At 41.8% G+C, this 144,179-nt stretch overlaps 2 protein-coding genes across 4 annotated transcripts; both read left to right on the top strand.

The window, feature by feature from the left end:
• The first annotated feature begins 10,886 nt into the window (after window positions 1-10,886).
• On the top strand, window positions 10,887-25,406 carry ANKRD34C (ankyrin repeat domain 34C). Its single transcript, XM_032175308.2, has 2 exons — window positions 10,887-11,388; window positions 20,399-25,406. Exon 2 carries the CDS (start codon window positions 20,443-20,445, stop codon window positions 22,048-22,050), a length of 1,608 nt encoding a protein of 535 aa, XP_032031199.1. The 5' UTR covers window positions 10,887-11,388; window positions 20,399-20,442; the 3' UTR covers window positions 22,051-25,406.
• A 13,405-nt stretch (window positions 25,407-38,811) lies between these two features.
• On the top strand, window positions 38,812-116,338 carry TMED3 (transmembrane p24 trafficking protein 3). Of its 3 annotated transcripts, none has more exons than XM_032174823.2 (3): window positions 38,812-39,125; window positions 41,467-41,715; window positions 114,566-116,338. In XM_032174823.2, the coding sequence occupies exons 1-3, from the start codon at window positions 38,958-38,960 to the stop codon at window positions 114,614-114,616; spliced, it is 468 nt and encodes a 155-aa protein (XP_032030714.1). In that variant the 5' UTR covers window positions 38,812-38,957; the 3' UTR covers window positions 114,617-116,338. The 3 variants fall into 3 exon arrangements, with proteins under 3 accessions (XP_032030714.1, XP_032030713.1, XP_032030715.1); XM_032174822.2 differs by lacking the exon at window positions 114,566-116,338 and adding an exon at window positions 50,008-50,873; XM_032174824.2 differs by lacking the exon at window positions 114,566-116,338 and adding an exon at window positions 42,251-42,987.
• The last annotated feature ends 27,841 nt before the right edge of the window (window positions 116,339-144,179 follow it).

Genomic DNA, 144,179 nt, shown 5'->3' with positions numbered 1-144,179 from the left:
TTAGTGGATTGGGATGCAACTCCATTTGTCAAATCATGGTTGAATTGCTTCATAGGTTGACCAGAGATACAAGAGTTTGTCAATATTCAATGAAACCATTCCGTGACAATCAATTGATTATAGAGAATTTCCAAAAAAGACCATTGTATATTTTCTTATTATTTATAAATAATGTACCATAATCCTTTATATTAGTAAAGTTTAAACTTAAATATATGTGTGTCTACATATATAGACACACAAACATATATATATATAGATACACATACACATATAGGTATACACATATACATCCATTTTTCCCACCAGAGAACCAGTTGCATTTACTAGCATACCACTAGATGTGAACATTCCAATTTTCTAAAGTATCTTTTCAAATTGCTTCCCAGGTGACGATATGTTTGAACAGACAATTCAAGATACATTTTCAGAGGCAAAAATCCCTGCACATGGTAGTCTGTTCCCAAATTCACACTGTGGTGACTAGGGTTGATGCCAGAGCCTTTACGTTGAGCCAGGTGATAGGTGACAGCACCAGGTTCCAGAGACTTGGGGGCCCAAATAAAAAATGTCTTTCCAGAGGAAACTGCTGCTGAGTCTGGGAGTGAGAAACATTGCCCAATCATTTGTAGAAATCAAAGGCAGGAAGACAGAGTTGATTTTAAATACCCTTCTGGAAAGAAATTCTACATATCTTCCCTTCCAGTGTTCTTGAAAATGGGCTGCACATCAGGCCTGAAGGTCTCTGATGTTATATCCTTCATCTCTCATCTAAGCTGTGGCGTCTGCAGCATTTGCACATCCATTCAACACACTCTCACTGAGTATCTTCATAGTGCCAAGGCTTTGGGGAGTTCTATTCATAATGAGTAACTTGCTCACAAGTAGCTGGTTAGGGAGATGCACAGATGAAAAGGAATTTTGGGTTCTGGCCATTCTGACCTGTTCTGTCTAAACCTAAAAAAAAACATAATTTCCTTGTTGGCAAATTCTTACTCTCTGCTCACAATATTTATTATTGTTTGACATATGCTTCTATGAGTACTATCTTAAATCAATGTCATTACATAGGCTGATGCCCAAGGTATTGAGTGGTTTCAGGAAGGTCTCACTGCTTAGAAAGCCATGTTCCATGATGCTACTCATGTTGGTTGCTTCAAAATGTAATGTTCATTGGGTGACTTACTTCCATTACTGGCTGAGTGAACCAGCGTAGGTAATCCAACCACTCTTGCTAAATGTTTCTATCTTATAACATAGACTCAAAGAGAAAAAAGGAGGCTAGGAGTTATTGTCAGAAAATATTTCTTGTACTCCCGGGGACTTCATCCAAATAAATAGACTAAGGCATCACGGGGAGAGAGTCGTCTATGAATTGACTCAGATGATTGAGCTCAGAAGCCTTATTGTCAAGTGTTTGTAGATTGATCCTTGGAGACTTATGGTCAGTGAGACACAGGCTTTTCTGTGGACATCTACAGTCTGTAGTCACCAATCACCTTGAGAAAGACTGAGGTTTTATGCCAGCCTGGAGCTGATAATTCTTTAAAACAATGTAAGATTCTTCACTGGAAATACAGACCTCAAATTGATCCTTGACAGTAAGAAGATTACTGAACAGTATCATGATGATTAGAAAGGAAAACGCTATTAGATCAAAACTGTAATCTTTTACTTTAGGATACTGACAGATGGTGTGTGTTATCAGATTTTTACTCCTGATATGACTCTTATATCTGTTTTGAGAACATCTGGCTTCATGCATAAAGTTATCACATCACATATGAATCTTGCAGAACACCCTTAAAGGATCATGAACATCACCAGTAAATTCTAGGGGTGTCTTCCAGTCCAAGATGGCAATGTTAGAACATCTACGTAACCAATTTTCTCAGTAAAGTCAGAAATGGAGAATAGACTTGGACTATCATCTCCTTTATTTAATATAATTTCTGAAGTGCTAAGCAATGCTATTAGATAAGAAATGATGTATGAAAATATACTCATTGTAAAGACAGGAAAAATAATTATTTGCATATTACAAGATTGTTTACCTAGAAAACAAAGTGGGTCAATTGAAACATTTAGGGAGCCCAGTAAATTGGCAAATTTCAAAATGAGTATATAAAAATCAATAACTGTCTTATGTTTCAATTGTATTAAGTTAGAAAATAGAATAGAAGAAAAGTCATTTACATTTGAGAGAAAATTTAAAATATCACAGCAGAATCCGTTTAGCAAGAAATATAAAGTTCTAATGTGAAAAAAGATAACGTTATTAAGCAAGATGGCTTTATTAAGGGTGAACTGATGTTTCATCAAACAAAAAATTCAACATAATCCCAATAAAATCCCAAGGTTGTCTTTTTATGACTTTACTTGATGATTCTAAAGTTAATCTGAAAGAGTAAATCTGTGATAAAATTCAGATCATTTAGAGAGGGAGTTTAAGGAGAAACTCTCCCACTACATATGAAGTGTATCATAAACTTACACTAATCAGAATGAGGCGACACAAATAGAGGGAAAAATAGATCAATGGAATAGGAAGGAATGTTCACAAATAAATTCTAGTTTTTCTGGCAATTTAGTGTGTGATAAGGGTAACATTCAAAAACAGTAGGAAAATATTTTCCTAAAAAATTATATCGGGAAAAAATTGTATTGGGGAAATTACTTGTCTGTTGGAACACAACCAATCTCAGTGCATATCTAGTTAATTGCACAAAATAAATACCAGATGGAGCAAAATTCTATCTGTAAAATATCAAATTATAAGAAAGTCTAAAGAAGGTTGGAATTTTCTCCTAATCTTTAGGTTAAAAAATTTCTAAAACTTATTTATGGCAAAAGACAAGATAATAAAACTAAAATACAAATAAAAACTGGGAAAATATTTTAAATATGTATGACAGATTAAGGATAAAATATAAAATATGGAGAAAGCTTTAAAAGTTAATAAGAGAAATAAAAATAGGAAAGGATATGGACAACCAATCCACACATATACATACACACAAAATACAAACAACCTGTAAATAGATACAGATTTCATCAATATATTCATTTTTGAAGAAATGAAAGTAAAAATAAGATCTTTTTTCCCCCTTATCAGATTGTTAGGGATTAAAAAGCTTGATAATGTCCAGAATTGCTGAGGGTATATGAATATGTTTAGTACCATCTTTTGTTGGTGGAGTGTAAATTTTTATAACCATTCAGGAGGATGGAGTAAAAATATTTATTAAAATGTTAAATATTGTGGCCAGACACAGTGGCTCATGCCTGTAATCCCAGCACTTTGGGAAGCCAAGGCTGGTGGATCATTTGAGATCAGGAGTTTGAGACCAGCCTGGCCAACATGGTGAAATCTCGTCTCTATTAAAATACAAAAATTAGCCAGGCGTGGTGGCGTGCACCTGTAGTCCCAGCTACTTGGGAGGCTGAGGCAGGAGAATCGCTTGAATCTGGGAGGCAGAGGTTGCCGTGAGCTGAGATCGTGCCACTGCACTTCAGCCTGGGTGACAGAGAGAGACTTCGTCTCAAAAAAAAAAAAAAAGTTAAATATTGTTTCTATATTTACTTAGCCATTTCTTTTGTAGGTATTTACTCTAAGAGCATAGTTGGACAAATACAAGATATAATTATTGTTTAAAATGGTGAAAAATTGGAAACAGCCAAAATGTACGTCTCTTGTGGATTGGTTAAATAAACTATAATACATTTCTACAATAGACTATAACTTAGCCATTAAAAACTATTATGTATACTGTGTTCACTGGCAGGAAAAGGTTTTCAGTACACAGTATATTGTTAAAAGTATAGTATGACACCATTTTCACATAATTTTTAGGTACATTTATAAAACAGAAATTTCTGGAAAGATGATCCCCAAAATGACAATAGCAGTCAGCTCTGAATTATAGACTGTCAGCTGATTTTCCTTTATCTTTATATTTCTTTGACTTGTTTGAAATTTTTCTTATGATAGAGTACTATTTTGTTTTTTTTTTTTTCAAAAAGTTATTTTTTGTTGGGGAAAAAAAGGGGGGAGGGATGGATTTGGCAAAGCTATACCTTGAGGATGATTTGAATCCTTAAAAGAATTCCGCTGTATACAAGGAAGAGTAAAACTGAATTAAGTGTGTATTCAACTCAGAAAGCTAGGAAACAGCCAAGGAAGGAAAATGGGAATATGAAATTAATAGAGATAAAAGTAATACAAAATGAGTTATAAATACAAAAATATTATAATTATCAAGCATGAAAGATCTGTCTTGGAAAGAAAACAACAAAATAGATAAGCCCTGACCAAGTCTTATTAAGAGAAAAGAGACCCCAAATAGCCAACATTAGGAATAGCAAAATGAGGACATAATCACAGACAAGAAGACTTTCCAATTTGCCTCTCAAATTAGCAAATATTTTAAAACATAGTATTACCATAGTGCCCATGAGAGTGTATCATGGTACATTTCAGAGAGCAATTTGACCATTCTTAAACCAAAGCCTAAACATTTTGTTACCTGTTTTGGAAATCTAGCCAAAGGAAATAATTATAAGATAGATAGATTAGATAGATAGATAGATGATAGATAGATAGATAGATAGATAGATAGATAGATAGATAGATAGATAGATAGGCAGACAGACAGACAGATAGATAGATAGATAGATAGATAGATAGATAGATAGATAGATAGATAGATAGGCAGATAGATAGATAGATAGATAGATAGATAGATAGATAGATAGATAGAGATAGATAGATAGATAGATAGATAGATAGATAGATAGATAGATAGATGATAGATAGAGATAGGGGAGCAGGGGAGGAGAGAAAAAGAAAGAGAGATAGTAGGTGAGAGGGAGGGAATTTGTATGAATTATAGATGAGTAGTAGTGATTTTCATCTCTCTGGAGAGGGAAATTATGAACAATATTATTTACTTTACATTTTATAATAAACTATTAATCACAAACACAAGCAGAAAAATAAGTAGAAGATAAGAATAGGCAATTTACAGAAAGAGAGCCAGTAAACATTTTAAAATTCAATCTGACTAGTAATAAATAAAACAATGACCTGACACTTTTATTTTTAACTATCAAATTGTCAACTTTCTTTAATGATTAGATCAAGTGTGGTTGAGGATGCATTTCCAAATATGATAAAGAATTAATGAAAATTGGTACAATCTTTCTGGAGAGTAATTTTTCAATCTATATCAAAAGTATTAAAACTTTGTGTCTAAAACTTCAAATGTTTTGCTCTAAGGAAATAACTCAGAATTTTGAAAAAGATTAACTGAGATTTATTCATTGCTGTGTTATTTAAAATAGAAACTATGCGAAACCCTAACATTAAACAGATAATTGGTTAAAGAAATTATGATTCATGCATACACTAAAATATAATGTAGCCATTAACAATAAAGTAGAAGCAATTGGGCTCAGTGGCCCACGCCTGTAATCCTAGCACTTTGGGAGGCCGAGGGGGGGGTGGATCACCTGAGGTCAGGAGTTCAAGACCAGCCATGCCAAAATGGTGAAACCCCATCTCTACTAAAAATACAAAAATTTGCTGTGTGTGGTGGCATGTGCCTGTAATCCCAGCTGCTCAGGAGGCTGAGGCAGGAGAATCACTTGAACTTGGGAGAGAGAGATTGCAGTGAGCTGAGATCGCACCATTGCACTCCAGCCTGGGTGACAGAGCGAGACTCCATCTCAAATAAACAAACAAAGAAACAAAAAACAATAAAGTAGAAGAATAGCACGTAATGACTGGAAAGATAGTAGAGTAAAAAAGTATAATCTAAATCGATAGCTTTATAGCTTATTTTTAAGGAAGAAAAGGGAGATACAAAAGAATAAAATGAATATAATGTGCTGCATTATTTAATTCTATTTGTGTAAATTAATGTTTATTGTATATTATATATGTGTATATATATAGTCTCTTTTTCTTGCTCATCAGAGTTTTCCAAATTTTTCATAAAAAGCACTGTGATAGTCACATTATCCATTTCCCATTTGTTGTCTTGCTAACAGAACTCTCTGTTTTATCTGAGATGGCATTAGACCAGACCAAGGATAGGAATCTTTTCTTGGTCTCAGTCAATCATAACAAGCTTGCTTTCCATTTTCCCAACATCTCTTGCATATGACCCCTTTCTTTCTTTCTTTCTTTCTTTCTTTCTTTCTTTCTTTCTTTCTTTCTTCCTTTCTTTCTTTCTTTCTTTCTTCCTTCCTTCCTTCCTTCCTTCCTTCCTTCTTTTCTTCTTTCTTTCTTTTCTTTTCTTTTTTTAACTTAAACTATTAAGGGTTAATGACCCATTTCTAATCAAAAGATTCAAGAAGAAGTCGACTGGGAGATGTACTGCTGGGAAAGTTTAGCTCTTCTGATAAAAAGGACTAATGTGACTGTGCCCGCCCCTTCCATTCTTCCTATCTGGAAAGTGGATGCTATACTTGGAGCTATCAGCAGCCTTCTAGCAATCTCAAGGGGAAAGGCCATGAGCATCACTGCTGGCCTTAAAGTTCTAAGCCTCTGAACCATCATCTCCAACTGCCTACCTTCAGACTTCTAGTTATGTAGAGAAAACAAGCCCTCTAGAGATCTGTTACATAACATTGTGTCTGTAGTTAGCAATACTGTATTGTACACTTAATTTGTTAAGAGGGTAGATCTCAGGGTCAGTGTTCTTACTAGAATTAAAAAAAGAAAAGAAAAGAAACACCTCTTTGTTTAAGATGTGGTTTTATGTTACTTGCATCAATTGCGAGCCAATTTAAATGTGCAACACAAATATTTGGAACTAGTTTTTAAAATTAAAAAGTGGAATAGAAGGATGGCAAAAAGAAGTCTATATTTTATGTGTGTTTTCTAGAACATACCTGTAACACATTGTGATAAATCCTAGTAAAAGTTATGTTAAAATTTACAATATTCTGGCACACATCTAATCACGCAATGCTGGTCTCAAGAGACCAGGCAGGCCTGGTATTGAATTTGTCATGTGATTCTAGGGAAGCACCTCCTCCTCCTAGAACTTAGCCTCTCAATCTCTGTGAATTCAGTGAATCAGATGACTCTTGCTGACAGCTCTAAGGAGCTCAGTGCTCACCTCTAAATCTGACTTTCTCTTCCCTATAGACAATTACTGACTGACAATGTACTCTGGAGAGGGAAACTGCTCAAGAAGTCAACAAAGACTTTACTTTCACTGACTTAAAACAGAGTGCAGAGGGAACCGTGGCACCTGGGATCACATCATCATTTTCTTGTAGGTGGTAAAATAACATTTGATGTGATTCTCTTCTGATCCAACTGCTTGTGTAAGAGTGGGTAAACCCTCCCCCAAATCTCTCAACCACAGCCCAAATTCCATCACACATTCTTTCTAGCACCCTCTTAAGTGAGACACACCACGATTACCCATGGTATGTGTCCTCCTTCACTGCAACAAGTGATACAGAGAATTTGTTCAACTATAGGTGGGTTTCTGGTGGTCTTAAGCTGGAGGGCATTGATAGTAGTCGATATTCAAAGCTTTTATTGCTATTATTAGCAATTTTTTAAAAAAAGTACTATTGTTGTTGTTGTTATTAATCAAGTAGGCCTAGCATATAAGGTGCATCTCTGAGGAAGTAGCTGAGATATCCAAAAGAAAGCAGACTTGGAATAGGTTGAAAAAGTCCTTATGCTTCATGGAACAGTGTGAGTTGATTCACTTACACACATGCATACACACACATCTCCAAAGAGATGCTGACAAGTCTTTAGAATGCTCCTTTGCAAAGGCAGAGAACGTGCCTGTCTTATTCACAGCTAAATCTACAGCACTCCAAAAGCAGGCAGATCAGGTCACATAGCGCAGACTCAATAGTAGATTTTGGCTGAAAACCAAAATGAATTCAAGCCTCCTGGGAGACCTTAACAGTTTAATTTAAATACGGATAGATCAGGCAGATAAACGTAGTTAATGCATATAGCATGCTTACTCCCTATCAGATACTGCGCTAAACATTTTACGTATTTTACCTTAGCTGCCTCTCATCCCAGTTCTAGAAAGTAGATACTAATATTAACCCAATTTTATGGACACAAAGGCATTTGGTGTCTCTTTGGAGACACAAAGGCATTTGGTGTCTCATCAGAGACTACGCAGCTGTTGAGTGCTGGAGTTGGGATTTAAATACAGGCAGTCTGACCCCCGAGTTTGTGCTCTTAATCAATACACTATACTGCCTGTAGTCCAAAGTAAAGATGTAAAGGTTGCTGATATGGTTTAGCTGTGGTCCCACCCAAATCTCATGAATTATAGCTCCCATAACCCCCACATGACAAGGGCAGAGCCAGGTGGAGATAAATGAATCATGAAGGCAGTTTCTCCCATACTGTTCTCATGGTAGTGAATAAGTCTCATGAGATCTGACAGTTTTGTAAATGGGAGTTCCCCTGCACAAGCTGTCTTGCCTGCCACCATGTAAGATGTGACTTTCCTTCTCCTTTGACTTCCATCATAATTGTGAGGCCTCCCTAGCCATGTGGAACTGTGAATTCATTAAACCTCTTTCCTTTATGAATTACCCAGTCTCAAGTATGTCTTTATTAGCAGTGTGAGAGAGGACTAATACAGGTACTAATGTACAATTAACTTTGCAGGTGTATTTGTATTGTTTGTGCCCCAAAACACAGAATGTACATTTTTTTCTACATTAAGTATGAGGGAAAATGCTCATGGAATATTTTTTATTGGTCATATAAATAGACCACAACATGGAAATGATGTAGATTATATAATTCAACCACAGCAAAATAACATTAACCAAAAATAGTGGGGGAGAACACAACATCACGAATAAAAAGGGGATGTAGGAATAGATTTAAAGGAGATGAAAAATTATAAAGGAGCATAATTTGTAACATTATGCCAATACATTAAAAATGTAGATGAAATGAACTTTTTTCCAGGTAAATATAAATTACCCCAAATTGACTCAAGAGGGGTCAGATGATGAATATGCCAACAAGCATCCATGAATTTGCGAAGATAATCAAAGATTTATCCTTCTAAAATCCATCAAGTCCAGACGGTTTCATGGGTATGTTCTATTAAACCCTCAATGAACGGATAGTTAACTTGATAATTTAAATATTCCAGAGTGTAGGAAAAAACAGAATGCTTCCAAAATCATTCTATAAGGTTACCATAACCTTGCACCAAAGCTGAATGAGAACCCTCATCCCCTAAAAAGGAAAAAGAACACAATTTTTATTTATTAATACAGATGGAATAAACCTTATATTAACATAAGTAAATTATTGCAATCTAGCAGTGTATTTGTATAAAATAACATACATTAACCAAGTAGAATTTGTTTTGAGAAATATGAAGTGTTATAAAGGTGACATTCAAATCAGTGAGAGAAGAATGGACTTTTTGAATTGGTGTTGGGACAACTGGGTTCTCATCTTTGTCAGATCCTTACTTTACCCTGTGCACAAATACAGTTTCCAGATGAAATGGTAATCTAAACAACAGAGCTATACATTACTAGAACATTTAGAGAACTGTATTGTGATTCTGGGGTACAAAGCCTCCCTAGGCAAGATGGGAAATCGAGAAACCATGAAAGATAAGACATGTGTTTGACTACATAAACCTTGAAACTGCTTTAGAGAGAAAAAGTCCACAAACAATAGGCAGTCATTATAAATATTGGGTACTAGGAGGGTACGTTTCTCTAAGGGATACTATAGACACACTAAGGGATAAAGGCAACTTATGGAATAATATTTTTGCCCTTAGAAGATAAAACTGATAATCCTCCAGCAAGCTTGATTTAAAAAATTGGGAATAGAGCAGTAGAAAACACAAATAAATAATATCAGCAGTAAGAAGGAGGCCCAGAACAGTATCAGAGATGAAAGTAAATATAAGGTGACACTATTTGTAACTTTGTGCCAGAAAATTTGAAAATGTAAATGAGATGGACAATATCCTAGGAAAATATAAATTACTAAAAATGACTCAAGAAGTAGGGATTTAAAAAACATAGGGCAAATAGAACCCCTGTGTGCATATAAACGTATCTAGACGAAAATGCTGGTTACCTCTGGGGAACTGATTAGTGGGGGAAGGACACTGCAGGGTGGGGGAGGAGGGTTTTATTTATTTATTTTTTTGTAAGTCTCACTATGTTGCCTAGGCTGGTTTTGAACTGCTGGCCTCAAGCGGTCCTCCTGCCTTGGCCTCCCAAAGCGCTGGGATTACAAGCATGAGCCACTTACTTTCTAAATACAATGCCCTATGCTTTCAATCATATGCAGCAACTATTAACTACTTTGTAAAAAGGAAACGAAGATTGTCCGCGAACGACTCCACAGGAGACCCTGGGAATAGGTAGCAGGTGGGCTACAACATGGATTTGGAATGAAATCCAACGGCCGTGGAACCAGCCCTGATCATCAGATTGTTCCCAGTTTTGAGGATCGCACTGCACCCTCCTCTCTCCCTCTCTTTCCTACACCTTGGACAGACAGCCTGAGATTCCAGGGCGTGTGTGAAGGAAAGCTGAGGAGGGCAGGGCCGCAGAAAGAACAAAGAGGACACGAGTTCAAATTCCTGCCAGGGTCTGAGACCTGCAACGTCAGACTTTGGGAGCGTCCCCTTACTTCCCGGACCCCAGGAGTGGCCGCGCCTGCTCCGCGCTCACCCTTGGGGAGTCTAGGAGCCCCCTGCTAAGTTGCTGAGCGAGTCGGAGCCCCAAGAGCTAGGGTCGAGGGGATGGGGCGGCAGGCGCCTCTGCCGAGGCTGCAGGTAGGCACTTCCCCACCCCCGCGGCCCCCTCCTTCCTCCTTCCTCGCAGCTCGCACACCCACACAACCCTCGCCCGTCGCGGCTGGAGAGCTGCTCTCGGCGCCAGCGGGCAGCAGCGCGTCGTCAGCCAGCACAGCCGGCCGAAGACCCAGCCGGAGGGCTGGGGCTGCGCAGAGACCTGCACACCCGCAGCGCGGAACCGGGGGCGATTCCTATCTTGCTTTCATGCTTCTTTCTTTTTCTTAAAACCAAACCAAACCAAACCCAAAACTCCCCTGTTCCCACCGCAACTTGGAGGAGCGGTGGACCGACTTGAAGGAACTGACGCAGAGGTTTTATTCACGAACCTTGAAGAAGTTCTGGGCAAGTGACTCAACAGGACCCGCGGGGCCCGGGGTAGCCCCAGCTCCCGGCGCTGATTCAGTCTGGCAGTGCCCTCTGGCAGCCAACCCGCAGCTGCAGGTAGGGGTGCTGGACGCCCCCTGATTTTGCTTTGGGAATAATAATGACACTACCCATAGCCTGGACCCAGGTGGCCTCGCTCGGTGATTGTCCCTACCAGGTAAGCGCACCCCCAGGGGTCTGCATTGGTCACCCGGGTGGGGACCTCGAGCTCCCGAGAAGTCAGTGCATGCTGTTTAGCCACAGGCAGGAGTGGGGAACTGGTAGGAGAGAGCTTGCTTTTATCACAGGAAATTGTGGGAGACGGGAATGGAAGGCGGATTTAACATTTTTTATTTTTGCATTGACGCGTGGGGATGAGATGCGTAGGGGCCTGGATTCTTGTAGGAAATGGTTGCGGAGCGGGGCTGGGTGATAGGTGTCTGGATTTTTGCAGGGACTGAAGGGGTCGTCAATTTTTGCAGAAACCTGTGAGGAACTGGCGGTGAGAGGTTATGATCCTGAAAATGTGCACGAAATTGTAAAAAGTAGGCACCTAAGCATTTCTGAAAAATGATGGGAGAAGCACTTACCGCCCTGGTTTCACCTGACCCCCATGCTTGGCCTTCTGGAAGATGCCCACAGACACTGGCAATAATGGACGCTGGCACACTCTGCCGGCGCGGCCGGAGCCCCGGAGTTCAGCACCTCGGACAGAGCCCGCGCCCCGCCGCCCGAGGCGCACAGTGAGCTTGGAACAGCCTGGCTCCCTAGCCCCCGGCCACCGCTGCTCTCAGTTCAGGGCAGCTACGTAACGCCGCCCCTAGCTCCGCGCCAGAAAGGGCTCTCGAATCGCAAAAGCAAACGTGTTCGATTTCTGATCTGCTTCTAACTGCTTCCCGTGACTGCAGAAGGAAGAGGCGGAGTGTAAAGATACCTCCCAAGCTTCCGCGAAAACTACAGCTAAACGGTGTGGCCTCCCCGGGTTTCGGAAGGTGTACCCAAACTTCTTTAAAAATCTAGCATTTATTAAGCGCTTACCATGTGCCAAGGCCCCGTGCTAAGCCAGTGCACCACAAATTTGTGTCCTATGATTATCCCCATTTTACAGATGAGAAAACTGAAGCAAGAGAGGCCGAGTAACTTGTCCAGGTTTATGGAACTAGCAAATTGTATGGCTGCGCTCTTAAATGCTGCCAGATTGCAGTGGTGGGAAGACGTGCTTGAGTGGTATTCCCTGCGTGAAATAGCTCTGAACTTGGGATCAGAGGAACGGAGTTTAAAGCAAAGCTGTAGCACTTACAAACGTGTGCCCTTAGACAAAATTACTAAATGTGTCTGAACTTCAGATTTTAACTATCTGTAAATACTTGATAATGCTTTCCTTGCAGAAGTGTCAGGGGAGGGTGGCCAAGGAGATCATATGTGTGGAAAGACTGGCAAACTGGGAACTGTGGTTGGGTGTTAGGGGCTGAAAGGAGGGAGCAGGTAATTAGAAGAGAAGGAGAATTGGTGGTGAACACTTCCCTCAGCACACTCCAAAGGGGCTAGGCACAGAGCGGGGCTCAGTGGGAGGAATTCTGGATGAACTTAGTTCAGTGTGTAATAGCCTCTTAGATTTTTTTAACAGGACTTTATAGAGAGTGTGGACATATTGCCTATCATCTGATCCTTTTAACAATCTCGTTAAGTAGGCAGGACTGGGGTTATTCTACTCGTTTGGCAAAATGATGCTTCCTGAAATTACTCAGGTACTTAGTAGCAGAGCTGGGATTAGAATCCAGATCTCCCACCTCTCTAGTTTATAATCCTTCCACATGGACTGGCACATCCTCAGGAGCTTGGATTATGGGGCAGTTACAGCACTAAAGTGTATTTAGACAAGTATATAAATATGTGACATTAATGGTTTTTAAAACCATTTTGAAACAGTAGTTTCATATGGATCAATCTCATAAATGTTTATTGATTATATTCTATTTTGTTCCACGAAGAATTTAAAGCAATTCATAAGGCTCCACAAGATGTCAGATTTGCACATCTTCGAAGTAGTTGAGAAAATACAGGTGAAACAAGATTAAGGCTATAGTCACAGATAAAATGAATACAAAGTATATATATTATAAAGTCCTAGAAACTTGCTCTGGTCTCTAAGTACTAGAAAGTGTATATCCAAGCCTTTTCTTGGAGGTCTAGGAACTGTGAAGACGTTTGCAAAAGTCTGTAGACTCTTCTCTTTTGTATAATTCCATCCCTTGCCCTCTGTGAGATCTTCACTGTGCCAAACAAGGGATGTTTAACTGGAAATCCAATGTCAGTGTGACTCGAAGAAGGGGAAATAAAGTGCATGACATTGTATCTGCACTCAGGTAATTAAGGTTAGTTACATAATTTATAATGGTTCACATGAGCACACCATACTTTAAAGTTTATATAAAGGTTTACATCCATTAGCTTATTTAGGCCTTCTAACAACTCTGAATAGATAAGCAGCTAGGAAGTCACAGGAAGGACAAAATCCTAGCATCATGATTTTATATATTATGTATTTTACTTTCATACACAAACCCGCATCCCTACACAGGCCAGTTTACCTGAATGTATGAATCGGGCCAATTGTAAGACTACGGAGAATGACAGGGCCTTTTCAAACTGAACAGTGAATAATCCATCTTAAAACATTCAAAGAAAATTTAAAACACAGTGCCAGCCAAGCAAGACATGACTGTGGGCTACATTGGCTGTCAGACCTTTAATATGTAATCTTGGTCTAAACTACTCAGGCCAAGGATCTGAGAAGGCATGGGAGTGAAAGACCCTGGATTCAGAGAGAGAAAAGTTTCAATCCCTGTATTTAAGTTTCCTGTTTCTAAACAGGGAAGATTGAACAAGATGGCTCCTCTCAGCTTAAAAAATACAAGACATCTTTACTTTTGGGAACAATAAAATAATCAAAGGACTTCAGGACAAAGATAGCAAACACTTGCATCTACTTATTGCCTCCATGAAAGAAGGCATCATTTTAATTGTTTGACACTGGCGATATTTTAATCTTCAGTATTTCCTCTCCAGCCCCTGTGCCATTGGAAAATATAGCGGCCACCATTATAGTGGAAATGAGTCCAACAGAAAACAGACCAGAGAGGTGAAAGTGATGTGGGGGGGAAGTGGGGGTGGGGGGTTGGCGGGTAGAGACAGGGAGGACAGCAAGGGAGGAACCAGGCAAACTTTGCTCACTTCCCAGTTTACTCGTCTTACGAAACACATGAAAAAAACCCACTTTATGGTTGCTAATTTTTTAAGACAAAAATATTCTGGCCAGAGCAGCCAAAGTGGATGGGATTTCAACATTCTAGGAATGCATCAGCTTTTTTCAATCCAGATTGTTTCTTTTCTCTCCAACAAGCTTAGAGATCCTGTAAATCATCTAATATTTCCAGTATTAGGTGTTCTTAATATTTATTCACTGTGATGCACAATAGGAGATAAATTTTCAAATTAAGGTAAATTAGATTTTGGTTGACACTTTCATCGAATGGATGAAAGTTCTAACTTTCAAACATCTCTCCAGCTTGAGTCTTTCTCTATCTCCCTGCTGTGCTGTTTCTGATCCTCTTCATCTCTCAGGGTCTCCTAGGTGACCCCCAAGCCTCCCAATCCATCTCCCACACTGTGGCCAATGATCATGTCATTCTCTTCCTTAAAATTCGTTACTGGTCCCTATGTCCACATAGCAAACATCAAACTTCAGGACAAGGCTATAAGGAACTTTGAATCTGATCTCTGTAGACCTCCCCTTATTTGCTTGCTCTGTCAGTGCACTTCCCACCACCACCATGCACCAACCAGCAAGTTCTTGAAGTGTCCATGTTCTGCTACCTTTTGCGTTTGAACTTGCACTTACTCCTAAGTGTAATGACTTCCTCCTTTTGGTTCAACAAGTTTCCACTCATGTTTTTCAAGTACTGGCTCAATTTTATTCTCTTTGTGAGCCCTTTCCTAATCTGCACCCCGAGTCCCTCCTGGCACTCATGTCTCCTTGTTTTATATTTGTCTTCCATTCTGGGACTTACTAATTACTTTGCACTACAGTTATGTCATGTAGAGGCTAAGAATGTGGACTTTGGGGTTAGACTGCCTGGATCTGAATTCCAGCTCCACAGCATATTGCCTGGGTGATTTGAGGTAAGTGACTTTACCTTCCTGAGACTCAGTTTCATTTTTGATAAAATGGGGATAATAATAGTACCCACCTCATAGTATTACTATAAAGATTAAATGACACAATGCATACAAAGTGTTCAGCACATTGCTTGGCACATGGCAAGCATACCATAAATGTTTATTACTATCATTAAAATATACACCTACCTTCTTTCTAAATTGTAAATACTTAGCAGCCATTCCTGAATTTTATACATCTCTTTATCCTTAACACCTATCCTGGAGTAGATAATTAATATATGTTTGATCATAAATGAGTGAGCAAGTAGATAGTTAATATATGATCATGAATGAATGAGCAAGTAACGCCAGTGTTTAGTCAAGGTTTACTTGCTTATAAGTAACAGAAGTTAATTCAAGCCACCATAAACAAAAACATGCTGACTTATTGGAAGGCTTCTAAGTTGTTCATGGACTCCAAAGACAGTTGAAACTTCAGAGGAGAGAGGAAAAGTACTCTCTCCTGCCTCTCATCTCAGCTTCTCAGTGTGTTTACTTCATTCTTCTTCCTCTGCACGTCACCTTTTCTGCTTCTCTGCACTTGTGGCTAACCCATAAATGCAGCTCTTACATCCAGAGGTCTCTACAAACAGCCCAGCAAACTGGTGTTTCTCAGCCTCAATTTCAAAATCCACCCAAGGTTGAATCAGCCCTGCACGTGGGGCAGGTCAAATAATATAAACCATCAGCCTCACTCTGTGTGCGGGGGAAGGCAGGAACAATATCAGAAAGAAAGAGTCACTGTAGCTTGTGAGAGTCAGAGTCACTCATTGATCCCTAAATGACCATGGGAAAGCCACTTCTTCACTCTTGGCTTCAGTTTCCTCATCTGTGAAATGGTAGAAAAACCTTCCTGAAAGGGCATTTCATGGTTCATGGGAGGCAGTTATCATCAGTCTGGAGCAAAAACATACATATTAACAGTTTATTGGGCTATAAACCCTGGGGAGTAGGAATGAAGGAAAATGAAAAGTGACACAAGGGAGGAGGAAGAGCAAATATAAGGGGATAAGTTATTGAGCTAGCCACAGCTTCATGGCAAATGCGCTGATTATTCTGTCATACGGAAATTGTATAATCTATTGCATCTTGGAACAGGCAATTGGGTGAGGAGAGGGAGAAGCATTTATGTAACATCTCTTTCCCATCCTCTATTTTCTGTTGGTCAACATCTGTTCTACAAAGGGTTAACTCCCTCATACTTCTTGGTTGAGTAACATGGAGAAAGTCAGGCCAGGGTCAGTTTCTTCTGGTCAGCAGAAACCAGGTGTGGGGGTTCACCATTTGTAGCAGACAACAGCAGCAGGGACCTGACACTAAGAGTGTGGGAGAGGTTTGAACTTTGCTGAGACCACTCAGGCAAGAAAGCAAGGTGAGTGTGTAACACCCAGAGACGGGGAAAGTAGGCATGGCTATGCATATCTGGGATGATGCATGAATTTAGTCGGCCATAATTTATAAGGCTATTGTCAACTGCGGCCATGTAAACAGCAGTCTTTTAGGCCCAGTATTCTTCTTTTTTTTCTTTTTGAGATGGAGTTTCGCTCTTGTTGCCCAGGCTGGAGTGCAATGGCATGATCTCAGCTAGCCGCAACCTCTGCCTCCTGGGTTCAAGTGATTCTCCTGCCTCAGTCTTCCGAGTAGCTGGGATTACAAGCGTGTGCCACCACACCTGTCTAATCTTTGTATTTTTAGTAGAGATGGGTTTTCACCACGTTGACCAGCTGGTCTCGAACTCCTGACCTCAGATGATCCACTCGCCTCAGCCTCCCAATGTGCTGGGATTACAGGTGTGAGCCACTGCGCCTGGCCAAGCCCCGTATTCTTAAAACGAAAAGTGTATGATTATTGCAGCATGCTAATGGTTAACATTAGCCTGGAACATTTTATCTGGGCTACAAGAGTGAGGTAAGCACCTGATTCTGTCCTCAGACAAAGCTCTTGCATTTCATCATTTAAGGAATTTCAGATGGGAGGCCCACAGAGAAAAAATGGCTATAGACAGCTTGCAAAAGAACTGACCACACAGAATGTTATGCCTATTGGTGGGCTACATATAAATATTCCAGACAACAGAAAAGAACCTGGATGCCTTATCTGCAACCTGCTGCCTCCTTAGGTGCTGAAGGGGAAGAGTTAAAATAGGGACAAGACCTGAGCATAGGGGAGGAGGAGGCTGCTGATTCCAACTGAAGGGAGAGAAGGATTCTCCTACATACGCCATCTTTCCTCCATTTCTTTCTTCTTTGCCTCCTTTCCTGCCTCTCTTCCTCCGTCTCTTGACTTTGAGCTAGACTAGAGGTATGTGATTTGCACGGCACACAACATAAAAGGTAACCCGATTATCCATCCACCCTCCTTCCCACCTTCTTTTCCTTCTCCTTTTTCTCCTTTCCTCCATCTTTTCCTTTATCCTACTTTCTAATTATCACACAGCTGAGAAGGGAGCAAAGACAGTATTTCCAGCTTGAGGGGTGCAGGGCTCTGTGGAGGGGTCTGACCCAGGTGATAAAGGAGACTGATACTCAAAGAAAGTTGCAAAGTAGGCATGGAATTACTGTGTCAGAGTGTGGGCTTTGGTTCAGTCTAGTTCAATTTATTTATACTACCAACAGGTTCCTGTTGCTTCCTGTCTGCACGCCTCTTGGTATTGTCAGTCTGTCTAATTTTAGCCATTCTAAAATGGTATTTTGTTTTGCTTTAACTTGATTTTCCTTGAGTACTAATGAGGCCGGGTATCTTTTTATGTGCTTATTGGTCATTTGTGTATCCTCTTTTGGAGGAAGTGATTTGTAGGAGTTCTTTTTATAGTCTGATGATGAGTCACTGTAATTTCACTCAACCCTCCCTCTTTGATCTTGAGTGAATTTCCTCTTGAGTACAAAGGAAGTAACATTGAACTGAAGTTTGGGGGATGATGAATAATTAAAGAAGAGCAAGGAGGCCTTATAGTTAGAAACATGAACAGTGCCAAGAGGAAAAACACATGAAGAATGGTGCATTTGAGAAATGAGATTTGAAGATAGAACGTGAAGAAGACTGGAGTGGCAGGGAATGATTCTAGAGAGGTAGGCTGAGGCCAGGAGAAGAAGGACCCCTTCGATGAAATGGAAAGAAGCATGCTTTCTCCGGACATTCCACTCATTTATCTAGTCTTTGGAAATTCTGCCTCAAATCTCCAGAGTTCAGAGACGGAAAAGCTTATTGATGCATAAGGCTTTAACACAACAATGGTGTGTAGGACCACAGAGGAATAAAAATAATTAAAATTGACAGAGAAGAGAGAAAGACCATCACACACACACACACACAACACACACACACACACACACACACACACACAGAGAGAGAGAGAGAGAGAGATCAGTAGGAGAATGAAGGAGAAAAGAGGAAGGAGATGGAGAGACAGAAAAGGAGACTTGTCAATGTATTTAATAACCACACAGTGCCCTCGAATGGTGGTAGTTTTGCAGGAAATCTAGCAGAACACATAAACACAACGACATCAGACTCATGTAGTTATCAGAACAATGCATTTGAAGAAGCAGAAAGATACACACTAGACTCTTAACCATGGTTACTTCTGAAGAGGAGAGTGTTTTCAAGGAGGTGTGGGGGATGAATAAAGGAGACCTCTTCCTCTTTATATACTTACATGTAGTTTGGTTTTTGTTTTACATAGCAAGTATCTATTCATGTATTAATTTTTTCAAAAGGATATATATATCCATCTCTCAACTTCAACCAAGAAAAGCTTTTGTCTTCCAACTTAATAGAGTAATATAAATAAATAAATAAATAACTGCTCAGGTGAATAGCGTAAGAGAAAGAATGATGTGAATCAGATGAGGAGGAAACTCAGGCATTGTGGCAGGTAGGCCACATGAGCCATCTGCTCATTAGAAGCCTGGAGGCACAAAAAGCCTATGTGAAGGTACTGTGCTGGCAGAGACATGGCCTGTGTGGTACCCGTGGGCTGGCAGGGCATCAAGACTGGGACACCCATCTCTTCTTATTTGTGAAGGGCCCCTCAAGCAACACATACATTGAAGATTTTGAGTCCAGGAATTAGGGAACTGACAAAAGAATCAAAACAGAAAACTCAGGTTTGACAAACCTCAGCTGAGCAAGCTTTGGTCTGAGCTTTATTTTCCTAACATTTGTGAACAAAAATGCAATCCGCTTCTCCATTCTCTGCCTCCTATCCGTTCAACCAGAGGGAAGGGAATAGCATGGCATTATTCTGAATAAGGAGAATACGAATTCTGACATCTGCTGGAAAAGTGAGGACTACAACCTGGAAAGGGATAACTAGATTGATTTTGTTTTACGATTGTTTTCACTGTCCCTCCCTCATCAACCCCCATTACAATAATCATACCTATTTATTTTGGGAAAAGTGCAAAATGAAGAATATGAAACCACTCATAATCCCACTGCCCAGAATAAGGATTAACATTTTGGTGTGTTTCCTAATAGTCTTTTTGATGCACACCAATAACAGCACATTAAACAATTATTTATGAGGCAACCTATTCACTACATGTGAATCATTGCTAAATGCTGAGGATACAGCAGAGAAGAAAATAATTGCAAACCTTTTTCTAAGGAATGTAGAGTTCTACATTTGTGATAAATGCTGTGCAGTCAACACAATAACATCTTGCATTTAAACAAATATTTATGCTAGGCTTTATGTTAACTGCTTTTCATACGGATGTTTTATACACACTCTCTTATGCAGTCTTTACAATGACCTTATGAGGTAGGTTACTACTATCACCCCCCCGCCCCACGACACACTATTACAGATGCAGAAACGAACTCAGCAATGTTAGGTAAGTTGGCCAAGTCAATGTAAGTTGGGATCAGGTTGGGATATGACTGTACCCAGACCCTGTAATAACCATGCTGCACAGATCTGCTATAAAATATATAACATTTGTTCCCTCTTCTTCCTTTGCTAGGTTTGATTGCTACTGCGGCTCAGGTACTCTAAACTGTAGCCAATATGATGGATGATGACACTGAATTAAGGACTGACGGAAACTCTTTGTTAAAGGCTGTGTGGCTGGGGAGGCTCAGGTTGACCAGGCTGCTCTTGGAAGGGGGAGCTTATATCAATGAAAGCAATGACAAAGGCGAAACAGCTCTCATGGTGGCATGCATCACCAAGCATGTGGACCAGCAAAGCATCAGCAAGTCCAAGATGGTGAAGTACCTGCTGGACAACAGGGCAGACCCCAATATCCAAGATAAGTCTGGCAAGACTGCCCTCATCCATGCCTGTATCAGAAGAGCTGGGGGAGAAGTGGTCTCCTTATTACTGGAGAATGGAGCAGACCCCAGCCTTGAAGATCGCACTGGGGCTTCGGCTCTGGTTTATGCAATAAATGCAGATGACAAGGATGCATTGAAACATCTCCTTGATGCCTGCAAAGCCAAAGGGAAGGAGGTGATTATTATAACAACAGATAAATCGTCTTCAGGCACCAAAACCACCAAACAGTATCTTAATGTCCCTCCTTCACCCAAAGTAGAAGACAGGCATTCACCTCCACTGTGTGCATCTCCCTCTGACATAGAGCTGAAGGCTCCAGGCCTGGACTCTCCACTCACTGAGAAGGAAGATGACTTCTTCAGCCTCCAAGCAGGGCATCCAAGCAGTTGTAACACCTCCAAGGCTGTTAATGAGCCTGGGTCACCCACCAGGAAAGTCAGTAATCTCAAAAGGGCCCGTTTGCCCCAACTGAAGAGGCTCCAGTCTGAACCTTGGGGCCTGATCGCACCCTCGGTGCTGGCAGCCTCAATGCGTCAGGACGAGACCCGTGGTGCCAGCACAGACAGTGAGGTCATCAAGAGCATCAGTGATATATCCTTCCCTAAAAGGGGGCCACTCTCCAGAACCAACAGTATCGATAGCAAAGACCCCACCCTCTTTCACACAGTCACAGAGCAGGTTCTGAAGATTCCAGTCTCTTCAGCACCGGCATCCTGGAAAGCAGCCTATGAAAAAGGTCAGGCTCCCCACCCACGTCTGGCCAGGAGAGGAACTCTCCCTGTTGACCAAGAGAAATGTGGTATGGGTCCATCAGGACCCTCTGCTCTCAAAGAGCCAGCATCCCTCAAATGGCTGGAAAATGACCTCTATGACTTAGATATACAGCCAGGGCCTGACCCTCCCAACTCCATTTCCCTTGAATCTGGCAAAGGACCTTTAGATAGAAAGAAGCTCAACAGCTCTCACTTGTCTCTTTTCCATGGCTCTCCGGAGTCCCTGGACACTGTACCTAGCACATCCCCCAGCTCAGCACGCCGCAGGCCACCACATCTTCTAGAACGACGAGGTTCCGGAACTCTGCTCCTTGATCGCATTTCTCACACTAGGCCTGGCTTCCTGCCGCCTTTAAATGTGAATCTGAACCCGCCTATTCCGGATATTAGATCTAGCAGCAAACCTTCTTCCCCTCTTGCTAGTGGCTTAAAATCTATGGTTCCTGTTGCTCCAAGTTCACCAAAGAGAGTTGACTTAAGAAGTAAAAAGAAGCTCCTCAGAAGGCATTCTATGCAAATTGAACAAATGAAACAGCTGTCTGATTTTGAAGAAATCATGACCTAGAAGCTTTAGAAAGGCTTAAAATAGTCAAAATAGTTTATGGAAGGGACTATGGATGAGACTGCTTCCTGATCATTTCTTAATGTTGAACTGTGGCCACTTCAGAAGATACAAAAGCAGGATGCTGCTTCACTTCTGAGAATAATCCCTGGGTTTTTATAGGCCTACTTGAAAAGAGCTGAGGATAATTGGGTTTTGAAGATAAATTTTTAAAAATTCTGCAAAGGAAGAAAGTCTTTGGAATTCGAAGGTAACACAGCAAGTACAATGATGTAAGCTGAGGTCCTCAGTAGTTTTCTATCAGACAAACAGAAAACAAGAATTTAAATCAGGAGGTAGTATTTGGAGTATGTCATTTGTAATAAATCTATAAAGTGCCTACATAGAAAATGAGGCTTTAACATTTGTTAGAATGTACAAAAGCCCCAAACCAACCCCTCAGTGACTAAATCTGGTGTCTGGGCTCTATCTGATGGAGTAGGAGCAGAATTCCCCCATGGAAGAGGCTCTGGCCTGTGGGTCCTGGCTCTGACTCTGTCAGGGCACTGTAAATCATGGTGTGGTTGAACTCATTCAGTAATCCAGTAATATATTTTGTTCACATACTAATTTGTATGTGCTCTGAGTACCCAAATATCCCATCTATGTGGCCCCTGAATTATGATATGTCATAGTAGCTGATGCCTTAGAGATAAATCTTGCTCCAGAAATGAAACTTTCCCCATACCCCTCCCCTGACACTGGCTCTTGTGTTGAAATCTTGTGAAAACAGTCAAGGTTAACTAACCTGGAGTTGAATGTGATACAATTATAGATTAGAAATATCAGAAGCATTTCCAGATTATTCTTAAAAGTCGATGAGATCTACCCAAACCAGAATGACAACTGAGGACGGGATGTGCATAGATTAAATGGTAAAGTGGGTAGTTCTCAGGTGAGAAGCAGTGAGGACCATTCATTTTGCAGCCTAAAAATTTTAGGGGATGCAAACTGTCATTTCCCCTTCAGTTATCTAGATAATTGAAGAAAAATCTGGTTTCTTCTCTTCCTGAACTATCTAGGTGAGAAGAGATTTGTAGAAATAACCTGCACAACCCTTTTAGGCTGCTTTGAGCAAATCCAAGAAGGAAAGCAGAGACTTAGCACATTTGGTATAATGTAGCCACATCTTAGATGAATATATTTTTGGTTATTTCCATTTATATTTCCTCTCGTGCTGCTGAGATCTATTTGCTCTATGGTTGAAAAGTTCAATAGTTCCTGAGGATAGCATCATGTAGAGGAAAGAGGGCTTTGGGTCTGACATGTTTGGGTTTGCATACCAGTCTTATCATTTACCAGCTGCGTGACCTTGAGCAGGCAGCTTAACTTCTCTTAGTCTCTGTTCCCTCATCTGTAAAATAGGATTAGTAGTGCTGCACCTTCCAAGGTTGTGGTAAGAATTAAATGACACAATGTATGAAAGTGCCTGCCATTGTGCCTGGCACAGGTAGAAGTCACTGGATAAGAAGTAGCTAATTTTAATGTCTTTCTTGAGACTGCTGAAGCAATATCTCAAATAATACATATGCTACACAAAATGGAATAAAGTTTCTCTGGAAAAGTTCAAGTATCTCCATGAGATCCCCAGTTATTTTTATAAGTACCGATCTCTAAACTCATGTGTAAAGTAAAAAATTCTGCCACATACACTCTACATATTATACAATTTTTCTATAACTACCTTTGCTAGAAATTTATCTGAATATTCCAAACAAAAGTGTTAATGATGGTTAAACAAAAAGACTTGGAGTTGTTTGGAGGGCTGTCTGTCCCGTGTGTTGTAGGATGTTTAGTGGCATCTCTGGCCTCCACTCACTAGATGGCAGTAACACCCTCTCCCCAGTTGTGACAACCAAAAATGTCTCTAGACATGGCCAGATGTCTCCTGGGTGCATCACCTTGGTTGATCTCTACTGCTAGACCTGTTGTATATGTCAAGAACAACAAAGCTATATGGAAATATGAGTGCTGACTGGCCAGCTAGGCCCTCCTGTTAACTTAAGACAATTCAAATTGTGCTTTAGTAAGATGACTAATCAATACTAGTGTTGGGCCTTCAGGATTCTTGGCAAACACACTCCAACATGAGTGCTAATGGTCTCATACTTTGTAGGAAGGGATGAAAATAAGGAAAGAACATAAACTAGCAAAAATATATAGCTCATGAACTTGGTTTAGTGTGGACAACCCTGTTCTTTTCAGAACCATTTAATCATTTATAGTTCTTACCGAGTAGAAGCGATTCCAGGAAAAGAAACAACTTTCCAAAGCATTAAAGGGAGAATCATACAGACAACCATCATTCTCAGCAGCTCATTAAATGCAAATAAACACACGCACACACACAAAGAGAGAGAGAGAACACATTTTACATACTTTTCCAGCTGTTGTTAGTGTCAGTTAAAACTGATCTCTGCTGGTAGTATCCAGTTGTGAGTATAACAAGACACTGCATAGGAGCATTTTTTTTCTAAACCTTTAGCTAAGATTTGGAAACCCAATATTTCCTAAGTAGTGAATGTGGTCTATTTATAGTAATTAGCTTAGGTGACACACCAAACATGATGAGTTGCTCATTCAGGATAGCCAGTCCATTGCACAAACGTGTAATATCAGGTACTCTCATGACACTCATTGCCTGCATCAGTCAGTCATGACCTTTGCATCAGCCTTTCAATAGACAGTCATCAGGATAGTATCTTGTCTCATCACTACTTGACGATGAGTTCGCTGAATTAGACTGTTCTATACCGGTACAACAACCAAAATACTTTCTCATAGATTATGCATAAATACGCAATTTTGTCCATGTCAATGAACCTAACAAGAATGCTTTTTAAAAGTATATTTTAGATCCAAACATGCTTTCTAGATCAGAGGTTAGCTTGTCTTTTTGAAATGCTGGAGTCACTTATAAGTTAGCTGCAAACTATAGTTTCAGTAATTCAACTGCTTAAGCATTTCTGGATTGTTTATCAAAATATATTACAGAATGTGAGACTAAAGTTTAAAGTCTGGACCTTTGGTTTAATTTCTAGACATTCCAAAGCTTTTTTTTTTCTTTTTAAAAAGCCCATTGTCAACTCTTTTAGAACTTCATCAAGTAAATGGTACCTTGCAAATGTAGGTTGTGTCTGACCTTCCTCCTTTTTGTGTGTTGGTGCCTCAGATGTATCATGTGCTGCTTGAACTGATTCTCTACAGTGTTCCTTCCTAGTCTCAAGCTGATGTTATGCTCAAAGATGTATCAAAATCCATGTAATGACACCTTTTAGATGTTTCTAATATGTCAATAAATGATATATTGCAATCCTTCAATAGTATTTTCCACTTTTTCTCAGTGAAATCTCAATTATAAGTATTACCTTTTCCTTAAGATGAATTGACATGACTGCCTAGTAACATCAACCAAACGCCCAATATTTTAGGAACACATAATTTACAAAATTAGATTTTAATCACACAAGTATTATGGTATCTTTCCTGGTTAAAAAAAAGAGCACAGCCCAATGAATGAGAAGGTGCATTGCCACTCTGAGGGGTGAGTTTCTTTACTTGGCCACTGCTGCTCAACCCCCCAGGGCTGCACCTGCCATCTGCTAGTGGCAGGGACTTATCGTCAGTGGATATCCCTGCTTGGGCCCTATTTCTAATGTTCATAAGTGTTAATGTAAGCTGATTTCCATGAGCTCTTATTCAAGGGCAGGACAGCAAGTATAAAGTGAATTAGCTCAACGGTCTCTGTGGTCTCTTAAATTCTTGTACTCTGTACTTCAAATTTTATTCAGACTCACTGATTCTCTGGACTGTTCCAATTCGGAACAGGTACTCTGGAGATTACCCTTAGGCTATCTCCTAGACTACTGAAATAAACTAAGTAAAAACAGGGACTAGTTTTAGGATGTTTGTTCCCTCACTTCTAACTTTAGGCAATAGGCTCATATTGTTTCTAAATTCTTTGAGGAGAGATTATGAGGCAGTGAACAGTCTAATTCAGATTATGCCCAAGATTGAATGCACTCCCTCCTCCAAGGTCAGCCACTTTGACCTTGTCACTCATTGTTTCTCAAGTATCTCCTTGAGATCCCCAGTTATTTTTATAAATATTGCTCTCTAAACTCATTTGTAAAGTAAAAAGTTCTGTCACATAAGCTCTACATATTATGCCATTTATATAATTACAATTGCTATAAATTTATCTGAATATTCCAAACAAAAGTATTGATGATCAAACAAAACAAACTTGGAGTTGTCTGTCTAAAGGCTTAGAAGTTTGGGGTTCTTTGAGTGGAACTTGCTCCTTTTCAGGTGAAAACCTTAGAGAGGAGTGGCATATGATGCATCTTGGTAGGCAGGGCTGTGTTAAGCATGGCAGGAAGGCATCTGAGTCATCTGCCTTGAAGAAACCCTGCTGCTTGGATAATTAACACATCAGCATGGTTATTAATGAGCATAAAGATCAACAGTCTCCCTCAAATTGAATGCTATGAACGGTTGAAGACTTCTGCAGAACAGAGCGGGGAGAGGTCCATGATGACTGAGATGACTTTCTTGTCATCTTTGTTAGAAGGAGATGAACCTAGGATCAATTTTACTTTTACTAAGGAAAATTAAAAAAAGGGTATTTATACATCCAAAGGTAATATACAGAGAAATTCATAGCACTCCGTGTCTTCTAGTCTGAGTTACAAAATGGCATGCATATAGTGGGAAGGACAGGATCTGCATCACACAATTTGCCTGGCAATGAATGCTAAAAATAGGGAATGGGCCTCAGGAAATCAAAAGAGGCCAGTGTTTTATAGCTACAATAATATCTGATTACTGCAACACAGGGAAAAGAGTCTGACAATTCTCACCCAGACTCCTAAACTAAAAGCGATTCTGTGGTTCCATTCTAGCAGAGATTGTGGAAGGGTGCCTTTTGAAATCATAGTACGAAAATCTAGTGGTCTTCAATGAAGGAAAAGATAATCCTTATGCATGAGGATTGGAGGAAAGTGGAAGAGAAGGGAAAGAGGTAATTAAAAGATAGGAGAGGTCGAAGTCCTGACAATGTGAACCTATCCAAATATCAGCCTGATGAAATAAGACCACCTGGATCTCCCTTCTAGCGCCATCTGTCTCCTCTGGTGGCATCACAGACACTCCTGGTCTTAGACACAGAGGATGCCTGAAACTTAAGGGTCTAAGTTAATTTTTCTTACTCTATTACAATTTAATAGTGGTTAATCCTGTTTTTGCTGCAGTAGGCACTATTGGTTGCCTCCCCAGTTTGATTCCTCCTTCTCCTTCCTATCACATCACCACCCTCTATCTTTGCAGCTTTTTTGACTCAAGGGAAGCTGATCCCATCCTCGGCTCAAAGATAAGTCATGATTCTTCTAAATTAGTCGTGGCAATTCCATTCTCCTTACCTGTGATTGGTTGAGGGCTCCAGTATAAGCCAGTCAGCACATGGCTTTCCTCTTATCAATGCCTTAGATCCAGAAATGGGTACAGGATCTAAGTCAGGCCAACTGAGGGAACAAAAGGACATTCATCCCATGACGGACATCCTTTTACTGGACATGACCAAATAGACACGTTATTTGTTTATTTGCTTGTTTGTTCGGTAGTTTGGTTTGACAATCTTCCTGTAACAATGGGAGAATAGAGTCTAAGGATAAAGAAAAGGAAAGCAGAGCCAAGAGGAGAGCAGAGAAAGGGATCCTGATGATGTAATGCCTGGAGCCCACACCACCTCTGAGCTTCCTGTTATGTGAGATAATATATTCTTGTATCATTTAATATAGCTGTAGTTGGTTTTTAGTTTACTTAAAGCCAAAAGCATCCTTATATCACTCACTGATTTGAAATGCCATCTTTGTAATATGATATAATATGCTAAATTCTTTATTTTAAAATTATTGAACTCGCCCATCCCATTCTGTTTCATTCTGTGACATTCCGTTGATGTATTTGTCTTTCTGTACTAGCATCACAGCACATCATTTAAATTATTGTAGAGTTTCAATTTGCTTTCACAAATTGTGGGTCAAGTCCTCTCTCAATTCTCTTCACTGGACAAATTGTGTCTTAAAATCATTTTATTAAGTATTAAAATTGTACTGGGATTATGATCGTGATTCTATGATATCATTTAGTTATTTGGTACTAATTAACATTTTTAAAAGATCGAATCTTCCAATCCAGGAACAGAAATTGTTACTCTAAAAAGTTCATCTTCATTTTTTAATCCCTCATTAAGGTGTTTAGTTTTCTTCATAGAGATCGTATACATTTCTTTTTCATCCTATTACTAGGTAGCAAGCATTATTGTGAATATGATACTTTTTCCCACGCCATCAGATATTGCTGGGATAGCATAACTTGGTTTCCCCTAATGTAATTACAATGAAAATATCCACGAGATTTTTCATTAAAAATGACAAATGATTCTATAATTCACACAAAAGAGCAAAGAACTGAAAATAGCTAAGACAATTTTGAAGAATAGTAATGATAGTTGGAAGATGATGGTACCAGATGACAAGATTTAAAAAGTTATGGTAATTAAAACACTGTGATAAGATGCAGGAATAGATAAACTGACCCACAAAAACAGAAAAGATGGCCTAGAACACGACCTTGAGTAGGTGGAAAATTTAGATATGATAAGGTGGCACTGCAGGTCAATAAATGGTGATGGGATAATTTGTTTTCCATATGAAACAAAAATGAAATTGGGTCCTTATAGCATACACACAAAACCAAAATGAATAAAGCAAAACTAATCTTTTGATTATGATTTTTTGGATTTGTGCTTATAAATGAGATTAGCCTAGAGTTTTGCCATTTCATATTCATTGTCTGGCTTGATATCAGGTTTATACCAGCCTCATAAAATGAACTGGGGGGGGTGATCCCTCATTTTATATTCTCTGAAAAAGTTTAAGTTTGGAATGAAATGTTTCTTGATTGTGTACTCACAGGTTTTTCTTGTAAGTAGATCTTGCTGGTAAAACCATCTGGGCCAGGTAGGGGAGTGAGAGAGAGAGAGAGAGAGAGAGAGTGTGTGTGTGTGTGTGTGTGTGTGTGCATTCATCCATACACATTCATACATACATGTTCATAGTGTGTAGGTACGATTATTGTCTTCATTTACAAATGAGGAAACCAAGGCTTAGAGAGATTAGGTGACCTGCCCAAGGTCACACAGCTGGGAAGCAGTACTGTGGGATTGGAACTCCCCAGTCTGGCAATCTGTGTCCAGAGCCCTCTCTTTTATCAAGTACCTGAGCTTCAGATTTTAAATACTAATTGTATTTACTTGATGGTTATAGGGGTTCTTAAGTTGGGTTTAGTAAACCAACACCTGGGACAGTGATTTGGGCTCCTGTGTTGTATTGAGGGAGTGATCTTCAGGAAAAGCCTCTAAGGAAGGTAGGGAAGCAGGATTGAGAGGAGGGAAAGGCCCAGAAAGAGGTGATCTCAGGTAAGGTCTAGCTTTGGCTGGATTCCCAGAGGAGGAGTATAGAGAGAATTCATCTCGCTGCAGAATTGTCCCTCTTTAGTGCAAGGGGGCTCCCATTTTTATTCTTGCTTTAGTCAGTCATAGACTGTGGGCTGAGGAGAAAATGCTATTTTTTTCTGACCCAGATTTAGGGTAATTCTTGGGAGAGGCGGGAAGCTGTAAAAACTTAGCAGTTAACAGAGCATCTGGGGATGAGTGAGCTATCTGGTAAAGGGAATCTGTACAGGGCACCCAAACAGCATTTACCGCTCCTAGCTATTTGGGTGTTATATTTCTTCCTGAGTCAGATTTGGAAGGATACATTATTCTAAGAAATTATCCATTGTTTCCAAATTAATACATGTTTTGGAATAAAATTATTTACATATTATTTTGAGCAGCATTGTCGAGGTATAATTGGCATACAATAATGTGCATATAATGTACAATTTGATCCTTTTGACATATGTATACACTGTGAACTATCATCACAATTAAGATAATAAACATTTTCATATTTTTCTTTTTCTTTCGAATTTATTTTACTTTAAGTTTTGGGATACATGTGCAGAACATGCAGGTTTGTTACATAGGTATACATGTGCCAGGGTGGTTTGCTGCACCTATTGACCCGTGCTCTAAATTCACTCCCCTCATCCCCTACCCCCCAACAGGCCCTGGTGTGTGTTGTTCCCCTCTCTGCGTCCATGTGTTCTCACTGATAATGAACATTTTCATTGCCACCAAAAGTCTGCACATCCCCTTTGAATCTTATCCCCAGCACCTACTGATTTGCTTCTTGTCACTTCATATTAACTTGCATTTTCTAGAGTCTTATATAAGTGAAATTCTATAGCATGCCCTCTGTTTCATCTGTCCCTTTCACTTACCATAATCATTTAGAGATTCACCCATGTGGTTTCATGTATCCCTAGTTCATTCCTTTTTATTGCTGAGCAGTATTACATTGTAATACAATTTGTTTATCCACTCACTTTCTGATGATCAGTTGGGTTGTTTCCAGTTTGAGGATTTTACAAATAAAGCTGCTACAATTCATATACAAGTTTTTGAACAGATATATACTTCCTTTTTTTTAATTTTGTAAATACTTAGGAGCGGGATGGTTGAATCAAATGGTAGATATATATTTAATTTTTAACAAACTACAAAATTGTTTTCCAAAATGATTGTATCATTTTACATTCCTACCAGCAGTGTATGAGAGTTCCAGTTCCTTCATATCTTTACCAGCACTTGCTATAGTCATTTTAATTTGAACTATTCTTCTAGGTGTGTAGTAGTATCTCATTATGATTTTAATTTTGATTTCTTTAATGACTAATAATGTTGAGCATCTTTTCATGTGCTTCTTGATATCCATATATCTTTGAGGAAGTGTCTGTTCAAATCTTTTGCTCATTTAAAGAATTATACCATTTGTTTTCCTATTGTTGAGTTTTGGGAGTTCATTATATCTTTTGGATCATCCTTTAACAGTGTATGCTTTGCAAAGATTTTGTTCCAGTTTGTGGTTTGTCCTTTTATCCTCTTAACATAATCTTTTAAAAAGCAAAAATTTTGAATTTTTAAAAATCTAATTTATCACTTTGTTCTTTTACACAGATTGTGTTTTTGGTGTCTTATCTAAGAAATATTTGCCTAATTCACGGTCATAAAAATTTTGTCAATTTTTCTTCTAGAAGCTTTATAGCTTTTGGTTTTACATTTAGGTCTATGATCCATTTGGATTGACTTTTGTATGTGGTGTGAGATATGGCTCCAAGTTCATCTTTTTTGCATATGTATATCTAACTTTCCTGGCACTATTTGTTGAATGAGTTGTCTTTTGTGTCTTTATGAAAAACCAGTTGTACATATATATGTTTGTTTTATTTATGCAGGTATTTTTCTAGAAATTAAAAAATTCATTATAAAATTCACTTGGAAATGCAAAGGACCTACAATAGCCATTACAACTTTAAAAAAGAATGAAGTTTGAGGACTAGCTCTACATGATGTCAAGATTTATTATAAAGCTACAGTAATCAAGACAGTGTGGTATTGGCATAAAGATAGACAAATAGATCAATGAATAGATTAGAGAGACCAGAAGTAAACTCATACATATATGGACAATGGAATTTTACTCAGCAATAAAAGGAATGAATTTTGGCATCTGCTACAACATGGATGAATCTTAAAATAACTATGCAAAGATTAAAGAGTCATACTAAAAAAAGTGCTATTATATGATTCCACTTATGCAGAATTCTAGAACATGCTAACTATTGTATAGTGATAGAAAGCTGATCAATGGTTTCAGGAATGGAGGACAAGGATGCAGAGTGACAGAAGAAGGGATTACAAAAGAACGAGAAGGCTTTTGAGGGAAATAGATTTGTTTATTTCATGCTTGAGATGATGGCTGCACAGGTGTATGTGAAAATTTACCTAATTGTACACTTTAAATATATGCAAGGTATCATATGTCAAGCCTCAATTTTTACCAAAGTACCATAAGAAATTCCCCTGAAACAGTAGGAAGAATCAAAGAATGATTATATAAAGGTAGAGGGGAGGGCATCATAGGCTGTAGGAGAGAGAGGTTTTGTAGAGAGTGTGAGTGGGATGGGGTTCCCAAATGGAGCTGGCAGATCCTTCTGGACATATAAATAACACAAGCACAGCCACGGAGTTGGAGATGACCATGGTTGCCATAGCATGTGGGGCCCAAATGGAGACTGGACCTTGTAGAATAGAGATGATGGTTGGGATGAGTTGAAATGGCCAGGATGAGAGGGGATGTGCTGCTTCTGTGAAGGCAGGAGTTTGAATTTAATGCAGCAAGTGATGGTAACAGTTTCTGAGCAGGAAAGTGAAATGATGAGCCCTCAACATCCTCCTTAAGGCTCTGGTTTTTGTCCACTCTCTCTGTGAGACTGTAAAAAATGAAAATTCAAAAATGTTCAGGATTGGCCAACACCCTCATGGGAAAAGTAACTTTTGAGAATGCTTCTCTTTCTAGATTATCGTTTTCCCTTCGGTTTTGGCTGGGTAATTCTTTACTCTCTTGCCAGCTTTTTGATGCCTCCAAGAAAACATTTTTAAAGTTGTATTTTTAGTTGTTTTCAGGGGAAATTTATGTTCAAATAATCTAACTTGTCTTTACCAGAAACCGCAAGTCTTTGTTATGTCTTTATTATTACTAGTTTTACTGTGATGTGGGAAACAGAACCAGTATTCACCACCATTCAGCTTTCCTCTCCTTCTGGACACATGGAAGACAAATCTCATTCACCTTGGGATTTAGCAGGGCCATGAGATCAATTCAAGATGATAGGCTATGAGTGAAAGTAACATGTGTGTCTCTTCTAAGCTGATGCATTTAATTGCTGGTACGAGATCTTCTCAAATTCTCTTCCCCTGTTGCTGTGGCAGAGGAGAAGTGTGTTTCAGGTGAAGCAATTTCAAGATTATGGGGATCTCTGTCAGTCAGATTCCCTGAATGACTACATGGAAGAGATCTCTGCCTTTGAACCTGTGAAAAACATAGAATGGATAAGAAATAAACTTTTGCTGAGTCCTGATATTTTGGGGTTGATTTTTTTTTTTTTTTAGGAGTTTAGGAGTGGAGGTTTAATAGGGAAAAGAAAGATAAAGAAAGAGAAAGGAAAACAGCTCTCTCTTTAATCTGGGGGTTGATTTTTACTGCAGAATATCTTATCCTCACTAATACATAGACCGTATGAGGCTACTCTTCCTTTCCTTGCCTTCCCTTCCTCCCTTCCATTCTTTCTCCCTCCCTTCTCCCCTTCCTCCCTTAATTTTTCTTATTTTTTTTATGTTTTTCTTTTTTTTTTTTGTTTGAGACGGAGTCTCGCTCTGTCGTCCAGGCTGGAGTGCAGTGGCGCAGTCTCGGCTCACTGCAAGCTCCGCCTCCCGGGTTCACGCCATTCTCCTGCCTCAGCCTCTCTGAGTAGCTGGGACTACAGGCGCCCGCGACCACGCCCGGCTAATTTTTTGTATTTTTAGTAGAGACGGGGTTTCACTGTCATCTCGATCTCCTGACCTCGTGATCCGCCCGCCTCGGCCTCCCAAAGTGCTGGGATTACAAGCGTGAGCCACCGTGTTTTTCTTTTAAATTGAAGAAAAGAAGCCCAAGCTCACTGTTTGAAATTATTAAAAGTCTTAATAATTGGAAGAAGAAAACCTTTGGTATCAACTCACCCAATCCCCAACCTCAGCCTCTATTTTAAAGTTTCAGATGTGGACTCCCAGACAAGGACAGAATGTTAAAACATTAATGCCAGCGTTTTGGGTCTTGAATTTCATTCTCTTTCCATTCCACCATGTTATAGTTAAGATAATAAGTTATATGATGTTTCTTTTTTCTTTTTCTCTTTTTAAGAGCAGAAGAAATTATATTTATTTATATAGGAACAAAGACCCAATGGGGTAAGAAGAAGTTTGAATTTTTAGCATGAGAAAAATATAACTCATGCATGGTGAGTGGGCACATGGATTATTCTCTTCCTATATTTAAGATATTAATGTTTCTTTACCTCACACTCAAGGGAGAATATGAGTCATTTCCATGAATCCAACATAATGTGTGAATTGCAAAAAGCTTTTCAATTTTTAAAGATCATTCTGTAGTCATTTAGTCACAATATTTTCCTGTCCAAAGCTTAAAGATTGAAGCGTTCTTTTTCTTTTTCAAATTTAAATTTGTTTGTTTAATTCACATAAAAATTATGTATATTTGAAGTATACAACATAATGTTTTAAAATATACATACATTGTAGAAAGGCTACAATGAGGTAATTAACATATATATTACTGCATATATCATTTTTTTGTGGCAAGAACACTTAAAAGGTACCCTCAGTGATTTTCAAGTATAGACTACGTTATTAACCATAGACGCCATGTTGTACAATAGATCTCTTGAATTTATTCCTCTTATCTAACTGAAATTTTGTAATCATTGGCCACTTCCCCAAGCCCCCCACCCCCAGCCCCTGGTAACCACCATTGTACTCTCTGCTTCTACCTCTCTAGACACCCCCCACGATTCAGATACAAGGGCATCCAGTTGGCAGAGCCTGGGTCCCATGCCCACATACCTTGGGACCTGGGAGCAGAGGGAGAGGGACTATCTGCCCCTCTTTGGCTCTGTGATGAGACAGAGGCTGGTTTCTCACCTAGTTTGGGATTTCCCCATAGGAAGGATAGTTAAATGCTTGACAGCCACAAAAACAGTTGTTCTGGGGAAGTTTGTGAGTCTCAGGAAGGCAGTGTGTGTCACCTGTCTCTGATTGGTTTGTTCAGGGAAAAGATGGTATTGGTTATAGCTCCATGGCAACGTTAAGCAGTTTGCAAAGTTTGCATTTGCTTTAGTCAATCCACACAGTGATTGTATTGCTTTTTTCCTTCACCATCAATTACCTGCATGAGGCGTGGATAAACTTTGATTTTGTTTCAACATTCTAATAGCATGCTAGGGAGTGCTCCTGTTGCATGAAACAATGATAAAGTTCTGCTTTAGGGCACAGATGGGTCCACCTTATACTGCCTATCTCAACATAACACACATAGCTTACGATGTTTTCAATTCATGATAGATTTATTCAGACGTAACCCCATTGTAAGCCGAGGAGCATCTGTACATACTTAGAGTAGTAAAACATAAATGTTCAGTTAATGAAAGTCAGAATGTGAACATTCAGGAGTCTCTCTTGGGTGCCACTTCTGGACTTCCGCATTCTCCTTCCCCTTAGACATAAGCACTGTTCGGGTGTTTATATATCCAATTCTTGTCCTTTTATTTCTTTTTGTTGCCTAACCTTTCCTGCTAGAATTTCTGGGACAATGTTAAATAGCAGTTGTGATAGCAGGCATTTATGTGTTATTCCCAAATTTGAAGGAAAAGACTTTAATGTTTATCATTAATCATCATGTCTGCTCTAAATTTGTTACATTTTATGACATTAAGGAAGTTGTCTATTATTTCTGTTTTGCTAGGAGTTTTTATCACGAATGGATGTTGAATTTGTCACATGCTTTCTTTTTCTGCATCTGTTAAGATCCTCATTTTTATTTCTGTTTTAATATTTATTATTTACTATTTTTGTGTGTGTGTTTCTTTTATTTACTGTTTTAAAAGGCCTTCACAGAAGTCACCCCAGGACTAAAGTGGATAGAAAACATTTTTGGTTTTTCTTTCAAGTTATCCTACCTTTAGTACCATATATCACACGATATTTGCCATATATCATGCAATATCAAGGTTGGAAGGAACCTTAGAGGTCATACACCAGTATAATCTGTCACCCAGGCTCATGAATCATCTCTGTTGTTGCTAAGTGGTTGGTTGTTCACCTGCATCTGTTCGAATATTTTTGGGTATGAAAAATGTACTATCCTTGTCCATTCTATTTTTGGAAATCTCTAGTTTCAGAAAGTCATTTATTGTGTGAGCTGAAATGTGCCTCAGTGTCAGATTCATGCTTTGGTCCAAGGTTTGCCCTATGGAACATGTAGGACAAGTGTTCCCTGAGATATGGGTAGAGGCAGTGTGTTTAGTGGGAAGCTGGTAGTCTTCAGAATTAAGCAGATCTGGGTTCACTTCCTGGCTTAGCCATTGACAAGCTGAGTGAGTCTGGATACTATAGAAGATGGCTTAATAGCCGTAATTCCTTCCATCCCAGTATGCTTCTCCTTAGCAATGTGACTTTGCAACTCCTCGAATCCAGAGGTAGATTCCATTTTTCCACCTCCTTGAATCTGTGCTGGCCTTTGAACTTGCTTTTGTCAACAGAATGTGGAGAAAGTCATACTGGAAAAGGTCTGAAGCTTAGGTCGCAGTTCCTAGTTCCTCTTGGGATGCTGTCCTGAGCCTGCCATATAAGGAAGTAATCTAGCCTATTAGATGTAAGAGGATGCTTGGAGGAGAGCTGAGGTGTCCCAGCCAACAGCCTGCATGCTCTGACTTGAGCTACGTCAATGTCAGCTCCTCCCCTGAACTTATGCAGGTGTTTTCTTGGAACTTAAATGTAAGACTTAACATTCAATCCAGAGGAATTTATTTTGATTTTTAGAGATGGGGTCTCCCTCTGTCGTCCATGCTGGAGTGCAATAGTGCAATCACAGTTCACTGTAGCCTCAGACATCTGGTGTCAAGCAATCCTCCCACCTTAGCATCCCAAGTAGCTGGGACTACAGGCCCACACCACCATGCTTGGTTAATTTTTGTTTGTTTGTTTTTGTAGAAACGAGGTTTCACTATGTTGCCCAGGCTGGACTCGAACTCCTGGCTTCAAGCAATCCTCCCGCCTCAGCTTCCCCAAATGCTGGGATACAGGCGTGAGCTATGGTGCCCAGCCCAAAATTTCTTTTTGTTAGTCTTAGCAGAGCACTCCACCTGTGCCAAGGCAATCTTTTTTTTTGTTTGTTTGTTTGTTTGAGACAGAGTCTTGCTCTGTCACCAGGTTGCAACCTCCACCTCCCGGGTTCAAGCAATACCCCTACCTCAGCCTCCCGAGTAGCTGGGACTACAGGCGCACACCACCACGCCCAGCTAATTTTTGTATTTTTAGTAGAGAAGGGGTTTCACCATATTGGCCAGGATGATCTCGATTTCTTTTTTTTTTTTTTTTTTTTGGAGATGGAGTCTGGCTCTGTCGCCCAGGCTGGAGTGCAGTGGCTCGATGTCTGCTCACTGCAAGCTCCGCCTCCCGGGTTCACACCATTCTCCTGCCTCAGCCTCCTGAATAGCTGGGACTACAGGCGCCCGCCATCGCGCCCGGCTAATTTTTTTGTATTTTTAGTAGAGACAGGGTTTCACTGTGTTAGCCAGGATGGTCTCGATCTCCTGACCTCGTGATCCGCCCGCCTCGGCCTTCCAAAGTGCTGGGATTACAGGCGTGAGCCACCGCGCCCGGCCGATCTCGATTTCTTGACCTCGTGATCCGCCCGCCTCAGCCTCTCAAAGTGCTGGGATTACAGGTGTGAGCCACCACGCCCGGTCAATTGTGGTCTTATATCTGTCATTTGTTTCTCCACTTAGTTCATCTAGATCAGATGATTATTACTTCCATGTTTTTATCAGTTCCTTAAAAAAAAAAAAGTGAAATAGGACAGTGCCAGGGAAGGAAGCTTAAGGGACACTACTAAACACCTCTTCCATGCCTGTCACTGAGTCAGTCAATATTATTAACTATGTTATGCATGCATGTTATTTCCAAGCCTACAGATTACTTTCACACATTAGCATGTTCATCCATGGTGAATGTGCCCAGTGGAAATCTATATGGGCAGTAACATTCTTTCCTGAAATCAAGATATACCATGTCTAGTAATGCTCTCCTGAATAAGCTATTTATTATCAATATCACAATCTGTGTCTTTTCTTTTTGTTTATTGGATCACAGTGAATACAAAACTACACCTATAGTTACGATAATACAAAAGAATCTTAAGTCAGTGGTCATGGGTAAGACAGTAAACCAATTTATCTGCTTTCAGAGCTTTTAAGAAGTCAAAGTGCAAAAATGACAGTTTTGTGCAAAAAGAATTTTCAACAAGCCTGACAGCCAAAATATACCTGAAGTCGCTGCGAGACTTTACTTGGATTTTCATGAGATCGTTTGTGTGTGAGCACGCTCGTGTTTTTCCCAGAGCAGGTGTAATGGTGGGTCTTTACTTACTCTCCCCACCCCACACCCCCTTCGCACACTCTTTCACCTTGGGAAGGGTATGGGGATGAAGAAAGGAGTGTTAATCGGGTTCCCAGCTTTCCCTTATCTTTCACCTAGCTCCCGAACTACTGTGGATGTTAGATTTGGGCAAACCCATTTCAAGACAAGGAGACTGGTTCTCGAGGGAAGTGTGAGACTGAAGTTACAGAGCCAGTCAAAAGCAGAGCCTTCTAGAGGGAGTAAAACCCCACGTGCTTCGTGCTGCAGCAGCTGGAGGGTGGACCTGGGTCGACCTTGGGGGATGCTCAGCCCTGCGGGTCCGGGAGCGCGCAGAACAGCGGGGAGGGCTTCTCCCTCTTCTGGGTAGGGGCGCGCTAGGTGGAGGCCCACCTCCCTTCCGCGGAGACCCACCCTCAGAGCCGGGAGAGGCGTGGAGTGGGGCGTGTCCCCGGCCCAGCGCGGCCAGCGCGCACGCGCAGCGGGCGGAAGGGGCCTGGGCCCACTCTGAGCGCGCGGCTGCGCACTGTGCCGCCGGCCCTCCCGGAAGCGCAGAGCTCGGCTCGCGCCACGTCTATTCCCTTAGATCCTCCTAGGATCCGGTAGCCGTCGCCCCAGCTCGCGGGGGGCGCAGCGCGCGAGCCGCGGCCCTCGAGACGGGACCGAGAGCATCATGGGCAGCACTGTCCCGCGCTCCGCCTCTGTGCTGCTTCTGCTGCTGCTCCTGCTCCGGGCCGAGCAGCCCCGCGGGGCCGAGCTCACCTTCGAGCTGCCGGACAACGCCAAGCAGTGCTTCCACGAGGAGGTGGAGCAGGGCGTGAAGTTCTCCCTGGATTACCAGGTGAGGCCGGGCGCCCGGCAGCGCTCCCTTCTCCCTCCACTCCCAGGTCTCACCTGGACACTGGCTCGCCCCTGACTGGAGGCGCTCGAATTAGCCACAGAGGCTACAGGGAGGCTGCATGGGGTGGGAGTCCCCAGAGACCAGTTGACTTCCCCGTGAGGTGGAAGGTTTGGGTCATCAGGGCCCACCCGAGACGAGCCTGGCCAGCGAGGAGGTAGTCAGCGCCGCAGGTGCGAGCCCGGGATGGGGACGCCAGGGCGGATCCCGCAGCCTGGGGAGCTGGCCAGAGAGATATCTGCACGCCCCCGAGACACTAACGAACGCCAGTTCTCATCGGCTGGACACAGGCTCTCTAACCCCAGTCTCTTGGACCGCCTTGTGCCTTCGAGTACTGAAAAATGGCAGCGAGAGGAAGTGGATTCATAGTTTTAGTTTATTCCTCCCCTCTCTAGCGTTTAAAGTTGGAGTGAGGTGAGGGCAGCAGAAGTAAGAATGGCCACTTTGGAAAGGAGGGATCAGTGCAGCCATTGAGGCCTGGCGGTGTTTACAAGGACCGGTGTGGCTGCAAGACTTGGCTCTTGCCATATGGCTTAAAAAAGCTCAGTTCCTGTATTCCTGTCTCCTTTGAGAGATCCCGTGGCCCACAGGTGACAGCAGCAGGTCTTGAGTGAGTAGTCTGCCCCCGATATTTAGTGAGCAGGTCTCGGGTTGGGGGCCAAGTGGGCATCGTACTCAGACAGCTATCTGCTTGTGGACGCATGCTGACAGGCACTTCAGAAATGAGGTGCCACGGACAGCAGGAATGGGGGCAAGCTATTTGACCAGTTCCTCCGTGGTTAGAGGCACTGAAGGAAGCTTGCACTTGGAGACAACTTCTATGTGGTAGTCTCAGTCACTGATTTGTCCACTTTCAGGTCTTTGTAGACAACATGCAAATTGTGACTGGGTTAACATGGGCAACCTAGGTGCAATGACAAAAAGAATGATAATTCTGTGGTTGCGGGGACCTCAGATGTCATCTGGTCACTGCCAGGGCGGAAATCCCTTGTCAAAGTGTGTCCAGCCTGGGTTTAAACACACTTAGCAACAGGATGCTCACTGCTTTATGCAAAGCTTGCTGAGCAGGACTAGTAACTTTTGTCCCGACGAAGAGGCCATTTAAATCTGGAAGCAGATGGAGGCCATTGACCGTGTCCTTTGCTGGATCTTGGTTATAGCCATTGCCTACCTGTGAGATTTTGCCTTATGTGTGTCTTATTTTTCTTATGTTACAAGGAGAGTTTGAACTAAATGATTCCCAAGGACTCTTCCACCGCTGACACTCAGAAATTCCATGAATATTTCGATTAATATTTTTCTCCTCCTTGCATTCAATCAATAATAATATATTGTTAATAGCTACTTGACCCATTCAGCAAGCCAAGAATGACCCTTGCTGGTGGGGGGAGTGGGGCACCTGTCTGTTATCGGAAGGGAGAAGCAGGAGGTGCAGCATGCATGCTCTAGGGTGGCCCCCAAATCAGATCCCACATCTCCACTGCACCCCCAGGAGGTTAGTTTGCAGTCTGACGATTGTCCAGTAATTGGCTGGCACTTTTTGGGCACTTGCTAAATTTATGTTGGACACTGTGCTGAACACTTTAAGTGTGATAACTTATTGACTCCTCACTTCATGGATAAAGACATATCCTCAGAGAATAAAGTAACTTGTCTAGGGTCACATGGCTAATGAGTGGCAGTGCCCTAAAGCAGTGATTTGCTGAGTGTCTTGTGTTAAGTATTGAACAAAGATAAAGAATCGGTGGCGTCTAGTTGCACTGGAATAGTTTCTTGGGCATCCCTCCTCATTTTGCTCTTGATTTCTGGAAGCTTTATCAGCACCATCTCATGAAGAGCAGTTATCCTGGGGTATGTTCATTCGTGCTTCAGCATAGTGCAATAGGTAAATGTTTCGGCACTGGAACCAAAAGCTGTCAGGGCAGATCTCATCTCACCACTTACTCTTGTGTAACCTTAGGGAATTTACTTAACCTTGGAACCTCAGTTTCTTCTTCTGTAAAATGGAAAGGATTAGGCTCATTGAACCCCTGCAGAGCAAACTTTGGAGTCAGGCAGGCATAGATTCAAATCTTAGCCCTTTCACTTTCAAGCAGTGTGACCACAGCCAATTTATTTAACCTTGCTCAGCCTCAGTAAAATGAGAAGTGATGTAGCACCTGCCTTAGAAGGTTTTGAAGATGAAATGACAGAAATGTTTGTAGAGTCTGATCACAGTGTCTGGTTGGCATTTGGTAAGTGGTGGTTGCCCCTTTGATAACAGCGAATTTTTTATGGTTGTCAGGTCATCACTGGAGGCCACTACGATGTTGACTGCTATGTGGAGGACCCCCAGGGGAACACCATCTACAGAGAAACCAAGAAGCAGTACGACAGCTTCACGTACCGGGCTGAAGTCAAGGGCGTTTATCAGTTTTGCTTCAGTAATGAGTTTTCCACCTTCTCTCACAAGACCGTCTACTTTGACTTTCAAGTGGGTGATGAGCCTCCCATTCTCCCAGACATGGGGAACAGGGTCACAGCTCTCACCCAGGTGAGTGAACACTAGCAGTTCGGGGCTGCTGAACCCCCTAGCGCGTTCCTCCTCATTGGCCTCTGTCTAGGCTGGTGGTCGGAGTCATCATCCATCCAGCTCCCAGTCTGGAAGTCTCAGGGTTGGTTTTGTGTCTTTCTTCACACCTAGTCCTAAAGGATGCCATGCTCTTCTTTCGATCTTCCTTTCCGCTCTCTAAGCAGATCCTTGCAGTACTTTCCTCTGATATTCCTGTCTCTACTCTTTCATTCCCACTCAGTCTTTTTCACAGTACCACTTTCGAAGTGCCTGTGTCATGTGTCTCTGCTTATATGATGTGCCTATATCAAGAAGACCAAAGTCCTACTTTGTGTGGTGTATTAGTTAAGGTAACACAAGGTGCTGTAACCAAATAAACACCAAGTATCAATGGCTTAACAGACTAGAAGTTTATTCTCACGCATAATCTAGAAAAGGTTGGTGGGGAGCTTTCCTCCATGGTGTGACTCAGGAATCCAGGCTCATTCTTTCTTGTCATCTTTCTGTCTTCCCTTAGGGCTTCAGGGTCTTCTGCCTGTAGCTGCCAAAGGAGGAGGGAATGAGAAAAGCCCATCTTATTTCTTAAAAGCCCAGGCCCAGTGGGAATACGTATCACCTGCTCATGTCCCATGGGTGAGAACTTAGTCGTGTGGCAAACCTGGATGAAAGGAAGGCTGGCAAGTAGAGCCTTAGCAACAGCTCCACACTATGGAGGAGAAACTGACATTTTGGGGGGTTAGTCATGTCTGTCGCCCATGGCTGTCAAGGTTCATCATTCTCTGATCCCATCCTCCTTCATCTGTCTTCCCTTCTGCTATTTAAGCTCCTCCTTCCCTTTCATATGCAGGCTGGGGGCTTCCTGAGGGCTAGTACCCTGAATGATTTACTTTTGTATCCTCAGTGCTTCAGTGCATAAGGTGGGGCACAGGAAGGAGCTCACCAAACACTTGTCAAATGACTGTCAGGGCCCAGGGAAACCTGTAAGACAGGAATAACCATCGATAGCAGCACGTGTGCCAGAACCAAAGCTACAGCGTCTTGAACTTTCAAGGAGGCCGGATGATCTTCTGGGCCGCCCTCCAAGGTGGCTCCCTTCCTCTGTGGCTCTGGGCACACTCACGAATGCCTGTGGATTCATTTGCGCAGTCTTCCACCTTCCCTAAGCAGTTGGAGGCTAGAGCTGCACTGTTCAGTACAGTAGCCAGTGTCTAAATTTGGGTATTTAAATTAATTGAAATTAAATTAAAAATTCACTTCCTCCTCTGCACCATAGCAATACTCCAGGTACTCAATAGTCACAGGTGGCTAGTGGCCATGCATAGAAAGTTCCATTGTCCAAAACTGGGTTTGATCTTTGAGCTCGGCAACGTGACTGCTGTTAGAAGATCCAGCCAAGGGTGTGTATTGTGTGTAAGATCTTTCGTAACCAATACTCTTGAGAGTTCTGTTGGCAACTGTTGGGACAGCCTCTATTGGGAAGACTCTGTAAGTCTCCAAAAGCTGAGCTGAAGAACTTCCCCCTTAACCAGTAGAAAACAAATTGGTAGGAAAAGCCTTAAAGAATTAGGTCATTAGAGACGTTCTTTCCTGGAGCCTGAGCAGTAGTTTGATTTTGTTTCAGGAAAGGGTGATTTATGCTTCCCTTTTCTTATATCTTAGAACCTCTTCTTTGCTCCTGCTTAGCCTCAAAAGAGCCGTTTCCTTCCACTTCTCTGACCCCGCCACCTTGAACCATCTGTGTCTGCTTTTGAGAGTACTTGCTTTTATGCCAGCATTCACTCAGTCTACACACTGTGCCAGCAGTGGATGGCTCTGTGCCTGGTGCTGGGCACCCTGCAAGGAGCACAGCCCTGCAAGCCAGTTGGCCATGGGGCACAGTGGTCAGAGCTGTAATTGAAGCACCAGGGGTCTTGAGGAGGCGCTGATGTATTCTTCCAGGAGTCAGGAAGGCTTCACTTGAAAATGTAGAAGCTTGGCCTCCTAGGTGAAGAGAACAGGTGAGATTTATGGAGTGGAACTTTCATTCTTCTCGCCAGTGCTTTTTATCTTGCTTGGCATGGGTCCCCTTTTACCCAGCAGCTGCTGTCTCGCCTCTCCCCAGGCTTCTTGCAGCACAGTGGTGGGCCAGAGGCCATGGTTTCTGGCATGAAAGTAAGTATTAGGTGAAAGAACAGGTTCCATAGTGACCAGGGCCCAGGACAGGGATTCAGGCCCAAAGGACTTGTTTCAGGCCTGAGTTCAGGAAAACCAGGCTCCTGGGAGAGGACCTGGGCCAGGAGAATGCGACTTCAGGAAAGCCAAGCTCGACGGGCTTCCAGGCTTCCTGAGAATCTGAGCAGATCCTGGTCAGAGCTGAAGGTTTCTGACAGAGGTCAAAGGCCAAGAGCTACCTCCCTGGTGGTCTAGGAAGGATTAAATGTTTTCTTAAGTTCTCTGAGGCCAGCTTCTACTTCCCTGTCTTTGAGTTCTTGAAGAATTTAAAGAAGCAGATACTTGGGTCAGGGGAGGCCTGATGAGGTGAGGGCTGCAGGAATTTGTCAGTGGTTACAGACTGAAGACCTCGGCATCCGCAGGTGGCTGGGACAGGATGGGATGTCAGCGTGGAGATGGAGGAAAGGGATGGTGCCAGAGGTGGGATGGCTCAGGGTGTCCTAGAGACCAACTGTCACCATGAAGTGGCAACTATAATCCCTGTGAGGCTCCAGGACGCTGGAAGCCAGCCAGGACTGGTGGTCTTAGCAGGGCGGAAGGTCACACACGAGGAGACCTGGGGACTCGTGGCCTGGGAAAACAGGACCCTGAAAACAGAGGGGTTCCTTTGGTTTTCTGCTGGGTGGGAAGCTGGCTGAGGGATTGCCTAACTGAAATTTTGTGGTAACAGGCTGAAGAGGTTTGTTTTAGACGGGCGCTAACGGAAGATCTCAGTGGATGCGGAAGTAGCATGTTTTTGTGGTGAGGGTGAGCATCCAGGTAGCTGTGATTCTTGGGGATGATTCTCGGGGATGTATTGCTCTGGGGTCTCTTGCAGCATCTGCACAAGGTCCTGAAGGCATCTGCAGGTGTTAGTTGCCAAGAAAGCTGTAGAGTATCACCTGTTGCTCCATTACCCTCTTGGAACTGGTCCCTTTGCTATCACTGATCTGATCTGAGATTGTTCCTTTAAAGGCCACTGAGGCCCCTTCATGCAGTCTCAGTGCCGGTTTCTGGCCTGTGTCACTGGATCTAGGCCTTTGAAGTGATGCTTCACATGAATATCTGACTCATCCTCTGTCTTGGTGTCTACACTTGTGATTTCTGTGTCCTCCCTCTTCTTCTTCCCTTCCTCCTTCCTCTCCAGTGATTCTGGGTCCTGGTAGAAAGCTGGAGATGCTGACCAGTACTGCTGAATTCCCAGGCCAGGGCCTACGGTCCAAAGAGCCCCCAGTCAAGTGAGTCCAGTGTACACTTTGTTTCTGAATGAGTTTGTGACACATAAACTTGGAGAATGGAATTCTAGCCTGGAAAATAAAATGAGCCCTTCCGTAGTGTTCTCTGTGGATTTATACATACAAACATGTATGCATATGTGTACATATGAATACATATGTGTGCGTGCCACACACATACATATACACATATACTACCTATGACCATGATACATACATGTATACACTTATGTATGTGTCTTTTTTTTTTTTTTTTGAGATGGAGTCTCGCTCTATCGCCCAGGCTGGAGTGCAGTGGCGCGATCTCGGCTCACTGCAAGCTCTGCCTCCCGGGTTCACGCCATTCTCCTGCCTCAGCCTCCCGAGTAGCTGGGACTACAGGCACCCGCCACTGCGCCCGGCTAATTTTTTGTATTTTTAGTAGAGACGGGGTTTCACGTGTTAGCCAGGATCGTCTTGATCTCCTGACCTTGTGATCCGCCCGTCTCGGCCTCCCAAAGTGCTGGGATTACAGGCTTAAGCCACCGCGCCCGGCCCACGCTTATGTATGTGTCTTCATCCCTCCCACTGATTTTAAGAATGATCCACTTTGTTACGAAGTCCTGTGATTTCAGTGCCATCAATTTCCCCCCAATCCACTCTTCCCTGACATGGCAACCTTCTTAATTGAGGCCCGCATGTTCTCTTCCCAGTAGAATTGCAGCCACCTAAGTGGTTTCCCTGCCTCTAGACTGGTTCGCATACATCTCTTTCTGCATCATAGCTGCTAGAGGCAGATTCTCGTAAAGTGGGATTCCGATCTTGCCAGTCTTCTGCTCACAGAGCCACACGATAAAGTCTTGGGCCTCAAGGCCCTTTACTATGAGCTTCCACCTCCCCACAGCTGCTTCTCCACGCATCCCTATCACCATGTCAGTCCCTGATCCCAGACCAGGCCCTGTACAGTTCTTTGCCTGTGCTTCTGCTGCTTGGGATGTGTTCTCATCCTCAGCCTGGTGATGTCCTGCCCATCCATCAGGGCTCAGCTTGTCATGTCCCATGTCAAGTACTCCATCTTCTCTGGCAGGCTCAGCATCTTTCTCCGGGGTGTTCCCACGGCTCTGCATACCCTTCTGTTGTTGGCTGTTTATATTGCATTATAGTTGAGTAATTTTTTCTTTAAATTGTGAACTTTCTGAGACCCAGGACTGTGTCTGGCTCTCATTCTTAATTCCCTGGGCCTAGCACAGTGCCTGGAAGAAAAGTAAGCATTGAGTAAATGTTTGAATGAAGGAATTAGTGGAAGTGCGAGCTATTAAAACTGAGCCATGATTTGAAATCCTTATAACCTCATCCTGCAAGTGTCTATCCTGAGTCCCCCAGCCCCACCTTCAATCCTTTGTGATTTTCCAGGGATCACCAGGGTGATGTAAATACAGAATGGATTTGTATTACCAAGTCTGCCTGTATAGGTAGTGTCTGGCAGGGAGCACTAGGGAGGCTTCTAGAAATGCCGTATCTTGAGTTAGCTTTGACACGGGTTCGCATAGGTTAAGCCCGACTCCACATTGATCTCTTTCCTGCTTCCTTCCCAGTTTAGTGTCCTGTTCCATCTGTGACAGTTGACATGCTTTAGTGAGCTTTGGAAGCATTCCCCAGAGAGCTAGGAGGAGCAACCACAAATGCGACCATTGTCCCCAGTGCAGAGGCCTACATCCGAGCTTTCTCTTCTGATGGTTGGCCTTTGGAGCCAGTTAGCTTTGGAAGTTCCCTTTGGAGTCAACTTCCTGATGTCTGGAACCCTTCTTAGGATCATTTGTTCCTTTTTCAATATCAAATGTCTGCAGGTATAGCCCACCTACCAAATGCGGGGAAGTGAAGAAGTCCAATGCCGACTACACTCCAGTTGTGAAAGATGATATGTAGCCGAAAATAATAGGGCATAGAGGATGTCACTGAGAAAACAGGACAGAGGTACTCACTGGGGGACAAATAGACTTGTTCTTCACTTGCTATTGCTCCTTGAGCTGGTGTACGCAGTCTGACTCTGTCAGTTCCATCTGATACACAGTGATCGTGCCACCTTTCTACGTGTGACATTTCACCACTTCTTACACATGGACCTGGATGAGAGGGCCAGCCACCGTGTGCAAGAGAGTCCCATAGCCTTGGGAAGTAGACCTGTTGCCAGAAAGATGGAAGCTGCTGCCCTGTAATGCAGAGGCAGAAGGGAAGCTTTTGTTCTTCCTTACATAGTCTAGTTCAGCTCCTAGAATGGCCCGGAGTTAAGGATACCCAATGAGGCAAGTAAGGGTAACACCATTGTTTGGCAGTGGTTTCCTGTTTGTCTTCTGGAAGTGGTTTGATGTGAGAGAGAAACAAGGGTTTTGGGGAGGTGTAGGGTCCAGCCCCACAGGGTCAATGGGTTTTCTCCCTATGTGCGGAGATAAGAGATTGTAGAAATAAAGACACAAGACAGATAAAAAAGGACAGCTGGGCCCAGGGGACCACTACCACCAAGACGTGGAGACTGGTAGTGGCCCCGAATGCCAGGCTGCACTGATATTTATTGGATACAAGACAAAGGGGCAGGCCAAGGAGTGTGAGCCATCTCCAATGATAGGTAAGGTCATGTGGGTCACGTGTCCACTGGACAGGGGGCCCTTCCCTGCCTGGCAGCCGAGGCAGGGAGAGAGAGAAGAGAGACAGCTTACGCCATTATTTCTGCATATCAGAGACTTTTAGTACTTTCACTAATTTGCTACTGCTATCTAAAAGGCCAGGTATACAGGATGGAACATGAAAGCAGACTAGGAGTGTGACCACTGAAGCACAGCATCACGAGGAGACGGTTAGGCCTCCAGATAACTGCGGGTGGGCCTGACTGATGTCAGGCCCTCCACAAGAGGTGGAGGAGTAGAGTCTTCTCTAAATTCCACCGGGAAAAGGGAGACCTCCCCACCTTTCCCAGTCTGCTAAGTAGCAGGTGTTTTTCCTTGACACTGACGCTACCGCTAGACCACGGTCCACTTGGCAACGGGCGTCTTCCCAGACACTGGCCTTACCGCTAGACCAAGGAGCCCTCTGGTGGCCCTGTCGAGGCATAACAGAAGGCTTGCACTCTTGTCTTCTGGTCACTTCTTACTATGTCCCCTCAGCTCCTATCTCTGTATGGCCTGGTTTTTCCTAGGTTATGATTGTAGAGTGAGGATTATTATAATATTGGAATAAAGAGTAATTGCTACAAACTAATGATTAACGATATTCATATATAATCCTATCTATGATCTATATCTAGTATCACTATTCTTATTTTATATATTTTATTACACTGGAACAGCTTGTGCCCTCGGTCTCTTGCCTCGGCACCTGGGTGGCTTGCTGCCCACAGGGAGGGAGGTCACAGAGTGACTTAGTCTTTTCTAGTTTATCGTACTGTACTTTACAAATAGCCTGCCTTTGGAGTTTGGGAACTGAAATGAGTGTCTGGTGCATGCTTTGTGAATTCCTCTAGCCTGAGAACTCACTGATAGGATAGAATTTTCTAGGTCTTGGATACATGGTGGTTTCAGGCTGCCTCTGAAAAAGAACTCAACGTTTTCCCACAGGCATAATGTGTTGTGTGTTGCTGAGTAACTAATTACTACAAACGTAGTGTCTTCATGCAATACTCACTTATTACTGCACAGCTCTGTATGCTGTGAGCCTGGGCAGGTTGGCCAGATTCTTTGGGGTCTCCCAAGCCTGATGTTGAGGTGGTGGCAGGTTGGGCACCTACCTGGAAGCTCTGGGGAAGGATCTGCTTTCATGCTCATTCAGGTTGTCGGTGGAGTTCAGTTCTTTGTGGTTGTAGGACTGAAGTCGCCATTTCCTTGCCGACTGTTGTACCCTCAGCCCCTGGAGACCTTTTTCTGGTCCTGGCAGGTGGTCACCTCCACCTTCAAAGCCAGCGTGGCACATTGAATTTTTCTCATGCTTCGAAACTGTCTTGACTACTTCTTCATCTAGCTGGAGAAAGCTCCTGACGTCTAAGGGCTCCTGTGATTAGATCAGGCCTGGATAACCTCCCCATCTTCAGGTCAGCTGTGTCATATTAACATGATGCAGCCACAGAGGTGACAGCTCATCATATTCACAGCTTTCTGGAATTAGGGCAGGGGACCTTGGAGGTGGTGGGAAGGACATTTTCAGACTTCTGCCTACCACACTGAATATTTTTGCAGGTAAAGAAAGTTATGATGTAGTATGTGTTACACATGAGCGTATGTGTCCATGTAGTGCCTGTTTATATATATGTGTCTTTGCATATGCGTGCATGTGCTTACATACATGAGGCATGTGTCTTCATGTGTTTGTGTTTATACATAAAACTATAGGCAGCGATTACATAATAGAATGAGCATGAGCAGTGGATTCAGAGTCCAAACACAACTGTGGTCTAGTTCACACTTTGCTGTTTATTAGTTGTATGATTTTGGGCAATTCATGTAGCCTCTTGGAGCCTCAGTTTCCTCATCTGTGTGTGGGATAAGCCCTCGTTAACAGTGAGGGTAATGATCCGTGTCTCTCAGGGGTATTGTAAGGATTGGATAAGAGAGTATAGGGCAGTGCTTGAAAGCATAGGCTCAGGACTCAGACTCTAACTCAGCCACATACTAACTGTGTGACTCTGGGCAAGTTACTTAACCTGTCTGAGCCTCAATTAGGCTTGTTGTGAGGATTAAATAAAACCACATAAAACCCTTAGCACAGACACATAGTTAGCATTCAGTGGATGTCACCTAGGATGTTGACAACAGCATTTGCTGTTTGCTGGATCCCACATTTGTCTATGGGTTAGCAGTGTGACTGCTTTTCTCTTCCTGCCCAGATGGAGTCCGCCTGCGTGACCATCCATGAGGCTCTGAAAACGGTGATTGACTCCCAGACGCATTACCGGCTGCGGGAGGCCCAGGACCGGGCCCGAGCGGAAGACCTTAATAGCCGAGTCTCTTACTGGTCTATCGGCGAGACGATTGCCCTGTTCGTGGTCAGCTTCAGTCAGGTGCTACTGTTGAAAAGCTTCTTCACAGAAAAACGACCCATCAGCAGGGCAGTCCACTCCTAGCCCCAGCATCCTGCTCTAGGGCCCCTCATGCCCCAGGCTGGAGCAGCTCCCCTAGGTCACAGCCTGCTGGGCTGGGGCGCATAGCCCAGGGTGGAGGCAGAACGATGCTGCTGTGGTAGCCCCTTGCCTTTCATGCCCATGCTTGATTCTTGCACCTCAGCAGCTGAAGGTCTCAGAGACCAGTGATCAGAAGGCATCTGACTGCAATATGTGTGCAGCGCTGAAAAGACATTTACAACTAGGCCAGGGATTAGCCACTGTGGGAGGGTGGGCAGGCAACGGTTCAGTGGCCTGGCTGGTAGCAGGAACTCCAAGTGCCCAGGCCTCTTGGGCAGCTTAGGGCCCTGCCTCTGTTTCATGATGCACGAGTCATTTGTCTTGGGTGTCCTATCCCATATGGAGAAGAAAGGGGCTCTAAGTTCTGGCACTTCCTTCCCTGGGGTTCTCTGTACCTGAGGAAACCAGGCCCTGGGCGACTTTGCAGATCTGCTCCCCCTCGGTGAGCAACAGTGTCAGCCATGCAAGCAGGACAGAATGGTGACTGGGTGCCCTTGGTGAGCTGTGTATTTCCTAGGAGGTAGAAAACTGTGGGAAACTGTGGCTAATAAAAACTAAGTGTGAGCATCCTGGAGACTTGTGCCTTTGTTTCTTTGCCCTAAAGGACTCCAGAGCTTACTGCAGAGCATGGGTGTGTGCATAAATAATTAGAATGTGAGATAGAGTACCTAGAGAGGTGCATGGGGTGCTATGCAGAGATGTTTAGAGTGGGCAAGAAATGACTCCCCCAGGTGAATGAAAACAAAATAGGAAGTCTCCTCGCATGGCCACACCATGTTGTACAACGGAACTTTGCAAATGCTGTTTCCTCTGGTAATACCTTCTCCCTGATATCTGCATGCCCTGCTCCATCATTTCCTTCTGACCAAAAGGCACATTATCAGTGAAGTCCCTCCCAACCACTCTTCAAGATGGTACTGTCTCACTTGCCCTTAGTCCTCCTTGCCCATTAGTAAGAAATGAATGCATACCAATCAGGTGTCTGTGCCGTAGGTCTGGAGGGAAGATACGATGTCTCTGCTGAAGGAAACCTGTCAAATTGGAAATCCTGCACCGGCTGACAGGCGTTAATGCATTGTAGGCATTGATGCATTGTAGGAAAGGAAGCGAAATCATCTCTTTAAAAGATACCCCATAAGCGTCACTTATTTAGCTTGATTGAAGGATAAATATTGCTTATCTTTCATATGTTTTTGATATTTCTTTTCTCTTATTTTAGAATTAAGTACTGGGTATATATAAAAGGTTGCTTATGAAATATGTCTAAGGTGAAATACGTCTAAAGTGAAAAACAATACAAAAATCCTATGCTCCCGCTACCTAGATTAAGCACTGCAACATTACCCATTGCTTCTGGAATTCTCTCTACCTGCCCTTCTCCTTCACCCTCCGAGGGAACCAACAGCCTGAATGTAATGTTTATCAAGCACTGAGAAAGGAGTTTAAAGAATTGAAGGACAGAGCTTTACTAAAACTCATGTTATCTTCCACTTTTTTATGGAAACTAGGTTCTTTCAACCTTAAAAAAAAAATAGGATTGCTGGTGATACCTGTTTTATTTATATAACCTTGTAATCATTTATCCATAAATATGTAAATTTATTCAGGGGACAAAAACCCTGCCCCACTGGCTGATTTAGGAAATAATGTTGGCAATAAAATGTACTGCTTATGCAGTGTTTATGTTTTGATCAATTAGCTACTAATAACAGTTGAAATAACTACCCAATCCAGAAGAAATTTTTTTTTTTTTTTGAGACAGAGTCTCACTCTGTCACCCAGGCTGGAGTGCAGTGTTGCGGTCTCGGCTCACAGCAACCTCCCCTTCCCAGGTTCATGCCATTCTCCTGCCTCAGCCTCCCGAGTAGCTGGGACTACAGGCGCCCGCCACCACGCCTGGCTAATTTTTTGTATTTTTAGTAGAGACGGGGTTTCACCATGTTAGCCAGGATGGTCTCGATCTCCTGACCTCGTGATCCGCCTGCCTCGGCCTCCCAAAGTGCTGGGATAACAGGCGTGAGCCACTGCGCCTGTCCCCAGAAGAAATATTTTTAACACTTACAGCTTTACAGTTAAACATCATATGAAACATTTTGAAATTGAAGATTTTTTGTTATAGAGAAATACAATAGGGTACTCTATATAATTTCAAACAGAGTAATGCAGTTCCATAAGAAAGATGAAATGGAAGTATGACTCTAAGAAGGAAGGGGAAAGACAGAAAATTTCTGAGCATTTATTTACGGGTGATGATGGGTATTAAATCATCTTAGTAATTAGAATCCACTGGATATACTTAAAATAATGATGTAATTTTTTTAAAAAGTAATGTTTAATATATGGTAGAAATTACCCCCTTTGTAACTATTTAAATTCATGATGAAATATTTTAGATGTCAGCTTTAAAAATGTATGAGGCTTTAGAGTTTCTCAAGTTCTTTTAGAGGATATTTAAGCAAAAGAAATAGGAGATGCTATTTGCATCTGGATTTTCCGGAGAGACTCTTTCCTTGACATCTGGGCAGCTTGGTGGAAAAGGGTGTCAGCATTGGCATTTTAGTAGAAAGAGGACTGGGTTGGGGCTGACCTTTCTGGGTTTGAATCCAGGTCTGCTGTGTGCTACTTGTGCCATCTTGGGTAAGGTACTGAACCTCTCTGAACCTTCATTTCCTCATCTGTAAAATGGGCAGAAGGGAGTATTTTTAGTGGCCAGGGACTTGGGGCTTATGCATTGGTAAACAGAATTAGGATTTACCCTGTTTTCAGTAAAATCCCTTTAAATTTGAGGCCTGGATGGAACTGACAGGTGGAATTTGGAGGCACATCTACTACCTCACACAGGAAACAGAATCTCCCAGGGAAAAGACACAGGACCTCTGACTCTAACTGAGGTTCTGGATTATTATGAGAGATTTTCAAAAATTGTCTAATGGTGTTGGTTTGCTCCATACCATCGATTTTAAGCGACAGTAGAGCTTCTGGGATGAGATCCCCCGTAAAATAATTATGGATCTGCACTGGCAAGCTGGTCTTGGCTCCAAAGACCAAGAGTTGGTTTGTGGTGCTGATTCTGAATGCTTGCGATGCAACCGTCTGGTAGTAAAATGGCTTTGTATGGTAAGAAAGCTTTAATCCTCGAGGCCCAGACAACTTTACTGCAGGGCATTCTCTACAGGATAACTTTAGGGGGGAGGTGACGTTTTCTTTGTTGAAAGATAATTTTCCAAAAAAGGATAAAATCATTAAGTGTTATGTAAAATAAACACGTGTATTAGGGTTCTCCAGAGGGACAGAACTAATAGGATATATGTATATATGAAAGGGAGTTTATAAGGAGAATTGACTCACAGGATCACAAGGTGAAGTCCCACAATAGGTCCTCTGCAAGCTGAGGAGCAAGGAGGCCAGTAAAGGCTTAGTCCGAGTCCAAAAACCTCAAATGTAGGGAGGCCAACAGTGCAGCCTTCAGTCTGTGGCCAGAGGCCCAAGAGCCCCTGGTATAAGTCCAAGAATCCAAAGGCCGAAGAACCTGGAGTCTGATGTCCAAGGGCAGGAAACATCCAGCACGGGAGAAAGATGAAAGCCAGAAGACTCAGCAAGCCATCTTATCTCGCCTTCTTCCACTTGCTTTGTTCTAGCGCTGCTGGCAGCCGATTGAATGGTGCCCACCCACATTGAGGGTAGGTGGGTCATCTTCTCCCAGTCCACTGACTCAAATGTTAATCTCCTCTAGCAACACCTTCACAGACACACCCAGAAACAATACTAGCTATCTAGGCATCCTTCAATCCAATCAAGTTGACACCTAATATTAACCATCACAGCATGTTAGAGGTTTTATTTTATGTACTAATCAATGAAGGAACTAGACAAAAACCATAATGATTCAAAAGATAATTCAAAGAACAGACACGTTTATACAGAGTTGTAAAATAGCTCGAAGACACTGAACCAGGCTAGAATCAGTAATTGAAAGGGATATGCTATGTGGAGAAAACACAAAGTTGCAAAAATAGTTCAAAGAGGAAGCTTAGAATCAAATAGCCTGGAGGGGTGTCCAGAAATGTGCAGTTTATTTTATTAAAACCATTTTTTCCTATAACTTCAAAAGGGGCTCCTGAGCTGTCACAGCCCCTGGGGTGCGGCATTGATTTCTAGTTTAATTAACAGCAAGACCGCCTGTTCCATGTTCTCTCTGGTTCTGTAAAGACTCATCCCTTGGCCTCTTTATGTCTGGGATGGAAACAACTTTTTGCTATTGCTAGTCTTGGGGCTTTACCTTAACCCTGCCCAACCTTTGTAAATATTTCCTCCCTTAAACGCTCCTCAACTTAAAATAGGGAGGAGGGCGGGAAGAAGGAAGGAACAATCACTTGTTGCAGATTCTAGGTGCTATAGACTGAATATTCTGTTTCTCCCCAGTTAATATGTTGGAATTCTTCCCCACAAGGTGATGGTATTAGGAGGTGGGACCTTTGGGAGGTGATAGAGTCCTGAGGGTGGAGCCCTCCTGAATGAGATTAATGCTCTTATAAAAGAGGCCTGAGGGAAGGCCTGTTTTATTCTGCTTAGTGTTGCATTAAAGGAATACCCAAGCCTGAGTAACTTATAAAGAAAAAATGGTTTATTTGGCTCACTGTTTTGCAGGTGGGGGCATCTGGTGAGGGCCTCAGGGTGCTTCCACTCATGGCAGAAGGCAAAGGGAAGCCAGTGTACAGAGATCACAGGGTGAGACAGGTAGCAAGAGAGAGCAGTGAGGTGCCAGGCCTTGTTTAGCAACCAGCTCTTGTGGGAACTAATAGAGTAAGAGCTCACTCATTCCAGCAAGGACAGCATCAAGCCATCCATGAGAGATCTGCCCCCATGACCCAAACACCCTCCATTAGGCCCCATCTCCAACACTGGTATCAAATTTTAATATGAGGTTGGCAGGAGGACAAACATCCAAACTGTAGTGGGTTCCTAGCCCCTTCTGCCATGTGAGGATGCAGTGAGAAGACAGCCATTTATGAACCAGAAAGTGGGACCCCACCAAACACTAAATCTGCCAGTGCCTTAATCTTGGACATCCCAGTTTCCGGAACTGTGAAAAATAAATTTCTGTTGTTTATATGTCACCCAATCTATGGTATTCTGTCACAGTAGCCTAAATGAACGAAAACTCTAGAAAACAGGGATGATTAGAACAAAACTGCAGATACACATATAATCACCCCTGGGTTGGGAAATTCTGGGAAAAGGCTGGATGTTCTTTTAAATGTACAAGTGGATCCTTGGAGCACAGAGACCTGTGTATTCAGTGTATTTCTTCCAGCCCTGCTGTTTGATCCTGTATGCGAATGTGCCTAGCACAATACTGGTCTGAACCAAATACTAATTTCCTTCTTTCTACTCACACGCACCCAACAAAACACTACCAAATAAACTTGATGGGATGGTATCTGGGAGAGTCTGATCATCTAGATCTATCTATGAGAAAGTATTGTCAGACATTCTTGCTATTTCTTGTTGGAACTGGCAATTCGACAGCTTTCATTTGCTTCTCCCTGGAGTTTCAGTGTTATGTGCTATAGTCATTTGAGGGATGGTTCATTTTATCTGATCACAAGCCTTCTAAAATGAAATAGAAAATAGTTGCTTCCTTGGGGTTAGTTAGGGTGGCAGCACTCAGCCAATGGCCATATCTTTTTCTATGTGTTTGGGGGCTTGTGTAAGAATTCTAAGAGCTATAAAAGTAAATATAATATAGTTATGAACTCCTAAATGACATATAACTGTTGGAGACTGTTCTGCTCTTCACAGAAAATCAAGCTGCTTCTGCTCAAGCTCTCTAGTGAATGCCAAAGCATGTTACTTTCTCTTGGAATTTGATTCTACATTGGTTTAAAAAAAAGTCACCTTTCTTGGTAACTGTACCCATTGCAAAAGGAAAGAAGCACAAGGGAGCCAGTGGGTTGTGTGATATAGGAGGAAGAAAAAGTCTTGGCTTTTCCTCTTAGGATCACCAAGCAGTCTTTTGATGATAATCTGGCTTCTCATATCATTTGCCTTCGAAAAGAAAAGATATTTGCGTTGCATTTTTAATTGTAAAAAAATAAAAATAAAAACCCCATTCTCCTTTTAATTTATAAAGTCATCTTTCAGGCAATTAAAATATTAACTAAAATTTATCTATTCCCCTGACTTCCATGCAAAGCAACTGGATCTTAAGCAGGTCTAAAGCCTGGGTGGGCTGTACCTGGGACACGACTTTTGGTTTAGCCATGCTCACAGCCAGCCCCCCAGAATGTGCTGGGTTTGTATTGCACCTGGTGGACAGACATCTGGAAGCTGCAGAACACTGGAGTAAGTGTATGTGTTGGATGGGGTTGGGGGCGAGGATAAGTTACAAAGACCCCATGTCATCTTCAGGTAGTGACCTGGCAAGGTGACCATCCTCCAAGTCAAGCCTGAAGAAACCACAGAAGCAAGAGAGAAGCCTGCATCTGAGGAACTCTCTCACACACACAGCTGTGAGTAACTGGAAGAGGGATCTGTGGAGAGGGGTGGGAGGACACTGTAGCCTGGGGGCAGAGGGCCCTGGTGAGCACTGAGAAGCAAAGTTGGAGGAAAAACATTTCCATTCTCTGCCTGCCTCTCCCATGTGTTGCCTTAAGGCATGCACAGCTGCCCCCTTTGCCATGAATTCAGTGGCACAGCTCAGAGTGCTGGTGGCCGTGTTGGGCAATAGCAGGTAGATCAAAGACCCTGTCTGGGTGGGAATCCAGTCGTCCTTGTCCTCCTCTTTTTAATACCCAGGGGTGGTGGATTAAAAACTAAGGCCAACATTTTATTCCAAAGCAGTTGTTTCTGAGAGTTTAAAGTGAACTTTGAATGAAGTTGTCACTTATAGTAAATGGGGATTTTCCACTGTGATTTTCTCTGTCCAGGGGTTCCCTTCCTTCCCTTTCCTTAAACTCTCTAAAGAGATGCCAACCAGCGCCGGGCCTTTAGCCCTTCTCAATACACATCACCAGTCCTCATGGGAGCATGACTCATAGCCCCAAACAGCTAGACTGCAGGGGTTACAACAAATGGATACAAAATATCTTTATAGCAGAATCACCGGAACATGTTATAAGGTAAATGGATATGCTTTGGTCAGGAATAGGCAGAGGCAGGCTTCTTGGCCAGAGTGACTCAGCAAGTTTAGCGCACAGGCGCATAACTCCACTTGTTACATAGCCTGTTTGTGTAAGCTCATGCTTGGCTCAGAGCCACTATTGTTTGTAAAAGGTATAACTGCCCTGCTGACATTGCACATACAGCTTATGCCCAGAGAGAGAGTGTGAAGCTGTTGACCCTGTAAGGGAGAGGCGGCCTGGCAGGCCAGGGAATGCAGCTATAAGTGTGGGAGCTGCAGGAGCCGCAGAGCCGGAGCAGTTAGCGGAGATAAAGGCAGACAGCGTGAGAGAGCTGCTGAATAAAACCATATTTCACCTGCCTATAGCCCCCGAGTGTTCTTCCTGCTGTCCACCAACCATCCACCCACTCTCCTTGGACCTCAGCGTGGGCTGGAACCTGACATTTGGTGTGACACATGTGGACCACAATTTTTTTAAGCAGCATGATAAATATACTCTACAAGAGAATATTTTAATAATATTTTGCTGTAACAAGAAGTCATAAAAAGAACCAAGTAGAAATGCTATATATGAAAAATATAAAAGTAGAATGTTGAAAATGACAGCAACAGGATGGCTATTTATAGATGCCTGGTGCTCATTCTCCACCTCCTTGCCCCACCACACCCCAAGAAAGGCAATGACTAAACAGCTAAGGTTTGACTAACATCATATTGAACAGTGAAAAGCTGAACGCTTTTTCTCTAAGAACTGAAACAAGACAAGGATGCCCACTCTTACTACTCTTATTCAACATAGTACTGGAAGTCCTAGCCAGAGCAATTAGGCAAGATAAAGAAATAAAAGTCATTCAAGGAGCAATTCAAATTGTCCTTGTTTGCAAATGACATGGTCTTATTCCTAGCAAAACATAAAGACTCCACCAGAAAACTATTAAAATTGACAAACAAATTCAGTAAAGTTGCAGGATGCAAAATCAACATACAAAACACAGTAGCATTTATATGTGCAAATTACAACCTAGCTGAAAAAGAAATCAAGAAGGCAATCCCATTTATAATATCTATAAAATAAATAAAATACCTAGGTATAAATTTAACCAAGAATGTGAAAAATCTCTACAAGGAAAATTGCAAATCACTTATGAAAGAAATTGAAGAGGATACAATAATTGGAAAAAATTCCCATGCTCATGGATCAAAAAAAATTAATATTGTTAAAAGGACCATACTACCCAAAGCAATCTATAGATTAAATGCAATCCCCATCACAATACTCATTATATTTTTCGCAGAAATATTTTTAAAATCCTAAAATTTATATGGAACCACAAAAGACCCCAAATAGCCAACACAATCCTGAGCAAAAGGAACAAAGCTGGAGGTATTACACTACCAGACCTCAAAGTATACTACAAAGCTGTAGTAACCAAAACAGTATGGTACTGGCATAAAAACAGACACATAGATCAATAGAACAGAATAGAAAGCCCAGAAATTAATCTACATATCTATAGCTGTATTAGTACATTCTCACATTGATATAAAGAAATAACCAATACTTGGTAATTTATAAGAAAAAAGGCTAATTGGCTCACAGTTCTGCAGGCTGTACAGGAAGCATAGTAGCATCTGTTTCCGGGGAGGCCTAAGGGAGCTTTTACTCATGAAGGCAACACAGGAGCAGACACTTCACATGGTGAAAGTAGGAGTATGAGACCAAAAGGGGAGGTGCCACACACTTTTAAACAACCAGATTGTGAGGACAGCACAAAGAGGTGCTAAACCTAATTCATGATAAATCTGCCCCCATGATCTAATCACTTCCCAGCAGGCCCCACCTCCAACATTAGGGATTACAGTTTGGCATGAGATTTGGTAGGGACATAAACCCAAACCATAACACAGTGAACTGATTTTTGACAAAGGTGCTGAGAGGACAGTCTTTTCAATAAATGGTGCTGAGAAAACTGAAAATCCACATGCAGAAGAATGAAAGTAGACCTTTATATTTCACCCAACACAAAAATCCACTCAAAATGGATCAAAGACCTAAATGTAATACCCCAAATGATAAAACTATTAGAAGAAAACAAAGGGAAAACACTTCAGGACATTGGTCTGGGAAATTATTTTATAAATAAGACCTCAAAAGAACAGGCAACAAAAGCAAAAAAAAAAAAAAAAAAAGGGGGTAATATCAAACTAAAAAGTTCCACACAGCAAAAGAAACAATCAATAGAGTGAAGAGACAATCTGAAGAACAGGAGAAAATATTTTCAAAGTATTCATCAGATAAAGGATTAATATCCAGACTGTACAAGGAACTCAAACATATCAAAGATTAAAAAAAAACAAATAATCCAATTAAACAATGGACAATCTGAACGAATATTTCTCAAAAGAAGACATACAAATGGCCAACAAAATATATGAAAATATGCTCAACATCACTAATTATCAGAGAAATGCAAATCAAAACCACAACAAGGTATTGTCTCACCCCAATTAGGATGGCTATTATCAAAAAGACAAAAAATAACAAATGCTGGTGAGGACGCAGAGAAAAGGGAACTCTTACACACTGGAAGCTGAGGTGGGAGGATTTCTGGAACCTGGGAGATGGAGGCTGCTGTGTGCTATGATTGTGCCACTGCACTCCAGCCTGGGTAAGAGAGCAAGACCTTGTCTTGAAAATAAATAAATAAATAAATAAAAATGAAAGAAAAGGATGAAAAAGACTTTCCAGGAAAATAACCAAATGAAAAGTGAGGTAATAGTCATAGTATCTGACAAAATAGAATTCAAGGCAAATTATGTTACTGAACAGGAAGATTACATACTGATGTTAAAGGAACTAATGGAGGGAATGATAGAGCAGGTAGATACCACCATCATCAGTGGATAGAATTAATAACTGTATTAATTGAGAGCAGCAGACAGGATTGTCCATCAGGCGCCAAGGGAGGCAATCTTGTGCAGCTGCTTCAAAACTCTCAGATGTGAGGCTGGGCGCGGTGGCCACGCCTGTAATCCCAGCACTTTGGGAGGCCGAGGTGGGCGGATCACGAAGTCAGGAGATTGAGACCATCCTGGCTAACATGGTGAAACCCTGTCTCTACTAAAAATACAAACAATTAGCCAGGCGGGGTGGTGGGCGCCTGTAGTCCCAGCTACTTGGGAGGCTGAGGCAGGAGAATGGCGTGAACCTGGGAGGCGGAGCTTGCAGTGAGCCCAGATCACGCCACTGCACTCCAGCCTGGGCGACAGGGTGAGACTCCATCTCAAAAAAAAAACAAAAAACAAAAAACTCTCAGATGTGGTGATGCCTCCCTCACACAGGCCATCTGGCCAATGCGAAAGCTCTTCAGCCTGGTGAGATGGATGAGTTAAAGTGGGAGTAGAGGGCAATTAGGGCACATTTAAGCTATTATTTTACCAGAATCTTCCTCCCACTAAGACATGTTAAAGAGTTGGTTTTTCTCTTAAGGACAGCCTTCCAGCAATAGTCCCATAGTTTATTGCCATCAGGAAGATGCTGCCGACTGAGAGGCTTGGCCAGTATGCTGGGGCAAGGCGGGCTGCTTTCCAGACAAGGTAAAACCGGCAGGCCCATTCTCGCTTATCATTCAGCTGTAAGTTTCTCATGGTGGCCTCCTTCCAGGCCGGGGGACCTATCTGGTTGTGATTTCCCATGGATTAATATCTCCCTCCTGGAGCACAGTCGGGTGACGTTCTGAACAAAAGCCATCTGATCTAGTATTTATGATGTATTCTGGGCTTCCATATTGTATGATGTGGGACATGGAGTCTAGCAGTTTAACTTCCTCATTTCCAAACTTTCAGGCTCACCTCCTCTCCAGCCTTAGGGAAAAACATAGCTGAGATGAAGCCTGTGGCCACTTTATTCCCAGTCTGCAGGAATGAATGGCCCCTGACTGCCCAGTGTTCCATCTCGCCTGGTTTGCTTCCTCTGCGCTTTGACATTTGCATAAATCCTTCTCTTGCACTCCATTCTGACTGCCTGCTTGCAGTGGGACAGTCTTTAAACTCTGTGTATTCTAGGACATGCGTCTCCAAGGAACCAAAAGCCAGAGTGCATCTGTGCTAGGACTTTACCTGGTGCAGGTCTACTGGGGAGATCATTCCCCTGTGACATTTATTTAAGCAAAATTGTAAGAATGCTGATAGAACCTTCTTGGTCAAGCTCACAGGCAAGCAAAATCTAACACAGTTGAATAACAGGATACAGAGCAAGTTTGGGGAGAACCTGTTTTTGCAGCTCTGGTAGCAGTGACAGACTAGAATGTTGTTAACTCCTCCCTGCTTACCACCAAACTGCAAATTGGAACTTTTAGGTTACGTAGAAAGCAACTGTCTTTTTCCTAACATAACTCTAGACATAAGCCTTTGTATACCCTCAAAACTACTGAGCCATTATAATTCTGGAGATGCTAACATAGTTAAGGCTATTTTCCTTCTGCAGGTTTGTGTTTTTTAGTTCAATATTTGACCATAGGAAGAAATAGTCTTCAGATATGGCTTCTTGACCAGTAACTACTTTTACACTTTTGATCACATCCTGGAGAAATCGTTCAAGAACTTGATAAGACTTTTACATGTTTTGTTGGCCTATTTTCAGCTTTCGGTAGTGCACAGGAAACAGTAATGGCTTGGCTACCTTTGTTTAATATAGACTCCTGGTGGCTGAGGCCCCCACACCCTTTGTTTAAAGCTACTGTGAGAATTAGAATTAGTAGGAAAGAGTCCCCAAATGAAAATATAATATTTCAAACTAAGTAAAACAGGGCTGTACTCAGGCAGATTCTCTTTCAAACATGGTTTGAATCAAAACTAATTTTATTAATATATATGCACTCACCTCAGCTCTAAGAAATTGGGGAAAACATATCCTCCTAAGCATTTGTGGTTAGATAAGATTATCACAAATCCAGAGTAGCCTCACAGACAATAGCAAATTAGTAGAACTTAATTTTCTATTAGCTAATAGCAAATTAATAGAACTAATAGCTTAAGAGTAACTGTTCTAAACTAATTATCTTGGGCTTCTGATGTAAAAAAGAAGATCCCTGTTTTCCCCCAGCATCCAGTTTCTTAAAATCAACCCAAGCAAATAAGAGTGAAATAGAATTTAAATTACTGAAACCAGGAAAGAGCCATAGTCGAAAATCACTAGCTATGAAGAGTGGCAGTCAAATGCAGTGATATTTGAAATAAAGGGAGGGAGAGGACTAGAACAGTCCTAGAGGGTTAAGACTTTCCTAAAAGAAGAAGGTTTTCGTCCTGAATGGCCAAGTGGTGGAGCTTGGAATGGCAGCATCTAGGGGCCATGTGTGAGCAGCAGGGGTGACCCCTTCTCTATTCCTCATTTCAGAGTGGCAGGGCAGGTGGGGTCAGAGGAGAAGCTTTTCAGGCAGGTGTTTAGGAGATGTGGCAGGTGAAGGAAGAGTCTTGGGGAGCTTTATAGCCCCAAATCTCAGGAGAACTGATGAGAAAGGATGTGGAGAAGGCACCTCTGACTCGCAGCTTGCTTCTGCCTCAACTTCTCCCCACACAGTGTGACTCCTCAGCAAATCAGTGACCTGGATCACAAAAGGAAAAGTGACAATTCAAGACCAGGATCACAGCAAAGTAACAAATAGAAGGCACGCAGGAAATGTATTTTGGAAGAATTACTCCAGGAAGCCAAACAGTGCACACATTTTTTTCCTCATAGTCTTAGAAAAAGGAAAAAAATAAAAAAGGCAACAAGACTTCAGAGAAGGTTACAAGAAATTGTAGAAGAGGTTATAATACAACAAGAGATGAAAAGGAGCTGTCCAATCTCAGGGAATATGTGGAAGAGGAAACATCATTTCAGAAATGATAGTTAACTTTAAGATGCCAAAATGAGAACAGGCACTGCACTGCTGAAATCAAGGGAGGGACACTAAAGAAAGGCTTGAGAAGACTGTCGGAAAAACAAATGGAAAAAAGGAACAAAAAACTGAAAGTTATTAGGGAGAGCCAGACAGCTTTGTACAACAAGGATATCCATCATGCAGATAATTGGTGTTCCTGAAGAAGAAAACAGAACAATTTCAAAGACATAAAAAAAGAAAGCCTTAATAAAAGTCAAGGAAGACCTAAATCCTCAGTTTAAAAAGGTACCTTGCGTTTCAGGAAAAAATAAAGCAAAATGATTAACACAGACAGATTCTGGTGACATTCCTGGGCTTCTAGGAAAAATAAAGAAACAAACAACATTGAAGTTTCATCAAACAAACAAACAACAAAGACAAAAAAGCAAGTAACCTGTCAGAGGGAGAAATCATGTGACCTCAAACTTTTCCTTGACATTTACTGGGATAAGACCATGGAATAGCGTCCCCAAGGGTCTCAGGGAGAGACAGTGTGGACCCAGGGAAATGATACACTGCTAACTTGTCATTCAGTTACAAACACCACAGGTGGCCTTTCTAAAACTAGAAGGAATTCAGGGCACAGAGCACCTTTGAACCACTCTTGAATCAGCTACCCCAGGAAAAACTCTACTGAGCAAGGAAAGGAAAGGGGCCATCACAAAAAGGGCAGGTGGTGAGCAAGCATTTCATCCATTAAAATATACAGCTGAGGCTAGACAACCATGAACAATCTAGGGACAATAAATTTTGTGAAGTCTAATTCTTTAAAAATTGCAATACAGCAAATTGAAATTGAGAATTAGGAGGTGAGGGAAGGTAAGAGAAAATGTAAATGCTAGCTTTCTAACTTTTCCTGATAGAACATTAATGACTACAAAAGAAATTACATTGAGTTCTTGCTAGGCGCCAACCACAGTTCCTAGTGCTTTTTTGTGTAGCATTTCATTAATCTCTCACAACAGCTCAGCAGCGTAGGAACCATTAATATTCCCATCTTACAGACGAGGAAACTGAGACACAGAGAATTTAATCTTTTCCCAAGGCTATGCAGCTAGTAAGGAAAATAAGGAAAGCCATTTGGTCATCTCAAGAGGCCCTGAAAACTAAGTTTATAAGACCAATACAAGCCATTCCTGATGAAAAATTTTGATAAAGGAATAATTGGTCAGGGATAAGGGTGGCAGCTGAAGTGTGGCTGTGGAGTCTGGAGCTACAGATTCTCTCCTTTCTTATTCTGGTGCCACAGAGGTGGGGCATTTCTTATACATGAGGTTGTAAATCTCCCCCTCTCTGAACCTCTGTGGCTCTGGCAGGCAGATGTTAAAACATCAAAAAGCTAGGCCCCCACTGGCTGGCTAGTGGAGCTGGATCTGCGGGTGTCTTGATAGAGCCAAAAACAAACTACATTAGGGCTGGGCACAGTGGCTGACGCCTGTAATCCCAGCACTTTGGGAGGCTGAGGTGGGTGGATCATTTGGGGTCAGGAGTTTGAGACCAGCCTAGCCAACGTGGTGAAACCCTGCCTCTACTAAAAATACAAAAATTAGCTGGGTGTAGTGGTGGGTGCCTGTAGTCCCAGCTACTCGGGAGGCTGAGGCAGGACAATGACTTGAACCCAGGAGACGGAGGTTGCAGTGAGCAGAGGTTGCAGTGAGCCAAGATCATACCGCTGCACTCCAGCCTGGTAGACAGAGCAATACTCTGTCTCAAAGCAAATAAACACGAAAAACAAACAAACAAACAAACGCATTAGCACCCTAGCTAATATTTTTACTCTAGGTGGATCCAACCCAGCAAACTCCACCGACTACACCCACTAGAGTTGGTCGATTGACTTATAAAATAGAGGGACATAGATGTTGCCAGTACATGAAACACTCAGGACGCTTACCATGTCACAACTTCCAAGTGTCAAAGTCATTATAATAATAACAGACAACAAATGCTTTGTGCATCTGTCACCAGAGCAAGGGACTTGAAAGCTCTGGGCTGTGGTGGACCCTGGTGGAACAGGCCTCACTATTACCAAGCCGGTATGTGAACTGACCAGAACCTATTGGATCTATCTGCTTTAGCTGCTATTGGTTGCAAAATGTCATAGTCCGCTGGGGCTGCCATAACAAAGTATCCAACAGTCTGGGTGGCTTAGAGAACAGAAATTAATTTTGTCACTGTTCTGGAGGCAGGAAGTCAGAGATCAAGGTGTCAACAGGGTTGGTTTCTCCTGAGACCTCTCTCCTTGCCTTGTAGATGGCTGTCTTCTGTGTCCTTACATGGTCCCTTCCTTGTGCATGTCTATGTCCTAATTTCCCCTTTACATAAGGACACCAGTTATGTTGGATTAGGGCTCACTGTAGTTAATTTAATTACTTCTTTAAACCTTATCTCCAAATACAGTAACATTCTGAGGTACCGAGGGTTAGGAATTCAACATAAGAATTTGGGGGAAAAACAAAAAAACAAAAATAGAATAATTTGGGAGAAAGGGGAGGACACAGTTCAGCCAATAACAGATAGTGTTAGATAAATTCCATCCAAGTCTTTCAACTATGCTGCTTTTAAAAAATTAAATTCTACTAGAACCACCATTTTGTCAAGACTAGGTGCATTTCATAGCTTGAATTACTTCCCTTTTTCCTAATCTCTTTTATAAGATATTGATCACACACTCGCATCAGCAGGAATGTGCACAGAAGATTCCTGGAGTACAGAACAGTTGGGTAGCAATCACATCCTGACTCTGCTCCTGGGAGCTGTGTGAGGATGAGCAGACCACGTGGTCTCTCCCCTCTGATGATCAGTTTCCTCGTTTGTAACAAAATGTGGTATTAAGGGAAATGTACAATGATATTCACTGCAGCATTGTGTATGGTGATAAAACATTACAATATAACTCAAATGCACATGGACAGGGGAATGAATAAACAAAACGTTGCATGCTTGTATATGGGGATACTTTATAATGTTGGAAATGAATAAAATAGCTTCCAATAAAGCAACATGAAATAATATTGAAGACACACCAGACTGTACAGTGAAGAAGCAAAACCATCCAATGTGATATCACTTATATATCAGTAAAAACACACGTTAAACACTATTCTGTATAGCTCATGGGAAAAATAAATGTGTTCATGTATAATATATAGTAAAATTATAAAAACACAGATTGTAAAGGAAAAGATTACCTCTGGGAATTGAAGATAGAAATTGGGATGGGGTACAAAGGAGACTTCCGTTTTATCTGTGCAGTATTTTTTTTCTTTAAAAAATCTGAAGAATGTATAACAAAATATTAGCATTTGTTAGTCCTGGGTGGCAGATATGTGGGTGTTTTGTTATGTTACCATTAGTATTTTCTGCATTAAACATCTCAAAGGCAAAGTAAATAGAAGGATGGTAATTGCCCTGGCTTCACCTCTTAGGGCTATTGCAAGGTTTCAATAATGAAATATTTGCGAAAGTTCCTTGTAAAATTAAAAGCTCTGTACAAATATTAAATTTTAAGCTAATCTGTTTCATTTGCTGTTGATTCTATTAACTTCCATTTCAAAAGTCCACAGAGTCGGATAGCTCCAAATTTGGGGTGGTGTTGGCAGTGATCATGGTAGTGGTCATGATGAGGGTGGCAGTAATGGTGGTGGCAGTGCAGTTGCTAGCGGGTGGTGATGACAGAGGACTGGTAGTGATGGTGGTGATTGTAGTAATGGTGGTGGTAATGGTGTTACGGTGGTGGTGATGACATGATGGTGATAGTGGTGATTATGGTGGTGATGATGGTGGTGATGGCAGTGGTGGTGGTGATGGTGTGAATGTGATGGTAGTGGTGATGGTGGTGATGATGGTGGTGATTATGATGATGATGGTGGTGGTGATGGTGGTGGTGACGGTTGTGATGATGGTGCTGATTATGATGGTGGTGGTGGTAGAGTTGATGTGTGCAGAGAGCAGTGTTAGACCTCTGATCTAGCTCGAGCCACACCACACACACACTACTGCATAATATCATACACTTCTAGGGCTGTGTGTCTCACTGCTAGTAAGACCAAACCCTCCAAAGGCAAATTACATGAATGTGTGTCTCCCATTTCTCCTAGTAAATACTGTTCAAAGTACTGTATTGAGCACGGTAATTAGCTTTTACCAGAAATACGTGAATTTCATCTTTTTGAAGAACTGCAGCAATATGAGAAATGACCACAAGAGGACAGTAGAGAAACATCAATAAAGCTCAACTTTACCTCAAGGATTGGGCAGGCACAAGCCATGGTCTCCACTCAAGAAGCTGCTCCTCTCAGTAAACTATCGCAAGGACAAAAAACCAAACACCGCATGTTCTCACTCATAGGTGGGAATTGAACAATGAGAACTCATGGACACAGGAAGGGGAACATCACATTCCGGGTACTGTTGTGGGGTGGGGGGTGTGGGGGGCGGGGACAGCATTAGGAGATATACCTAATGCTAAATGACGAGCTAATGGGTGCAGGAAATCAACATGGCACATGGATACATATGTAACAAACCTGCACATTGTGCACATGTACCCTAAAACCTAAAGTATAATAAAAAAAAAAAAAAAAAGAAGCTGCTCCTCAGCAGGGAGAAGTGTGAGTCTCTGCAAGAGATCAGGTTGTGGGAATTTAATGGCCAGTCAACATATCACAGAGTGTCATGGAGTTTGAGCTGTTGAAGACCATCTAGTTCAACTTCCTCAGCCCCAGCCAGCATCTATCTGGACTGCAATTTCTTGAGAGACCCTGAGCCAGAATCACTCCACTAAATCTCTCTTAAATTCCTGATCCATTGAGATGGTGATAAGCAGTGTTTGCAGTTGTGAAGTGCCAAAAAATTTTGAGATAATTTGTTATGCAGCAAAAGATCACTAATACACCTGGCGTGTAGTCAACAGTTAATGAATGTTAGCCATAATTGTTATTCAGGACTATTAAATGCAAGGAGGTTATTTTTCCAGCATTTTCTCACTATGTCAATTATGATGTAACTTAGAAGTGATATCATTGATGCATTCATTCATTAATTTTCCAATAAGCCAAACTACTGGCCAGAATGACATCAATAAGAAAAATACATCATTCATTCATGTATCCATTCACTAATTCATACCTCCATTCACTTATCAAGTATGAATTGTGACAGAGATACTAGCTCAAGGTAGAGTGTGGCCAGTTGAGTGAGAGGGGCCAGATAAGAGGTAATTTGCTGGGCATAGTGATTCATGCCTGCAATCCCAGCACTTTGGGAGGCCAAGGCGGGAGGATCACTTGCATGCAGGCATTTGAGACCAGTCTGGGCAACATACTAAGGCCCCATCTCTACAAAATAATAGAAAATTAGCTGGGTGTGGTGGTGTGTACCTGTAGTCACAGCTACTTGGGAGGGTGAGGTGGGAGGATCACTTCAGCCTCGGAGACAGGGGCTTCAGTGAGCTGCGATCATGCCACTGCATTCAGCCTGGGTGACAGAGCAGCAAGACCCTGTCTCAAAAAAAAAAAAAAAAAGGTGAAGAAAGAAATCCAGCAGGGAAGAAAGACAGCAGATGATGGAAGGAAGCATGAGCAGAGGCACAGAGTTTCATGTGGTCTTGAGTACTCAGGGGAGGCAAGGACTTTGGCTGGGTTGGACCATAGGAAGAGAAGGTAAGATGGGAATAGGTATGTGTAAAGATGGAGAGGATGCAAGGGACAGCAAGAGAGCCTTACCATAATATAAAGATTGCCATAATATACTACCAATCCCATAAGAGGGAGCTTGAGCTTCATCCTTTGACAGATTTTAGGTAGGCGAGCACATGGCCAGGCGTAGGTTTTCAGATCACTGTGGCTGCTGTTAGCGAGGCAGATGGAGAAGAGAGACTGCTCTGCAAGTTGCTGAACAGCTGCCAAGCCCAGTAGGCTGCGGAACAGAAAAGTTTACAGGAATTCATTTATTCCCCTTCCCTGTGCCATAAGAAAAATTCCTACTTCACTGGAGTGTGGGCTCATCCCCAAGCAGGAAGAATTCACTTCTTGCAGAGATGAGGGATCAAAAGGAAGGACCGCATGATCTCTATTGGCGGTTTCAACTACGAATGATTTTGCCCCTGAGGAGACATTTGACAATGTCTGGAGATATTTTTAGCTGTCACAACTAGGGAGGAGGAGGCACTTACTGGGTAGAGTCCAGGGATGCTGCTGAACATCCTGCAAGGCACAGGACAGCCCTCCACTGATGAAGAAGTATACGACCCAAAGTGTCATCAGTGCGAGGCTGAGAAAACTTGGTTGGTACAAAAATGTGACAAAATAAAAATGACACATAAAAACACATTAAAGATGAGAAAAACTCAAAAATGTCCACAGGGAGCAGAAGAAAATTATGACCAAGTATGTCATTATCAACTTAAGAAATAAGTAATTGCTGTTACAAAACAAGAGTTTGAAGCAGATATATAAGCAATAAAGATAGGATAAAAGATCTTACGTCAACCATATCTGACATATAGATAAGGAAAAATGATACTCATCTATCAGAAGAGAAAATGTTGGATCACAAAGCAAAACCCAACTTTATGTTGTATGCAACATAAACAAGATATTGTATACAAGAAACAAAATTAAGACCAAGAAGTTATCCAGCGAATTTGAAAAAGGGTTGGCAAAGATATACTATGTGAACAAAAAGAAAAATAAAGCAGTGTCACAACTTTTATATCAAAAAAGTTAATCTCTGCTTCATACTTTATGCTAAAATAACTTCCAGGTAGATAAAAATTGTAAACATTACAACGAAAAAAATTTAAATGCTAGAGGAAAATCTTTGAAAATAATATTATTGACCTTAAGGAAGTCCTTTGAAGTACAATATCATAAAAGAAGTTGATGAATCTAACTACCTAGAATCTAAAATTGTTGCATGGTAAAGCATGCACACAAACACACACATATACACTGTATAAACAAAACCAAAAGACAGAAGGCAAACTGAGGAAAAACTCATATTACAACTCATATCACAAAAGATTAGTCATCTTAATTAATTAAATAGTTAACTCAATAACCATTTGTTGAGTGTCTGTGTTACACTGGGCCCTGCCTAGCACTGGGGAGACAATAACATAAAACACAAAGTTCCTGCCTTTGCGAAACTTACATCTCATGGAACAGCCAGACAATAAACAGATAAAGTGGTAAATGTATGTAATATTAGGTAGTGATAAGTGCTTTAAAGACAAAGTTAGGTGTGGGTATAAAGAGTGAGATGGAGTGAGAATAGGTATTACTGAGATTGGGTAGTAAGGAAGGTCTCATTGGTGAAATTTTGTTTGAGCAGGAGACATTTCAGCTAGGAGGAGGAGCAATTGCAAAAGTCTGGAGATGGGAATATAAGTGTTTGTTTGAGGAACAGCATGGAGATAAGAATCGGCGTGGCAGTGAGAGAGGGGTATAGTGGTTAAAAAGTGAAGTTCAAGGTACCCAGGAGCCAGCTCACAGAGAGCTTTCAGGCCATGATGGGACTGTGCATACAATATCCATCACCAAGACACAGAACTGTCCATCACTACAGAGATGTCTTCCATGCCAGTCCTTTATACTCACATGCACTGCCCTCCCTTCTACCACCCTTGGTGCCTGTTAACAACTAATCTGTTCTCCATCTGCATACCTTTGTCACTTTGAGGATGTCACATAGATGGAATCATGCAACATGTGGCCTATTGAGATCATCTCTCTTCACTCAGCATAATATATGCCTTTCATTTTATTTCTGAGTAGTATTTTATGCTATGGATGTATCACATTTTATTTAGACAGCCATACACTGAAAGACATTTGGGTTGTTTCTGATTTTGACTATTACAAATCAGGCTTCTATGAATCTTCAAATTTGTGTTGATGTATATTTCAAAGAGTCACTATGGCTGCTTTGTGGGTAGTAGACTGCAGGGGTAAGAGTGGATGCAGGGAGTGAGGAGCTACTGCCATAGTCCAGGCAGACATGACAATGGATTCAACCAGCTGGAGAGGTGAATGATGTGGGACAGGCTCTTGGGTTGAATATGAGGCACAAAAGAAAGAAAAGAGTCAGGGACAACTTTATGAATTTGAACTACTAAGTGAAAGGTAGTCTCATCTACTGAGATGAGCCTGACTGTGGGAAGGAGAGTTTGGGGATGGAGTTTTGGTGGAGGCAGATCTAGCACTCTGTTTTGGTTGTGTTAAGTTTGAGATCCCTATTATATGTCCTGCAGAGATAGTAATTCAACAGCCATATGAGTCTGGAATTCAGAGTGTAGGTTGAGCTGGAGAGAAAACTTTGAGATTCCATAAATATGGAGATAGAATGTGAAATAAAAACACTTGGCCTAGATAGGTCACCAAGGAAATAAAGACAGAAAAGCAGGTCTAGATCCCATGAGCCTCCAACTTATAGAGGTTGAGAAGAAGGGAAGGTCAAAGAGAAAGTGAGAGGGAGCAGCTGGAAAGACAGAAGGAGCCCCCCCAGAGTGTGGTGGCCCACAAGGCACCAGAAGATGCCTTTTCAGGAGTGAGGAGTGAGCCTCGGTGTCAAATGCTGCTGCTGAGAGCTGGTGTTGGCGTCCTGGGATTGCTATAACAAATGATCACAAACTGGGAAGCTTAAAACAGCATAATTTGTTCCTCTCACAGCTTTGGAAACCATAATCCTAAAGTCAAGGTGTTGGCAGGGTTGGCTCCTTCTAGAGGCTCTGAGGGAGAGCTCATTCCATGCCTCTCTCCAGGATTCTGGTGGCTCCAGGCTAGGATACATGACTAGGTTCCATGACACACCACCCAACCTCCAACTCCATTTCACATGGAGGTTTCTTGGTCTCTCTCTTTTCTCTTATAAGGACTTGCCATTGGATTTAGGGTCCTCTAATGCAGGATGACATTATTTTGAGATCATTACTTTAATTACATCTGCAAAAAACCCTTTTTCTTTTAAGGTCACATTCCCAGGTTCTAGGAAGACATGAATTTGGGGAAACCTCATTCAACCCAGAGGGCCAGCAAGAAGAGAACTGGTAACCAAACTTTGGATCTGGCAAGTTCGAGGTCACTGGTGACTTAACAAGAGTAATTTGTACGAAATATTGGAGGCAAATATAGTGAGCCCAGTGAGATGAGGCAGTGTGAAAGGGAGACAATGTTTTATAGGAGTTTAACTTTAAAGCTTTGCTGTGTTTGAGCAGTAGCCAGAAGGAGATATGGAAGAGACTGTTTTTGTTTTATAATATGAGAGACAGAGCAACATATGGGAATTTAATGGAAATGCTCACGGAAAGAGAGAAAACGGGGACAATGAAAGACATATAAATATAGACAGCTACCAATCAGGAAGAAGAAGACCACCAACTCAATAGAAAGACTGGGCCAAAGATCCAGACAGGGAAGAAAAATAGAAAGCTCTTTTTAAAAATTCATTTACTTTATTTTTTTAATTTAACTTTTAAGTTCAGGGGTACGTGTGCAGGATTGTTATATAGGTAAATTTGTGTCATGGGGGTTTGTTGTACAGATTATTTCATCACCCAGATATTAAGCCCAATAACCGTTAGTTATTTTTCCTGATCCTCTCCCTTCCCGCCCTTCACCATCTGATAGTCCCTAGTGTGTTGTTCCCCTCTATGTGTCCATGTGTTCTCACCATTTAGCTCTCACTTATAAGTGAGAACATGCAGTATTTGGTTTTCTGTTTCTGCATTAGTTTGCTAAGGATAATGACCTCCAGCTCCATCCATGTTCCTGCAAAAGACATGATCTTGTTCTTTTTCTGGCTGCATAGTATTCCATGATGTATATGTACCACATTTTCTTTATCCAGTCTATTATTGGTGGGCATTTAGGTTGTTGATTCCATGTCTTTGCTATTGTGAGTAGTGCTGCAATGAATATACACATACATGTGTCTTTATAATGAAACAATTTATATTCCTTTGGGTATATACCCAGTAGTGGGATTGCTGGGTCAAATACTATTTCTGCTTATAGGTCTTTGAGGAATCATCACACTGTCTTCCACAAGGGTTGAACTAATTTACATTCCCACCATCAGTGTATAAGCATTCCTTTTTCTCCACAACCTCGCTAGCATCTGTTATTTTTTCCCTTTTACTAATAGCCATTCTGACTGATGTAAGATGACATCTTCTTACGGTTTTGATTTGCATTTTTGTAATCATCAGTGATGTTGAGCTCTTTTTTATAAGATTGTTGGCCACATGTATGCCTTCTTTTGAAAAGTACCTGTTTATGTCATTTTCCTGATTCTTAATAGTTCCTTATAGATGCTGGATTTAGACCTTTGTCAGATGCATAGTTTGCAAAAATTTTCTCCCATTCTGTAGGTTGGCTGTTCACACTGTTGATAGTTTCCTCTGCTGTGCAGAAGCTCTTTAGTTTAATTAGATCCCATTTGTCAGGTTTTGCTTTTGTTACAATTACTTTTGGTGTCTTTGTCATGAAGTTTTGCCTGTTTCTATGTCCAGAGTGGTATTGCCTAGGTTGTCTTCTAGGGTTTTGTTATGGTTAGGCATTGTGTCCCCACCCAAATCTCATTTTAAATTGTAGATCCCATAATTCCCATGTGTCGTGGGAGGGACCAGGTGGAGATAATTGAATCATGGGGGCAGTTCCCACCATCCTGTTCTCATGACAGTGAGTAAGTCTCACAAGATCTGATGGTTTTATAGAGGGCAGTACCCCTGCACATGTTCTCTTACCTGCCACCATATATATGTGCCTTTGCTCCTCTTTCACCTTCCACCATGATTGTGAGGCCTCCTGAGCCATGGGAACTGTGAGTTCATTAAACCTCTTTTTCTTTATAAATTACCCAGTCTTGAGTACATCCTTATTAGCAGCATGAGAACAAACTAATACAGGTTTTATAGTTTTGGGTTTTACATTTAAGTCTTTATTCCATCTTGAATTGATTTTTGTATATGGTGTAAGGAAGGGGTCCAGTTTCAATCTCCTGCCTATGGCTAGCGAATTCTCCCAGCACCATTTATTGAATGGGGAATCCTTTCCTCATTGTTTGTTTTTATCAGGTTTGTAGAAGACCTGATAGTTGTATGTGTGTGGCCTTGCATCATCAATAATGAGCTCTGAAATTGAGCCAGTAATAAATAGCCTACTAACCAAAAAAGCCCAGGACCAGAAGGATTCACAGCTGAATTCTACCAGATGTACAAAGACGATCTGGTAGCATTTCTGCTAAAACTATTCCAAAAAATTAAGGAGGAGGGACTCCTTCCTAATTCAGTCTATGAGGCCAACATCATCCTGATACCAAAACACAGGAGAGACACAACAGATAAAGAAAACTTCAGGTCAATTTCCTAGATGAACATCAATGCAAAAATCCTCAACAAAATACCAGCAAAGTGAATCCAGCAGCACATCAAAAAGCTTACCCACCATGATCAAGTAGGCTTTACCCCTAGGATGCAAGGTTGGTTCAACATATGCAAATCAATAAACATGATTCATTACATAAACAGAATTAAAGACAAAAAACCCACATGATTATCTCAAGAGATGCAGAAAAGGCTTTCAATAAAATTCAACACTCCTTCATGTTAAAAACTCTTAGTAAACTAGGTATTGAAGGAAAATACCTCAAAATAATAAGACCCATCTATGACAAACCCGCAGCCAACATTGTACTTAATGGGCAAAAGATGGAAGGATTCTTTGTGAAAACTGGCACAAGACGAGGCTGCCCTCTGTCACCACTCCTATTCAACATTGTATTGGAAGTCAAGGCCAGGGCAATCAGGCAAGAGAAAGAAATAAAGTGCATCCAAATAAGAAGGGAGGAAGTCAAACTATCCTTGTTTGCAGATGACATGATCCTATAGCTAAACATCCCCATAGTCTCACCTCAAAAGCCCCTTATACTGATAAAGAACTTCAGCATAGTCTCAGGATACAAAATCGATGTGCAAAAATTACTAACATTCTTATACGCCAACAACAGTCAAGCTGAGAGGCAAATCCAGGAATGCAATCTCATTCACAATTGCCACAAAAAGAATAAATATCCAGGAATACAGCTAGCCAAGGAGGTAAACGATATCTACAAGGAGAACTACAAAACACTGCTCAAAGAAATCAGAGATGACACAGAAAAAGGGAAAAAACTCTTATACCCAAAAAAGCATATCATTTTGAAGGTTAACAAAAATAGCTGATTTTACCCAGATCAAAATGTTTGAAAAAACACTAGATTGTCCAAAGTGTGGAGAATAATGCCCAGTCATAGATTGCTTGTGGGAAATTAAGATGATAAGAGCTCTATAATAAAAATGAGACCTAACAATTATTAAGCACTTACCCTGTTGCCAGGCAATGTTTTCAGTAAGTTACATGCATTAAATCATTAACCCTCACTCTAACCCCTGAAGGGGGCACAATGCCCTCTGAAGAAACTTGCCAGTTAAGTCACTTGCCTAACACAGATGACAGGTCACTTGTCACACAGATGGTGGCCTGCAGCACCCTTCAAAGGGCAAAATGGTGACACTTATCAATGTGAAAATGTATATACTTTTTGAGCCAGCAATTCTAGGAATTTTTCTTATTGCTACATGTCCATGCTTGTCAAATATATGTATATAAAGATAGTCACTACCCTGTTGTTTGCAATAGTAAAAAACTGGAAGTGAATTTACATATAGGAATGCTGATGGAAATGCTCATATAGGGAGACAAATCAATAGAGACCTCATTAGCAAACGATGGCATATTTCAACAATGAAATATTAAGCAGCTATTACTAAAAATTAGATAGCGCTCTGTGTAGTGGAATAAATCAATCTCCAAAATAAACTGTTAAGTGAAAAACAAAAGGTGCATTCCATAATGTATGGAATTCTCCCGTTTGTATAGAAAGTATACATGTACCCAGTAGTGTGATTGCTGAATCATACAGTAGTTCTGTTTTTAATTTTTTGAGGAAGCTTTAAAATGGAACCTCTAAAATGGAACCTCTTTTCTATAGTGGCTGCAGTAATTTATATTCCCAACAACAGTGTGTAAGTGTTCCTTTTTCTCCATATCCTCACAATATTTGTTGTGATTTGTGCTTTTTGTTTTGTTTTGAGACAGGTTCTCACTCTGTCACCCAGGCTGGAGTACAGTGGCGCTATCATGGCTTATCGAAGCCTATAACTCCCGGGTGGGTGATCCTCCCACCTCAGTCCCTCCCCTACTCCCAGTAGATGGGACTATAGGTGCACACCACCATGCCCACTAATTTTTTGATTTTTTATAGAGACAAGGTCTCCCTATATTGCCCAGGGTGGTCTCGAACTCCTGGGCTCAAGTGATCCACTCACCTCTGCCTTCCAAAGTGCTGGGGTTACAGGTGTGAGCCACTGTGTCTGGCTTCATTTGTCTTTTTGATGATAGCCATTCTAACTGGAGTGAGGTGATACCTCATTATACTTTAGATTTATGTGTCCTCACCACAAAAACAATAACTGTGAGATAATACATTTGTTAATTAGCTAGATTTAATTATTCCACAATGCTTATATACTTCAAAACATCATATGGTGCATGATAAAAATGTAGAATGTTATCTGTCAACTTAATTTTTTTTTTTTTTAAGTATAAGATACTTTTTTATCATCTCTGATAATGGAGATTGCATCTGGGAAGAAAAACTGGGTAGCTGGAAGACAGGCTGTGGGTGGAGATTTACATCTCATTCGTGCTCCCCTTTGTCTTGTGAATTTTGAACCACCCGTATGTTACATTATGCAGTAAAAAAACAAATAAAATTTAATTTAATTATCCTATTCATCTCTTCCTAAAAACCTACCACTACTGCCATAACTGCAACCCTCCCTAGGCCTCTGTCATATTCAGAATGCTTCTTCTGGGCACACAAAAGGACGTGCATGTATCACATGTTCTGATCCTTTACTGCTTCATCGTCTCCTCCCAGCTTCCCAGCTGCCTCCCTGCTCCAGACGCATGGCTTCTTTCTGCTCCTAGAACAAGCTGCACTCATCCTTCCCTCAGGGCCAGGGCAACAGCTGTTCCTCTGCCTAGAAGTCTCTGTCTGATTTTTCAGTGGCTCTGTCTTTCAACAACCTCCTAATGGAGGACATTAATCCCTGTTTGAAACTCACCTTTCAGAAAGCTTCTCTGACCACTCATCCATAAATGCAGCTCACTCACTCTCTATCCAGTATCCATTTTAATTCTCTGTTTGACATCTATCCTTCTCTATTTTCTTCCTGTTTGTTTTCTGTTTCCTTCCAGTAGAACATAAACTGCACCGGGGTGAGTAGCTTGACTATTGTGTTTATGGCTGTATCCCAGTGCCTAGAGGAGTGGCCAGCACAGAGAAGGCTCAGTGAATATTTGTTGAAGGGCTGGGTTGAAGGATGAATGGATGGATAGATGGCTGTGTGGATGGATAGTTGGATGGATAAATGGATGAATAGCTGGATGGTTAGATGGATTATGAATGTATTAGCGTTCTCCAAAGGAACAGAACTAATAGGATATATGTGTATATGAAAGCAAGTTTATTAGGAGAATTGACTCACACAATTACAAGGTGAAGTCTCATGATAAGCTGTCTGCAAGCTGAGGAGCAAGGAAGCCAGCCCGAGTCCCAAAACCTCAAAAGCAGGGGAGCCAACAGTGCAGCCTTCAGTCTATGTCTGAAGGCCCAAGAGCCTCTGGCAAATCACTGGTGTAATAAGTTCAAGAGTCCAAAAGCTGAAGAACTTGGGGTTTGATGTTTGAGGGCAGGAAGCATCCAGCATGGGAGAAAAATGAAGGCTCAGCAAGTCTGCTCTCTGTGCACCTTCTTCTGTCTGCTTTATTCTAGCTGTGCTGGAAGTTGATTAAATGGTGCTCGCCCAGGTTGAGGGTGGGTCAGCCTCTCTCAGTCCACGGACTCAAATGTTAATCTCCTTTGGCAACATCCTCGCAGACACACCCAGGAACAATACTTTGCATCCTTCAATCCAGTCAAGTTGACACTTAATATTAACCATCACAATGAATGGGGGAATGGAGGACACTGCTGAGGGAGAGCATGGCTGGCCAAAAAGCAAGAAGGCTGGGGAGTCAAAGTCAGACTTCACTGATCTCAGGTTTTGCTGTACATCAGCTCCCTTTGCCACCACCTCTCACCAGAAGATCAGAAGCTGTGTTTAGAAATGTTTGATGGCACAGCAGGCACCTGGTCAAATTAGAAGAGATATGGGTTATGGTCTCTTTTGTCCACTGTGGCTGCTAACTTGCTGTGTGACAAGTGTGCTGTAAGCCACTTTTTTTCCCTCAATAAAACGAGGAGTCATGGCTAAGTGACCTCAATGTTACTGTATTTATTGTCTAGTATTTAAAAAATCCTATCATTCTTTAATAGTTGTCATCATGATAGGAGGCTCGATATTATTTTTAAGTCAAAATAACTTGACATAATGACTACTAACTGGTCAGGTGACCATGGGCAAGCCATTTGTCTATTCTGGGCTTCAGTTTACTAGGCTGTGCTATGAGGATGTTGAACCAGAACTGAATGATTTCCAAGAGTCTACGGCTTTGATATTCTGAGGCTTCTCAAGTTACTTTTGCCCAGATAAGTACATTCTCAGTTTATACACAAATCCATTACATGATCAGTTTTATAATTAGTTGGCAGTACTGTTTCTGCTTGTTGAAAAGATGAAAAAACCTTTAATTACCAGCACATCCAAGTAGGTTCTTTTCCTCCTCTTTCACAATAAAATACTTTGTAAAATAAAATGGGAAAACTGAGCTTTAAAAACCCACCTTTTTATGGCCATAATACAAAAATTAAAAAAAAATAGATGTTGGCATGGATGTGGTCAAAAGGGAACACTTTTACACTGTTGGTGGAAATGTAAACTAGTACAACCACTGTGGAAAACAGTGTGGAGATTCCTTAAAGAACTATAAGTAGAACTACCATTTGACCCAGTAATCCTACTCTGGGGCATCTACCCATAGGAAAAGAAGTCATTATATGAAAAAGATACTTGCACAAACATGTTTATAGCAGCACAATTCACAATTGCAAAAATTTAGAACCAGCCCAAGTGCCTCTCAATCAACAAGTGGATAAAGAAAATGTGATATACGTATATGATGGAATTCTACTCAGCCATAAAAGGAACACAATAATGGCATTTGCAGTAACCTAGATTGAATTGGAGACCACTATTCAAAGTGAAGTAACTCAGGAATGGAAAATCAAACATTATACGGTCTTATTCATAAGTGGGAGCTAAGCTATGAGGACCCAAAGGCCTAAGAATGATACAGTGGGCTTTGGGGACTCGGGGGAAAGAGTAGGAAGGGGGTGAGGGGTAAAAACCTACCCACTGGGTACAGTGTACACTGCATGGGTGATGGATGCACCAAAATATCAGAAATCACCACTAAAGAACTTATTCATGTAACCAAACACCACCTGTTCCCCCAAAAAACTATTGAAAAAAGAAAAACCCACCTCTTTGCCGCACAATTATTTCGCATAGACCATTGTTTCTGAACTTCCCTTGACCTGGCTTCACCCCCAGAGGGCACCCATGAAAGGTCAGCATTTGAATCATGCTCTGGTCCCTGGTGAACATTCAAGCCTCTGAGCTCATGTCATGAGTCCATGGCCATTTTTCAGAAGACAAACCGCCCAGCACCAGAATGTCAGGCATCGTGTGCTCAATCCCAAACAAGGATGTCAACAGGATTTCAGATGCATCAAAGCTAGGGAGAGCTAAGAGGATTTACTAATGTGCCACATGCCTTTTAGAAATTGTGTTTTCTGTAGCCTTGTAGTATAGTTCGAAGTCAGGTAGCGTGATGCCTCCAGCTTTGTTCTTTTGGCTTAGGATTGACTTGGCGATGTGGGCTCTTTTTTGGTTCCATATGAACTTTAAAGTAGTTTTTTCCAATTCTGTGAAGAAAGTCATTGGTAGCTTGATGGGGATGGCATTGAATCTATAAATTACCTTGGGCAGTATGGCCATTTTCACGATATTGATTCTTCCAACCCATGAGCATGGAATGTTCTTCCATTTGTTTGTATCCTCTTTTATTTCATTGAGCAGTGGTTTGTAGTTCTCCTTGAAGAGGTCCTTCACGTCTCTTGTAAGTTGGATTCCTAGGTATTTTATTCTCTTTGCAGCAATTGTGAATGGGAGCTCACTCATGATTTGGCTCTCTGTCTGTTATTGGTGTACAAGAATGCTTGTGATTTCTGTACGTTGATTTTGTATCCTAAGACTTTGCTGAAGTTGCTTATCAGCTTGAGGAGATTTTGAGCTGAGACAATGGGGTTTTCTAGATATATAATCATGTCATCTGCAAACAGGGACAGTTTGACTTCCTCTTTTCCTAATTGAATACCCTTTATTTCCTTCTCCTGCCTGATTGCCCTGGCCAGAACTTCCAACACTATGTTGAATAGGAGTGGTGAGAGGGCATCCCTGTCTTGTGCCAGTTTTCAAAGGAAATGCTTCCAGTTTTTGCCCATTCAGTATGATATTGGCTGTGGGTTTGTCATAGATAGCTCTTATTATTTTGAGATACATCCCATCAATACCTAATTTATTGAGAGTTTTTAGCATGAAGGGTTGTTCAATTTTGTCAAAGGCCTTTTCTGCATCTATTGAGATAATCATGTGGTTTTTGTCTTTGGTTCTGTTTGTTTGCTGGATTACATTTATTGATTTGCGTATGTTGAACCAGCATTGCCTCCCAGGGATGAAGCCCACTTGATCATGGTGGATAAGCTTTTTGATGTGCTGCTGGATTCGGTTTGCCAGTATTTTATTGAGGATTTTTGCATCAATGTTCATCAAGGATATTGGTCTGAAATTCTCTTTTTTGGTTGTGTCTCTGCCAGGCTTTGGTATCAGGATGATGCTGGCCTCATAAAATGTGTTAGGGAGGATTCCCTCTTTTTCTATTGATTGGAATAGTTTCAGAAGGAATGGTACCGGTTCCTCCTTATACCTCTGATAGAATTCGGCTGTGAATCCATCAGGTCCTGGACTCCTTTTGGTTGGTAAGCTATTGATTATTGCCACAATTTCAGAGCCTGTTATTGGTCTATTCAGAGATTCAACTTCTTCCTGGTTTGGTCTTGGGAGGGTGTATTTGTCAAGGAATTTATCCATTTCTTCTAGATTTTCTAGTTTATTTGCGTAGAGGTGTCTGTAGTATTCTCTGATGGTAGATTGTATTTCTGTGGGATCAGTGGTGATATCCCCTTTTTCATTTTTTATTGCATCTATTTGATTCTTCTCTCTTTTCTTCTTTATTAGTCTTGCTAGCGGTCTATCAATTTTGTTGATCTTTTCAAAAAACCAGCTCCTGGATTCATTAATTTTTTGAAGGGTTTTTTGTGTCTCTATTTCCTTCAGTTCTGCTCTGATTTTAGTTATTTCTAGCCTCCTGCTAGCTTTTGAATGTGTTTGCTCTTGCTTTTCTAGTTCTTTTAATTGTGATGTTAGGGTGTCAATTTTGGATCTTTCCTGCTTTCTCCTGTGGGCATTTAGTGCTATAAATTTCCCTCTACACACTGCTTTGAATGTGTCCCAGAGATTCTGGTATGTTGTGTCTTTGTTCTTGTTGGTTTACAGTAACCAAAACAGCACGGTACTGGTACCAAAACAGAGACATAGATCAATGGAACAGAACAGAGACCTCAGAAATAATGCCACATATCTACAACTATCTGATCTTTGACAAACCTGACAAAAACAAGAAATGGGGAAAGGATTCCCTATTTAATAAATGGTGCTGGGAAAACTGGCTAGCCATATGTAGAAAGCTGAAACTGGATCCCTTCCTTACACCTTATACAAAAATTAATTCAAGATGGATTAAAGACTTACATGTTAGACCTAAAACCATAAAAACCCTAGAAGAAAACCTAGGCAATACTGTTCAGGACATAGGCATGGGCAAGGACTTCATGTCTAAAACATCAAAAGCAATGGCAACAAAAGCCAAAATTGACAAATGGGATCTAATTAAACTAAAGAGCTTCTGCACAGCAAAAGAAATTACCATCAGAGTGAACAGGCAACCTACAAAATGGGAGAAAATTTTTGCAACCTACTCATCTACAAAGGGCTAATATCCAGAATCTACAATGAACTCAAATTTACAAGAAAAAAACAAACAACCCCATCAAAAAGTAGGTGAAGGACATGAGCAGACACTTCTCAAAAGAAGACATTTATGCAGCCAAAAAACACATGAAAAAATGCTCATCATCACTGGCCATCAGAGAAATGCAAATCAAAACCACAATGAGATACCATCTCACACCAATTAGAATGGTGATCATTAAAACGTCAGGAAACAACAGGTGCTGGAGAGGATGTGGAGAAATAGGAACACTTTTACACTGTTGGTGGGACTGTAAACTAGTTCAACCATTGTGGAAGTCAGTGTGGCGATTCCTCAGGGATCTAGAACTAGAAATACCATTTGACCCAGCCATCCCATTACTGGGTATATACCCAAAGGACTATAAATCATGCTGCTATAAAGACACATGCACACGTATGTGTATTGCGGCACTATTCACAATAGCAAAGACTTGGAACCAACCCAAATGTCTAACAACGATAGACTGGATTAAGAAAATGTGGCACATATACACCATGGAATACTATGCAGCCATAAAAAATGATGAGTTCATGTCCTTTGTAGGGACATGGATGAAACTGGAAACCATCATTCTCAGTAAACTATCGCAAGGACGAAAAACCAAACACTGCATGCTCTCACTCATAGGTGGGAATTGAACAATGAGAACACATGGACACAGGAAGGGGAACATCACACTCCAGGGACTGTTGTGGGGTGTGGCTAGGGGGGGATGGACAGCATTAGGAGATATACCTAATGCTAAATGACGAGTTAATGGGTGCAGCACACCAACATGGCACATGGATACATATGTAACAAACCTACACATTGTGCACATGTACCCTAAAACTTAAAGTATAATAATAATAAAAAAAATTAAATTACATTAAAAAAAAGAAACTGTGTTTTCTTCCTGCACTTAAGCCCCTAAAGAAAATAAAATAGAAGTCTTAATTTTGAAAGACACAAAATTATCTTTCTTTGTGACTAAGATTTCTCAAAGCAGAAAACCCAAGGTCATTAAGAAAAAAAAATATATATACATATGTAACTGAATATATATATGTATTTCACCCAACTTTTTACTGTACTCTTGCTAGTTCTAATAGATTTTTAGTTAATGATCTTGGGTTTTCCGCTTTGAGAAATCGTAGCCACAAATAAAGATAATTTTGTGTCTTACAAAACTTTATACATATATATATATATATATATATAAAATTTTGTGTCTTTCAGAAAATATATATATATATATATAAATCAATATTTTCTTACAAACCAACAATAGCTAGTTAGAAAATTTAATGGGAGAAAAAAGGTCCCAATGACTATGGCAACAAAATTTTATATATTTTATATATTTTATAAATTTTACATATTTTTAAATTTTACATATTTTCCCACTAGAGGGAAAAAGCTTTTCTAAATGTGCAGATTTTAACCACTGGGGGTTAAAAATACACACATGCAGACACACACACAGTTGCCTAGATAACAATTCTAAAAGATAATCATCAAAATATCACCATGATTTTTTTCTCGATGGCAGAGCAAGTGTAATTGGTAGGTTTTGTGTTGTATTTTGCTTTTCTTTATTTTTCCACTGTTTTAAAAAATGAAGACATTATTATATTATTAAAAAAATACCTTAAAAAGAAAGAAGTAACACATTCTCTGTAGCAAAGCCTAAGGATGCCACTCCTTCATTTTTGCCTGTCCCCAGATTCACACTTTGTCATATGCTTCTTCCCATTGTGTAGCTGTTGATCTCTCAGGGAGAACTAAGTGACCCCAGCTTCCCCTAGAATCCTTGTCTAGACAATTATGAGCCACATTTGGAGGCTTGTGTTTGGGATCACAAAGTCAGGACCGAAATGCAACAGATTGTGGACTGAACCTTTCATTGCCCTCACACAAGCCTAAAGAAAAGAACATAGTTTCAGGAAAAGGACTTTGCATGAGTAATTGGGATGTATTCTTTAAAATTTTAAGAAGAATTGAGGCGTGTAGTTTCTGAGAGTAACTAGGAATATGTAAAACTTCATTTTGCCTGATGCAAAGTTCCCAGTATTCTTGTCGCTAATTTCTTTCTAGAAAATGAAAGTTATAGGCTTGGCTGTTCTCTGTGGGGTGAGGAGGGGAGTATGGAGGGCAGAGGAGGAGAGAGAAATGTCCAGGAGCCAGAATCTAGAACATCCAAGTCCTTGACCAACAGTTTCCTTAAGTACAGTGACCCTCAACTGGACAGATCCTGGGAGAAGTTTTCTGCACAGAGAACAAGCTCAGGAAATTCTCCTTTCTTTACCACCCAAGGCTTTGCCCCAGCCAGAACCCTCAGCCATTGGGCTTGTGTGTTGCAGATCGTGTAGTCTTCTTCTTCTATGCATTCTGACTGCTGATGACAGGTTCTTAGCCTTTGCTAAGAGCAAACCATTTGGACTCTTGGTCTCTTGTGCCTAAGTTCAGACTCCCTGTGAAAACACTCCAATGAATAGAAGAGGCAAAAGAAAAGAAAAATTCAAGGAAAGGTTCACTAAGGAAAAAAGGGGGCTCTTTGCAGGAAGCCTCAGGCCCATCTTACGCCTCCCATCACATGGAGCAAGATAGAAGCAGAGCAAGGATACTGCCAATCCCAGGAGGCTGAAGCCACATAGGGTCATTCCCTGTGGGGGCCCAAGCTCTAAATTTCAACTGTTCCCCTTCAAGCTCTGCCCCCAGTTCCATTTGCAGATTGATTCTGATCTTTCTCTGGGAAGAAGACGTTGGGGTGGAGAAGCATCATCCGGCATGACCTTAGCCCCATAACTGCCCTCTGTGAGTTATTTCTCTTCTTTAAGCAGCAAAGTCCAGGACGAATCAGGAGAGGGTATCAGTTGAGTATCAGAGGTCTTGCCTACCCTTGCCAATCCCTGCCACTGGGTTTACATACGCACTTGGTACCAGTAATACAGGAAGTAAGCCCTTTATTCTGCTTAATATCCCATTATTGAGAACCCCAGATGCTTCTGAAATGAGCTAGGATATTACACCAATTCACCAATTAAGTAACTCTAAAACACTGTGTACTAGACCAGGAAGTCAGCTGTGACATCCAAAAAGCCCACTCTGTAGCGTTATTCAGTGTGTATCCAAAAACAACATAGCTCACTTGTATGATCACAGCTGCCAGAAGGGGCCCTATAGACTCACTTCTAAACCTGGAGGTGGTGGGAGCGCCCAGCACAGGAGGGTCACTTGCGACAGCGGATCCAGCCTGTAGGTTAGGTGGCTGGGCTGGTTGGAGGGAAGGGACTGTATCTGAAAGAAAGCCACACCAGCTCACCCAGTGGAGTGACTCAGCCAGAAAGAAGACTTTCAGAGTCTCAGAAAACCAGCTTGCTTTCAAAAGCAGGGCTCCAATCCTGGGGTGCTGCAATATCAAGCCAGACATCCACAATAACCAGTTGTCCAACATGGCTTCGCAATTTTAAGCATCCATCCTTTGCTTGGCAAATACACTGCAACCCTCAGCAAAAGGACAAATTCGAGGCGGGGAGAAGGGGCTCCAGTCCTCACCCCTTGGATCAGACTAGTCTCGGGATGTGGGGTGAGCGTGCCAGCAGGTGTGAGCCATCAGGAAACTGAGCTCTGAGGAGCCGGCCTGACCCTCCCCTGAATGGCTTGTCTTCTCTTTCTCCGAGCTCATTCATTGCCTTTTCCATTTGTGGTTTCCTTGGTGGCATCTACTGCCCACATTACAGCTAGTTTTTATGGATGAATTGACTGAAAGTTCGAGAAAATGTAATTTACTGTTGAAGTGGGAGGTTTAATTTTCGATGTTTCAGCCCAAGTAAACATCATTATTATAAATTAAATGTCAGAGATGTCAGCGACATAACAGTCTTCCAGTCCAGCTTGTCCTCATTAGTTGGGGGAACTGAGCTTAATGGAACATTCTTATGGTCTGTTCACCCATCTCCCAGCACATGTCCTGGGTGGCAAAGTACATGGAAGAGACTGCCTCTGGACCCAGCATCAATATGTGCCCACGTGACACTTTCTGCAGGGACGAAGTGGTTCAACAGGATTTTGTTAGATTGGTGAGGAAAAGCTGTGTGCTTTGAAGAGTTTAAAGCGTTCCCCAGTCCCAAATGTCCCCCCATTAGAACAACCCCTTTCATTCATTTAGTGACAAGGTGGGGTTTGTGTCTGTTTTCTTTAGTGCTGTATCCTCAGAGTTTAGAACAATGTTGGCACATAAAAGGTGCTCAATATATATTTGGTGAATGAATGGAAGAATAAGTGAATTTAAAAATGTTCCTTTGGCGCCTACCACATGCTAGACACTGTCCTAGGACCCGGATGGCAGCACTGAATAGCTCCAGTAGTGAAAAGACAGCCAAAGCCCCTGCTGTCACGAAATTCCCAGAAGAAGAAAATGAACAACAAACACATAAATTCATATGCACTCTCTCAGATGGTGATGAGTGCAGTGCTGTGATGGAGGTCAAAAAAGCAGGGCAAAAGGATGGAGGGTGTCAGGGGATGGGGAAGGTCTATGCAAGGGGGTCAGAGCAGCTCACTCTAAAAAATTCAGTTGAAAGCATTCATCCCCTTTAACTTGCATTTTTCTTTTTAGGAATTTATCCCACACATCTCAGCAGTGCTCCAAGATCTGTATAGAGATATTCACTGCAGCATTATTTATAATCTCCCCAAACTGAAAACAATCCAAGTATTCATCAGTAAGTTAAATAAGGTAAGATATGCAACACTGTGGAATATTATGTAGGCATTAAAATAAGAGAGACATTTACATGTGCAGACATAGACAAGTATGCTTGATCTGTTCCGGGAAAAAAGGGAAAGCAAACTGAAAAACAGAATGTGTAGTATGAGCCCATTTAAAATAAAAAGAATATACACATACACAGTTATGAACAAACATATAAACATATACAAATATGCATATGTTTATATGTGTATGAGCATTTGAAAGGATATACCAGCTTAATAGCTAATACTTCTGGAGAAGAGGATACGTTTTCTGTGTTATACTCTTTCATATTTTAAAAAAACAAGCACATGGCTGGGCACGGTGGCTTATGTGTATAATCCTGGCATTTTGGGAAACTGAGGTGGGAGGATCGCTTGATCCCAGGAGTTCAAGACCAGCCTGGGCAACATAGTGAGACTCCCATTTCTACAGAAAAAAAAAAAATAGCCAAGCATGGCAGCGCATGCCTGTGGTCCTAGCTACTCGGGACGCTGAGGTAGTAGGATTGCTTGAGCCTGGGAGGTTGAGGCTGCAGTGAACTGTGATTGTGCCACTGTACTCCACCCTGCCTCAAAAAAAAAAAAAAAAAAAAGCAAGCACATTATTGCATTATTAATTTTAGAATTTAAACTTTTTTTTTTTTTAAAAAGCAGAACACGTCTTCTTGAACTAGTGTTATACCTCCTTCTCCTGGGGGTCCTATTGTCTGTAAATGCATGCTCATCGCCTCCTGGGAGGACTGCAGTGCTGGGGGCATTTGGAGTCTGGGACACTATAGAGGGAGCTGGGGGCCCTCCGCTCTGTGTATTTAGTCCACTCTGATTTCAGTTGATTGCAAAGGCAGTTGGAAGAACACTGGCTGGGAAATCAGGAAGCGCGGCTCTACTTCTTAGTAGTTGCAAAGGATTGAAAAACTCACTTCCCTTTTCTGAGCCTCAGCTTTCCCATCTGGGAAGTTAATGCATTGGTTTATACCATTGTTTATGTCCCTGAATGCCATCATACCCTAGGATTCTTTGGTCTTGTGAGTCTAAGTCTCCAACTGCTCTGTTTGAAAATTCTGTATAACATCCTTCTTGGGAGATGTAACACACTATTAACGTACCAGTCTCAGCTTCTCTGTGAGCATACATTCATTTATCAGATAAATCAGCCAGTTGACCCTAACGGGATGGGCCACTGAAGCATGCCTGTTTATGTCCTGAGGGGAAGCCAGAGTATGGAGGTCAGTCCTACTCGTTGTCTTCCATCAGAGGCCCAAGGCACTGGAAAGCGCAGTGAGCAGAGCCAGGCTGGGAGGAGGCTCTGTCCGAGGAATTTTCTGGGGGCCTGCTGTCTCACGACCCTGTGAACAGCCAGGAGAAGCAGACAGCTGCAAGGTCAGGACTTGAAGCCAGCACCTTCAAGTGTGACATCATTTTGCCACTTCAAAGCATAAAACTTTAAATGGCTCACTTTTTATTTCTGAGGTTTCAGACAACAGCCCTACTGTGTGTGTCTAGGCAAATGGTCCAGGGATGCTGCTGACAGAAGAAAATTATGTTTGGCTGTGGATTGCAGCCTAGACTGAGCAGGTTGAGAGTGACCGGTACCTGGCTGGGATGGAAGCTGGGGACGGTGGGGGTGGAGTCTGTCTCTTATGACAGCCATCTGTAGGATCCAACTTCAAGGTTAGGAGGTTAATAGAAGCATCCCCCAGGCTGGTCCAGAAGGAGGTCATGGGTCCACCCTAGGACCTCTGACCACTGCCTTCCAGTCAACAGTATTTCCATCAGTGGATATTCAGCAAAGAAAAAATGCTTTCTAAGACCCCAACATTTTCTTATTTGCCTGACGCTTAAAACGAAATTTCATAGAAAGCAGGCAAGTTCCATGCAACTTTCCCTGGGGTGAAGTGGCTGGGCCTATTTACTCCTTGAAGGAAAAGTTTGCTGTAAACTTCTCAGATAAGTGGGTAGTGGATAGCAGGGACAGAAGAGCTGTGACCTGGATGGGGTTCCTGATTCCTCCAGTCTGGATCAGTCTGAGGATAACTAAGAAAGGGAGTGGGGATGGGAAGGGGCTTTTCTTTTTGCTTGCCAAACCTGCATCTACTGGGAGTGCAGTGGCTGGAACAAGAGCGAGTGCAGCAGCACCTCATCTGTCAGGAGTACAGCTCTGGGCATCCCAGGAGAGGTGCTCAGACAAATTGGATTCTGCCCAGGGGGTAAGACAAGGGAAGTGAGGAGGCTTAGTAGCCAGAAGGAACAAAATTGCAACTCAAAACAAAAGTGGACTGTGTGCTTATTTGCATACCAGAGGAGAGGTACAGTTTATTTGAAGGAGAAGGCCCAGTTTTTTTTTTTTTTTTTTTTGAGACGGAGTCTTGCTCTGTTGCCCAGGCTGGAGTGCAGTGGCGCAATCTCAGCTCACTGCAACCTCTGCCTCCCAGGTTCAAGCCATTCTCCTGCCTCAGTCTCCCAAGTAGCTGGGATTACAGGCACCCACACCATGCCCGGCAAATTTTTGTATTTTTAGTAGAGACAGTGTTTCACCATGTTGACCAAAGTCTCGAACTCCTGACCTCAAGTGATCTGCCCACCTCAGCCTCCCAAAGTGCTGGGATTACAGGCATGAGCCACTATACCTGGCCAATTTGAAGGGGACGGCTCCTTATATAGAAAAATCAGCTGAGAGGTGAGTCTCCCTGTCCAGGGCATGACCTTTTTAAGGGTAAGGAGAAAAAAAGAGGAATAAACAGCTCCACAAATAAATGGTATAGAACTTGGGAGTTGTTTCTGACAGCTGAAGAGATTGAGAGATCAAGGTCTCAGAAAATGGAGAGAAAGCACATATAGTATCAAAAAGTTAACAATCAGCTGATCACACCAAGCAAAAGGAGTGAGTAAATACAAGTAAAGCCCTTATTATTATACATGCCTGGAATAGCGAAAGCCCTAGGTAGTAGCTATTATCTCCCTTGGTCTTCTGCCCTTGGGTCTACACAGAACAGGTCTTGCTCTTATGCTTCAAGAATGCCCTTGGGAGGAATGTCTGATAAATTTTTAGGACATTAAAGTCTAATGATAAATATATTGTCTTGCCTGTACTTTACTGTGTTGTACTCTTCTGCTGTTACCCAAAACCTTTAGCAAAAGTGTAATAAATCCAATCTCAATTGTTAGTGAGACTGTGGGAACAAAAAGTTAGGATCTGGGGCCATGGACAGGCACAGCGGGTCAGTGAGAGGGCAGGCAGCCATGGGATCCAAGAACAATAGCCAGGAGCATGCCACAGAGTGCAGCAGGTGCAGGAGGACCCCCAGGATGTTGAATCCACCTAGAAATTCATGCAGCTGTTGAGGGTTGAGCTGGGTGTGGGATGGGCTCCACACAGAATGTGGGATGGAATCTTGAGCCATCTTACATGGATATTAAAGTAGAGGGCCCAGGTTTCTGTGGGATAGACTTGGTCATGCCATCGAGGAACCAGGGGTGTTTAGGTGGGGAAGCACTCTTCAGGGGTCATATAGTTACTGTCTTCTATCAAAAGGACATTCCTGACGCATAAGAAAGACTTGTTTTGTGTAGACCCAAGGGCAGAAGAGAAAGGGCAATAATGGCTACTAACTGAGGGCTTTTGCTATTGCAGGCATTGTTACAAATTTACTCATGTATTCCTTACAACAGTACACTGTAGTGTATCACTGTAAAACAGACATCTTTACGTATCATTAGACCGCAGCATCCCAACAGCAGTGCCTTAATTGGATTATATATGTCCAGAGTTGCAGGTGTCCAAAAGTGGTCAGAGTCCCAGGCTGGCTGTCCACTCTATGTGTCATGACAATGATGATGTTATCATTTTCTGTGTGTGCCATAAAACAAAAAACAATAGTGGAACATTGATTTAGACAGTATGCTACGGAATCACTTAAAACAAATACATAATATTCCATGTAATTTACTTTTTAATTTTTATATTTTTAGAGACAGAGTCTCACAGTGTCACCCAGGCTGGAGTGCACTATTGTGATCATAACTACCGCAGCCTTGAACTCCTGGGTTCAAACGATCTGCCTGCCTCAGCCTCCCAAGCAGTTACAAGTACAAGTGCACACCACTCAGCTTGGCTAATTGTTTTTTATTTTTATTTTTATTTTTTGTAGAGAGAGAGTCTTGCTATATTGCCCAGGCTGGTCTTGTACTTCTGGCCTCAAGCCATCCTCATGCCTTGGCCTCCCAAAGTACTGGGATTACAGGTGTGAGCCACTTGGCCTGCCCATATATCACTGATATTTTAAACCAATTCCAAGGGTTCAAGTTCTAATTCTGCCATTTGCTGGTGGTGTGGATTACAGAAGACTTAAGTTTCTCGAGCCTAAGTTTCTTCATTTGTAAAATAAGAATGAGAAAACTTATCTCATATGATTTTTGTGAGGATTAAGTGAGGTAACTCAGGTAAAAGAATTTTATTTTACATTTTAAAACTATTTAAACATTCAATATATATGATGGAATACTACTCAGCCATAAAAAGGAATGAATTAATGGCATTCACAGCAACCCAGGTAACTCAGGAATGGAAAACCAAACGTCATATGTTCTCACTTATAAGTGGGAGCTAAGCTATGAAGATGCAAAGGCATAGAATGACACAGTGGACTTTAGGAACTCAGGAGGAAATGGTGAGAAGTGGGTGAGGAATAAAAGACTACAAATTGGGTGCAGTGCTCAGGTGAGAGGTGCATCGAAATCTCACAAGTCACCACTAAAGAACTTACTTATGTAATCAAACACCACCTGTTCCCCATAACTTATGGAAATAAAAAAATTTAAAAAAATAAAAATATTTAAACATTCAATATTATGACCAATGCATATTTTGCCCAAATAATTACTAAATTAATGACCTGAAATTATGTCAAGAGAATCAAGTAAGCAACTTAGAATTAACAAGAGATTTTGGAATGTGTCCATTTATAAAATACATATAGAAACTTAATTATTTTCCTTTTTTAAAAAAAAGCATTAATCACTGAACAGTAAAATAAAAGATCTAATTTATTATTGAAAAATAAAATACCATAGGAATTCCGAAAACTTTTTAGGGTCTATAAGAAGAATACAAAGCTTTGCTAAGATCATGAACTGTGACTTGAAAGACATTTTAGTTCCTGGATAACAAACTCGATGTTGTAAACCGTCAGTTTATCAGAGTCAGTTAATACATTTAATATAATGCTAATTAAAATCCCACTGGGATTTTTTTGCGGGGGTACTTAACCAAACTATGTATAAGTTAATATAGTTGGGTGCAGTGGCTGATGTCTACAATTCCAGCACTTTGGGAGGCCAAGGAGGGAGGATTGCTTGAATCTAGGAGTTTGAGAACAACCTGGGGCATATAGTGTGATCTTGCCTCTACAAAAAGAAAAAAAAAATTAGCCAGGTGTGGTGGCACACCTGTCCAGCTGCTCAGTCTTCCTGAGTTCCAGCTACTCAGGAGGCTGAGGTGGTAGGATCTCTTGAGCCTGGGAGGTTGAGGCTGTATGAGCCTTCATCATGCCACTGCACTCCAGCCTGGGTGACACAGTGGGACTCTGTCTCTAAAAAAAAGTTAAAATAAAAATTAAAAGTTAATATAAAATATTTATTTATGTATAAGAATTGATATGGTTTGGCTCTGTGTCCTTACCCAAATCTCAGCTTGAATTGTAATAATCCCCAAGTGTCATGGGAGGGACCCAGTTGGAGGTAATTGAATCATGGGGCCAGGTTTTTCCTGTGCTGTCCTCATGATAGTGATTAAGTCTCATGAGATCTGATGGTTTTATAAATGGGAGTTCCCTGCACATGCAACCTTATCTCTGCCTGCTGCCATGTAAGATGTGACTTTGCTCTTCCTCTGTCTTCCGCCGTGATTGTGAGGCCTCCCCAGCCATGTGGAACTGTGAGTCCATTAAATCTCTTTTCTTTTTAAATTACCCAGTCTCAGGTATATCTTTATTAGCAGCATGAGAACAGACTAATACAAGAATAATTGCAAACATTCTAAAAACAAAAAAGAGGGATAAGATAATGTGTGCTATCAGATAATGTAGCATTTCCAAGTTACAGTATGAAAATTGTTTGATCAGGGGTAGACTGACTACAAAACACAGCAGTCCAGAATGAGATGCAGATATACACAATAACTCATTAGATGAGAAAAGTTTATGTCAGAGGGAAACAATGGACTAGTGAATAAACAGATTAGGAATAATTAGGTAACTATTTGAAAAAATAGTTTTATGTCTTGTATCATATATGAACACAAATTCCAGGTGAATTTGAATGTTTAAAAAACTCCATACAACAGAAAGTATAGGTAGTTATTTACACATCCTTTATTTCAGAAAGAACTTTCTAATCATAAAACAAAGGTAGAAATTATAAGAACAGATTGATAGACCAGACTAAAAACTTGTAAAACTTCTGTATGTCAAATATAAAAAATGACAAACAGCAAACCAGGAAAAATCCTTGCATACTGTGTCACAAAGAAATGGCCAGTGACTTTATAATTTACTTTTTAAAACTCCAAGTGACAAAGAACTACAATGATTCAAAAAAAAAAAATCTCCAAGTGAAAAATGACAGCCAAAGAGAGAAATAAGTCATTCACAAAGGAAACACAAATGGCTGATAAATATATGAAAGTGACTTCACCCTATTTGATGATATATAATATTTTTACTAAAACAATTACAGTTTACAACTGAGCAGCAAAACAATACTTTTAAAAGGAAATTTTTAATTTTCTCCAGTTTTAACATAAAGCAAGGGCAGATTTGATTATTTTTATACGCTAAACTCCTTTCCATTGTTACCAAACTGAACTTGAGTCCACCCACTTAGTGCAGCAAAGCTCAACCCTGACACCAGGATCGCAGCAAGACAAAGTACGGCGTTTACTACAGGGTGCCAAGCAAGGAGAATCGGGAGGCTCATGCTTAAGATCCAAACTCTCCCATGGCTTACAGGTAAGGGTTTTTTAAGTCGGAAAGGCAGAGGTTACAGCCAAAGTCATAAATCAATATAATGCAGGATTTTTGCTCCTTTAGCTCAGCTAGGTCCAGGTTCTTGTCTCGCAACCAGGAAAAATTAGGCACGTGGACACCATCGAGTGAGTGGAGTAGTATTTATGAAGCAAAAGGAAAGCTCTCAGCAAAGAGAGGGGTCCTGAAAAGCAGGTTGCCAGTTGGCCCTTCACCGTTGAATACAAAGGCTTTTTATAGAAGCTGATGGGACTGGGTTCCCTATTTGTATAAGGCAGGAATTCCTGGTGGCTCCACCCCCATTCCCCCAGTGTGCACGTGGGCCCTTAGTCCCCTGCGGGCATGTTTAGGCAAGCCCCCTGTGCAAGTTCCCTTATCTGCATAAAATGTCTGGTGTAAGCACTTGTGGGACAGGTCGGAGGTTCTCTGGGGACCCTTTCTTTACTGTCTGCCTAAAGCAAGCTGGCTAACTGCTTTTGATACAGACAGAAGACAGAGAAATACTGGGTAGAAGAGGGCGGTTCCCCAGCAAAGGCCCCACCCTCGAGCCTGGAGCCCCATGGCCTAAGTGGGAATAGGCATTTCTGTTTTCATTCCCAAGAAGTTGTCTTTTGGCCTACCATGCCCCGATCCTGTACCCATATAAACCCTGAACCCCAGGTTCCAGAAGCAGACAAGCAGATGAGGAGATGAAACACACAGATGAATGGTGGAACGACACAGCAGAGAAAGAGAGAAGAGGAGGAATGTCTGAACACTGAGAGGAGTTCAGCTGGAGGCTGTCAGAGAGGAGTTTGGCCACTGGATGGCCAAACTCTAGGGGAAGATCATCCTCTCACTCCATCTTCCCAGCTCCCCATCCATCCCTCCGAGAGCCACCTCCACCACTCAGTAAAACCCCACATTCATCCTTCAAGCCCGTGTGTGACTTGATTATTCCAGGACACTAGGAAAGAGCTTGGGATACAGAAAGGTGTCACACGGGCCCTCTGCCCTTGCAAAAAGGCAGAGGGTCCACTGAGCTGATTAATGCTTAAGCTGTCTGTGGATGGCAGGGCTAAAAGGGCACACTGTAATGCATCCCCACTTGGGCTCCTGCATCTGTCCCTCTGCATGCTCCCCCTCCCCTCAGGGGTTTGAGCAGCAGAGACGAGGGAACAGGCGAGTCACACCCGTGCCATATGTCCTGAGAAGGGGATCAGGGAACTCTCCCGTTTCACTTTTAAATACATGGAGATTACACATTGGTTTGAACTAAAAAAACAGGACAGCTCAAAGCAGGGGCCCACAGGTCATAGGTGAATTCAGAGATTTCCTGATTTGTAATTGATTAAAGAAGAGAAGCTTTGTCTAAAGATTTGGGGTCAGCAGAAAAGAATGTTAGGTCTGGCTTGTGGATATCACTTCCTTCAGGCCCCTCAGGAAGAAATTTAGAACAAAGAACGGCAGTGCAAACCAAAAAGTGTCTGAGACAGGTCTCGATTAATTCAAAAGTTTATTTTGCCAAGGTTAAGGATGTGCCCAGGAGACAAGTCTGTGCCTTTCTCCAAAGGTGATTTTGAGGGCTTCAATATTTAAAAGGGGAAAAGCAGACTGGAGGGGAAAGAGGGAGGGTATGGTCACATTACTGAATCCACGTGTTGCAAGAGAAAAGGAGCAGGTAAGGGAACAGTCAATTATGTATCTGTCTGGCGCTCAGTAAATCAGCACTTTACGTAAGATAAGGTGAACGTAGAGTAGCTATCTGTGGAGATATTTAACCTTTTATCTGTAGCTCTCTGCTTAGGAGCAAAAGAAAAGGCAGCTTCTTGCGTGACTCAGCTTTCAGCTTAATTTTTTCCTTTTGGCACAGAGATTCGGGGTTCCAAGTTTCTATTTTCCTTTCACAGCAGCAAGAGTCCGGTCCTCTCGGTCCCTCCATATCTGAGGTCTATGTGCCAGCAGATCCATTTGGTGGGGTCCGAGTTTCTGAAGAACAAGTCAGAGACATATGTTAAGATGTTATCTTGTGTGGAGTCCTAATTAGGGAAAAGGAGTCAGGCTCGCAAGACCAGGGGAAAGCAAAGAGATAAAGCAGACAAGCTATAGGTCTGCCTTTCTTCGTGGTTCAGGACATATAAACAAAAAGAGGGTGAGATAAGCTATACGTCTGCCTTTCTGTATGACCCAGCACATAGGGCCCTCCTGTGTAGGTAATGTATATAGCTCACAATATCATCAAACACCTAGGTTGATAGAAGAATGCGAGTTACCTTCCTGCTACCTTGGCGTTATCAGTACCGTACATAGCACTCTGCGGCCCAAGAACTATCCTATAAAATCTCCAGGAAGCCTTTGTTTCTTTGCAGTCAGCTGCTCTCTTGCTGATTCTGCCCATTGCTCTCTTGCAACATTATTTTTATACGTTCCTAATGAATCTGCCTTGCTTTATCTACAACTGCCTTGGTAAATTCTTATACCCCTGAGCCACTGGCCCAGATAGTCACTGCTCACCCGCAACATTTAGTTTCTATAGAGAACCAAACATCTCATGATTAACTTCCATGGCTGTTGTTATAAGCTATTACCTTCTTGCTTATCAAGTTGCTCCTTTACTTGTCAGGGCGAGCTAGGTGCCTGGAATTTCCCTTGAAGGAACTAAAGATTTTCCTTTATTTCCATGCTTGGTTGGGGGATAGTGCCCAGTAGGCCCCTAAGAGGGGTCCCCGCTCCATCTCACCATTATCCACATCTTTGGAAAGGCTGGCCATTTAGATCCTAAAGCCAAGCTCGTGGTGGCAGCTACTTGAATGTTAGGCACAGAGCATGGGGATGGCTTCACAAGTCTAAAGCTCCAAGGTGACGGTGAATGTCTTATTAGCTGTGTGACTTTGAGGAAGGAGTTGGACTCTTTTTCACTTTTCAGCATTCCAGCAGCCCTTTGTGTATTTAATGTGCTGCACTTTAAGGTGCGTTTTTTTTCTTTCATTAATATACAAGTGACTGGTTTTGACTCATCGGATGGAAACTTCCAAGTCAGTTGCAGAGAATAATGATGGCTGGGTCATTGTTTTCAAAAAGCACAGCACAATCTCAATTCAGATTTACATGCTCCCTCAAGATGAATTGATTCTTTAATTGTTCTAAGGATGAATGGATTCTTTAATTGTTCTTCTAGGGTAAGGTTGGAGGTGAATCTCTGCTTTGTAAGTTGTGGAAAGGCAAGCAGAATTGTTTAGTGATGACCCCAGGAGCCCTCCTGAGGTTGTCTGAAAGTGGGCTATCTGGGGCCAAATGTCGCCTTTCCCCAGGTGAGAGGAGTTGAGCATGCACTCAGTCTCCCATGGAGCTAATGGCTCCCTGTGTCCCAGCAGCTGTTATCCCACTCCCTACCATGTCAGAGTCCTAGCATCTGGCGTCTAAGCTCACACTGACTTTATTGTCTGCATGCCAGGCCCCCTTGCCCCTGGGGCATAGTCATGGTTTGTTCAAATGTCCCCTCCTCTTCATTTCTCCACGAATGAGGAAGAACAGGGTGCTGTACACTTCACCATGTTGGCCTTTTGCTTTTGGGTTTCCCCTATAAACCTGTTCCTTATACCCACTGTGAGTGACAGGGTGTTGTTTGGCCCCACCCACCTCTCCACATGAAGGGCCCCCATTTAAGTAGATTTAATTAATTCCAAAGCAGGCCAGGGCACTATTCAGAACAGCCTCAAGACCTGAGTGATTTGCATCTTTTAGTTCACAGACTCCATGCTCCTTAAAAGCCACAAGTAGCCCTTGGTCCTAGAGAAAGAAAAGGGAGTGTCTTCATGAATATTAATGATATTTGATAATAAATGAATGTTATTATGACTTTTGTTTCTAAGTTTCTTGAATATGTGGACAAAAATAAAACTTTCCAGGTTTTCAGCTTCCTGGACACATCATTTAGTACAGCCTCTTGGCTTTAATTGCCTCGTCTGGACAACTGAGAGAGAATTTTAATATTGTAAGATGTCTAGGGAAGAAATACCTCATTGGTCCTCGAGTTTCCAGGGTTATCCTGGAGTTCTTTACCTTATTCTGAATTATAAACTCCAAAGCAATGTATATATATATATATATATATATATATATGTATAAGTAATATCAATATCCAAAAGTAAAACATGTAAATATATAGAGGCAGACCCCATTTTTACCTGTACGTTGGAGGGGGCAAAGGCTGCATACGCAGCTTCTGGAATATGTTAACGATCATGACAGCTTGGGTCAGTGCTGATGTTGGTGACAATGCCAAGCAGAAAGGGGCATGAAAGGGGTTTTCCCTGGCACTAGCCATAGCATTGAGAATGAACCTAGGAAATGCACAGGTTTTCACTCACTTTAAGTACGTAAATAACAACAACTGAGAGTCCATTATTTTTGTCTGCTTAGATCCATTTTTCCTAATTCTAATCACAGAACTTCTAGCTTTTCTTGGAAACTGCCCTTTGCACACTGTCAGTCCACATGGTTCAAGTGGAGCTGATTATAAACCAAGTTTCATTTTCACCTGACCCCACTGCTGGGTCCTGAATTAGACATTAGAGCTTTTTATTCTTCTTTCCAGGTGAAGGATTTAGGTGGAGACCTAAAGGCATCTTTAACCAAATGCATCTCATGTGGTGCCTAACAAAGTCCAATATGATGCAGAACTAAAACAGAGTTGGTCAGCAGGTTACTGGATACTATAGAAAATTGGATTAGTGAAGTGGAAATTACTCCAGCACTCAGGTGGTGTTATCAAATCAAACTTGAAGTCTGCTCACCTGGTGCAGTAGGACCAGAGATCCACACTGGGTTTGCAGTGGGAGAAAGGGAGGTTTTTATTTGTAGGGCACAAAGCAAGGAAGATTGAGAAGCTAATGCTTCAGTCTTGACACCCAAATCCTGGCAGCATCTAACACCTCTTCCTTAAACTCTGCCCTGAAACACCTAACACAAGCCCAAGTCCTATCATAGGTCTTTTCTAACAGTGTCTTACAGAGGCACCCCACAGTTCCCAGAGTGTGCAAGCTCCCTCAGAGCAAGAAGTAAACCCCACCTGTTCCACCACAGGTGTTTTGGGTGGTCTTTGGCTGGGGTGTTAACACTTTCATCTCCGAATATGCTGCCAGCAAAGGCTGTTGGACAACCGGATGGGTTGCAGGTACAGGGTTTTTAAAGGCAGGGGTAAATTTCAGGAAAGTAGAAGTTACATGTAAAGTAATAAATGAATACATGGAAATTGCACATTGGTTTTGCCCTAAAGGGTGAAACATCTTGAAACAGGGTCTTACAGATCAAAGGTAGATTCAAAGATTTTCCGATTTGCAATTTATTAAGGAAGAGAAGCTTTGTTGAAAAAAAAATTTTTTTTTTTTTTGAGACGAAGTCTCGCTCTGTCACCCAGGCTGGAGTGCAGTGGCGCAATCTCGGCTCACTGCAAGCTCCGCCTCCCGGGTTCACTCCATTCTCCTGCCTCAGCCGCCCGAGTAGCTGGGACTACAGGCGCCCGCCACCACGCCCGGCTAATTTTTTTGTATTTTTTAGTAGAGACGGAGTTTCACCATGTTAGCCAGGATGGCCTCCATCTCCTGACCTCGTGATCCGCCCGCCTCGGCCTTACAAAGTGCTGGGATTACAAGCGTGAGCCACCGCATTTGAGGTCAGTAGAAAAGAATTAGCTCTGTTTGTGAGTATACATTTATCCAGGCCCCTCGGGAAGTAATTTAGAAGAAAGAATAGTGGTCAGAGCTCAGTCCTCAGCTCCCCATTGCCTGGGGTCTCAGTGCCAGTGGATCCATTTGGTGGGGACCCAGGTGTCTGAAAAACAACTCAGGGACGTATGTTAGGATGTTGTCTTTAGTTTCTATAGGAGAACCAAACATGTGATTCTGGCTTCTTTAGCTATTATTTTAAGTTACTATTACCTTCTTGCTTATCAAATTGCTTATTTACTTCTGAGGGCCAGCTGGGTGCCTGGAATTTCCCTTTAAGGAACTCAAGATTTTCCTTTACTTTCACGCTTAGAGGGGCTTTCATGCCTTTTTGATCATCATTCCCAATGGATGGTCAAAATCCAACATACTTTGCTGGCAGCAGATTGGAAGTTGGAAGCGTTAATGCTCCAGCCAAAGACCACTGAGAACTCCTTTAGTGCAAAGGTTGGTGTTTGCTTCTTGCCGTGAGGGAGCTTGCACACTGTGGGAATTATGGGGTACCTCTGTAAGATAGTGTTAGAAAGGACCTGTGATAGGACTTGGGCTTGTATTCAGTGTTTTTGGGGAAAGTTTAATTAAGGAAGAGATGTTAGATGATGCCAGGAATTGGGGGTTAATTCTATGTTTGGGTATCTTAATAAATCTAATCTAGAAGGAGGGAAAACGAGGTGAGGCTAAAACTGTAATTGGTAAAGAAGCAGTAGTCAGTCATATTGTAACTGAGCACCTCCATTTTTCTAAGAGTTAGTTTAATTATTTTTAATCATTTTATTATTTTCTCTTCTTGTTCCCCTGATTCTCCACTTCCTACTTAACCCTTTAGAAATGCAAATATAAGGCTGGGCACAGTGGCTCACACCTGTAATCCCAGCAGTTTGGGAGGCCAAGGTGGGCGGATCACATGAGGTCAGGAGTTTAAGGCCAGCTTGGCCAACTTGGTGAAACCCCATCTCTACTAAAAATACAACAATAACAACAACAACAAAATTAGTTGGGCATAGTGGCGCACGCCTGCAATCCCAGCTACTCGAGAGGCTGAGGCAGGAGAATCACTTGAACCTGGGAGGTGGAGGTTGCAGTGAGCCGAGATCACGCCACTACACTCCAGCCTGGGCCACACAGTAAGACTCTGTTTCAAAAAAAAAAAAAAAAAAAAAGAAATGCAAATGTAGCCTTTACCTCTTCTTCACCAGACATTCCTTGCAGGGCAAGTTCGTCTAACTATGTTCTCCAAGACAGAACTCTCCTTGAGAATTAACAGTGGATTTATAAACCAAAGCATGCCCACTAGGAAACTCTCACCCACCAAGGGGTTGCCTTGAGAGATAATAGTTGAAAAACATGCCTGCTACTCTCTCTTACCTGGGTAGTTTTCAGCCTAGTCCTGCCCATGAAGATGCCAGCTATCACTAGCTTGACTGCCTGGTAGGTAAGGCACCAAGCTAACATGTAGACTCCCACCTTGCTGGCTTCCTCCCCTGCTTTTTAAAAGTGCCCACTTTCTGTTCCCAAAGCAAAGTGGTACATTTAAAGGTGGGATGCCTGTGCTTCTTCCCCTAAGCTGGCTTTGGAAATAAGTCCCTTTGTACCAGACCTCACTCTTGTTAAATGGAGTCTGCAAGTGGTTAGCAACTAACCCGCATTTCAGTTACAATATTAGCCAGAATGGGGGAATATTAGGTCATTTTTATGGTTTGAACAGTGCTCATGTTTTGTCTGTGTTCACACATAATTATGGAGTAGTCTTGTTTTTGTCTTGGTCCGTCATTGGCCCTGAGTAGCCCTGTTTGATGTTGATGTTCTGTGAAGTGGTTTATGTCTAACAGAACACCAAGGCCCTGCTGTGCCAGGCCAGCTCCTGGCTGTCAGGGGCCGCTTTGCTGTTTCTCAGAAGGAAGGGAGATCCTTCTTTTCCCCTTCTGCATTTGAAGTCACCTCCAGCAAGTGGCAATAGCAGGTCCCTGCTAGGGCAGCTTCCTGGATTTTGCTCAAGCAGGGCAGAAGTTGAGAGTTTCCTAGTGGGCATGCTTTGGTTTATAAATCCACTGTTAATTCTCAAGGAGAGTTCTGTCTTGGAGAACACAGTTAGACGAACTTGCCCTGTAGGGAATGTCTGGTGAAGAAGAGGTAAAAGGCTATATGTGCATTTCTTTTTTTTTGAGACAGAGTCTCACTCTGTTGCCCAGGCTGGAGTGCAGTGGCGCGATCTCGGCTCACTGCAACCTCCACCTCCCAGGTTCAAGTGATTCTCTTGCCTCAGCTCTCAAGTAGCTGGGATTACAGGCGTGTGCCACCATGCCCAGCTAATTTTTTTTTTTTTTTGTATTTTTTTGTAATAGCAGCAGCAGCAGCTCAAAGCTTGGACTCTGGCTCCAGCAGGAGCAGCCCCTGATGACGGTAGGTTCCAGAGCTCCTGCAGCTTCCACAGGAGTGCAGACTCCTGGCATCCCACAGATTGGGCCAGGCAGGAGTAGGGGTTCCATCAGCCCCAGCGATGGGCTCTGGGGAATATCAATTTTCCTTTTGCTGCCCCGGTCACATGGGTTTCACCTCAACCATCCCCTTTTGCTCCTCCATCACTTCTAACACTGAAACACCCAGAGTGGTTTCTGTTTTCCTAACTGGGCACTGATTGATAATGTCTCTTCATAACTAGTTCTGCCATTCAATGTCAAATGTTTGTGTCTGATATTATGACCTCCTAAGTGACAGAATTCGGTTATTAATGGGGTAGTTTTTACATGGAGACCATGAAATCCAATGATATACTGCTGGAACCCATGGATATAGTTTTGAGTCTGTGAGTTCTTAAATGGGAGGGAATGTTGGTGTAGTCCTTTGGCTTCTGATGGTTGTGTGAATGAAACAGTCATTCGCTGAGGATCTTCTGCTCGTATTGCTTCACTTGTCATGTCTGGCATTTCTCCTTTGTAGTTGACTTCCATTGCCTGAATACACAAACAGCTCTGCACTGAGCTTATCTCAGTCACAGGTTGTGTGAAAGGCATCTGAAAAGTCTTCCCAGCCAACTTCTCCAGAGAGGCAGATGAACTGTTACTAATCTGACAGTGATCAAACTGAAAGAATATTCATCTGCCCATGCTTGAAACTGCCTTAAGTTTTGAACTCTAACATACTCAAGAATGTATCTTTTAGTTTACCAAATAGTATGCCAAGTAGGCCCTACTTCAAGGAAACCAAATACACAAAGATGTGGATTCTTAAAGGAATTGATTAGGCTGCATATTTTAAAATCAAGGTCCCTAAGTAGGTTTAGATGACATGATGTATACCAACGAATTTTATATCCAAATTTTTAAAGATGCGACTATGTTAAGAAAATCCATATAAAATGTCCTTTGTTGATGAGGGTTGGGGCTGATGACTTTCTGAGTGACAGTGAGAAGTGATGGAAATGCAGCTTCCTGGGCCCCAGAATCACAGCCCAACAGGTTCTTATTGCCTGCTGCCCTTAAAAAAAACCAATGCACTGAAAACAGTGGTGTTGCAGCAAAGGAAGAGTTTAATAATTGCTCTCCAGCCAAGTGAGGAGAATGGGAGAAATTTCTCAAATCTGACTCTCCAAGAATTCAGAGGCTAGAGTTTTTAAGGGTACTTTGGTGGGCAGGAGGTTACGGAACTGAAACCATCAATGGGCCAGGGATGAAACCACAGGGGTATCTAAACTGTCTTCATGCAACTGAGTTAGTTCCTGGGAGGGGGGTCTCAGGACTAGAGGCATCTCTTGGTCTGCTGAAATGCCAAATCTGAAAAATATTTCCAAGACCAGTTCTTTAGGTTTTACAATAGTGATGTTATCTATAGGAGTAGTTGGGAAGTTATAAATTTTGCAACCTCTGGTTATGCAACTCTGGGGACAGTAAGCAACTTATAGAAAAACAAGATAGGCAGTGGCAGGTCATTGTTTATGCCTATTCTTTAGCAAAGTTCAAGCTTCTGCCATAATTCTACCTTTTCTTGTGAATGTGGTGTCAATCTCTGAACAAGAAGGGGGATCAGTTTTCCTTGTCTCAAAGTTTAACTATCAACTAAATTCTTCTCATAGTTTTCTTGGCCTCTATGCTAGAATAAACAAAAACAAACAAGCAACCAAACAAACAGAAAAACCTTAGCCTGTGGGTTAGAAGGAAGATGGAGTCAGTCATGTTAGATTTCTCTCATTACTTATAATTCTGCAAAGGCAGTTTCACCAAGATAGGTAGAGAAGTTGTAAAGTAAGTAGAAGGCTTATTGGCCCAGAGGAAATGGTGGAGATAGGCAGGGGTGGATGTCTTTGCCAGGGTGGAGAATTTGTAATGTGGGATGATGCAGGTAGAGAGGTTGAAGTACAGGTATGTTGAATTGAATGAAATTAACTTTTACTGTTCTAAGGTCCTCACCTTCTCTGCAGAATTTTCTGTGATCTTCCATACCTGAGACTTCTCCTCTCCTTTCCCTCCCTGTATTAGTCTGTTCTCACACTGCTAATAGAGACATATCTGAGGCTGGGTAATTTACAAAGAAAAGAGGTTTAATTGACTCACAGTCCAGCATGGCTGGGGAGGTCTCAAAATCATGGCAGGAGGCGAAGGAAGAACAAGGGCACATCTTACATGGTGGCAGGCAAGAGAACATGCACAGGGGATCTTCCTTTTATAAAACCATCAGATCTTGTGAGACTCATTCACTATCAGCAGAACAGCATGGGAAAACCAGCCCCCATGATTCAATTACCTCCCACTGGGTTCCTCCTGTGACACATGGGAATTGTGGGAGCTACAATTCCTGATGGGATTTCAGTGAGGACACAGCCAAACCATATCACTCCCCAACCCTGACTCTACTGTTCAGTTCCCAGCTAGGTAATTAGAATTGAACAGAATCCTTTAGAATTCTCCTTTCTTATCAGTGCCTCTTCTACACCCGTAATGTGTTCCTGTCTTTTCAAGTCAAATTTCAGGCAATGTCTGAAAAATGAGCTTTCTCCTTGTTTGTCTGATCAGCTTTAAATAACGGATCCACAATTTTTTGATTTATCTGTATGGGATTCTCCAGAGCCTAGCTCACTGGTAGCCTAGACTGATCAAATGAGTAGAGATAGAGGAGAATGGAGCCCTTGTGTTTCTGGTTTTAGCAGATTCTGTTTTATTTTTATACCTGCAAACAAATTTGCAATAGTTATTCTCTTGTGATGCAATGAATTGGTGTTTTATAAACACCACTAATCATGCAGATAAGACCAGTCATAGGCTGTTATCTCTTTTATTCATAGAAACTTCTTGGTAATGGATAGAAAGGGCTGCATTTTCAACAGGATTATGCTAGTCTGGGAACTTTGTCAAGAATCTTCCATCAAGGCATCTTAAATCTTTTTGGTTTCCCTCTTGGGCTATTTTCTTTGGCTGTTCAATTGTCTTCAACTGCAAAAGGTTATAAATATGGTTTAATGTGAGCAAGCCCATCCTTCAGTGAATTTCCCTTGCCTCCCAACAGTAGTTTATCATCTATCCCTTTCATTCCTGCAAATGAACAGAAGATTAAGTACTGGTATGAGGACAGACTCAGCATACAAAGCAAGAGTGGACAGCCTCTCTGAGATGCTGCAGCTCTGGGTTTCATGGTCTTATATAGTTGGTTTGTGTTGATGCAAAAGAGTCAAACCCTGTAAGCTATTTGAAGGGATTTATTCTGTGCCAAATATGAGTGACCAAGGCCTGAGGCACAGTCTTAAGAGATCCTGAGAACATGCACGCCAGGTGGTTGGGTTACAGCTTGGTTTTATGCAGGGGAAACATAATACATCAATCAATACATGTAAGGTACACATTGGTTTGGTCTGGAAAGACAGGACAACTCGAAGCAGGGGCTTACAGGTCATAGGTGGATTCAAAGATGTCCTGATTGGTAATTGGTTGAAAGGGTTAAGGTCTGCCTGAAGAGTTGAAGTCAGCAGGAATAGATGTTTGTAGTTAAGATAAGGGAGGTTGTGGAAACCAAGGTTCTTGTTATGTAGATGAAGCCTCCAGGCAGCAAGGTTCAGTAAATGTCTCTTATCAGACTCTAAAAGGTTAAATCTCTTAGTTAAATCTCTCCTGGATCAAGGGGAAAGACCTGGAAAAGGAAGGGGACTTTCTTCAGAATATAAATTTTCCCCAATGGCCCTGTAACATTACAGAGCTATTTTAAAATATGTCAAATAAATATATTTTAGGGTAAAATACTTCAGTTTCTTCCAAGGACTGCTATCTGCCATGTGATGCTATGCTAGAGTTGGGTTGGAATTTGGTATCTTATTGCTACAAAGAGACTGTTTTGTTAGTCTTAGGATATCTGTTTTAATGTTAATGCTAGTAAGTTGTGCCTGAATTCCAAAGGAAGGAAAGTATAATGAGGCATGTAGGATGTCCCCTCTTCTTATCATGGCCTGAACTAGTTTTTTAGGTTTACTTTGGAATGCCCTTGGCCAAGAGGAATCCATTCAGTCAGTTGGGGGGCTTAGAATTTTATTTTTTGGTTTACGTTTGAGAACTTTTCTGCCTGAGGCAAGATTATTTTTTAGGATCTGTTGGGCAGGAAATTGCTTAAACTTTGGGTGGATTCAGTTAAAAATTCCCACATGAAAAAATGCATAAAATCAAGATGGAAACTGATGAAATGCAAGTACATTCTCTCCCATCCCCAGTGTCTCTCTGCCAAATGCCTGCCAAATTATCTACCTGATTAACAAGGACTTGGGGGGTTAGGGATATTTCTGGATGAAGCATGGTTAATTATAAAGGCCTTCTTGTTCAGGCTAACTTGCAAATAGAACAGGGCAAACAGGTGGATCACATTAACTCTGCTTTGGGCCATAACTCCTTTTTCAAGTTGTCCAGTGGATTCTGGACCCCATGAAACACAGTCTAGGAGATGCTTCAAATAGACTAGTGTACTTCATTCCTAGAGCAAGCTTTTTCTGTCATTCCCTATCCTGGGTTGCTGAGCAGGACAACCAGGCAGATACGTGAAGGTCTCTTTCTCCTCCCTTAAGACTTCACACCAAAGCCATCCTTAAATTGCCAATCTTATGTCTTCACAATGCTAGACACACTCATAACTTCTAATGACCTTCAGAATTCCATAGAGTCTTGCAAAAATGTCTCATCCCCAAAGCCTCGAGAGGCTCATATAAAGGGCCCTTAGCAGCAGCATCCCTCTGGCCCTTTAATCCTTGTCATGCCAGGTGCAACTTCCCAGTTCTCTGATGCTGGGCCTTGACCAGGAAGGAGGAGAGGGTCTGTCTGTCCCATGCTCCTCAGGCCACCAATTAGCACAATGTCCCACCTCTGCTTGGTCTCCTTCTGTCTGGATAACAACTAACATTCCTTGTGTTTACCTATCTCTTTCTTGGTTAGTCCCAGGGACTTCCTCTGTGATGGTTGGGAAAAGAGAGTATTGTGTGGGGCCAAATTCCACTGTCATCCGGAGAGCTTAGAGTTTATATTAATCCATTCTCACATTGCTATAAAGAAATACCTGAGTCTGAGTAATTTATAAGAAAATAGGTTTAATTGGCTCACGGTTCTGCAGGCTATAGAGTATCTGCTTCTGGGGAGGCCTCAGGAAGTTAACCATTCATGGTGGAAGGCAAAGTGGGAGCAGGCATGTCATATGGCAAAAGCAAAAGCAAGAGAGAGAGGGAGGAGGTGCCACATACTTTTAAATGACCAGATCTTGCAAGAACTCACTAACATAAGGACAGCACCAAGAGGATGGTGCTAAATCATTCATAAGAACTCCATCCGCATGAGCCAATCACCTCCCACCAGGCCCCACCTCCACTCCACCACTGGGGATTACATTTCAACATGAGACTTGGGCAGGGACACACATCCAAACTATTCAGGGTGCGTGATTTTATGTGACATCAGAAGCCTTTCAGAGAAGGAAGGTGAGTGGTGATGGTCAGACCTGTTGTCCTGTCATCCTCTGCATCCAAGTTGAAGGGCAAAAATATGGCAGCCCTATGCTACATAAGGTTAGATTTGGGATTATTTAACCTAGCGATTTACTCTTCTCCTATACCTCCTTTGCTTATCACTTCCAAGTTAGGTGACATACCGTATCAAAACTTACTTCATCTATTCAAGAGAAAGGTTTCTTTCTTTCTTTTTTTTTTTTTTTTGAGAGGGAGTCTCGCTGTGTCTCCCAGGCTGGAGTGCAGTGGTGTGATCTCGGCTCACTGCAAGCTGTGCCTCCTGGGTTCATGCAAGAGAAAGGTTTCTTTAAGTTAAAGTATAACACTCTGTAATTTGTATAAACCATGCTATGAAGATCGGAATCCTCCATCTGACAGCTTTTGGCATTCTTGGGTAACTTAAATAAGAGTAGAGACAGAGGCCATTAGAGATAGATATTATTGGTCATTTTGTATATTGTATTTTAGGAGAGTTATGCAATGTCAGAAGATTTTGCAAACTCCAGAATTACAAAAACAACCCCAGTCCCACCCCACTTATTTTGCACTTTAATCCCATAACTACTCATTTCTTTGTGTGGAGGTGGTGGCGAGAATTTATGGGGAAGTGTTAATTTGTCAGGGCTGCTTACAGAGTGTGTTACCCAGAACAGAACACACTGTTGCAATTGTTATTTGACTAGCTCAGATAGATGAAAGACAACCCCTCCTTTGTTCTGGAACCTAGGCTTTCATTAATGTCTCTAAAATAGCATTAACCTTTTGGCAGTCTCACTGAATTGTTGACATTGGGTTACTATCCATCATAACCTCAAAATATCTTTTGTTTAGCATTTTTATTGTTGGCATTTGTTTTACTGTTTTTTAGTTGGTGCCCAGAGTTTGTTCCCCCTTCCTGGAATCATCTAGCTGGTCTAGATTTGGGTCAGTTTGGTAGTTTTTGCCGACCTCCAAGAATTCCATTCAAATAGCCTCAGGTAACAAGGCCAGTTCAAGTACGTGATGTGCTCAGTGGCTCCTTCAATCAGTGGGAGGTGGGGTCAAGACTGTGACTACTTACTGGTAGGTCTTCATGAAGCTGAGAAAACCTGGAATTAGCTGTTGGCATTGACACTTTGGGAAGAACTAGAGGGATACTGGGGAGCGGAGATTACAGGTATTACAGGTATCATAAAAAAGTACAGAATGTCTAAATGAACAAGATCACTATTTTATTTGCAATTTTAGGTTGAGCCATTTTCTTGCTCATGTGGGCCTATTTTCTTTTCTACAATGGGCCTACTTTCTAGGGTGAGGTGGATATGCCATCCTATTCAAAATAGCAAACCCTAAGTGGAGAGTGTGTGTGTGTGTGTGTGTGTGTGTGTGTGAGAGAGAGAGAGAGAGAGACAGCGAGAGAGAGAGAATGTGGGGAGGGATTTTCGAGTGTAGGTGTGGGAAGGGAGTTTTGAGTGTAGGTGTGTCTTATTTTTGTACTTTTACAGTCTCTAACACAGTGTCTGGAGTATGGAGAGTAGTCAATAAATGCACATGTAGTGAATGATTATAAAGATGTCTCTAACTTCAGATACAGATCTGTCACTTGCCAATTCATGCTTTAATAACTTTTAAAAATATCTACCATAGTGCATAGATTTTTAGTCTTAAATATTTTTAAAGAAGTAGCGAAGGACTGGTAGCAACTTAAGGCAAACTGTCATCTTTAAAAATTGCATATGAACAAACTGTTCTATAATGTTAAAAAGTTTTATATCATCCTTTTATTTGCTTGAATTTATTTTGCCACGTCCCTTCCAATACATAATTTTAACTTATACTATAATACATTTTAATATTTATTGATCATGCCATCAAAATTCCCTATATCAAAATTACAAATGGAAATTGAAATTAAACTTTTAAACAATTTCCTATGACCATAAGGCTCTAAGTGTTAAAACTTCTTCTGGATTGAATTATTAATACAATTCATTACTAGCATATATTTATTAAAAGCAACAGAGATGTATTATAAATATCGATAAGTCATTATTGAGTATTGTGTTATTTACAGTAGGGATGGCAGTTTAAACAAATCCCCAATTCCAGTGGCCTAACACAATGGAAGTTTATCTCTGGCCCATTTTCCAGTCTTAGGTGGCATGTGGCTCTCTGTCCAGTGATTCAGAGACTCAAGCCTCTTTTGATTTTATGGCTTCTCCATCCTTGAACGCTTCGTCATCTTAGCAGAATCCAGCTGGGGAAGGAAGAGGATTGTATAGGGAAGACCTTCTTAAAAGCCTTGGCCTGGAAGTTCCACCCACTGTGACTGCTTCCTTTCTATGGGTGAGAAGTAGTCACATGACCATGTGACATGCCTGAGGTCACTGGGTGAGCAGCTGCTTTCTAGGGAGGACTTTCTACTACAGGATGAGACATAGGAGCTCACAGGTGGGCCGGCAGCTAACTACAACATAAAAGGGGAAGGTTGTAAATACATTCTTTTAATGAGATGGGTGCTTGTAAAAACATTAGCATATTCCATTGATTAATTTTACTTATTGCCAAAATGTAACATGATTTAGCATCTATTCTAGTTTTTCACTTTTATAGATACAAATACTGAGAAACCTTGTTCTCAGAAATATGGAGGTGGGAATAGAAATTATGTTTTAGAATTGTGACTCAATTCTTGGAACTTCTAAGTAATATGGCAAAAGTGATATACTTATGTATCATTATCAGTCGATGACCTAATTAGATCTTTCTGCAATGTTGTTGAAATCAAATAGTTGGAAAACACCTTATTTTCAAATGATGTTGCCCATTCATGAAGTGATTTCTTATTTATATTCCTGGAACATATAACCAAAAAAACTTTACCAATATGTGTTAAGTGACTATTAATTATACGGTTGCCCCTTTACTCACAGGCACCATATTTAATCAATAAGAGTGGGGAAAATTGAAATTTTACTTTCAGTATGCCTTTGTCAGTCCAATATTATCAAATGTCTTAATTGTCTTGCCTGCTTTATAAATAATTTTTATCATGATTGAAATCTTAGAACTGCAGATTTAGCTTATTCAGTTGATGGAAAATATCTTCCATATAACCTAATGAGCAAAGCCAATTTCTTGTTGGCAAACTATTCAGTCACATTAGGTTTACTTTCTTATTTAATAAAACTAGAAAGGATTGACTTTATTTTTCAATATGTGTTTCAAAAAATAGTATTTTCAAAAGAACAATTAAGGAATAACTTAAAAGCACATCTTGTAAGATATATTACTAAGAACAATCAATAATGAAGTGATATATATCTAATAATTACTCTAATATTACTGCAATGTAAAGTGTGGCTAAAATTTGTTATTTAAGAAGCTAGGTATATGAGGCATATATTTGAAAAATGTGTATGTATTTGTGTATTAAACAGTGCTGGCTAGCTTTTTGAAATAATTAACAATTAAATAAGAACCATGTATAAAATCAGAAATTATTAATCACATTAGATATACTGATCAAACTTTCCTTATGTATTTAATGAAAGTACATAAATGAATCAGTCTGACAGCTAGCATATAATTTTGCTTTTTCTTAAGAGAGAAAAATATTAAACATTTTATAAGCTGAAAAAAGGTAATGGCAGAGTAATTGGAATAAATATTTCATAATATGATGTGTTAAAATAGATTTTAACTACGTTATTGAATGAAACACACCAAATCTGAAAGATCACAAAAGATTTTTATCTGCAGGAATGAGAGTGTATACTGGAGAATTCTGCTAGCTCAGAAAACATTCTAATCATGCTTAAAAGTATCAGCATCACTAAGCTGTGCAGGTCCTTGGTATACATATGTCTAAAAGGAATCACTTAAATATTGAGGGAGGGGCTGGATCACAAAGTCAGGAGTTCGAGACCAGCCTGACCAACATGGTAAAACCCCATCTGTACGAAAAAAACAAAAATTAGCTGGGCTTGGTGACATGCACCTGTAATCCCAGCTACTCAGGACGCTGAGGCAGGAGAATCCCTTGAACCCGGAGGTGGAGATTGCAGTGAGCCTAGATTGTGCCATTGTACTCTAGCCTGGGTGATAGAGCAAGACTGTCTCAACTATATATATATATATATATATATATTTAATATATATAGTTATACATATAGAGTCTCAACTATATACAGTTTTATATATATAATTATATGTAGTTATATATATAACTATATATATATATATAGAGAGAGAGAGAGAGAGTACATTTTCTGGGGCTCATTTTTACGTTTTCAGAGGACTGTCCCTCAAGAGTGCTGCTCTACGTGGCAATATTTGGGGGATGGAAGAGGTGAAACCCTTCACTGCTGTACTCTACAATATATCCAAATTCACAACACTCCAGCACAGGCCAACATAGGTTCTGATGTCTCACTTATCTTCACAGAAATACCTCCCAGACCTGCAGGCAGAGACAAATCCTAGACAAGCCTATGATGCTTTGATTAATCACTAATGGAGTTGTCCTTGAAGACAGTATTTTAAATTGTCACTTTGACATCCTGCAGTTTTTTTTACAGCTCAGGGCAATGCACAACAGTAAGATTCAGGATGGATAAGGATGTGCCTTTCTTTTTTGTCCAAAAATGCCATTGCAAAAGAGAAGATGGGAAAGGAGACTGTATCTGATCGTTCCAATCTGTTCTCAGGCAGATTTTAAGAATGGCCCATCGAGGCACCTGGAGATTGATTCCCTTCCAAGTCTCTGTGCAAGGGATAGTCTTGCAGTCTTAACTTTTTACTGCAATTTGATGCTTACTGGTATAGAGTCCCATGCAAGGCGATTCCCACCACCAGGTGGCAGCATCCTCTAGTTGTTGGTGGGCTCTAAGGCAGGAAAGAAACCCAGTTAAGTCTGTAACCTTAACAGCCTTAACAAATGAACCTGAGCCAAGGCATAGTGCACACAGACCCCATGAACCGAGGGAGACAAACCCACAACAGACAGAAGCTAAGGTGAATGTCTCTTAGTCTCATTTTCTGCTCACTTCAGCATGAACAGCTTGAGAGATGCACACTTAGCAAAACAGGATGAAGGTTAAAAGGTCCTCTGGAGCAGTAAGGAGGTAGCAGGTGATCTGTAGTAAAACTCCTAACTGTTCCTCTGAACCATTAGCACTTTTGGGTAACTTTTGTCTAGAACAAGTACTAAATGTCACAGAGGTTTGTTCCCCTGCCCAGTGGTGCCCAGGCTGAGAGGGCAGGTTTAACCTGGTATCTCATCAGAATAGGGACAAAAGAAGACAAGTCATATTGTAGCCACACTCACCTGGCTTGGTGTTACTAGAGCTACCTGCTGTCCCCTGGGGTGATAAACAGTTGTATTTGCCTGATTCTTCCACTGGTTTAAAAGGCTGTGTGTCGTGTGATCGCAAAGTCAGCTCAGACTCTTGACTTAACAATGTCAGAGCTGCCCTTCCTGTCCTCAAAGCACCTTCCTTCTTTCTTCCAGAGCTCACTGGGGTCTTAATGCTGTCAGAAGTATCTATATGGACTTAAAAATATTGCATCACAGCCTAGAGGTGACCAGCTCTATCACTAACGAAGAAGCAATTTAAGCTTTTGGGGCCCCAGTTTCCCAGTTAGTAAAATCATGTGCATCGCGTACAAAGTAGCTGCTTGAGAGGAGCTTCATTATTCAACAGGGCTTAGATTTTTCTGGACTTTGCGGGAAGGAGTCTCTGCCCTTCTGGGTTTTGTGCTCTGCAGCTATGGACATGAAGATCACCCCATCCTCTCGGCAGTGTTCAGCAACATGAATGGCAGGCCTGTCCTAGGAAGAGATAGACATCAAGGCCACAATGCAAGCCATGCCCAGGTCATGGGTTCATGGTACTGTTGAGTTTTGACTCTTTACTGAGGAACTGAACTGGAATGAACAGCTTAGCAGGCATTGTTCCTGGAAGGAACTTCTTTCTAGGGAGGCTATACACTGGCTGGACCCCCAGACTCTCCTCTGTGATCTGCCTCACTGAAAAGCAAAATAGTTGTGACTAGCCCTACCTTCTCTTGGCTGACAGTAGTACCTGCTTGGAGCTGCCACTTGCTGATACCCACACAAGCCCAGTGCCAGAATGCATAGCTAAAGTGCTGTTGCAAAGGGAGAGGTCATTCTTCCAGTGATGCCTGGCCTGCACTGGCAGCACCTATCCCACAGTGGCACTCTGGCCTTCCCCAGGCTGCCGGAAGCTGTGTCTGCCCTTCACAATTCTTCTGGGTGCTCAGCTCCTTTGGCTCAGAAGTTCACTACCTCTATCCCCTTAAGCTCCTGGCTGGAAACCTTAATCCCTTTCTCTATGTCCTCCACTTCACTCTGAACTTTACCAGCATGGCTAGTGGCTTTTTCAGCCACCTATCCTTCCTGCCACTCCTCATCCTGAATTTCAATCAGATCATCTACTTATGAAGTAGTATTTTCAGATATAGGGGCAGGGAAGCTTCTTTTATATTATCTTCCATGGGTGTCTCATACTATTTTCTTACCAAAACAATATAGTCTTTATTCCCATTGACAAAGTCAATTACAAGGGCGTAAACACGATTTATTTCCTTTCCAAGGGTCCCAATGCTTCACCAACACCAACACCACCACTAAGGGTTCCAGTGTGATCACCATCTGGGATCTACCTGTTCCAACTGCTTGTTTACCTCCTGTGCATGCTCCATGGGACATGGCTCTTTGCCTATAGATCGCCAGGTACCCACAGCTTTACTGCCATGGTGCACTTTACTTCCTGCCTTGTCCACTCTCACCTGCACCAGTTATTGCTTACCTGGTAATCAGTACAGTCATTGATCTTCAGGGACCATCCAGCTACCCGATTTCCAATGTGGCTGCCAGTTTGCTATCTTGTTTTGGAAAATGGTTTAAAGCTGTTGAAGATTATATCTATTTGATCCTTTGTGCCCTTAGATGGAGAAAAGAAATGTATTGAGTAGAAGCTCTGAAAGTTTGGAAGGTCCCTCACGCCATCCTCAGGTTCAGAGTTTCACTAGATGAACTCACAGAACTCAGCAAGCCAATTTACCCATGGTTACAGATTGTTAGAGCAGAAGAATACATTTGAAAATCAACAATAAGAAAAGGTACAAAAGGTAAAGTCTAGGAGACACCAGGCATGGAGCTTCCCACTTGTCACTCCCCAGTGAAGTCATACAGACTGCACTTATCTCTCCCAGCAATGATGTGTGACAATATGCCTAGGGTATTGCCAACTAGGGAAGTTCACTGGAGTCTAAGTGTCCAGAGTTTTTACTGAGGGATCAGTCACATAGATATGGCTAGCCACCCATACGACTGACTTTGATCTCTAGCCCCTCCAGAGATAAAGCTGATGTTGTGTTGTCCAAGGACCTCACCATAAATCTTATGGTTAGTACAGACTATCTGGCATGGCCCAAGGTCCTAGGTATATAAAGACACTCTCAAAAGCCAGGACATTCCAAGGGCTTAAATGTTACCTTCCAGAAACTGGGGGTAAAGAGCCAAAACTTTCTTTGGGTTAATCCTTTACTGCATAAGCTCTAAGACCCCAATAATTCACGGCCCCATTTCTGGGGAATGATTTGGCCCAGAGAAGAAATTGGAGAAACCTACCTCCCATCATCAAAGAGCTCCTGGATGTTCCATCAAGCAAACCTGTGGGAGGAAATTCAGTGTTCCTATGGAGATGGTGGTGTGACCTGAGCTGGCTCAGAGGTTCTCAAAGCTTCTTCTCAAACATTGGCAAGGTCACAGGTACCCAATAAGGTACATCTTCCCTTTCCTTCAACAGTCCAAAACCTCCAGGACTCTCTCGAGGCAGTGATTAATACTAAATGAAGGACTTGAAGGATAGGAGGGATTCTGAACAGGGTAGAAATAAATACTAGTGTGGGATATTGGTATAGTTTTCTTGGAAGAGGTAATATTTGTGTAGGATCTTGAAAAATGACATGTGTAAATGCCACAAGTAAAGGCAAAGATATATACATCATTGTGGGAATAGGAAAGAGTGTGGCACATCTGGGAATGATGAAGGGCTTTATGCAGCTGGGGGAGTCTATTGGTCAGACATGAGGCTGGAAATGGTGCAAGGGCTAGATAGGGAAGGGCTTCATATGCGATGCCAAGAAGCACAGACTATGCTGTGATTCCCTGGCAGTATAGCTGGTGGGACAAAGAGAAATCAAACTCAACAAAGTTCCCCTCTTGTCTACCATGTGTATACTCAAGTAGGTGATAAGATTGTAGGAAGAAGGTAGGATACAATAGCAGATAATTGGGTAGCCATATAGAAAAATCAAATAAAATTTGACTTTTACCTTATAAAACATATGAAAAAAAACCCAGTCCAGGTGCGGTGGCTCATGCCCGTAATCCCAGCACTTTGGGAGGCCGAGGTGGGAGAATCACTCGAGCCCAGGAGTTCGAGACCAACCTGGGTAACATAGTGAGACCTCATCTGTATAAGAAATGAACAGCAGAGGGGCGAAGATGGCCAATTAGAAGCAGCTGCAGTCCGTGGCATTCATGGAGAGGAATGAAAGGCGTGAGTGAATACAGCACCTTCAACTGAAATATCCAGGTTCTTACATTGGGACTGATTAGGGAAACAACCGTGGAGAATGAAGAAAAGCAGGGTTGGGTGATGGCCCACCTGGGAGTGACACAGAGCCAAGGGAAGTGGTGAGTGATTGTGTAACCCTGGAAAAACGTGCTTCTCCCACGGATCTTTGCAACCAATGGATCAAGAGATCCCCTTGTGAGCCCACACCACCAGGGCCCTGGGGCTGAGACACAGAGCTGTGTGGAGTCTTGGTGGAGTAACTGCTCAGGCATGCAGAGACTCAGCAGCTTTATATACTCTGGCCCTGGGATCCCTAACAGGTGTGTCTGTAACTCAGGCAAGGTGAGAGGTCCGCACATACACCTAGGAAGGGGGGCAGAATCCAGGGAGCTGAGCAGCATCATTCTGTGGGTCCCACTTCCACAGCACCTCACAAATTCCTGGGGCTCCATCCCATCTCAAGCAGGCTCCACCCAGTTGCCGGTGGCTGGCTGGAATGTTAAGCCAGTGGATCTTACTTTGTGAGGTGCTGCACCTGGGAAGGCAGCTGCAGCTGCACCTGGGGAGTTCCCATCCCACCCACCTGGAAGGAGCAGGACTCCTGCTTGTCTCTGGCTCCTGCCTGCTCCCTGGAGTGGAAGGCCCAGGTCTGCAGTCACTGGTTGGGTGCCTGCAGCTGCACCCAAGAGGGCAGATCCTGCCTGTTCCTGGCCACCTCCAAGAGCACAGGTAGGCTCAGATCCACAGCCACAGTTTGGGCAGGGATCCATTCTGCTCCCTAGAGCAGGAGGCCTGGGTCTGCAGCCACACTTTGGGTAGCTGCAGTGGCACCTGGGGAGCTCCACCCCGAACTCAGAAGGGGCAGAGCTCCCACTGGCTTCATGGAGTGTGCAGTGCCAGCCGCAGCCGGTGTGATGGCAGCAGCCTCTGCCATCACTAGGTACTATTTATTATCTTGATTTTACAAATGATAAAACAACTGTTGGATTTCAGCCCAAGTCCACCAGAATCCACAGTCTTCATTTAGCCCCCATGTTCTACAACACTAGACCAGGGGAGAAATTTGCACAGAAAGTAGTATGAATAATGGAGGTTGGGAATCAGAGAGAGCAGATAGAGAAAACAGGCTTAAAGGACTGAATGAATTACAGATAACCTGTATTTTCCAAGGGCTGGGGGCTGGAGGGAGGAGCTATTAGATTTTAATGGGTACAGAGTTTCAGTTTTGCAAGATGAAAAAGTTCTGAAGATCTATTGTCTAACAATGTGAATACATTTAATACCACTGAACTGTACACTTAAAAATGGTTATGAGGGTAAATTTAATGTTATGTGCTTTTGACCATAATAAACAAAACAAAATAACTTGTATTCACTCTCTGCAGGTGAGGGGCCACTTTTCAGAGGCACCCTCCTCATCTCTACCTCACTAGGGCTTTGCAGCAAAAAGTTTGTCTGATCATTTTATGTTATTATATGCTACATTGTTCATCGTTGAGTATATGCTGCTGCTTCTTTGACTATGTGTCCTCCTGCTTGGAGGTTTGGCTTTTCATTCTCTAAAAGGGGTATTTTGATGAATAACAGTTTTTAAATTTATTTTTGAGATGGAGTCTTGCTCTGTTGCCCAGGCTGGAGTGCAGTGGTGCAATCTCGGTTCATTGCAACCTCCGCCTCCCAGGTTCAAGCAATTCTCTGCCTCAGCCTCCCGAGTAGCTGGGATTACAGGTGTGGGCCACCATGCCTGGCTATTTTTTTTTTTTTTGTATTTTTAGTGGAGACGGGGTTTCATAATGTTGGCCAGGCTGGTCTTGAACTCCTGACCTCATGATCCACCCATCTCAGCCTCCCAAAGTGCTGGGATTACAGGAGTGAGCCACTGCGCCCGGACTTAATTTTAATATAATATAATTTATCAATCTTTTTCATTTATGGCTAACACTTTTTTTTAATCTTTTAATCTTTTTTTTTTTTTGAGACAAGGTCTCGCTCTGTCACCCAGGCTGGAGTGCAGTGGCACCCAGGCTCACTGCAGCCTTGAATCCTGGGCTCAAGCGATTCTCATGCCACAGCCCCCTGAGTAGCTGAGATGACAGTTGCATGCCACCATGCCTGGCTAATTATGGCTTCTACAAAATCCCAAACATTCTCTGCCCCCAAATTAGGAAGACAGTCTCTTGCATTTCCACTAAAAGCTTTACAAATTTCCTTTTATATTTAAGTCTATAATCCATCTGGATTGTTTCTAGTGTTTTAGAAAGTAAGGGTCCAATTTTATTTGATTTTTCCATATGACTACCCAATTATTTTAGTTTCTTATTGAAAAGATTATATTTCCCCCTCTGCTTTGCAATGTTATCTTTGTCATGAATCAAATATCTACATATGTGTCGATCTGTTTCTAGACTCTTTATTTCCATTCAGTAGCCTATTTGTCAATCCCTGTTCAAATACCACAGTGACTTGATAATTGAACCTTTATAAGTGTTGACATTTGGTGGGACAAGTCCTCTCACTTTGTCATTTTCATGGGTATCTTGGTTATTCTTAGCTGTTTGCATTTCTGTGAAAATGTTAGAAACATCTAGTGAAATTAAAATACACACACATATGCACCTGCACACACACACACATACACACACACAAGTATTATAACCCTGTTCAGATTTTCCCTGGGATTACATTGAATCCATAGGTTGATTGGGGGAGAAATGATATCTTTGCAAGACAGTTTTCCAGTCCATTCCTTTCCATTTACCTGAGTCTTCCTTCAATTTCTCTCAATAAAGTTTTATATTTCTGTTCATGTGAGTTTTATACATCTCTTATTATCTGGATTCCTACATACCTGATACTTCTTGATGCTATTATAAGTAGAATTTTTAAAATTTTCATTTTCTGTTTTTTGCTGGCATATAGAAGTAAAATTGATTTTGTTTTCTGACAATTTTGCTAATCTTTCTTATTAAAATTATTAAAATTAACTTTTAATGATTCACCTATAGTACTTCTGGGCAGTCTATGAGCACAATCATAATATCTGAAAATATAGGATTTTTTTCCATTCCAATCTTTATATATTTTATTTCTTATCTTACCATTTTAAACTGGCATGATGCCCAGTAAAGTGATGAATAGGACTGGTGATAGTGAGTGAATATTCTTGTCTTTTTCCCAATCTCAGAAGGAAAAACCTTCAGTATTTTACCATTAATTATGATGTTTTTGGTAGCCTTTTCTTTCTTTTTTGTCTATCTCTTTAGACAATAGAGAAGTAATAAAAGGGAAGTCCGCTTTTATTCCAAGTATACTAAGAGCTTATTTTTAACCATTAATGAATGATGAATTTTATAAAATGTTTTATTCTATTTTTTGAGATGATCATATTATCATGTTATTTTTCTCCCTTAATCTGTTAATGAGGAGAATTATGGTTTTTTTAAGATGGGCTGATTAGTATTCAATTATATATATATACCACAGTTTCTTTATCCACTCGTTGATTGATGGGCATTTGGGTTGGTTTCATGATTTTGCAATTGCAAATTGTTCTGCTATTAATATGCATGTGCAAGTATCTTTTTTGTATAATGACTTCTTTTCCTCTGGGTAGATACTCAGTAGTAGGACTGCTGGATCAAATGGTAATTCTAGTTTTAGTTCTTGAAGTAATCTTCACTCTGTTTTCCATAGTGGTTGTTCTAGTTTACCTTCCTACCAGCAGTGTAAAAGTGTTCCCTGATCACCACATCCACACCAACATACACTATTTTTTGATGTTTTGATTACGGCCATTCTTGCAGGAGTAAGGTGGTATCACATTGGGTTTCGATTTGCATTTCCCTGATCATTTGTGATGTTGAGTATTTTTTCATATGTTTGTAAGCCATTTGTATATCTTCTTTAGAGAATTATCTATTCATGTCCTTAGCCCACTTTTTGATGAGATTTTTTTTTTCTTACTGATTTGTTTGAGTTCGCTGTAGATTCTGGATATTAGTCCTTTGTTAGATGTGTAGATTGTGAAGAATTTCTCCCACTCTGTGGGTCGTCTATTTACTCTGCTGACTGTTCCTTTTGCTGTGCAAAAACTATTTAGTTTAATTAAGTCCCAGCTATTTATCTTTGTTTTTATTGCATTTGCCTTTGGGTTCATGGTCATAAAATCATTGCCTAAGCCAATGTCTAGACGGGTTTTTCCAATGTTGTCTTCTAGAATTTTTATAGTTTTAGGTCTTAGATTTAAGTCCTTAATCCATCTTGAGTCGATTTTTGTATATGGTGAGAAATGAGGATTCAGTTTCATTCTTCTACATGTGGCTAGCCAATTATTCCAGCACCATTTGTTGAAAAGGGTGTCCTTTCCCCACTTTAAGTTTTTGTTTGCTTTGTCGAAGATCAGTTGTCTGTAAGTATTTGGGTTTATTTCTGGGTTCTTTATTCTGTTCCATTGGCCTATGTGCCTATTTTTATACCAGTACCATGTTACTTTTGGTAATTATGGCCTTACAGTATAGTTTGAAATCAGGTGGTGTGATGCCTCCAGACTTTTTCTTTTTGCTAAGTCTAGTTGGCTATGTGGGCTGTTGTTTGGTTCCATATGAATTTTAGAATTGTGTTCTCTAATTCTGTGAAGAATGATGGTGGTATTTTAATGGGGATTGTGTTGAATTTGTAGATTATTTTTGGCAGTATGGTCATTTTCACAATATTGATTCTGCCCATCCATGAGCATGGGTTGTGTTTCCATTCTTTGATGTCATCTGTGGTATATTTCAGCAGTGTTTAGTTTTTCTTGTAGAGGTCTTTTGCCTCCTTAGTTAGGTATATTCCTAAGTTTTGTTTTGTTTTTGCAACTATCGTAAAAGGGGTTGAGTTCTTGATTTGATTCTCCACTTGGTTGCTGTTGGTGTATAGAAGAGCTACTGATCTGTGTACATTAATCTTGTATTCAGAAACTTTGTGGAATTCCTTTATCCGTTCTAGGAACTTTCTGGAGGAGTCTTTAGGGTTTTCGAGGTAAACAATCATATAATCAGCAAACAGTGACAGTTTGACTTCCTCTTTGCCGATTTGGGTGCCCTTTATTTCTTTCTCTTGTCTGATTGCTCTGGCTAGGACTTCCACTACTATGTTGAAGTGGGGTGGTGAGAGTGGGCATCCCTGTCTTGTTCCAGTTCTCAGAGGGAATGCTTTCAACTTTTCCCCATTCAGTATTATGTTGGCTGTAGATTTGTCGTAGATGGCTTTTATTACATTGAGCTATGTCACTTGTATGCTGATTTTGCTGAGAGTTTTAATCATAAAGCAATGACGGATTTTGTCAAATGCTTTTTTCTGCATCTGTTGAGATGATCATGTGATTTTTGTTTTTAATTCTGTTTATCTGGTGTATCACATTTATTGACTTGCATATGTTAAACCATCCCTGCATCCCTGGTATGAAACCCACTTGATCATGGTGGATTATCTTTTTGATATGTTGTTGGATTCGTTAGCTAGTATTTTGTTAAGGATTTTAGCATCTATATTCCAGCACCATTTGTTGAAAAGGGTATCCTTTCCCCACTTTAAGTTTTTGTTTGCTTTGTTGAAGATCAGTTGTCTGTAAGTATTTGGGTTTATTTCTGGGTTCTCTATTCTGTTCCATTGGCCTATGTGCCTATTTAGGGATATTGGTCTGTATCTATCTTTTTTGGTTATGTCCTTTCCTGGTTTTGGCATTAGGGTGATGCCGGCTCCATAGAACGAATTAGGGAGGGTTCCCTCTTTTTCTGTGTTGTGGAAGAGTGCCAAAAGGATTGGTAGCAATTCTTTTTTGAATATCTGGTAGAATCCTGCTGTGAATCCATGTGGTTGTGGACTTTTTTTTTTTTTTTTTGTAATTTTTAAGTTACCATTTCAATCTCACTGCTTGTCATTGGTCTGTTCAGGGTATCTATTTCTTCCTAATTTAAGTTAGGAGGGTTGTATTTTTCCAGGAATTTATCCATCTCTTCTAGGTTTTCTAGTTTATGTGCATAAAGGTGTTCATAGTAGCCTTGAACCATCTTTTATATTTCTGTGGTGTCAGTTCTAATGTCTCCCATTTCATTTATTATTGAGGTGATTTGGATTTTCTTTCTTCTTTTCTTGGCTAATCTTGCTAATGGTCTATCAATTCTATTTATCTTTTCAGAGAACCAGATTTTTGTTTCATTTATCTTTTGTATTTTTTTTTTCATTTCAGTTTCATTTAGTTCTGCTCTGATCCTGGTTATTTCCTTTCTTCTGCTGGGTTTGAGTATGGTTTGTTCTTGTTTCTCTAGTTTCTTCAGGTGTGGATGTCAATTAGAATGTCAGTTTGTGCTCTTTCAGTCTTTTTGATGTAGGTGTTTAGGGCCACAAACTTTCTTCTTAGCCACGCCTTTGATAGGTTTTGTCATTATTGTTGTTCAGTTTGAAGAATTTTTTAATTTCCGTCTTGATTTTGTTTTTGACCCAGTGATCATTCAGGAGCAGGTTATCTGATTTCTGTGTATTTTCATAGTTTTGAAGGTTCCTTTTGGAGTTGATTTCCAGTTTTATTCCACTGTGGTCTGACAGAGTGCTTGATATAATTTCAATTTTCTTAAATTTATTGAGGCTCGTTTTGTGGCCTATCATATGGTCTGTCTTGGAGAAAGTTCCACGTGCTATTGAATAGAATGTGTATCTGTGGTTGTCGGTTGAAATGTTCTGCATGTATTTGTCAAGCCCATTTGTTCCAGGGTATAATTTAAATCCATTGTTTCTTTGTTGACTTTCTGTCTTGAGGACCTGTCTTGATGACATCTAGTGCTGTCAGTGGAGTATTGAAACCCCCCACTATTATTGTGTGCTGCCTATCTCATTTCTTAGGTCTATTAGTAACTGTTTTATACATTTGGGAGCACCAGTGTTTGGTGCATATATGTTTAGGATTGTGATATTTTCCTGTTGGACAAGACCTTTTACCATTATATAATGTCCCTCCTTGTCCTTTTTAACTGCTGTTGCTTTAAGGTTTGTTTTGTCTGATGTAAGAATTGCTACCCCTGCTTACTTTTGGTGTCCATTTGCATGAAATGCCTTTTTCCACCCTTTCAGTTTAAGTTTATGTTTGTCCTTATGTGTTAGGTGTGTCTCTTGAAGGCAGAAGATAGTTGGTTGGTGAGTTCTTATCTATTCCGCAGTTCTGTATATTTTAAGTGGAGCATTTAGGCAACTTACATGCAATGTTAGTATTGAGATGTGAGGTACCATTCCACTCATCATGCTGTTTGTTCCCTGTGTACCTTGTTTTTTTTGTTTTGTTTTTGCTTTTTAAATTGCATTTTTGTTTATAGGTCCTGTGAGATTTATGCTTTAAAGAGATTCTGTTTTGATGTGTTTCCAGGGTTTGTTTCAAGACTTAGAGCTCCTTTTGGCAGTTCTTGTAGTGGTGGCCTGGTAGTGGCAAATTCTCTCAGCATTTGTTCCTCTGAAAAAGACTGTATCTTTCCTTCATATATGATGCTTAGTTTTGCTGGATACAAAATTCTTGGCAGATAATTGTTTTGTCTCAGGAGGCTGAGGATAGGGCCCCAAATCCTTCTAGCTTGTAGGGTTTCTGCTGAGAAATCTGCTGTTATAGGTTTTCCCTTATAGGTTACCTGGTGCTTTTGTCTCACAGCTCTTAAGATCCCTTCCTTCATCTTAACTTTAGATAACCTGATGACAATGTGCCCAGGCTTCTACTTTTTGAATACTGTAGGCTAGTATTAATTCCAATATTTCAAATAATTGTGCAACTCTTTCTACTGTTTATTATTTTAGCTGACTTTTTGCTCATGTGGTCTTGTCTGATAGTGTGCTTAGTTAATTTTTGTTCTGGACTTCATATTTGAAAAATTATTTGGAGAAGTGATTTGAGGCCTTCAGGTAACATTTTCTTTTCTTCTAAAAGGTACATGACACTACACGTTCAGTGCCACCCTTATCTGGCTGCAAAGCTTGAGCCTTCCAGTGACACAAAGCTAAAGACTGTACAAGAGTTGGTTCACTTCTGATTCATCCTTCTCTGAGGTTGCAGACCTTTGGCATCCCAACTTAAATTGGAATCTTTATCCTTCTGGCTTCAGGGATCGCCAAAAGTGAAACTCAGTTTTGAAGCAATTTTCTCCCTTCCCCCTTATCACTAGCAAAAGAGCTAGACTTACCTCTCTTGCTCTTCATTTTCACCCAAGGTTTTAGTTCAGTAATTTTCCATTTCTTCTTTATTCTTTGATCCCTTTAAGGAGAAGCTATTTGGATTTTGAACAACTTTTTGGGAAGTTTTATCCAAAATTTTGGAAGGGTAAGGTCAAAAACATCTAGTCTGCAATTATTGGAATTGGAAGCTATTAGTATTTCTAGGCCTAGATTCCAGGAAATAAAACAGCATAACTGGTGATAGGCTTGCAGGAACTAGAGCTGAGTTTTGTTAATAAGACAATAAAAACTGAGTAGCTACTATCTGTAAGTACCTCTGCTAAATGCCAGGAGAGGATACAGAAATGAATCAACCGGAGGACCTCTCCTCAAGGCACTTGGGACTGGGTTTGAAAGACATTGTAGACACGTGAGCACTATGCTGCCTATAAAAGCAAGATGTTATAAAAGATATATGTGAACAAAGTTCTGTGGAAGCTCACTTCTGCCTGGTGACGCTTGGGAAAACTTCAAGCAGAAGTGTTCTTTAAACCAGATTTTTGAAGGGTAGATGTGATAGGTATATTATAGATTGGAGAAACAGAAAAGGCAATAGTCAGCAAATGATAAATGCGTAGAAGAAATACAGAGGAGTCCCATTTGGTTCATCTAAGCATTTTTTAAAATTTTGTTTTTTAAAACAGGGTCTCACTATGTTGCCCAGGCTGGAGTGCAGTGGTGTGATCTCAGCTCACTGCAACCTCTGCCTCCTGGGCTCAAGCCATACTCCCACCTCAGCCTCCTGAGTATCTGGGACCGCAGGTGCATGCCACCATGCCCAACTAATTTTTTAAATTTTTTGTAGAGACAGGGTTTCACCATGTTGCCCAGGATGGTCTCAAACTCCTGAGCTCAAGCGATCCTCCCATCTCCACCTCCCTAAATGTTGGGATTACATGCATGAGACACAGTGCCTGGCCCATTTAGACATTTCATACTCTCCTTTCTGCCTCTAATTTTTAAGTCATGGATGTAGGCCTCATTCTGAGGGAGAATTCACACCAAAGTGTATATGACTGTGCTGTTAAAATGCTGAGAGCTGAAGAGGGTCTGCGTAGTTGGGGAGTAGGGGGGTGGGTGGACCAGTGCACATTTAGGACCAAATGACATTTACATAATAAATTAATGAAGCTGTTTCAAGTTTCTAAAAAGCTCATTCGAAAAGGCATACTTTAAAAGGGTTTGTTTTCCCCATAGACTGTCAGAAAATCAGCTTTGCCGATCTTTATAGAATGTTAACTTTGCAGAACGCCCACCATTCCCATGTGTTTACTGCGACAAGTTTCTCTTGGCTCTGGTTGTGTCTCTGGCTAGGAAGGCTGAGAGACTGACTCATCCTTCTGTTGGCAACCCAAGGTTTCCTAAAAAATACACATGGGGAGGGAAGTTTGCAAACAGATTTTGCATTTTGAAGTCTAATTGTTACTGGAGCAGCAGTTCTTAGATCCATAGGCTGGCATTCCAGTCTGAGTTTTCGTTCTTGCTGTGAAATGCCCACGAAATGGGTTTTCCCCACTATTTATAGGTCCCATAGATTCAACCTTCTCTGGGCTCAAAGAAGCAGCTACAAATGGAGAAGAGGTTCTTGGATTCTTTCTCCTGCTACATTTATTTTAGAGAGACTATTTCAAACATACAGCTAAGAATAGAGAACAATATCATACCTATGTACTGACTACTCCAGTTTTATCCAAGTTTAACACAGTGTCCTATTTTATTGAACTTTGTTTAAAGAAATTAAATATTCCAGAGAAATTGAGACCCCCTGTGTAATAGTACCTAACACTAGTACCCTCTCTTCTTCCCCAAAGGTAAGTACTGTCATTAATTAGAGCATCATTTCCATGCATGTTGTTTTATACTTTTGATACATATTATTTATGTTTACATAAATATTATAAAGCACTGTGTTATAGGCTGTCAAGCTATATAAGTGGGAAAATGTTACTGATATAGTTGGACTTATTTCTCTCTATCTTTTCATTCTTCTCTCTTCTTCTCTGCCTTCTGTTGGCCTAATAATATTTCCTGTTTTCATTTTTTTATTCAACTCTCCTGATTTGGAAACTGTAGATGGTGTTCCTGGTTTTTTTGTTGTGTTTGTTTGTTTGAGATGGAGTTCCACTGTTTTTGCCCAGGCTGGAGTGCAGTGGCACGATCTCAGCCCACTACAACCTCCGCCTCCTGGGTTCAAGCAATGGTCGTGCTCCAGCCTCCCAAGTAGCTGGGATTGCAGGTGCTCACCACCACACCTGGCTAATTTTTTGTATTTTTAGTAGAGACGGGGTTTCATCATGTTGGCCAGACTGGTCTCAAACTCCTGACCTCAGATGATCCACCCACATGGGCCTCCCAAAGTGCTGGGATCACACACTTGAGCCACCACGTCTGGCCAATGTTTCTGGTTTTTAAGTGCCCATACTTAATTTAAAAATATTTAACTACACTTTAAAAAAAAAGACATTTTTATTCTTCCCCCAACCATGGATAAGGACTTTATGCATCAAGATACTTAAGCTATTTTTTTGTTATTATTATTTAGAATTTTAGTTTGCCCTTTAACACGAAAATATCAGATTTTAAAGGGAAATGTTTAGTTAAATTTACCAACATATTTTATGAATTCCTGTGGGTTTCATTATTGTTTCTTCTATTTCATATCTCCCATTTATGTTTAAATACATCATTTTATAGGCCTTTTAATAAAAGTCTGTGTGTAATAGACTCAGTGTTGAACATTTTAAATGTTCTTATTTTGTTCTTTCTCCTAATTGATACTATGGCAAATAACAACATTTTAGATGGATACTTTGAATATATCACTCAGTGTTCATCTGGATCAGTTGTTGCTGATAAGTCATGGTCACTCTAAATGACAATCTGTTTGGGAAATATTTTTTCTAGTGTTCCTTTGATGATGCTTCAATTCAGGCAACTCCTCAAGGAGACAAAAGTAAATTGTCTCTCCATCTTCTGACTTCCATGTCTAACATCTTTTTTATTGCTTCATCTCATTTTTCTTTACCTCTGAATTCCAGAACAAATGCTAAAGTTTGCCCTCCATAACAATTATCTTCTTTCTGGTTCCATCAGTTCTACTCTTTAACTCCTTCTAGTGAGGTGGTAACTTCTATTTTTATGTTATAACTGTCTAACAAATCATGCCAACATTTGGTGGTATAAAACAATGACCATTTAATTATGCTTGCAGATTCTGTGAGTCAGGAATTTATAAAGGGCACACAGAGAGTAACTTGTCATGACTCCACTATGTCTGGGGCCTCATCTTGAATGGCTAAGGCTGGTTTAAATGGCTGGGGGCTAGAATCTTCATTCACCTGTCCAGTACCTGGCAAGGATGGCTCAGTGGCCATCCTAAGTAGAAATGTCAATCAGAACACCTATTTGTAGCCCGTCCATGTGGCTTGAGTTTCCTCAATGCATGGTAATCTCAGGGTAGTTGGACTTCTTCCGTCTTCCCTCTGGGCTCCAGTGTAGTGTTCCTAATGCAAGGCGGATGCTGCACGGCGATTTATGATCTAGCTTTGGAAGTCACATAGCACCTCTTCCATCATACTCTGTTGGTCAAAATGTGCACTGCACAGAATGGTTGGCACTGGTCACATGTGGCTGTGGTCACTGGAAATGTAGTTAGCCTGAAGTGAGACTTCAGGCAAGTGTAAGTGCAAGACACATTCTGAGTTTCAAGGACTTAATATTCAAGAAAGAATGTAAAATATTTTATGATTAACTTTTAAGTTTATTACATGTTGAAATAATATTTTGGATATGTTTGGTTAAGCAAAATATATTAACATTAATTTCACTTGTTTCTTTTTTACGCTTTCTATGCAGCCACTAGAAAATTTAAAATGACACACGTGGCTTGCATTATGTTTGTGTTGGACAGTGCCGGGCAAAGCACCCGTTCAGATGTAAGAGGCGGGAATGCAGACTGCACCTCTTGAAAGCAGGAGTGTCAAAGAATTTGTGGTCAGGTTTTAAAACCACGACACTGTTTCTCATTTGCTGCTTAGCACCTCTCGACTCACTCATTTCTTTTTTACATTCATCTTCCTATTTCCTTTTCTTGTCTGTTTGCTTCATCCTTTTATCTTTTCATCTAAATCTGCTCTCTCCCTAGAACTTCATTCCTGGTTCACAGAGGCTATCTCTTCAGTAGTGTTTTGAGAAGGAAGAAAGAGTTTTCTTCTGAGAACCATGCCTTTCAGAAAGTATTGTGCACATAGCAGTCTGCTCACCTTTCTTTCATCTGCTGAGTTGTTTTGAGTTTTGCGCTCTCTGCCTGGACACAGAAAGACGACAAACAGATCAGAACAGACTCTTTCCCTCCTCATGGAGCAGCAGCACAGAATAAAGAACTGGCTGCCCATTTTCTGGTCAGCCCTAGGACTCAAGGCTGGAACAGATAGACAGATTCAAAGTGCAAGCCAATCTTTGATCATTGTTGTCTGTTTCATGAAGGGTAGGTAAACAAGGTACACCAGGAGCTGAATCTGGATACATTTTTCCCTATTTAGTTAATCTGCTTTGCAATTTGCTTCAGCTTCTCTTCTCCCAGACTCTTGCATCAGATTATTAATCAGTCAATATACATATTGTGCAAAATATGCATTTTTGCATTTGCCTGTATTTGAGTAAGACGTCAGGAGAGGCAGCATTAAGAGTTCTATCCAGATGACATTTTGTACCAGAATTCAGGGTATAGTTTTTAATAGAGCCAATTTTTTAGAGCAGTTTTAGGTTCATGGCAAAATTGAATGAAAAATACAGTTTCCATATGCTCCCTCCCCACTAGCCCCATACCCAACCTCTCTCACTATCAGCGTCCTGCACCAGAGTGGTATATTTGTTATAACTGATGAACGTACATTAATACATCATTATCACCCAAAGTCCATAGTTTACATTAGAGTTCACTCTTGGTGTTGTACATCCTTCGGGTTTGGATAAATGCATAATGACATATATCCATCATTATAGTATCATACAGAGTAGTTTCACTGCCCTAAAAACCTCTGTGCTCTACCTATTCATCCCTCCTCCTCCATCCAATCCCTGGCAACCACTGATTTCTTTACTGTCTCCATTGCTTTCTTTTTCCAGAATGCCATGTAGTTGGAATTATGTTACAGTATGTAGCCCTTTCAGCTTGGCTTTTTCACTTAGTAATACGCATTCAAGATTCCTTCATGTCATTTATTTTATTGTATTTATTTTAGAGACAGGATCTTGCTTTGTTGCCCAGGCAGTGGCATAATCATAGCTCACTGCAGCCTTGAACTCCTGGACTCAAGTGATCTGCCCCTCTTAGCCTCCCTTGGAGAAGTCCTACAATCTGCTGCCTGCAAGTTGGAGACTCAGGAAAGCCAGTGGTGTAGTTTGATGGCCTTAGAGCCAGAGAGACCATGGTGTAGATTTCAGTTCAAGGCTAAAGGCCTGAGAAGCAGAAGCTGTGAGGACAGAAGAAGATCGATGTCCCAGCTTGATCAGTCATGCAGGGTTAGTCCCCTTACTCCACCCTCTTTTTCTGTTCAGGACCTCAAGGGATTGGATGAGGCCCACCCACACTGGGGAGGGCCATCTGCTTTACTCAGTCCATCAATTCAAATGCCAGTCTCTTCCAGAAATGCCCTCACAGACACATCCAGAAATTGTGTTTATCCAGATGTCTGAGCATCCCATGGCCCAGGCAAGTTTCCACATAAAATTACCCATCACAAGCTGATGGAATTAGGCCCACCCATAATAGGGAGGGCTAGGGCCATCTGTTTTACTCAGTCTACCAATTTAAATGTTTTTTGTTTGTTTGTTTTTTGAGACAAAGTCTTGCTCTGTTGCCCAGGCCGGAGTGCAGTAGCATGATCTCAGCTCACTGCAACCTCTGCCCCCAGGGTTCAAGCGATTCTCATGCCTCAGCCTCCTGAGTAGCTGGAATTACAGGTGTGTGCCACCATGCCCAACTAATTTTTGTAGTTTTAGTAGAGATGAGGTTTCACCATGTTGGCCAGGCTGGTCTCAAACTCCTGGCCTCAAGTGATCCACCTGCCTCAGCCTCCCGAAGTGCTGGAATTACAGTCATGAGCCATCACACCCAGCAAAATCTTAATCTCATTCAAAAGCACCCTCACAGAAACACCCAAAATAACATTTGACCAAATATCTGGGCTCCCCAAGGCCCACTCAAGTGGACACGTGTAATTAACCATCACCTCAACTGTCTTGGTGTGCCCAGGACTGAAGGGTTTCCCAAACTGCAACTTCTAGTGCTAAAGCTGGGGACGTCCTGGGATGAGTTGATCATCGTTTGTGTGAGTCCAAAAACGCAAAAAAGGGGAAAGAAAGGAGAAATTGGGGCATGGAGACACATAATGTGTCCAGGAGAACTGGGAGTTTTGGGTCTGGAGAAGTAGGATGGTGTGTAGCAACAGATGTGAGCTGGAATGGTGGTCAAGAGCCATGTGTGGCAGGGACTTGAATTCTGTGCCAGGAAATGTGTCCTTTATCCGGCCTGTAATGAAGGGTTTTAAGCAAGGGAAAGACACAATCAGATTTGCATTTTAGAAAGGTTTCTGACCTGCCTTCCCATACTGGGCAGAACATTCCTCTGATTCATTACTCAAATGCCAACCTAAATGGGCTCTGGAAAGGCTAAATAAAAATTGCATCTGTGAGAATTGTCAAGTGTAATCCTGCTCTTATTTGCAGTGACAGCTGAAATCAGGGGGCGTGGATCTAAGCCAGCTAGACTGGTACATGCTTCAGTCTCCACGGAGGCAGGGCCTCTTGCTCTCCGTGAGGTCCACTGACAGCCAATGACCCTCTCTACTTTGCAAGTAGGGTAATTTACAAGGTACACCAGGTCAGGAAATTGCTGTCCACAACCCCTGTCCTCAACATCAATGGCTTTCTATTGTACCGGGGATAAAGTCTAAACACTGCATAGCTTCTGCCTTTCTCTCCAGCCTTTCTCACTGAGGTCTAGCTAAAAGGCCCGTCAAACTTGTCATGCTCCTCCCAACCTCAGGGCCTTTGCATCTGCTCTTTCCTTTGCCTGCACCATTCTGCTGTCACTCCTCACAGCACTGGTCCCTCCTAATGTTTTAGTTCTTAGCTTCAGTGTCGCTTCCACAAACAAGCCCTCCCTTACCCCTTATCCAAATCAGTCACTTCTGTTATTCTTTGTCATAGCACCTGTTTATTTTCTTCCTGGCTTCTTTGGTGATCTGTAATCACTTAATCTACTAATGTGTTTAATTATCTCTTGTCCGTCTCCCTTACTGAAGTATAGGCACCATGGAGGCAGGGATATCGGCTGTCTTGTTCACCTTCACATCCCCAATGCCTAGAACATTGGCGGCTTAGCACACAATAGACATTTTGGTAAGCATTTGCTGATTAAATGAACAATGTGAAAATGACATCTAGGATCTAGAGTTGACCAGAGCCTTCTCATTATCATTACTGTTAGAATGTTCACTATTACACATACCTAAGAGAGGAAAATGGGAGAGTAAGTGATAATTATAATGCCATCATTTTAGTACAATTTTGTATGTATAAAAATTGTCTCATTTAATGAGAAATGAACAGGAGACCCATGTTGTTTTCCTAACTTTGTCATCATTGTAAGTACTGGTATTTTCTTCTGTAAAATGAGGGGGTCAGATCACTTAATGTCAAAGGACCTTTCCACGTCTGATCTTCCACAACAATGTAACAAACTGTCAGAATGAATAATAATTGTCCTGTGGTGGCAGCTACTATTATGAGCATGCGGCATACATTGCCTCTGTTCTTTAAGCTGGCCTGCTAAGGTAGGCATTACAGAACCCCATTTTCTAGACCAGGAACTGGGTTTCAGAGAAACTAAGTACCATCCTAGGACCAAACAGCCTGAAGACAACAAAAATAGGACTTAAACTCAGGTCTGTACTATCCCCAGACCCCATATATTTTACCATACCATGGGGAGTGACTACTATGTGCCTTAGGATTTTTATTTCCTTTCTTCAATAATAGATTTTCTGTGCCTAGAATATTTCCTGATACAGACCAGGCACTCAATAAATACTAGTTGAAGGACTGCAAGCATGATTGAATGAATGAAATCAAACACTTAAGTACTAGTATTAATGTGTCATTTCTTAATGGCATAATGCCTAGGACATACTCTGGCATGTAGAAGCTGCTTGACGAATATTTAATAATTTGTATTTTTATTTAGAAAAGAAGGAAAGCTAAGTATTTTCTTTATAGGAGATGAGATAGATGACAGAGGGTGCATAGGAGGACCAGAAAGATTTCCTAGACCAGTAATTCTCAACCACGAGTGGCTTTTCCCCCAGGGGACATTTGGCAATGTCTGGAGACATTCTTGGTTGTCATATTGGAGTTGCTACTAGCATCTGGGGGGTAGATGCAGGGATGTTGCTAAACATCCTGCAATGAACAGAACAGTTCCCCCAACTAAGAATTATCTGTTCCCAAATGTCAATAGTGCCAACATTGAGAAAACCTGTCCTCACCTGGTGAGGAAAAATGAAGAACAGTGCCATGGGGCAGTGCGAAAGAGTTACTTCACCTTTCTGCCTCTGAGTGCCAGTAACTGCAAAAAGGACAAATGGAAAAGAGAAACGAGGGTGGAAGAATGAGCAAAAAAGATTTTCCTGTCAAATCACTTTTGCAATGGGGTATGTTGGGTGGGGATGTTTAATACCATTTTCAAATACATGTGGTTAGTGATTGAAATCCCATCAATAGGTTTTTAGGCAGTTAGAAAATCACTTTGGAGGAGGCATTCTTCATGAAGAGTATCCTCAGTGGCCCCTCTTGGTTGGCAAAGGAGAAGTGATGGAGGCGAGGGCAGGGAAAAGAGGTCATTGTCTTGGCCTGAGTCCCTCAGAAAGAAAAACCTGTGACAAAGGCTTTTGGGAAGATGATTTATTTTGAGACCTCAGGGATCAGGAGGAGGGGAAACGGAGTGTGCAGGGGGAAGAAGGAAAACCTGATCAAGAATGCATTCTTGAGTTGGTCACTGCTGCAGATGGCTAGGGCTCGATTCTACTGAGACCTCAGGAGCAGAAGAGAACGTGCCTCATAGATGTCCACCCAGATACCAAAGAGTGGAGCATTTATCTGTGGGCTCCTGTGCCCCGTGGGTCCAGTTATCTTATGGTCATTAACTTTGTTCAGTCCCCAGGTTATACACGTGTGAGTGAATGCTGGGTGGGTTCCCACAGTTGGCTCATGCTGAGGCTTTAGAGAAGCCCAGAAGCAGAAAGTGAACGATTCATAATACAGCGAAGGCTTGGCAGTGCCAAGTTATACCTGCACAAAGCTGATTGCCCTAGCACTTGGTGGGGTAAAAGGTGGGCCAAGGAGGATGGGCACAGTGGCTCACACCTGTAACCCCAGCACTTTGGGAGGCTGAGGTGGGTGGATCATGAGGTCAGGGGTTCAAGATCAGCCTGGCCAAGATGGTGAAACCCTGTCTTTACTAAAACTAAAAAAAAAAAAAAAAAAAAAAAACTAACTGGGCATGGTGGCAGGTGCCTGTTATCCAAGCTACTTGGGAGGCTGAGGCAGGGAATTGCTTGAACCCGGGAGGTGGAAGTTGCAGTGAGCTGAGATCACACCACTGCACTCCAGCCTAGTCAACAGGGCAAGTCTCTGTCTCAAATAAAAATAAAAAGATGGGCCAAGGAATAGGAGGTAAAGCATAAGAGATGTCTGACACAGCCCAGTCCTCACACTGCTTGGGCCAGAGAGCCTTGTGAAGGAGCCTCATCAAGACTTGATACAGGGCCAGGTGCAGTGGTTCATGCCTGTAATCCTAGCACTTTGGGAGGCCAAGGCATGTGGATCACTTGAGGCTAAGAGTTGGAGACCAGCCTGGCCAACACAGAGAAAGCCTATCTCTATTCAAAAGAAAAAAAAATCAACCAGGTGTGGTGGTGCATGCCTGTAATCCCAGCTACTTGGGAAGGCTGAGGCACAAGAATCATTTGAGCCCAGGAAACAGAGATTGCAGTGAGCTGAGATCACATCACTGCACTCCAGCCTGGATGACAGCGAGACTCTGTCTCAAAAAAAAAAAAAAAAAAAAAAAAAGAAGACTTGATTTGATACAGGAGGGTTAGCAGAACAAGCTACAGTCCTTGCTGCTATAACTGGGCCTGAGGCAGAAATTGATATTCTCTTTTATCTCCCCTTCCAGAATCCCCTACCAGTGATTTATCTAGTCTAGGTTGCTTGGCTGGTGGGGTAACCCAGACCTTAGGGACCCCTCCTTAGGGATCTGAACTCTAACTTTTCTTACCATTGTATGGTGGTAGTTGCTACTTTTTCCATTATCTCTTGGTGAAAAAGCACTAAGAGCCGCCCAGAGTGTCGCCTGCATTTTGTATATACTCCTTTCAGACCTCATTATATAGCAGCAATCCCAGTTTCTATGGGGACAATTACGTCTGCCAATCTGTTAACATTTTTCCTTGCCTACTAGTCCTGCTGGCATGAGAAACTCAAAATGACCAGGTGTGGTAGTCATAGCTCCAGTTCAGTGGAAACTTACTGTAATCTTGCTAGAACCTCTCCCTTGTTGGGAATCACAACCTACGATCCAACAGAATTTAGAGTAATGCAGGCAGGAAGCACACATTTTGCAAGAAAGTCATGGAGAATAATGGTGAGTGAGACAACTGCTACTTCTGTCTCTTGGTTCCTGAATATGCACATTCTAGATATTGGGGACACTACACCCGGCATGACCCTTGGTTCATTGTATATATTGCATTCTGGAGGAAAGAGCCCCAATTCTGCAGGTGTTGTCCCCAATCTGGCACTTACTGTAAGTCTTTAAAAATAATTTCATTGTTCTGTATGTTGGTATCTTCCAGGTGATATGGTATATGGTATTTGCATATTCACACCCCTTCTTTGTCATGAAATGTATTCCTTGGTGTAAATCAATATTGTTCAAGATTCTATGCCATTAAACCTGGTATTCTTTAAGACTTTGCATGGAGAGCTGGAGGAAGCACAATGGGCAGGTTAGTCAAATCCCTTTATGAATTAGGTGACAATTCCCTGCTAGGTGCAGGGGTCTATTGTAATCATCCTGCCACCACATGGCTGGTTGGTCTTCTTAAGGGCTGGTACCATATCAAAGACTCAGCATCAGCCTCTGCTGGTGACAGGACAAACATTTAGCTCCATCAGTAGTCAGATTCACACTGATGAGAGGGACCTCATGCCATGGGTCCCATTTGTAGCATCCTCCCTTGTTTCTGTAGCCTCTCCATTCATGGGCCCATTGCCCAAGCACCAGAATGTCTAGAGAGAAGTTGGCTGCCTCAAACTAAAACATGGCAGGTGAATGCTTCCTTTGCCATGCATAGTCTTTGGTGGGAATTCATGTGAAATACAAAGTTCTGCACACTTTTTCCTCCTCCCATCAGTCCTTCCTCAGGCCTTTCCTTTGTCCTTCTGACCTCTGATCTCCCAGTCTTGCTCCTTTCGGCCTCTTTACCAATCAGCCAAAACATTTGCTGCTACCCAGAAGTTTATGTATGGTTTTACTTCATCCCACTTCTCCTTCCACTCAAACTTGACCATCTAGGGTGGTGAGCTCTGCTCACTGGGAGGATTTACCTTCCCACATGTCCCTCATGACCACCCCTGAGTGGGGATGTGGGCAGCAGCATTCCTGCTTTGTTTAGCATCAACATAAGTGAGCCCATCTATCTATGAAGTAAGCCTCAGTTTTTCCTCCTCTATCTGTTAATCATAGGGACCCCTCTGTATTCTGCCATAGGCCATGGGTATAAATTGAGGAGGTGGCACTGGTGTATCAAAGGTAGCAGTCTTGCAGGTTTGGGCTTCCCATTGAGGCCACCTCTGAACCTTCTTGGACCCAATTCTGAATATGCAATGTTCAGCATGACTTAGTACATCTGAAAAATATCAGTTCATAATACTCAGCTCCAATCTCATAGTCACTTGCGATTCTGTGGTCAGGAACTCAGGCACGCCCAGCAGCATGATAGAAGATACTCTCAAATGGCAAGCTATTCCCTGCTGCAGATGGTATAGCTTTGATCTAGAACTCTGGGGGTCTGAGCTGAAACTCCCCTGTGGTGATTGCCAGAGAATCCACAGAGCATCCTCACTCCCTTCAGAGTCTTCTAGCTATTTCAGATCTCCCAGTCACATGGCCTGAGTGGTGGGAGCTCAATATAAATTGGTGTGAATGCCAGCTTGGACCTGTTAGAGAATCCTCTCTCACTCGTGTCCTGCTCAAAACTGGAAGCCTTCCAGCATGTCTGATAAATGAATTGGAATAATATTCCTAAGGAATATACAGGCTGCTTTCAAAATCCCAAGAACCCTACCAAACCTTAGTGGTAGAGATTGCAGGGTGCAGCAACCAATCTTACAGGGAATAACCTGGCAAGTCTCAAACCACTGAATGCCTGGAAGCATCACCAATGTGACCAGCCCCTGAATTTTTCTGGCTTTTTTCTCTAATATTCTGGCAGTATGTGTTTTCCTTGGGTGTCTGAAATACTTTCCACTTTTGGCTCATCAATCCAGTTAGCATGATGTCATTCATATAGTGGGCCATCATGATGCTTTGTAAATGTCAAGACAATCAGATCCCTGCATACTCTACTAAGACAGAGCAAAAGCATTAACATTGCCCTAGATCAAGGCAGTCGATGTGTACTCCTGTCCTTCCCACAGAAAGGTGAGCTGCTTTTTATTCTCCTTACTGATGGGGTTTGAAAAGAACTTATTTGCCAGCTCAATAGCCACAGTCCTAGAGCCTGAGGCTGTGTTTATTTCTTTCAGTAAAGATACTATATCTGGCATAGCGGTTGCAACTGAGGCTATCATTTGGCTTAGTTTAAGGTAGTTCACCATCATCTACTATATCTATTTCGTTTTTGCAGAAGCCATGTAGATGAATTGAATACAGAGATGTGATGAGGACCATCACACTTGCACTCTTTCCATCTTTGAGGAAGCCACCAATATTTGCCATTCCACCCAGGAGGCAGAATGGATTCTAATTTGCTGTCTTCACTGGGGTGAGGGGCTGTTTCATGGACTTCCACTCACCCTTTGTGCTTTAATAGCCCTTTCTCCACAGACCAGGAAATGAATGAGACGTCCTGTCAGCTGCTAGACATAATTATATACTTGACAACTGACAGAATAACTAGAGGGTAGGTTTGTGGATACAATGGACCCACTGTGAGAGAATTTGGGCCAGGGCATCACATGACCTTCCCCATCCCCACTCTAACTGGGAGGGTAGGGGCCACAGTGGCATGCTGGGTCCCTTATCATCAGTTTTAGCCTAGAACTCATATCTAAGAGTGCACACATACAATTATTCTGGGAAGTAGCCACAGATCCCTTTGGGAAAGGACTGGAAGAATATTGATTTCTCTCAGGCAAGCAATAGGTCCTGGGTCTGTGAACTGACTTAACTCGGAAAACTGTAGGAGGAACAGTGATTTTCTGTTGCAGCAGTTGACATTGGCCTCTGCTCATCAGAACTCCACTTTTTCTGTTTTGAAGTCAGATTACACCCTAGCCAGCTACCCATTTATCTTACCCCCCCAGGAATACTATGGCCTAATGGGCATTACAATCAATCTCTGAGGCCATGTGTGCCTGTTATGTTAACACATCTTTCTTGTCTCTGACCAAAGTGATTCTTGCTTTGTGGGAATCCTGTCACATCAATTTACTAGAGAGCCTAGTTCTATGCAGCGTTTTCTAGTGTCAATCCAGGCCAATGGAAGACAGTGGCCACTGAGCTTCTTAAAAGTGCTAATGCCTCTGTCATCAGTGGATTTTTATTGCCTTAGTAAAGAAGCCTCTTTCACGCGTTTCCAGAGATGCTGTCACACACTTGGTGGGCTCTCTGGTCTCAGTGAGTCCTGCTTACATTTCCACCTCCCTGGCTCTCCTGACTCTTCCTCTATATGCTGCCAAGGCAGACCCAGTGTCTCAACTTCATTTGCTGAAGGCTATTGTTGAGTGAAAGCTTGGAGGAGCCATTCCAGCAGTAAGTACAACTGGCTCTACCTGAGTTTAGCAGGATATTAAACCCTGAGTCAGGGGAGAGTGCCTCTACATCAATAAACTCTCCCAACGCAGCCTTATATTCTCCTTGTCACCTTTCCCTGCCCCAAACCTTCGAGATACTGGGGCATTTGCTCCCTAGTTTCTATTAGTACATATTAGCCAGTTCTTGAAATTCTTTGAGTTATGTGGACTATTTCTTCCCAAAGTAAGGGCTCTATATCCCTGTTCTATTCAAACTGAAACCAGACCCTGGTTATTGATCTGGAGGCAATGAGGGAAGATGGGGGCAGATCTTGGAGGGGACAAGAATCATCCTGCAAAGTTTTATGTCAAGGGTTGGCCACCTACAGCCCGAGGACCAAATCTGGCCCACCACCTGTTTTTCTAAATAAAGTTTTATTGGAACACTACCATGCTTATTTGTTTATGTATTGCCTAGAACTGCTTTCAGACTAAAATAACAAAGCTGAAAAGTTGTGATAGAGGCTGTATGGTCTGCAAAGTCTAAAACATTTTTTACCTGGCCCCCGACAGGAAACGTTTGCTCATGCCTGCTTTGTCTGAGAGCCAACGGGTAGTAGTCCATTGAGGATTTATGATATCTGTCTAAGAAAACTTACAAAGAGAGGAATTAGGTGGGCAAGGAAGTGGGGCATGCTCTGGTAGAGAACCAGATTGGTTTTTGTTCAGCCTTCCAGCACTGCCATTTACTAACTGAGATTTTGGGCAAGTCATTCAGAGGACTAGTTCCTACCCTTCCTGCTTTACAAAGTCGTTGGAAAGATCAAATAAGACAATGGACATAAAACCACCTGGCAAACTGTAATGTGCTATAAAAATGGGAGGTATAATTGTTCGCTCCTCAATATCCTGACCTTCCAACCCACAGCAAGGGAAAAAAATTCTTCATCTGTAATGATGTAAGAATATTTGATGTGAAATCCCTCTCTGCTCACATCACTCTACAGAGATCTTCCTTATGCAAGTTTGGTTTGCAAGCCCTGCTTAGAGGACTGGAACACCCAGTTCCCCTTGCCAGGCTGGGTTGCACCTTCTGCTTCTGCCAGTCCCAGTTCCTCCCATCGGATGCATGAGTCACCCATAGGCTTTTCAGAGACCTATAGCATCTATGATCTGAGTGCTGAGGAGCAGTTTTGAGCTTAAGACACTGACTCCCGAGGTGGTCGGAGCCATAGGGCATCTGCAAAGAAGTGATATTTAAAGCTGTAAGAGGGATTTTAATGACATCATTTGAAGGAGAAAAGAGAAGTCAGCCCCAGAGAGAAACTTCAGGGATGCCTAAATGTGAGTGAGAGGAGGAAAGAATTGAGCCATGGAGACAGAGAAGGAGTGGGAAGAGAGGTGTGGGGAGAACTCAGAGAGAATGGCCCCTGAAAGCCAGAAACCCGGGGTCCAGATCTGGGATGGTCAGTTCTGTGCTGTGTGGCTTTGCATAAATCACTTGACCTCTCTAGGGTTTCATTTTTCTCACCTTTAAAATGCAGGTGGAGAGAATTCCTGCCTCCCAGGCTTGTGAGATTCAAAAGAGGAAGGGCATAGAAGTACCACATGAAGCATTTTAAAGGCATAGCATCTTTCCCAGGGCAGGGAAGAAGGGCCCACGGCTTCTCTGTATTCACATTTTTATCTCACTGTCAATCTGTCTTTTGGTCTCTGTAATTACATTGTCCTAATACAACTTAAATTAGAAAGATACAAGAAAACTTGACTCAATATAGATTTCTTTGTTAATTCAAGTACAGAGCTTCTCTCAAAAGCTTGATTCCATGATTGCTTTTTCCTGAAGCCTATAACCTGCATTACTAAGAAGGCAACAAGAAGTCTTTAATGCCTGGCAACACATTTCCAACTGCACGATGCATCCTATAAGGACAGGTCAAGGAGTTACAGTCTGCAAGTGCAGAGAGAGACTTTTCTTGATGAGCAAAGGTTCATTTGAGGCACTACTTTGGAACACTCCTTCTCAGTTCAATTTGGCGCTTTCAGATATTCAGTGCCAATCTTCCAACCAAAGGATGTCCTCACAGATTTCTATAGATAAAACCATTATAGGAAATCAATGCGCTCCTGCATTTTCCATTATAACACAGCCACAATGCCCCAGGTATAGGCAGGGGAACCAAGAGGTAATGATTGGAGGTAGGGCGAGGGAGCATCTGTATTCCGTTTGCAAAGTCACAAACACTGCTCAGAGTTCATGCAAATGGGCCCACTAACATTAATTTGCTGGACAATTGTTTCGCAGTGTGAACCTTGATTTCTTCATGTGTAAAATAAGGTCGTTGGAATAGATTTCTTATACATCTCTTTTAAAAAGAATATTCTGTGTTCTTTATTGAGCATTCAACCAAATAAAAGCACTTTGTCTGAATGTTTTCCTCAGCCTTCTGCTTTTATTAGAAAGTTTTGGTTCGCATTGTAAGAAAAGAATGTCTTTGGTTTGCCTGGAGCCGGCTGACAGCTATGTATTATGGGTGAAATTTTGTTAATAGTGAAGAGGCCAAGGTTCCAGTTTGGCTGCAGCAAACAACTTGCCATGTGACTGTAGATTAATTATTTTGCTGTTCTGAGCCCAATTTTCCTGAACTGTAAAATAAACTAGAGGGTACATAAGAAATTGGTAACCTTAGTTGCCCCTGTAGAGGGGTAAACTAATTACCTGAAGATCCATTTTAGGAAATTTTGTGCTGAGTTTAGATAAGAGGTATACTCGATTGGATTGGTACTTTTCGCTATACCCTATGCTCCTTTCATACCTGATGAATTTTACACTGTACACATGTACCACCTATTCATTAAGTAAATAATTGTTTAAAATGAAAAATAAGTTCATAGGCCTGGGAGGTTTATATATTTCCTTCCAGAAACATAGCCCATAATTCTATATGCTTAAAATGGTTTATAGTGTTCCCTTTCTTTATCAGCCTCATGGTTAAATAAACAAGACATTAAATATTATAGATTCATAGAAAACTAGGTAAAATGACAAAGCAACCCATTCTAATTCAAGATATTAATAACTGTGAAAAGACCCAATTTTTCCCATCGGAATGAAGCATCTGTTCCTTATTACTGACAGCATAGGAGAGGGTGACGCTGTCATCTAATTGCATCTTCCTAATTGGGGAGAGCACTTGGAGGGGCAACTGTGATGTGGCCAGCAAAAGAGCACAACTATCACAAAGACAGCCAGCATGCCAGACAGGATGTTCACTGCAACTGGATGAAAATTGGTTTAAGTAATACAATAAATTCCATCACTAGCTTAATTTAACAGGAAATGACTGCTATTTGGGACCTACAAAATATTCCTTGAAGATTTCCCGTAGGTATTTAAGCTTTAAATTGTGGAAAAAATGTAAGATACGTGTGAAATATATGTGTGTGTGTGTGTGTGTGTGTGTGTGTGTGTATACATTCTCATAGATGCATATATATAAATAACAGCCCAGGATAAAGGAAAAATAAAATTATGAAAGTTGGCAGCAACCTCTCAGAAGCAATGATTTGCAAGTGCTTCAATCTAAATTATAATTTCCCAAGTCTATCACAATAAATTTCCAGAAACATATCTTGCCTTTTTAATGAAAATATATTGACAAGAATGTCACATCTATATGATAGTGTTTTATGTGTCTTTTGACCCCTGATGTCAAAGCATTCTCTTTATATTTGTCTTACTGATTTGTAACCTGAGAACAAGAAACATGCTGGTTGCTCATAATTAGCAATAGCAAAGAAATTTTCAGAATTCCAGAACTGATCATTTTATTTAATCACTTAAGGTATGCAGGAAAAAATAGTTGCAGAGATATTAGGTAACTCACCCAGGGTCACACAGGCATCCAGGGGAAAAGCAGGAACTAGAGCCTGTTCAATATATCTTGTGGTTTCCAAGAGCTTCCCATTTCCGGCAGGTGAATGTGTAACCTTTCTGGCTAGGGGAGGATAATTAGGGCCAGCAATAAAGGTAAATTCTTCCACAAAGGGGCTAGGCAATCAACAGAACTAGAGAATGCAAATGGAGGGCTTTATCCTGGGCAGTTCACGGTTCCAAATTTCATCCTTTAAATCTTTTTATCTCTTTGAACAATGATGAGATTCAGAAGAGCTTATTGGAAGGAGCTGGACAAGATGGTCGACTATACACAGCCAGGCGGAACACCTGCCACCGAGGGGCTGGGACGACTGGCACCCTCCTAACAGATCTTCAGTGGGGAGGCACTGAGAGTGGATGGAGGGAAGACACAGAAGCTACACTGAAGTGGGAGGAAGCCGCTGCATGGGGCTACCATGCACTGGGACTAGCTCTTGGGCCCCAATGACTCCAGGGGAACAGTTGAGTTAAACTGGCAAGGAACAACCTGCTCTCACCACAGGCCTCTGGAATCCCGGCAAGAGGAGACCCCTTGACCACCATAGACACTTGAGCTGGCAGGGAGAGTTGCATGGAGAAGTGGTAGGGGCAGAACTTCAGCCTGGGTGGAGCCCAGAGGGTTTGGTGTGGGAGCATTTGCAATAAAGCATAGCCAGGGACACCCATCCCTCTAGGCTCTACTTGCTCCCATAGCAGACTTTAGCCCTAGGGGGACTGTTGAAACTAAATTCTTCAGGGTGGTCTTGCCTGTCAGATGAGGCCAGTTCAACAACTTGAGCACCCCTTGGTTTTCTGGTCTCTCCTGGAGCCCCAGACTGGCCGTGCCTGCTTGCAGTGCAGCCTTGGGTAGCCCTGGGTGCCCGCATCACAGCTCCTGTGCTGGCAAACCACACCATGTCTGCCAGTGCAGGAGCTGTGATGCGGGCCCCCAGGGCTACCCAAAGCAGAAAGCTCCAGCAGAGCAGCCCCTATGGACATGTACCAGCCCACCCACTTCCTTCCTTTACTGCAGTTTCCTCTGGGCCCATGGCCATCCCCCCCAATCACTGCTGGTGCACATGTGAGCAGGCAGATCTTGCCTTCTCTGCCCTGCCAGTGTGCATGTGTGCATGTGCCCTGCCCTGACACTGCTGCTGGCATAAGTGAACTCAGCCTCCTTCTCCCCACACCATGCCATCATTGCAGTCAAAGCCTTGGCAGGCACAGAGTCCACCAGCCTCACCTTCACCAGTGCCTTGCCCCTGCACTAACACTGCTGCTGGAGTGAAACTAGGCAGGGAGAACAGTGGACCTTACCACACCCTGAGCAGCCACCCCTGGCTGCAAGAACTCAGACAGAGGGTGCACGCAGACCAGCACCTGCCAGTCTCCTGCT

Source organism: Hylobates moloch, unplaced genomic scaffold (assembly GCF_009828535.3).
Source record: "Hylobates moloch isolate HMO894 unplaced genomic scaffold, HMol_V3 SCAFFOLD_14, whole genome shotgun sequence".
NCBI lineage: Eukaryota > Metazoa > Chordata > Mammalia > Primates > Hylobatidae > Hylobates > Hylobates moloch.
This window is presented reverse-complemented; position numbering and strand designations above follow the sequence as displayed.

Coding starts and splice junctions, on each gene's coding strand:
- ANKRD34C (XM_032175308.2), top strand. CDS start 20,443: ATGATGGATGATGACACTGAATTAAGGACTGACGGAAACTCTTTGTTA.
- TMED3 (XM_032174822.2), top strand. CDS start 38,958: ATGGGCAGCACTGTCCCGCGCTCCGCCTCTGTGCTGCTTCTGCTGCTG. Junction 39,126..41,466: donor AGTTCTCCCTGGATTACCAG/GTGAGGCCGGGC, acceptor TATGGTTGTCAG/GTCATCACTGGAGGCCACTA. Junction 41,716..50,007: donor GGGTCACAGCTCTCACCCAG/GTGAGTGAACAC, acceptor CTTCCTGCCCAG/ATGGAGTCCGCCTGCGTGAC.